Source organism: Enhydra lutris, unplaced genomic scaffold, assembly GCF_002288905.1.
Source record: "Enhydra lutris kenyoni isolate GAN:26980312 unplaced genomic scaffold, ASM228890v2 scaffoldscaffold39, whole genome shotgun sequence".
NCBI classification, from domain to species: domain Eukaryota; kingdom Metazoa; phylum Chordata; class Mammalia; order Carnivora; family Mustelidae; genus Enhydra; species Enhydra lutris.
In genome coordinates, this window is record NW_019154123.1 from 17,632,763 (window position 1) to 17,735,951 (window position 103,189).

The following is a 103,189-nucleotide window of genomic DNA, read 5'->3' on the forward strand; positions in this document are numbered from 1 at the left end:
GGCATCTGGGCAGTGGTGTATGGTTCACAATACCTTGGATTTACATAGCACCTTTTTCTTCTAAAGGGTCTGTGCCTCCCTCCCCTCGGCCGCGGCCACAGCCAAGTGAAGCCGTGGGATGCCCAACATCCCCGCCTCCGTGGCCGAGTGGAGAGACTGAGGCAGAGGCCTTGAAGTGGTTTCATGCAGGCTCGGCGGCGTCCGGGGCTCTCTGCACCTCCATCAGGCCCTCCCTGGGCAAGTATGGGCTCGGCCCTCTGGGAAGGGGCGGAGGGGGTGGCCGGGGCGCCAGACCTCACTGTGCGTTCACTTTGTACTTCAGGATGTAGGAGTAGAAGTTGTGGTTGGCGTTCTCCAGCACCATGACGTAGATCTCGCGGCAGCCGGCCGTGCTGCAGCTGCCCTCCCAGTAGCCCTCTTGATTCAGGGTCAGGGGCCACGTGTCCTGCCCCTTCACCAGGGCTTTGGCAACCCCGTGGAGCTTCAGTTTGAACGAGACGTCCCGGTTGGCGGGAAGCACGCCTGACAGAGGCTCCAGCAGTTCATTGTCCTGCCCCCAGTTGCCAAAGCTCTCGGGGAACATGGGCCAGTTCACTTTGGTGTTGGTGCAGCACAGGAGGTAATTGAAGACGAAGACGTAGTTGCCTGGCTCCAGCCTCTTCTTGACAAAGATCTTGAGGGCAAACTTGCCCGCCTGGGGCAGCTGGACCTTCAGCTCGGCCCGCTTCTCCCGCTGCAGCTGGAAGATGTAGCGTCGCTGCGTCTCCTCGGTGATGGGGCCTTCGTCCCCGTGCAGGGAAGCCAGGACGCTGATGCCCTCCTCCACGCCGAAGCTGACAGAGCAGCGCCCGTCACTGGTGTGGATGATGGGGTCGGGGTGGGAGGGCTTCACAATGCCCATCTGCTCCGAGAACCAGCTGGGGCCCACGGGCTGGTGAAGCTCGGCCGGCAGCCGGACACTGAGGTCCACGTAGTTGCACTTGAGCGTGTACTCCAGCACCGAGCTGTAGACGTCGGAGTTGCCCTTGGCAAAGATCTGCAGCTTGTGGGTGCCCACCGCCGGAGGGTATATGTCCAGCTTCATCCCGTTCTTCCGGAGGCTCAGCAGCCCATGCTCCTGCTTGCCGTTGAGCATGAACATGAAGAGTGTCGGGGCGCGGCTCTCAATGGTGATGGTGGCCTTCCCGTTCACTGTGGAGAGAGAGCCAGGGTCAGGGGCGGCCCGGGATGTGCCGACGTGCTGCTGCGTGGTTAACACCTGGCTCTCGGGGGAAGAAGCCCTGACTCTAGCATCTGCCCATTTCCACGGTGTAAGTATTTCCAGCACGATGGATTTTAGGTGATCGAGATGATGTCCCCGAACACCGCGTAAGCCACTCGCGGGCTGCAGGTGGTTCTCTCAGGGTGAGCGTCTGGGCAGAAAATCTGCTCCAGCTCTACTTGTTTGACTCACCCAAGTGATTCTGGATTCTCATTAGATGAAAGTGGCCTGGAGGCTTAGCCAGATTCCAGCAGGGGAGAGGGCCCAGGGGCAAGGAGGGCCTGTGACTGCTTGGAGGGGCTCCCTTTGTCTTCTTCCAGTCTTAAGCCTTATTTCACATGCTCCCTCCAGCCTCTGTTCAGTACAGCGGCAGTGTCTGTCAGGTCACACACAGGACCTTCAAACCTGGCTGGGAGGGTTTCATTGCCAGAAGCTGTGCTCGAGGGGCGGAGCTGCCTCCTTGCTCGCCTCACTGCTGCCACCCCAGGACTCTCACTTGGCTGTGGCTTGGTCTATTTCTGGAGGACTTTTGCCTCCCCTCCCCCTCTCCCCTTGCCCTCTGGTTTTGTCTTCCTCTGTCCTGGAACCTGTTTTTCAGGGATAGGTGGTCAGTTCTCCGGCTCTACTGACCATGGGCACTCCCCTACCTGGTCCTCCCTGCCTTGCAGGACCATAGGGAGGGGCTGTGGCTCCTTGCAGAGCCTCAATCCTCTTCTTCTCTGAAGCCCCACACCTGTGCCTTGTCCCAGCAACCTCCCCAGCCCCAGTCGGGTTCACAGGTGAGTGCAAAGGAAGGGGACAGACTACCGTCAGAGCCACTCTCACCAGGAATCTTTTCCCAGTCTGAGGTCTAACGCTTTTGCTGGAGAGGCCATGCCTGGGCTCTAGAACAAGTACCTCCAAGACTTCCCCTTTAATCTGCCCCAAGGCCCTGACTCCAGGCTGCTCTGCTCCTGAATTCAGTTCTAATTCCCAACTAGCCAGTGAGAATCCCCAAGTGGCCGCAAGAAAAGGATGGGCGCTCACTGGCTGGCTCCCTTCTGTTTCTTCACGGACTTCTTCATCTGGAAACTTTTCCCGGCCTTCCCTTGCAGAGAACCCCTCCCCACTGCAGTCCCCTTCCTCCCACGTAACTCATCTGGCCTCTGTCCCCACTTTCCAAAGACTTCGGTGACTTCCTTGGAGCCTCTGGGCTGCTGGCCCACCCTCCTGGCCGCACTCTTCTCCTCTCGCAGCCCCTGCCCGCTCCAGCCCCATCCGGCCACCGCTGCCCATTCCCTCTGCCGACGTTCCTTCCCTCTCTGCCAAACTGCTTGTGGGGTGCTTTGGGCTATCTTCTTTGTCCACTTTCTTTCTCCACTGCCTCCAGCCACTATGGAACATCTGTCCTATGGTAACCTCCAAAGGAACGTGCCCCAGAGCAACAGACCTGTTACCAGTCTCTCTTTGTTGAATCTCTCCTCTCCCCTTGCTTCCTCTTATAGGCCAGCTCAGTGCGCAGAGGCTGTCTCAGCCTTCAACAGCTTGTGGCCCCGCCCTGTTCCATCTTGCTTAGGAGTTGGCTGTGAGATGGCACAGAACTCACCTTTGATGTGGAGTCCCACCCGAGGGCCCCTGGCAAATTAGCTACCTGGTCACTCCTGCGTTCGCTTGCGTGAGTCACCATCAAACTGGAGACCAGTGAGAGTCCTGTCCCCTCCTGCCTAGCCTGAGTCAGGACCTCCTTTTCGGGACCACAGCGCATTCTCCTGCCTCCTCCAGGGTACACATCCCAGAGCCCTCACACCTGTACTTCCCTCCACCCTTTTTCCCCAAACCAGATAAGACCTTAGCACAACGTCTGACTATAGCCTTTTCCTGAGCCTTCAGTAAGGTCCAGCTCCCCTGGAGGCCTTTCTTGCCGCTCCACATCCCCTTCAGGAACCTTAGCATTGTTGTACTGAATTAGTTCCTGCGATGTCTATCTTCTCCATAGGGATGAGCGCTGCGGGGAATTGGCTTCCTGCCTCCTTTCCTGTGTGTCCCAGGCCTCACCAGGGTGCCTGGGCCAGCAGATACTCGGCAAAGGATTGCGGAATGGCTGGAAGACTTGAAAGAAGGACTGGCGGCCCTAGGGACTCTGTGGGAGCCTGTGACCTCTCCTGCATTCCTTCTCTTCTCCCTCCACCTCCCCTTACCCCTGTTGCTGGCATCCCGCCCCCCACTTCCCCTGTCCTCTTCCTTCCTTGCTTTTCACCCACCTGTTTCTCTCTCCTGCTTTCTTCTCTTCCCCACTCTTAACAAAACTAGCTCCAACAAAGAAATAGTCCTTAAATATGCATCACGAATATGGGATCAAATTTGAGATTACTGTATATTAAGAAACCCAGTATTTACATTTCTGTGTCTCTTGCCAAGGCAAGTTCTACTCAGTGGCATTAATTTGACTTTGGTGTGGCCTGGTCCATTCTTCCCTGTGGTTGCATGGCCCACACCAGTCAGAACAGGCTCCCCATCTGATCTGTGCCCAGAAAACGTGTTCTTGAAGACAGCAATCTCACACTGTCATTTTAACAGCAGAAGCCTCCAGATATTTGTAGTTTTAGAAGAATATTCGAGAGCTCAGCAAACTGGTTAAGGAAAGCATTGTGAGGCAAAAGGAAGAAATCAGCTGGAAGTAACTTGGGGACACCTGTGCTCCCCGTGCCCCTGTACCTCTACATGGGGGATGGGGCTCACCAGCAGACCCGCCCACAGATCTCTCCGTGCTAACAGCCAGTGCCAGCTCAGGCCCTCCCTCCTGGGAGTATGAAGACCCCCTACTCTCCGAGATGGTGCCAACAGGCAGGACTTTCCTGAAATGTGGGGGTGTGTGTGGGTGGGCTTGGGGGGGGTAGGTGCACCGACTAGGCTGTGGTGAGCCCTGTAGTGTGTCCAGGTTATGTGCCCGGCCCTGGACCAGGCACCAGGGTCTTCGACGTACATAAGACAAAGGTCATGAGGCTCGTGACCACAGTTCTGTACCCTCTCCCTCACAGCTGCCCCCCCAAACCTCACAGTGCCCAAACACACCTGGCTGGGTGCCTGTGGCCCCTGTGGGGATGTGGGGAGCAAAGGTCAGTCTAAGCCAGCCACGGGGACAGCTCAGCTATGGGTCCTGCCCTTCCTACTCCCAGGGAAGTTGGGAGGAAAAGGCTGGACTCTGCCTCCAGGAGGGAAGCTGGCAGAGACAACAGGCATCTGAGCTTGTCAAGGGAAGGACAGAGAGGAAGGCAGGCTGTGCCCCTGGAGCCAGCCCTGGTCTGGGGTGCTTGAGTTCAGGCGTTGGAGGGCTTGCTGTGTCCTTCCAGAGCGTGTCTGTCCCTGCGTGTGGTGATGCCTGCTCTCTTCCAGATCCTAAGGTCCCGCTCAGCAGCTACTCCCTGATAAAGCCTCCCCCAGTCCTCTGTCCTGGGAGACCCCCGCTGCTCTCCCACTCCCTGCTTGGACCGCCGACACACAGAGCCCAGCTTGGCTGAGTCAACATGTCCTCTTGGTCAGGAGTTCGGGAGAACACAGCAGGCTAGTGAGCTTCTGTCAGGGATCCGAACTGGGAGGTGGGGACAGCAAGGCCTGAGGTGATCCTTTACCTGCTACAGGAACTGAGAGAGACTCACCCAGCTGGGGACCCTCTGTTCCTGGCTCCCTGACAGGCCGGGCTGTAATTGGGGTCCTAAGGCCTAGGGAAACCCAAGCATTTCCTATGCAGCTGCTTTTTGGTTTATGCTGCCATGAGGAGGTGTCTGTCCCTGCAAATGTGACCTACGGCTGTGTCCTCCCCCGAGGGCCCGATGGCCTTGGCTGCCTTAGTGGGCATCTGCACATACACACAGCTTACAGGGAGCTCCCAGGCCCCGGCTGGGTCCCCTGGGTGCCCAGATGCCTGAGGGGCAGAGCTGGCTTCCCGTCCCTGCTGCCAATGTGGCAGCCACCAGCTTTGGGCTTACCTGTTCTGAGGACAGAAGTCTCTGGGTGGGCGCTCAGCATCCCCTTGTTGTAGAATTCACTCTTGTGATACATGTTGCTTTCAAACTGCCTCAGGGATTGAGGTGGCTTTAGCAGTTGCCAGTTCTTGTTGTCTGGGAAGTGGTCCTCGATGAACAGCGCAGGGTGGGTGAGGAAGTAGAATTCATTGTAGCTAGAGGTGGGGGGGAAAGCTGGTCAGTAGTCATGGGGGTAGGTAGGCCTCAGCTCTGTGGAGAAGGAGGTGGGGGCTCGCAGGGGGACATTTGGGGCCTTCTTTTGTCTAGCACCTCCACAGGAGGGGTCCTGCCAACAACCCAATGGGGAGAGGCACTATCTCCAGTCTTATCACAGGCACAGCAGATGGCCCCTCCATGGCTGCTTGCAGAAATAGGGGCCATGGCAGGAAGGCCTACTCCAGGTGGAGCGGTGTCCAGGTGGGGAATGGGTTCTGCCTACTCTCAAAGCCCAGTAGAGATTTGAGGGAGCAAAGGCATAACCCAGGCACCCGGTGTCAGCCAGCATGATGGAGGGAGGGCAGGCAGCGGAGGTGCTGGGTGAGCAGCCCTCTTGGGATCCCTGGGCCCAGTGAGACACGGCTCTCTAGCGGTCAGTGATGGAGATCAAGAGAAGAATAGGGAGACTCCTCTGAGCTAAAGCTTCATGCGTAGCTTGTGTTTGGCTTGTGTGCCGGCCTGTCGAGATTTAAACTGCAAAAATCATAGACAACGCTCTCATTTTTCTAGATAAAAAAGAATCCGAGTCGCTGAGAGATGTCATGATCCCGGGTGGATGTCATGGCTGTAGGGTAAAACCGGAGTTGGCCAGAACCTTGGAGAAGAGACGTGCTGCAGTGCCCTGCGGCCCAGCACCCTGCCCCACCGTGGCTCACAGGGACTCTGTGCACCCACAGCACCCCTTCCCACAAACAGAACCCCTTCCTCAGTGGTGTGATGTAGCTGCACTGGGCCCAGAGAAGTGGAGGAAGGGAATTCTGACTTTCCTGTGTCGTAACACAGCCAGTGGGTCCAAGGCCTGAAGGGAATCTGCGGACGGTGAAGCAGCTCTCAACTTTCCTTCCGCTCTTGTGTGGCCGGTGGGCAGATGCGGGGCTTTCAGCCCTTGGGCCAAGGTAGCGATGGGGAGCCAGAGGAGGGCTTTAGGCAGTGGACGGTGAGGGGACAGAAAGATCCAGCTCTTCCTACTGGCTTGGACCTAGCACACTACAGAGCTGGAGGAAGCCTGGGAGTGGCCAGCAGCAAGGAGAGGTGCCTTTGGCCCTCCCGGCCCTCCCGGCCCTCCCACTTCCTTCAACCTCGTGCCTCCCCGCTTTCCACCAGCTGGACACCCAACAGCCCTGAGATTTCTACTTACAGGAAGGTGAATTTGGAGGTGCTAGAATCCACCAGGCCACTGCCCCAGGTGCTGTCCACCAGGTGCCATCTCCCCTCCAGGTACACAGCATTCCAGGCATGGTCAAACTCCCCCGAGAAGCTCTGCCCCGTCTGGTAGCCAAAGCCCTTGGAGTAGCCAGGCACAGTCACGCACTGCACTCCAGCGATCCTGGGGGTGGGACGGGGGTCTGAGAGGTGGCTTCTGCTGGGGTTGCCGGACCCCTGCAAATCTGTCTATGGCCCCAGGCCTCAGGCAAGTCTGCTGTCAGTCCCTCTGTGTCTCTCCTTTTCCTTCCCTTTCACACAGTCCCATACAGACAGCCTGAGGGCTGTTATTTCCAGGACTAGGAGACAGGGGACACAGGGCTGGTCCTACTGGCGCAGACTGGCTTCAGTCCCCACCGCCCACTCCTCCCTAGAGAATGAGCAAATCACTTTAGAAACATCTTTCCCCAGATCGAAGCCGCCTGAGTGCTCCACCTGAGGTCTTCAGGAGGACAATGGGTGCAGAGGTGAGGACCCCCCCAAGAACATGGAAACCAGGGAAAGGATGATGTTTTTGAAGGATCAGAAAAGCTCGAAACACGTGGCTGAGGAGTTGGGTCTGGGTGACAGGGATAGGGTGTCAGGGAGGGGTGAGGGATGAGGGTACAGAAGAAAGCTGAGCCCTACTCTCTCCATGACATCATGCTTTAGTACACCTGTGTTAAGACAGCCAGGGCAGGCCAGCCAGTATATCCAGCCCTGCCCAGGGCAGACAGGCCCATGGCTAAGATCACTCAGGTCCACCTGCCAGGGCTACCACAGTGCGTTCAGGTCATATGCTGACTGACTGTCCTGGACACAGTTTCAGTGTCCCCCATAGATGTCCTTTGAGGGGTGGAAACGTTGGTCCTTCGGCCTGAGTTGTCTAGCCCTCTCGACTGTGCTCCTCCATGGCTTACAAGCACTCTGGCACCACTTCGGGTGGCCGGGAGAGTGAGGGATGGATGGCGGTCACCTGTGGGGACCACAGAAATCATGGGCAAGCTACAGTGTGGGTGTTTGTAGCTGAAACCCTGAGGCACCACCCCAAGACCAAAGCAAGAGCCCGAGAGTCCTTCCATGAGCAGCTGGCGTTCCTCTGCAGCTGCCTGCCCACGCCACGGCAGTTACCAGGGCCAGCTGCTGTTCTGACCCAGGGGACGCCCTGTGTGAGCCCTCTTGGGGGTCTTTGTGGGAAGGAAAAAAAGGTGTTCCTTCTTTAAGAGACTTTTCTTTGAATTCTGGCAGCTTGGTATAACAAACACACTGTCTGTGCTCCCCAGGATGTTCATGGTGGCTCCCTCAGTGGGGCTCCTCTAGGCATCGCCAGCTGCCCTACTCTGTGCTCGCCTCACATGAGCCAATTCTGTACTCTCTGTGTCAGCCAGGCTTGGTGGCCTCTGGTGGCTGGGGGCCTTCTGTGGACCAGCACTGCGGACTCCAGTGCCCTCAACAAGAAGGCCGGGGCCTCTCAGGGTGATGGAGAAAACAGCTCCACATTCGTTACAGGAACAGGGGAAATTTTCCCTATAAAAACGTATGTTTCTAAATCTTTTTTTTTTTTTTTTCTTTTTTAAGAATTAGAGAATCAGAGAACACCTGCATGTGAGCAAGCTGGGGAACGGAAGTGGGGAGGGGAGAGGCAGAGGAAGAGGCAGAGCCTTCAAGAATCTCAAGAAAGCTCCACACTGGGCGGGGCTCCACCTCACCACTCTCCGAAATCCAGTCAGATGCTCAACCGGCTGAGCCGCCCAAGCGCCCCCAGAAAGTTTGACCACTGGAATACTGGATTAAATACTACTTATCATTCATTGAGAGAAGCTGTGAAGCGAAACGGGGAGCCTGCTCGTTTCCACATTCCACCCTGCTTGACCCGAACACTGTCCTGTTCCCACATGTGTCCGGGCTTCCCTCCTCCATGGGGTACAGACCTCCCCTCCTGCCTGCGGCTTCACAGAGGAGGGCTAGGCCTCCCAGGCTCTCTGAGACATGCCAAGGGAACAGAGCAGTCAGGCGCCCCAGGAAAGACTTCAGGAGCACTCGGGGAACGGGGACAGAGAGCAAGAGGAACGGAATCCCGATGTCAGGTTTTTCTGCTGATAAAGGCCAAAACCTACTCCTGGAGCAGAAGGGCAGCCCAGAGGCAGGAAGCACAGGAGGCAGCAGGCCCAGCAGAAGCCCTCGGGGTGGGGTGGTGGGGAGTGGGTGTGAGGGTGGGGGGCTGTGCAAGCCTGGGGAGTCCCCTGCCTCAGAAGCTTCAGAGAGGGTGAGGGGGTGATTCTGGTGGTCGGAACTGAATGTGTTCACTGTCTCAGAGAAAACAGGCAGCAGAGGGGGAGGGGCGAGAGCAAGGCTAGAAGGGTGGGATGGAGGGGCCCACTGCGGGGCTTCCCTCGGAGGCAGGGCTCCCCCTACTCAGAGTGAGTGAGAAGAAGTGTGAGGTAAGACGTGCTCCTGACACAAGAGGAACGAACAGAAGCCTACGAAATCCTGCCGTCAGCACGAGGCCTGAGTGTATGTGTGGGTGGGTGGGGTGTGCGTGTGCAGGGCCGGAGGCGGAGGAGGGCAGACTGCACCTGGTCTTCTAGTAATGCCATTATGGGCAATTGTAATTTTCTTCTTTAAACTTCTCTAGATCTTCTAAATTTTCAGTAATGATTATGTGTTACTTTTAGAATTGGAAAAAAGCCATAAATACTCCTTGAAATTACATTCTTCGGTGAGTTATTTTCCTTTCTTGCCCAGAAACGTCTGTGTGCATCCATTTCTGGGCGCATGTGGAGGGATGTGGAGTTCCGGGAAGAGTTCTGCACTAAGGGACTGACGGAGGGGAGCTCTGGCCCTCTGGATGTGCTGCCCGTGGGGGCCTGGCCTCCGCTCACAGCACCTTGTGGTCCAGGAAAGAAGGGAAGCCCTGCACATCCCCACGGCCCTGGGGGGCGCAGTGAAACAGAGCAGGTGTCACTGTGGGCAGTGTGGCAGGCCGTGTGCCTGGGCAGTGGGCCTAGGGTACCCTCCCAATGAGGGTGGACGTAGGCTTTGAGAACCAAGTGGGGGAGCAGCAGGGAAAGCCTGACACCAAGCCTGGGAAGGGCCGAAGGAGGTAGAAGCGCGTGGTTGGAGGGGCAGTCACTGGGCCAAGTCAGGGGATCTGGGCTCAGTCTAAGCTCTATGGTCGCCTCCAGGGTGACCTTGCCAGGCCCATCATGGGCAAAAAGAAAGGTTGGCATTATGTGGTTGATAGGCAGGGAGATTCTCCTAAGACAGGCTGGAGGGAAGCTGTGAAGGCCATGGAGAATGCCTGGGGCAGAATAAAGAAGAAAAAAGAATCTTAGCTGTGAGCTTACGCCATGCTTGACTATGATGGGAGGATATTTTATTATGTGGCAGCAATATGCAAGGTGAATTGGACAAAGAAGTCATGATGTAAAGCATTATTGTTAATAATCCATAATTCTCATGCAAAATTGTGGGACTAGTAATTCCAGCTGCTGGTTGCTAGTCAGGATGACCCACAAACATTTCTTGCCATTGAAAGACCACTGACTTTTGTGCAAAGCATGTACCAGGCACCAGGGTTAGGGTTGTCATATCATATCATATCATATCATATCATATAATAAATACTATAGCCTAATAAAATATTCTGAAAGGAAAGTTCATTGGCTGCCCTAGATAAGTGAATCATCACTAAAATGCTAGTGATGCACACAGCCCTTTTAGGGGACCCAAAGGAAGAAGAATTTGCCGGAAAGATCTAGGAGAGCATGGAATAAGAGATAGAAGATGAGAAATGTTTCCACCTCCTCATGAGATCTGACTGGCCATTCTAGAGCCCAAAATACCATTCCAGGACATCGATCTGATAACCTTAGGCCGCAGGGTCTTGGTTTGTACCTGTAGTAGCTTTTAAATGGCCAACACCTGTGGTATCAGTTGCAGAGGGGGTGCAGCCTGTCTGTGACTGTTGTTATATACAGACAGGGTCCGCGGCCTGCCGTGGGAACCTGGAACACTGCATTAGCCCCACCACTGCCAGGCCCCCTCCGGGTGGCTGCGTTGTCTGGGGTGGGCCATGTGCCCTGCAGGGGCAGGCTCTGACCTCAGTGTACCGCTCCAGCTCCCATCAGCTCTCCAGGGAATGGGAGCCACTTGGAAAATAAGAGAGGGAGGGAGGGATGTAGTTAATGGGAGATGCAAGGAAGCATGCTCTTCTTCCTTTTTTTTTTGTACCTCGATGAAAATGTTGATTATTTTCTATCCTTTTTAAAAAAGATCTATCTATCTATCTAGAACACGTAAGTAGTGGGGAGGGGCAGAGGGGGACCGAGAGAAAGAATCATGAGCGGGCTCGTGCCGAGTGCAGAGCCTGATGTGGGGCTCGAGCTCATGACCCTGAGATCATGACCTGAACCCAAACCAAGAGTCGGCCGCTCCACCAACCGAGCTACACGGGTGCCCCCCAAATTTTGTGATTTTTATACCAAAGCAGAACAAGCAGAACCATAGCTTATGTTTCGCTGTTTATAGAGCCGATTTCCTATAAATCTGACAGTGCCTCTATTTCCGCTGCACGGTCTCCTTTCGCCTTTCTCGAACCACCATTAATGGTGAGGTCAGTAACTACAATTGCAGTAATTATTCTCACTCTGAGGCCCTGTGTCAGGCCTTTTGGGCGTTTGACCTCAGGGCCTTCCTCTCTAACAAGCGAGGAGTCAGAAGAACAGAAAGGGAGGCTGACTTGCTTGGGGACACACAGCCCACCAGTGGCCAGAGTAGCCGCAGGACTCAGCTGTCCTGACACACACAGTTCAGGAAGCTTTGTGATGTCCTTTAGTATGCCAAGATATGTTTTAATTTATAAATGAATGCGTGGAGCAAAATTAAAGGATGGTTTGTTGGAGTGACATCCTTCATCTCCGTGGGCACTAGCCTTCAGTGTATCTACAAGGGCGGGGGAATTCAGATGTCCTTTTCAGAGACTTTATATGACAAAGTCAGATCTGGGCATAACTTCAGGTAAGCCAGGATATCTGCCTTTCTCAGGAGGGTGAAATGGTCACTCTCCAGCCTTTGGGGCCTTTGGAAGCAAATGATGTGTTGGGATCGTCTGGGACATCAGGTTGAGGAGAAGCGGGCCACTGCTCTTGCTCTTTGTGACAGCAGGAGGACGGATGGGGAACCGGCTGACACCTGATGGTGACAACCAGTCTCCCCAGCATCAAAGCCTCAAACGAGCACTAAGCTCCAGGCTTTCCCCAGAGTCTCTGGAAACTCTGCCAGCTGGTGGTGCCAGAGTCATGATAACAGGGGGAGGGGTGGTATTGGAGGCTGGCTTGGTGGCAGGAATCTGGGAACTGAAGCTTGGCCCCTGCAAGGGGGTTAAGCAGAATTCATGAAGGCCGAGGGGAACTGAGGCAAAAGAAGGGACACTAATGCTGGATGACGGGAAGTCAGAAAGAAGCCAGACCAGCAGTTAAAAGCAATGCACTAACAGAAAAAACTCACATCGGTTACCTGGGAAAGACGATGAGGAAATGAAGGATGTTGCAAAAATATCTGAGTTCCCCACCGAATTACTCTATTCAATCAGTCTTTAATGAGGCCGCTGCAAGGAGGCAGAATGGACGGGCAGAAGTAATGATGGCCGTGTGGGTACTACTCTTGCTAAGAGGCTGTGCTGACAGCCGAGCCGGGATCAATCAGCAAGTGAGGATTACATGTCTTCTGTTATTAAGGACTCAGCTAATGAATTTACCAGACCTCTGGCAATTATTCGGAAAGTAGGGGAATTAGGAAAGTGATGCATGGACGAGGTTACTGATCTTTAAAGCCAAAGTTAAAGGGATCCAGGGAACTGTGAGCTACCGTTAACCGTCTGAGCAGTGAACAGAGTTTTCACATGCTGATCGCCAGGTTAGAACCTAGCTTGAAATGATGCAAAATGTTGGGATGTGATTTAATCATCAGCTGTAGCCCAGAGGAAGGCCATTGTTAAGCATCCGGATCGGGCCCAAAACTGACAGGTTCACTCGAGGCAAGTGTCAGTTTTCTGAGTCTATGTGTATCTGTGGGACAGTTCCACTGAGTAACAGTGTTCCCATACTCAAGAAAGACAGGCAACGTTAAAAACAAAAAATGAAAACAACTCAACAACCCCAAAGTCAGGTGAGCAAACTCCAAACTGCATGTTCTCACTTAACCCTAGCACTGCCAGCAGGCACTACAGTCCCCATGTACAGATGGGAAAACTGAGACTCTGAGAAGTTAGTGCCTTTCCGGAAGGAACGCAATTAACAAGTGGTAAATTGAGGACTGGAAATTAAGGACAGGGGAGCTGAGGACAGCGAACGTCTTTCTGACTTTCAGTCTGGCACCCCTCAGCACCATGCTTGGAAGACTTATAACTGGATAAAGAAGGATGTATCCTATGACTGAAAAATCTTATGCCTGAAAAATCAAGTTGGCCAGCTAAGATGAAAATTACACTTTGAAAGGTGCCAGGCACAAATAGAGCTGAAAACAGACTGAGGGTTAGTCCATGATTTAAAATGAGAGGGAGGCCCATTTCATACAAATCTGCTATGAATATCTTGTCATTTCTGGTCATCCTGGGCCTATGGTGTGTAGGATTCTGAGCTGGGTATTCACAGGGGTAGCAGAAACAAAGAGAGGGCGGCTGAAGACACATAAAAGACCTATTAGCCCCACAAGACAGGTAAGGAAAAATGAGCACAGGTAACAAGTATATGATAGAACAGAGTCTGGGAAGGAATGTGACAAAATGTTAAGTGTTATCTCTAAGTGGTCAGAGTGACCTAATTTTCTTCTTTTTGCTCCTGTGCCTTTTATAAATCATCTATAATTAATAAGTTTTTTTTTTTTAAATTTTGGAAAAGTTACTAAATAAAAGCATATGGCAAGCCCAGAGCCCGTGTGTATGGTGTGTTGATGACATCAAGGGAGGGGACAATGTGGGGGTGGGGTGGGGGGGTGTTTGACCATCCAGGAGTGGGGCTGGAAGGAGCATTAGTGGAGTGAGCTTGAGGACACAGAAGTGCAGACAGTGTCTCAGGGTGCAGGGCTGGAAGGGAGCCAGAGGTCGGATTTTGGAGGACTTTATAGGACAGTGTGAGCCTATTGTGGGTCCTGTTCAGGAACCCAGGGCCTAGGGAGTCTGGGCAGATGGCCACTGAGGATCCCGTTTCCTGGAGAGGCCCCCAGGCACGTTGGGGTGCCCAGGGCCTGGAGCCAGGGTAGGAATGGGAGGGGTGGGAAGGAGAGCCCGCTCTGGTGGAGTGGATGGTCTGCGGAGGGGCTGGCATCCACAGGGGCCTGACCTGTCCTGGTTGCCTCTGGGACAGTGGTGTCAGGGGTGGGGCGTGGAGGTGGGGGACACGAAGAGCACGTGGTGTGGGGAGGTGGGAGAGCCCAACAACAGGGCGGGGGGGGAGGGGTAGAGGGTTAGGCCAGGAAAGAGCTGCATGTCTGCAGGAGCAGGACGTCTTGGGCTGTCTGCGTCAACATGTACACACATCCCCGACACGTCACAACTGCCCACCTGTGGACCCCTGAGTGTCTGTTGCTGCACTTGGTTTGACGAATCTGCACCTGAGTCCTGGTGGGCTGACATGGGTGCCTGCGAAGGCCCACTACCAGAGGCCTGCGGACATGGTGGGCGGAGCCTATCCATTTCCCCGGGGAAGAGGCTCTTCAGCGGCCTCCTGGGCTCCCTGACTGTTTCCCGAGGAACCCAGGAACCCAGCAGACCTTGGAGGGTGGGCACGGGAAGCTGTGAGGTCAGCGGGGCTCCACCAGCCTGGAGTCTTTCTGGAGGTCACCTAGAACCATCAATGGTGCCTCTGCACACAAGTGGTTTCCTTAGCTGCTGTTACCCACTCGGGGGCCTGGCCAGGAGCTCATTCCCAGAGCAATGAAAATGGAGCCCAAAGCCTCCAAGAGAAAAGCTTAACTTCCTACTTATTCAGCTCCTCTAGCTGACAAATCCTTTCAGGTAGGAGATCATCTGTTTCCCCCGAGAGAGGGACCCCGTGCCAGCCTGAGGACAGGCTTTCACTGTCCCCTTGGCGTCAGCAGCCACTGTCCCACTGCTCCCAGACCTGCCATTCTTCTAACCTTCAGCCAAGCAGAGATCAGAGAAGGTGGAAAAGGGGACTTTTATAACCAAATTATCTCTGCGCTTTCATCTGCCGTTATGCTAATGCATCGCGAAACCCGGCAGATGGTACAAAGTCAATTATGCTGGTGTTAAAGAGGGAGAAATTGACCTTTTCAGGACTCACTTGGATTCCGGAGCAGAGTTTGCAAACTCCGTTTTCAGGCCTGGCATGTGGGCCTTGAAGGTACGTGAGGCGCTTTGGAAAGGGAGAAGGGAGGGAGGGGTCGCAGTGGTCAGCCCGGAACTGCCTGCCTTCCGTGGGACCCCGCTTGTACCTGCACATTTTCTCAAAGAGTCCAGCGTAGCCGTCACAGTTGGTCTTCTGGGTCCGCAGGATGTCTGTGGGCTTGAAGGCCTGGCGGTCCTTCTCCTGGGTGGCCTCGACGTCATACTCTGGAGGGCAGAGAAGGCTGTGAGTAAGCAGGTCCTGGGAGGCAACCAGGGGTGGGTGCCCGTGGCCTGTGACACTGTCCCCACCCTCTGCTGGCTTTTCAGCACCATTTGGACTGGCCTCCCTCAGGTCCCGGAGAAACCAGCGCAGGCTGAAGGGAACCAGGCCCAGCCAGGGCAAGCTCTGGGAAATGTCACCTCCTTGTGCAGGTGACAAGCTCTGGGAAATGTCATCTCCTTGTGCAGGTGGCAAGCGGGAGAGCGAAGCATCGGCAGAGCAGGCTGCCTGGCTCGTTAGGCCTCTGCGGAGAGGCTGGAAGGGAAGGGGGCCAAGACAGCACCAGGGGGTGAGGCCCTTTTCCTCTGCCCTTGTCCTCCCCACCACACAGCTCCGTAAGCAGTTCCTGGGAGGCTGCTCACCACCGTGCTGCAGCTGCTACCCCAAGGTCTCATGCTGACCCACAGGGGGCGCTCTGAGCTACTGCTAAACGGGGCTGCTGGGTAGTGAAGGCCTGGCAGGAGGCCCTGAGGCAGGAATCACTGTGGCCGCTGAGGGCATGAAGGGAACGTGTGTGAGGGTGGCAGGCAGGAAATGTGTGTCTTACTAATGTTCTGTTTCTGATTCTGTCTCCTTAAGGCCCAGGCTGAACGGAGCTGCTGGCTTTGGGGAGGGAGGAAGTGGCCTCTCAGGCTCTGTGGTCAGATACCCTACCTGTGTCAGGTGAGTTCATCCTCTAAGCTGCATCCCTCACTGCTGCTCTGGGAGGACAAAGGAAAAGCCCAGTGGGAGCAGATCAGGAGAGCCCCTCGCTGGTTAGAAGGTCATAAGGAAGATGCTAGAAGTCCACCGCACCACCTGGCTCTTCCACTGACTGCAAGAGGCAGCATCCAACATCCAACATCCCCCTAGCAGCCCCTGTGGGGCCTGGCTTGACCTGGCCAGACTCTCAAGGCTGTCCTGTGCAGAGCTGGGGACAGGTGCATAGGCCCAGGCCCAGGCCCAGGCCCCCTGAGGTTGTTCTGAGTGCCTAGAGATGGGGCTGAGGTTGTGGGTGTGGGAACAGGGAGAGGGAGGGGCCAGCCCACTCTTTCTGGCACTGGTGCTTTAAGGAACCCTGGTGTTGCAATAACTTTCCAACATCTATGAACCTTCCCTGTCCTTCTTGGGGATGACCTTCTGTCCTGGGTTCTCAGGTCTGTGCTGCAGGTTTACCAGGGAGCCAGGACTGAGGGAATGCTGCCCCTGGGTAAAAGGCCTTAGCTCTGGTCACTGGCTGTGGGCAGATGGCCACGGGGGATCCCCCACCCCATGACCCTTTATGGAGACTGTTAGTACAAGGCATGTTTTACCCTCCTTGGTTAGTCTTTGGTAATTCAACCTAGCCATCTGGGAACGCTTCTCCTCTACTGTCCGTCTCACGCCATACACACTTGTGGTCAAGTGAATCCCAGTCTCCCCTAGGAACAGGGTCCTTCAGGGAGTGGTATCAAGGGAGTCCTAGAGCGAGCGGCACCACAGGTGGGCCTACCTATGTGGTGGCAGATCCAGATCCAGATCACTCGGACCCTCTCCAGGTCACTGTGGGCCTCCTGGAGCAGGTCGCTCACCAGCTCGTCCAGGCCACTCTTGACCGTCACCTGGGGGGTGGGAGGGGTGGGCTATGTTAGGGCCTGGATGAGGGCTGTGGGAGCCCCAGTGCCTTGCTACTGGCAGCCGGTGCTGCTTTTCCTCCAGGCAGAGAAGGAGGAGGAGAGGGCCAGAGGCACAAGGGCTCGGCTGAGGGCAGCCTTTGGTTGGGGGGCTGGACAGATCAGGGAGTGCTGACCAGCTGAGTCACTGGCCCTAGAGCCACACACCCTTTCTTGGCAGACCCTTGGAGCCATCCAGGTGGGTGGACATTGGGCAGCTGTAGCAGCTCCTACCCATATTCAGTACTACCCAAAGTGATCTATGGACTTAACACAATCCCTACAAAATTCCAACAACCTTTTTTTTTGCAGAAATGGAAAAACCAATCCTCAGCTTCATATGAAATGGCAAGGGGCCCAGAATAGCCAAAACAATTTTGAAAAAATAAGAACAAAGTTGGAGGACTCACAATTCTGGATTTCAAAACCTACTATAAAACTATAGTAATCAAAATAGTGTGGTACTCACATAAGGATCATATAGGTGAGTGGAATAGAATTGAGAGTCAAAAAATTAGCTTATACCCCTATGACTAACTGACTTTTTTGTCAAGGAAACAAGTCTATTCAGTGGGGAGAGAATAGTCTCTAACAAATGGTGCTAGACAACTGGATATACACCTACAAAAGAATGAAGTAGGACCCCTACCTCATACCATATACATAAATTAACTTGGGGCGCCTGGGTGACTCAGTCAGTTAAGCAGTCAACTCTTGGTTTTGGCTCAGGTCATGATCTCAGGGTTGTGGGACTGAGCTCTGTGTCGGGCTCTGGGCTCAGTAGGGAGTTTGCTTGAAATTCTTTCTCTCTCTCCCTAAATACATAAAGAGATCTTTTAAAAAAGTTAACTCAAAAAGGATCAATGGCTTAAATAAAAGAACAAACATGATAAAACTCTTTGAAGTAAACACAGGAATAAATAACCATGACCTTGGATTTGGCAACAGATTCTTTGATAGAATGCTACAAGCACGAGTTACAAAAGAAAAAACAGATTTATTGGGCCTCATAACAATAAAAAACTTCTGGGCATCAAAGAACATGACTGAGAAAGTGAAAAGACAACTTATGGAATGGGAGAAAATAGTCACAAATCACATTTCTGATAAGGGATTAATATCCAAAATATATAAAGAACTCCTACAACTCAACTCTTGTAAGGGATTAATATCCAGAATATATAAAGAACTCCCGCAACTCAAAAAGACAAAACAACCCAATTTTAAAATGGATGAAGGATTTGAATATACACTTCTTCAGAGATATATAAATGGCCCATGAAAAGCTTCTCACATCATTAGGGAGATGTAAATCGAAACCACAGGACGCCACTTCACACCCACTAGGAGGGCTATAGTAAAAAAGATAGTAAGGATGTGGAGAAATTAGAACCCTTGTGCCCCGTGAGTGGAAATGTAAAATGGTGCAGGTGTTGTGGAAAACAGTTTGGTGGTTCCTCAAACAGCTGAGCAGGATTATCATATGATTGGTAATTCCACTCCTAGGTATATACCCAAGAGAACTGAAGAGAGCGAGACAGACACTTGTTCACCTATGTTCATTGCAACATCATTCACAATACACAGAAGACAGAAACAATGCAAGTGTCCATCACAATGAACGGGTAAACACATGAAGTATATCTCTACAATGAAATATTATTTATCCATGAAAAGCAATGAAGTTCTCACACATGCTACAACACGAGTGAACCTTGAAAACGTGAGGCTATACAAGCCAGACACAAAAGGACAGGTACTGGGTGATTCCACTTATGTGGAATATCGAGAGTAAACAAGTTCAGAGAGACAGCGAGTAATCCAGTTACCAGGGAGAACAGAGAGTGACAGTTTCATGGGTATAGAGTTGTTTGGGGTGATGGTTGTACAATATCATGAAGGCAGTCAGTGCCACTGAGTTTCACACCAAAAAATGGTTAATGTGGCAAATTTTAAATCATATGTATTTTACCACAATTAAAATAAAGAACATATGAGGTTTTCTTGCAGGGGCCCTCGGGAGGAAAAATGGCTGGGGTTGTAGGCAAGGCAGCCTTGACTACGTTTAATCTTTCTAGAGAAGCTGGGGCAACTGGGTGCTTAATTCTTGCCTGCGCCTCGGCCAGCCCCCACCCTACGGTACTCCCTGAGCTCCTGGATCCTTTCCACCACTCACCTCAGCACTCCAGGATGTACTGTCTGACCACAAGGAGAACTCGACCCCGCTTCTGCCTCCCACCCACCCAGCTGCTGTCTGCCTCCTTTTGTTCAATGTCTAGCTCCAACCCCACAGTTCTTGTCTTTGTGCCTTTCTCAGGGCCAAGGACAGCGCCTGACACATCGCAGGGCCCACACTCCAGCCTGGGTGACTCCCGACTTAACCTCCTGGCTTCTGGGCCATTGGTCCTTACCTCCCGGCTCTACCAGAGCCTGGCAGGCTCTGGATACCCACTGCTTTGTGGCTGGGTCTCTGGCCTCAGCTGGGCTCCCAGCACTGCTCTCCAAGCTTGGCCAGCAGCCTGTCCTGTCCCTTGTGGCTGCCATTACAACACATCCCACCCTCATCAGACGCTGACATACCACCCTTCTCTCCCTCTGAGACAACCTGGCCTCAGACTCAACAAGACTCAGGCAGGATTTCCCCTCAATGAACCTCCTCCCGTGCAGCCAGCCTGTCAACCTTCGGTCTGGGCCTCTTGTCTTTGCAGGCCTTACTCTTATCAGGCAGTGCCCCTGCTCACCTGTGTCCTCACCTCCTCCCTTCCAGTCCTGGCTGCCCTATCCCCTCCTGTCTGCATCCCCTCCCCAGATCTCCTTCTTAGGGCTACCTACATCTCACCTCCCTTTCTCTGCCAGGTTCCTGTGGGGTCTTCTCTCCACTCCCTCCTCCTTCACCCCTGCTTTGCTCCTCAGCCTGGCTGAGTCTGGCTGAGGATCTGACCCTCCTCTCAACTCCCCCTCTGGGAATAGGAAGTGCTTCAATGAGAAAGTAGTGGAAATGAGTCTATCCTGACCTCACTGGACCAGACTGAACGGCTCATGCTCTTGACCATCCTTGACCTCAGGGAGCTCTCCTTGTACCTTCGAGAACATTGATCCTTCCTGGTCTTGCCTTGGTCTCAGGTGGCTCAGGGCCCTTTCGGACCTCGTACCCTGTCCTCCCCAAGATGACACCCACCCATGGCTTCAGCTCTTAGCTCAATCTGTTGGTTCCTGGATCAGTGTTTCCTGCCCAGATCTCTTCAGGCTGGAGAAGGCTCCGGGCTTGGAGACAGGCTGCCCAGTGGTCACTTCCCATGCTGTTCCCCAGGTACTAAAGCCCACTGCCCCGAAACAAACTCGTCACCCCGACCCTTGCTCCCTGTATCGAGGAGCTATCCCACCCTCCCTCCATCCCTCAGTCCAGCAGCCTGTGAGCCCCCTGCCTTCCACCTCCCTCACATACACCGGGATGCCATCCTCCCTTCGCCTCCAGCTCAGTGCTGACCTTTCCACTCCTCTCTGCTCTCATTTTTCCCACTTAATCCACATTACACCTGCTCCTTCTGGGACAGCGGACCGCCCCCTGCTGATGGTCCTGCCTCAAATCTGACTCTGCATTCAGGTCCCTATCCATCCACTCATCAATTCACCAAACTAGCTTCCTGAGCACCTACTAGGTGCCAACCACAGGGTGGTCTTTTTAGACTATAGATGACCTCCCTGCTTACCAGCCTATGATGACTCAACTTTGGCAGTGGGCCCAGCTTTGTGGCCCTTCCAATCAGACATGCCTGCAGGGTGTGCACCCTGGGTGGGGGGTACGTCAAGACCCCATGGGCAGCACTGGGGGGATGGAATGGGCTTCTGTCCTGGGCAGGGGTCTGGTGCCTTGGCCTTCTTTTCCCCATCCGTATGATCTGAATAAGCACTTTAGGCCATCTGCCCAAGGGACTGCAGGTGCACTCAGAAGGGACCCGAAGAAAGGCTTCATTACCCTGACTCGGGAATCGCCAAGCCACCTTACACAGAGGGGTTTGTTCCCTTACCTGTGAGGCATAGGTGTCCAGTTTCTCAAACTGCCGCAGGTCCAGGGGCATGGATTTCAGGCTGGACCGATCCCAGGGGTAGGCTGCAAACGCAGGAAGGCTTGGTCAGCTACTGAGGCCTGCTGACAAGGGTGGCCTGGCCCAGGCCTTTCTGTCTTTTTGAGGAGCTGGGATTTCCCGACCTTCAACATGCTTCCCAGAGCCTGACACACTGCTCCCAACGGGCTAGATCTCCTGGAAGAGTTCTTTAGTCAAATTGGCTTGTGAACAATGGCAACTCCTCCAGTTCTTCTGGAGACTCACAGGGGATCTAAGCCTATTTGCAGACCCCGGGAAGTCCGCTGTAAAGAAACTGGTTTCCCCTCAATGAACTCAGCAGTGTTCAGATATATTAATGATGGAACCCCCTTCTCCCCATCATACAGTTTTCTGCAGATTTCCTGCTAACTGTTCCAGGAAAGTGTGCTTCGTGGGAAGCGTCCAGGAATGCTGCCAGTCCCTGGTGGGCTCAAGGAGGGAGGGTCTATGCCATAGCCACGGCGCCCAGGGTGGAAGGCACCCTGGGTATCGAAGGAGGGTGTGCTAACACCAGGCCATGCAATCTTCTGTGGGTTTGGCACCCAGACAAGCTTCCTCCCAAGCCCATAGACAGCTGGAGACTGGAAGACCCCAGGAAAGCCAAGTGTGTGCTAGTGACGTGCACCCCAAGTGCTGTGGGCAGGCTTCAGAGGGAGGCTGGGCCCCAGAATCACTCATCTGTGCTTGCCTTTCACATAGGAAGCCAGGACACAGCACAGCCCCAGTCAGCTGCTGCAGGGCTAACTGACCGGTGGTCAGAACAGCCATGAATGGGCAGCAAACTCCTGTCTCAGGCTGACAGGGAGCCTGGGCTCTGGCAGGGTCCCTCTTATTCAGGGTTTCCTTATTCAAAAGGCCGACCAAAGCAGGCAAGGTGGGTGGGAGGCCAGGGTGTAGGTGAGGACAATGGGTCCAAAGGGTCACTCATCCCGGAACTCGCTGATAACCCAACTCCCCTGGGATGGGTGCTCCTGGGTCCCCAGGGGATGGCAGCCAGCTTGGAAACCACAGAGCAACATGGGAAAGTGTCCGCTGGGGGCTGCATGAAGCCTTGGTTCTCGCAGGGGCCTGATCTTCAGGACCTCCCCCTCCCTGGGGGCTGCTGGACTCAGCCACCGTGCTGTAGCACACATCTGTGGGGCCCCCGGGAGAGTGAAGGAGATGGTGGATTGCGTTGTAAGGTCAGTGGCACTCTGTTCTCTGGGAGGGTGTGGGCTGGGAGTCCCCTGTGGGCAAACACAGGAGAGAAGGTATAAAGCCTCGGTGCCCGCTGAGGGGGCTATGACTGCCTCTGCCTGTGCATCCCTCAAGGTCTGTGAGAGACCCATGCCTTGGTGCCACAGGCCAAAGACATGGGGTGAGGGAGTGGGAGGAGCTCCTGCACAACCCTCCTGGGCCAGCATCAGCTGAGGGGAGTGGCAGCTGGTTAGGGAGCTGGCCAACTTCCAGCCACAGAGGAGCTCTCAAACTCCAGTCAGCTGTCTGAGCAGGCCATGTGGGTCCGCCCGCACTTCCCCACTGCTGCAAGGTCCCTTCCTGTTAAGAACCGGGCCTTCCTTCCTCACAACCCCATTAGCTCCGGTACATTCCCCAAGGCTGCTTTGCACTGCATTCTTGCTTCTTGCTGACTTCCTCAGCGGCCCCTAGAGGGGTTTGGTCTCTTTGACCCCAAGCCTCTGAGTGGGTCCTTACCACCTCACGGGCTCAGACACAACCAGAATCTGAGGGCTGTTCCTCTCCCAAGAGGGGGCACAGCGTGCTGGGGGCGGGCAGGCAGGCTGTGTAAACCAGACCCTGAGGCTGTCTGTGGTGGTCACTCACCAACCCAGCATTTTCTTTCTTTGTTTTTCTATTCCTTCTAAAAGGGCCAAGACATTTCCTGGACCCTTTCCAAATCTTCTGCCCAGTACACTCTTACCCTGGGGCTCCCTGGAGGCCCAGCACCATTGTGGCTCACATCTCTGATTCTGGAGCTGGGATCTCTTGTCTCTTATTACTTAGATCACTGTCAGTCCCTATCCTGTGTGGTGTGAGCACAGCCCTTGTCCAGCCACTTCCAAGGGAGGAGTTAGGGACCGGCAGCAGGCTCTCAGTACCTTCTCCCTCCACAGAATCTGGCTCCTGCCACTCTCTGACAAGGGCTAGCAGGCTGACCTAAGTGGATATGAAGTGGACTTACATTTAACAAATTTCTGCTCAGCACAACTCTGCAAATGAGGTCTCCCCCGCCCCCACTGAAAAGAAGGATGACATTTCTAAAATAGGACTCAAAACCCTATTACTAATTTTACCCTTTCTTGGTTCCATTTTACAATATCTGAACATTAAAAATACCCACAATGATTTATGCCTCATTAAATTTACCTTCTGAAGAGATTACATAAGCTCTAAATATGATTTTGCATAAATACATTTAAAATACCAGTGGCATTAACTGAATTATTCTAATTTTAAAGCAAAACAATGGGAAGAAGTGCCAAACTCTGCCAAACCTTAGACGTCATCTGGTCTACTGAGAGGAAAACTGAGGCCCACAGAAGGTGAGTGAGGGACAAAAATAGAATTAGAAGACAGGCCATCTATCATCCCATTCAGGGTTTTACCCTCTGTCCCATTCTGTGTATTCACATGCCTCCTACCTTACAGATGCTTGGCATTCCATTTAAAGTTAACACAGCTCTGAATTCTGTTTTTAATATGTTTTCTGTAATGGGTTGCCTTGTTATTGGGGTTTACGCTTCAGCTTTGGGGTCACATGGTGTATGAGCTTCTCATTACCCTGCCTGTGTCCATGGCAGACATTGTTAATCAATCATGATCCTCATCCCCATCCTGAGCCCAGGGGTGGCCCCCAACTCTCACACAGATTGGCCTACGAGGCTAAACCAATTCACCATCCCACAGAATGGCCCTGGAGCAGGCGTTGCAACTCACCGTGGGCATCTTTCGTTCCAGGCTGCCGGGGTCTTGTGTTTCCATTTTTATCACTTTGTAAACCTGCAATATCCCAAAGGTCAGAAGTGGAGATGCTTCAAGAGAAATCCAAATGCAAGCACAGACAATAGTCTAGGTGGTGGTCCTGGCTTCTGACCCCTCTTTCTCACTGTCTTCCCCCCGCCTTCTTGCTCCCATATCACCCACCATCTATTACTGCTGGAATGACTCTGGACTTCCTCCTGTGGTTGAGGAAGCACTGGGAACCAGGGAGGGAATGGCAAGAGAGAGAACGGTGGTCTGTGAGCAAAGGCAGGATTTACTCTGACATCAACACTTAGTGTTCCTCTGTGAGTCTGCCTGGATCCTGGAGCTCCCGCCTTGCTCTGGAGTCCCCTGCCATCTTGGAATGCATCTGGGGTTGCTAAGATCACCAGTGCATTCATTGCCAGATAAGAGCTGACCAAGGGAAGAAATGAATGTGGGGCAAGGGAAAGGCAGTTCCTACGGAGTTGAAACCCAGAAAGGTCAAGCAATCATTAAATGATTCCTCAGGAAGGTTCAAGGCAACCAAATCCTATTAATCCTGGACTGTTCACACAGAATGGTTGCCAAGGGTTATTAGACTCCTCCAGGAGAGGGGCTGCTGCTTTGAAACCAGGTCAGGAAGATGTGGGTCCCTGATGGAACCAGGAGGAGGTGGGGAGTAGGGTGTCAAGGTGAGCTGTTTTACATACCTTGAAACCCACCAAAGGTTGTAAATACAACAATGGAAGGTTGCAAATGAATAGAGGCACAGAGAAACAGTGGTCCTTGTGTTTCTTACATCTATATTTTATTTCCATCTCCATTCTTTGGTAGAGTGATTAGGGTTCAACAAGAAGCTAGCGTTTCTTGTGCACTTCCCATGCCTGCCTTGTGCTTTAGACTATCTCATTTAACTTCACAACAGTCCTATGAAGGAAGGTGAATTATTTCCCTCCTTCCATAGATGAGGAATTTGATTCCAAAAGGAAAGTTAAGCTACTTGTCCAAGGTGAGAGCAGAGATCTGAGCCCAGCCAGTTGACTCCAGGGCCTGTCTGCTCTACACCTGACTGCCTTTCTGAGACCCTGACCACCGACGGCTGTAGGAGAAGGCAGCCAGAAGGAACCTACCTTGCCCATACATGGACATGGAGAGAACCTGAGCCCTGAACCTGAGCCAGAATTTCCCTAGGCCCCTTTAGCCATAAGGTAGACAGATGTCTGGAGAGGACCAGACATCTGGAATAGACATCATGGGCCTGAGTCTATGCACCTTGCACCAAAGCCAGCCAAGCATGTGGCTAAGAGTACAGGTTTCAGGCAAACCTGGTTCTGACCCACTTCTAGCTGGTCCTTTGGGCAGGTATTTTACCTTCCTGGGCCTCACTTTGCTGTCTTATAAGGTGGGGATAATGTTGGTTTATACAAAGCACTAAAAAGTTAATGAATATAAAATCTTTACCATTGGGTCTGCCACTTTTGGGGCAGACAATAAATGGTATCTAAAAACAACACTCTTGTGATAAAATTCATCTTTAGCTAAATGCCTTGGGTTACCCACACTTAATTGCACAGACTCAAGAACAGTGGGTGTCACTTATGGAGAAAAGAGGCCCCAGAATGAACCCGTCATGCCTCTGCCTCCTTCCAGTGTGTAGACCTACGTTACTCTTCTCCTGCCCCCATAAGAGGCCTAGTTTGGGCTCTGTCCCATTAAGTGACTTTGATTCCTCCCTGCCAGCCCTCCACACACACACGCAGCCCTGTACGTACGTACGTTTAGCCAAGGAGAACTTCTTGAGCAGCTGGGGCATGGCATCTCGAGGGTGGACCTCCACAGTCAGCTGTGTCCCTGCAAAGGGCCAGGAGGTGACATTCTCAGCCGGATGTTGCCAGGAAAGGGTGCAATGTCCCGTGACAGATGTTTGAACAACAAAACACGACTGGTTTTAAGCTTTCTTCTGAATATACAAATAACTCTTGTTTAAAAAATTAAAAAAACAAAATACAAGCAGACAGTTTTCAGATCCAGGCAAGATGGAATAAGAACATTCTATCTTGTCTTTCCCACGGAATGTGACTATAAATGTCGGAAAGAATGCATGGAGCGACTATTTGCGGATTCTGTAAGGTAAATCAGAGAAGGCAAGCTGGGGAATAGGATTAGCATTTAAAGCACCACCAGATTTGCAGTGAGCTCACCATTCCCCTCCCTGTCATATTACTTAGACTGGACTCAAAGGCAACCCCAAATCCAGAAGTACACAAAGGGTAGAGAGAAGCAGTGCTCCATGAGAAGTCCTTTCTTCCAGCTTGTGGAGTAAGAAAGGAAACCTCTAAGAGTCAGAGACTGTGGGGGAAAATCCCTTGCTGTACCCCCACCCTTATTTCTGTTATTTCCTCACTCAGCCCCTAGCAAAGTCTGTTGGTAGCAGTGTAGCAGTGATTTTGTTGGTCAGACAAAACCTTAAGCACCCGAGTCTTTGAGGGAGGGCACTAGAGAAGTTATGATTCCCTAGAGTGTGGGGGCAAATACTCAATTTTTTCCTCTCTCTCTCTGTCCCCCACTGATTGTCTCTAGGTGCAGACAGAGTTGTAAGAAGTACCTGGCAGGGTGGGGAAACTGAGGTCCAGCTTTTGTGCTGGAGAACTGGGAAGTGAATTGTGAAGGGGAGGGAGCTCAAGAAAGCAAATCTATGCAGGTATGGATGAACTCTTTTGGTCACCTCTGTGTTGAACATACATGGATCTCATCCTAAGCATCATACCACAGTCTTTGGGAACTAAACTGATGGGGCAGGCCAATGCCTCGAGTGGCCACTGGGAAGTCAATGTGCAGGGCAAGTCTGCATAGCATTGCAAAGGCTGCAGTCCAAAATTACCCAGCATGGGTAGAACCAGGAGTAACTGTACTTGAAAGGAAAAGATAATCAATAGATGGTAAATCCAGGATGACACAGATTTTGGAATTATCAGACAGACTTTCAAAGAGCCATAGTAACCATGCTCTAAGAAGTGAGGGCAAATTGTCTTGAAATAAATGGAAAGACACCAAGAATCAACAAAATAAGAGAAACTATAAAGATGAAACAAATAGAAAGTTTAGAACTAAAAAATATAGTAGATTGAAAAATTATCTGGATATACAAAGTATTAATATGGAGATGACAGAGGAAAGAGTCAGTGAATTTGAAGAAAGATCAATAGAAATTATCCAATATGAACAACAGCAAGAAAAAGTGAACAAAACTTCAGGGACCTGTGGGATAAATCTTAAATGTCTAACATTCATGTTATTAAAATTTCAGAAGGAGAGAAGAAATAGTGTGGTGTAGAAAAAAAAAATGAAGAAATACTGAGATAATAATCAATGAAACCAGAAGCTGGTTCTTTGGAAAGATCAGCAAAATTAAGAACCAGATTGACCAGAAAGAAAGGGAGGTAAGACACGAATCAGGAATCAAGACACCAGGATCAGGAATGAAATATGTGAGACCCCTACTGATCACATATGTATTAAAAGAATAATAAGGAAATACTACAAACAGCCCTGTGTACATAAACTCTACAACTTAGATGAAATGGACCAATTCCTTGAAAGTAACAAACTACCAAACCTCATCTAATGAGTAGATAACCTCAGTATCCCTGTACGCATTTTAAAAACTAATTGTAGTTCAAAACCTTTGAGAAACAAATGCCAGGTCTAGTCACTGACAAATTCTAAGAAACATTTAAAAAGAAATAAGACCAATTTTTTAAATAAGATCTTTCAGAAAACAGAAGAGTAGCAAATATTTCATTACCCATTTCATGAGGCCATCATCAATCTGATGCCCAAACCAGACAAAGATAGCACAAGGAAGGAACCCTACAGCCTGATATTTCTTTTCTTTTTCTTTGTGTTTTCAGACCGATATTTCCTATGAACACAAAAATTCTCAAAAAATATTGGAAAATTACATCCAGCAATATAGCAAAAGACTAATACAGCACAATCAAGTGTGATTTATTTAGGCAATTCAAGCCTGGTTCAATATTTGAGAACCAATAAATGTAATTCACCTAATAATATTAGTAGGCCAAAGAAGAAAAACCATGTGATCATATCAATTGATGTAGAAAATGCATTTGACAAAATTTAACATTGATAAAACCTCTCAATAAACTAGGAATTGGAGGGAACTTCCTTAATCTGAAAAAGGGTATTTATGAAAAATCTATAGCTAACAGCATATTTAATAGTCAAAAATGGAATGTTTTCCGCCGAAGATTGGAAACAAAGCACGGATGTCCACTCTTACTGCTCTTAATAAATATTACACTGGAAGTTCTACCCAGTGAAATGAAGCAAACAAACAAAAAGCAATAAAAGCCCTATCAATTGGAAAGGAAAAAATAAAACTCTCCTTTTTCACATATGACACATCTATCTACATAGGAAATATCAAGTAATCTACAAAGAAATTTCCTAGAACTAATAAAGTTTAGCATGGTCACGGGATACAAGGTTAGCACCCAAAAATCGATTATATTTATATTTGCAACAAATGATAGGAAATTGGTTTAAAAAATTACTATTTACTATAGCTCCAAAAAATTGAAATGCCTAAAAAAGTTCAGGAGCTGAATGTTGAAAACTACAAAATATGATTAAAAATTAAAGAAGACATAAATAAGTGGGAGAACATACCATGTTCATGAATTGAAAACTCAATATTGTTAAATTGGCAATTCTCCCTAAATTGATCTATATAAATTTAATGCAACTTCATTCAAACTCCCTGGAGGAATTTTATATATTTTAGATTGAGGCAAAATGATTCTAAAATATAGATGGAAAGATAGAGCAACTCGAGTAGTCAAACCGATTTTGAAAAAAAAAAAAAAAAAAAGGTGGAGGACTCCAGCCAGCTGATTTTAAGATGTGTTATAAAGCTACAGTCATCAGTGTGATATTGGCAAAGGGATAGATACATAGATAAATGGAGCACAGTTAAGAAATAGAGCCATCCAAATATGGCAAATTGATTTTTTCACAGAAGTGCAAAGACATTCCAATTAGAAAATGGGTAAAAAAACAGATACTCACCAAAGAAGAGATTACAGATGGCAAATAAGCATAAGAAAAGATGTTCAACATGATTAGCCAAACAAATTAAAACCACAATGAGGTATCATACCTATTAGAAGAGCAGTAATAAGAAACAGTGATAACATACTGACAAAGTTGGAGAAATCAGATCTTACACACTGCTGGTGGGATTGTAAAGTAGCAACTCTGGAAGATGGTTTGACAGTTTCATATAAAACAAAACATACACCGAACATATGACCCAACAACTGTACTCCTGAACGTTTATCCCAGAGAAATGAACACTTACATTCACATGGAAACCTAGACAGAAACGTTACAGAAGCTCTATTCACAGTGACCCCAAACTGCAAACAACCTAAATGTCCTTCAGTGGGTAAATGGGTAAACACCCGGTCCTACATCTATATAAAGGAATACTTCTCAATAATGCAAAGAAACTCTTAGGAGAGGCAAGAGGATATAATTACGGAGATTCTGCACAAAGGAATTTTGGGGTGACAGAAGTGCCCTGTATTCTGAATATAGGGGTGGTAACATGAGCAAGCGTTATGCATGCATTAAAACCTGTTAAACTATACACAATTTGAATTTAGTAATTTAAAACAAAAAAAAATAAGTACCTACTGAACAAAAAAGCCTGAGCAGAATTAAAACAAGAATCTGGATGATACAGGAAGATACAAAATAAAGAGTGAAAGTCCAAAGCAATAGTATAGTAAACATGTTCTTCATAACCTGCTTTCTTTTCTTGACTCTTCACATGTCAGTGAATATAGTCCTACGTCATCAGTTTCAGTGGGCTGCATAGTACTCTATTCTACACAGGGTTTATAATCCACATAAGCCATCCCTTTTGGTAGGATAGTTAACTTTTCCCCAATGTTTTGTTCTTATAATCAGCGATGTCTGAACATTCTGATACACATCTCTTTACGCTCTTTTCAAATCAGTTCCTTTGAATAAATTCTTAAGTATGGATCACAGCTTATAGAGATTTTTAAGACTTTCGTTATATACTAGCAAACTTCCGGTGAATGATTTTATCATTTGAGGACCACACCCTCAGCACGAGAGGATGCCCGCTGTGTTTGCTGTATTTGATCGCAGAACTGGTCACAAAACTCTGAGAGGTCTTTCGTTCTGTTCCTTGAATGTGAGCTATCTGTCCTTACGATGTGGTTTGGCTAGTTAGCATATGATGTTAATATAAGTGATTCTGGGCAAGCTCTGAGCCTAGGTCTTAAGAAATTTTGCAGCTTCTGTCCTCATTCTTGGGATTCTAGCCACAAATGCCATGTGCATGAGCCCAGGCTGGCCTGCTGGAGGAGAGACCACGTGGAACAGAGTAGAGGCATCTCAGGTGAGGCCGCCCTACCCTACCTGGTCTCCAGCCAGCTTACCAGCTGACCACGAATACAGGAGCAAACTGGGCCAAGACCTGCGGTGAACTGGGTGTGTCTCAGGCAAGCATGCCTGGCCAACCTGTGCCCTTGTGAGCTGGTAAACGCTTACTGGTTTAAGCCGCTGAGTTTTGGGGTGATTTGTAATATAAAAATAGGTCACTGATATACTCACTGGTGTTTGATTTTTATCAATCTCGGAAATTTTTATTAATGAATAATGACATCTCATCTTTGTGTATTTAATTTTTAGTGTATTTTTCATATGTTCATTAGCCCTTTAAAATTCTTCTTTTGTGAATTGTTTATTTTCCTACTCATGTATTTTTTTTCCTTATTAATTTTGTAAGAGTTCTTTTTACTATCGGTCCCCTGCTAAATGTATTGCAATTATTTTTCACAGAGTAACAATATTGACTTTCTTGTGTGGCTCATAAACTTGCTCTACATGCCAAAGAGGGTAATTCTCAAATAATTTTGTAAGATATAATGTGGCCTTCCAAGTAGCATTACTCTGTAGAGGTTAACATCACTTTGAGTGTAGTTTCTAGCACATTCACTGTGAAAGAAAATCAGTGTGTGATTTTATAATTAAGACTTTAAGTATTTCAGAATTCAAAGCATAATTTGGTTCTGGTCCTAGGATCGGGGTGCCGTTGCCAGAAGCAAGCATTTCCTGTGTGTCTTCTCATGCTGCATGGGCCTGTCGTCCTTTGCCTTTTCACTTTTTCCATCTGAAACACTTTCAGGTGTTTTCCAAAGTGAGTGCCAAGCTGTACTTGGCTGCAAGATGCCTTACAAGAAATGGGTTTTAAAAACCTGCCCACTGTCTCTCCTTTTCTCAGGTCTCAGCATGTAATGCTCTGAGAAGTCCTGCAGTGAAGAAGTCAGTATGACCCAGTACTATTTCGTGAAACACAATTCAGAAAATGCTGGACTGGAACAATACCCAGAAGCTGTAAGAAGCTGCAAACCCGAACAACTTGGTTTAGGGCTCAACAATAAACCCCTTCCCCAAACTTCTCACATCTAACATCTAGGCCCTTCCAACCACCCCCAATTCAGCCATGCTTCTTTGTCAAAGAAGGAGTGAGCTGAAAAACAAGGGACTATTAAAGCCCTGGCAGAGGGTGGCTGTTGAGATATTCTGATACACTGATGTGGCCTGCAAGGTCCAACCAGCCATTTCCAATCCCTTCTCTCTTTCCTGTACTTCCTCTTCTCTACCTGCTCATGGATAGGAGCTCAACTTCCACTATTCTCCTGAGCCCCATTTCCTAACTCTCCCCCAAAGCAGCATTGCTTATCAGCCCCCTTTGAGGAAAACAACAAAGTTCCCTGGCCTCCCTGATCTATGGGAGTGTGATACCCACTCTTATCACACACACACAGGTGTGTGAGGACCCTTGCCAGGGTGGCTGGAGGGGGCACTTCTCTGCCTGAGAAACTGGGCCTGGGTGTGCTGTCTTACATAAGCAAGAGTCACTGAGGAGCTCTGTGCTTCCTAAAGGTGTGAAATGGTAAGATTTTGCAGACTACTACATTCCTGTATCACATAAAACTCTTAATTTAAGACAAAAATTAACTTGACCAATATTCCGATGATAAAGAGTGGAACATCATTTGGAGCAAAATTTCAAGTAAGGACTAAAACCCAAGTACAGTCACCAATCTTAACGGTCATACCAAACCCACAGGAGACCCTTCCTGGGATGTCAGGTCACCTGGCTAGCTCTCCCACGGTGCCCCTCCCCGGTTCTGCCAGTTGTCACCCAAACAACACCCCTGAAGCTGCAGCCTTGGGTGTGTTAGGAGCAGCACATTCACAGGTGTCTCCTGCTCCCCTTGACAAATGATTGCTGGGGCCCTTTCCCAGATGCCACCAGCTCTGTTTCCTTTTCCCTCTCCTCTGAGATATGGAGATGCAGCCGGCAAGCCCCAGCACGGCCATGGCCGACCGCCTGGGGTCTACCTTGTACCTGGTCAGGAGACTTCTCCCCCTCAGCAACTTCTCCCCAGGTCTCTGCAGGTTTGAATGAGGGTTTGTCTCCAGGCCTAATTTGCTCAGAATATCTAATGCAGAGATGGCAAACAGATTTCCCATTGTTCATTAACTCTGACTGACTGGAAGTGGCTGCCTGGAGTGTCGATTAATTAGCGAGGACTGTGGGCACGTGAGTGTGTGTGTGAGTGTGCACACATGTGTGGGTGTGTATGTGTGTGGCTGGGGGCAGGGGCTGGGGGATTCACGTCAGATACTTGCCACCCTTGGCTGAAGGGGCCTCACTAACGCTTTTTGGAACTGGAACTCGGGTTAATAACCGGGTTCTTTGCCTGGAAATCTTTCCCTGCAGGAGTCGAGAATCAGGAAGCCTCAGCTAAAGCATCTGTAATTCAGAGACACTCAGAAAGAGCTCCAGGGTAGGTGCTTGGCAGAGGCGTGCTGTGGTTTCTGCCTGGGGAGCAGCAGTCCACACCCAAGAAGAGGTGCCCCTGTACCCCGGGAGCAGCACGCCAGAGGGCGGCAGGGGCACTCCAGCTCTGCAGACTCCTCACCAGTCTTCGGCCAACGCAGCGGGAAAGGCCCACCCAGCAGTTCTCATCACAGATGACCCCCTGACAGCAGAGTGTGCTGAGACCACTGGGGGGGGCACCCGTGAGGCTTGGGGGGATGACAAAGAGCGTCTCTCATGCCCCTAACTTGCTAACCCATTCCGGCTTTCACTGGGCTCTTGAAACTTAGAGCCCTTCAGGGTTCCTTCTGCAGAGCAGAGCCCACTGGAATGTTCCAAGTCTGGAAGTGCGGGCAGTGTGACCCTAGTGCCTGCATCATCAATGAAGGTTCCAGAGTGCCTGCGTGTGGACAAGGGTGCAGGACCTGGAAGGACAGAAGCCTCAAAAGGAAACTCAGGAGTCACTTTTGGGGCCTGAAATCACAGGGACTCGGGGGATCACGCCCCTGTCATTCCACCCACCCACCCATTACAGACTGATATTCTGAGGCAGTCCTCTCAGCCCTCTCACGAAGATCCAAGATTCCAGTGATCTGTTTGTCACCCCCTTCGTTAGGTTTCTCATACCTGGTGTTCCTGCTGAAAGCTCTTCCCCGATGCCCATAAGACTGGCCTCCTCATCTCCTCCCTTATGCAAATGTCATCTTCTCAGGGTGGCCTCCCTCAATGACTCTGTTTTACATTGTCCTCACGTGGCAGGCTGTGTGATAGCCCTTAAAGACATCCAGGCCCTCATTCTGGGGACCTGTGAATGTTACCTTAACCAGCAGAGGGGACTGTGAGATATGCCTAAGTTAAGGATCTGGAGAGAGGAAGATCATTCTGGATTATCTGGTGGGCTCAGTGTAATCCCAAGGATTCTCATAAAACGGAGTCAGGAGATTGAGCTACTTATGTGGAGAACAGGCAATGTGACAGTGGTCACAGACAATGGAGTGATCAGCTACAAGTCAAGAAGGGCCAGCAGCCTCTGGAAGCTGGAGGAGTCGAGGAACAGATTCTCCTCTGGAGCCTCCAAAAGGAAACTTCCCTGTGGACACTTAGCCCAGTGAGACTCACTTGGGACTTGTGGTCTCCAGAGCCCTTGAAGAGAATATCTGCGTTCAGCCACCAAGCTTGTGATAATTTGTTAAGTAGCCATAGGAAACTAACACACACCCCTGGGAGCTCACTCTCCCCCCATCCTCCTCCCGGCTCTGTTTCCTCCTTCAGCCTCATTCAACACCCTGCACTTTACTTCTGAAGGCTGTCTGTCTCCCTCAGCAGGGAGGGGCAGGAGCCCTTGCCCGTTTTGTTCTGGACTCCAGTTCCTCCCCAGAGAGGCTCAGCCTTTCCCTCACTGGGGCTCAGGCTCTCACAGGACCCCACTGGGCCCATCTCATTCCAACCTACAAGGCTCTGCTCTGCACCTAGGACACTAAGCCCGCCATTCTTTCTGCTCTCTGGAAGCCTCGAGTGCTAGTAGGGGGAACGTGAGTGGCCTTCACGTTGACAGCATGAGAGCAAGGGTGTGGTGTGCCAGGTGAGGCTCTGGGGCCTGGTGGGCCCCTTCCCACGGAGATGCACCAGGCTCAGGGACCACAGCATCCCCTGTGCACAAGCAGGGATAACACCATGACCCCAACGCTGAGTGTAGCCAGAACTAAGCAAGATGAGTGATGTAGTGGTGAATCCACTTTCATGTTCGTGAGATGTTGGTTCTTTTTGATTTGTGGTGAGGTGTGTGCTGCTGGTCCATTTCGGGGAGGCAGGGGGCTTAGGTTTGTCTTGGCTGTGTGCTCAGGGGGAAGGCAGGGGGCCTGCTGAGTGAGGCCTGTTCTGGAGCCATCTGCCAAGAGGCACAGTGGCCCTGGTTGCAAGGAAGCTTGGCCTCCTGCTGCTAATCCATCTTGACAGGCCTTTCCTCACTGCCTGCCAGGGACTGTCCGTGGGGATGCTGGATTAGTCTGTTACTGAGGGCAATTCCCCGAAAGACTCTAAGTCCTCCTGGGACTCCTACTTTGCCACTGCCCCCTGGACATGGTGAGATAGTTTCCTTACAAGTCAGGGCATCAGCACTGAGAACAGCAGTGGTGCAAGCTTAGGGCTGAGTCTACAAGAGCTCTCAGCTGCCAGGCCCTCAGTCTTTAACACAGAGCAGGAAACCAAGGTGGGAGGTTAGTATGTGGGTGGGGGCGGAGTGGGGTTAGTGGGGGGGGGGTGGCGTCTCTATTTAACCTGGTCTCCCCTCCAGCTATAGCTGTAGAGTCCTCCTGTCTCTGCCCCTGCCGCCTCATTCCCCCCAACGCCCACCCCCCCACATACACCCTGTGTTCTCAGATCCAGTCAACTGCAGAGTCAGCATGGTGACACCCTTGTCTGAGGCTCCCAGAACCCCCCAGAACCCATCCCTGTGAAGTGAGGATTCTCAAGGAAGTGCCCTCTCACTTTCCTTTGCTGAGTTAAATTCATCCCTGGTTGGAAGGCCCTGGAAGGCTGCGTCTCGGAAGGAGAGGCCAGGGAACCGCTGTGACTCAGGAGGAGGGAAGGCTTGGGCAGTGAGCAGGCAGGGGGAAGGCCGCTTTCCAGAAGCTCTGTGGAAGCATTGCTGTGTGAGGGTTAACAGCAAAGGTCTTGGGGGTAGCTGTAGGGAGGTGGGGGTCAGGTTGCCCCCCACTCTGATGCTTTCTGGCTCTGTGCTCTTAGACATATGACAACCTTTCCAAGCCTCAGTTTACTCATCTATAAATCGAGGCCAGCTGAGAGTACGGATCACATAGGAGTGTGAAGTTCATTTGCAGGAGGATAATTATGTAAATGGACCACCAGGGTGCCTGGCACATGGTTAGCACTCATAAATGTTAGCTCTGGTGATGACAGCAAGGGCCCTGAGGACAGCTGTGGGTTCTGTGGCCCAAGGACTTGATCACTCTCTCCCATGTCATCCCGCAGCCTCTCACTGCTTCCCATGGGATGCAGGGAGAAGGAGAGGGAGAGGGTGCTCCAGCATCCATAGGGCAGAGAAGAAAGTTTGCCTCTTCCCTTGCTGTGTTTCTGGCCTGGAGAGCAGAGACAGACAGATGGGAGCTGGAGGAGAGGCCACGGGCGTGGTGAATCCTTACCTTGGTTGTCGTAGGACGTGATGACCTGGGTCTGCTGTGGATGCTGCTTCTCCGCCAGGCTTCCTGTGAAGCAAGACAGATCCGAAGTGACCACTGGGACAATGGCGGAATTTGCCCCGGGCCGACCAGGGAACTGTGTGCATCTGCAAGAAAGGCAGGCTGATGGGGGGTGAACTCATGCAGGCCTGACCTAAATGTGTGCCCATCTGTGTGCACACACGTGTGAATCAGCCCCTTTACACACCCGAATGCAGAGGCAAGTGACTGTGAACCTGTGGGCACACACCCTTACATCTCTCAGCGGTGCCAGCAGAGGCTGGGTTTCTTCTCGAGAAGTTGGGTGCCCCTCTCATGGGTCCCAGCTTCAGTGTGGCCAGGCTCAGCCAAAGTGCAAAGGGATGCCTTGCTGATCATCACCCTTTCTGTGGAGTGGCCCGGGGAGTGGGGCTCCTACCCGAATTTTATAGCTGATAGGCCTGCAGCCTGGGCCTAACTTTTGGCTACAGACGTTGCCCCCAGGGACTTGAGACCCCAGTCTCCTGATTCCTAGGTCAAGCTCCTGCCTCCCTCTGAGCAGAATGGGGACAGCTTGCCTTCTACTCGAGCTGAGGAGTTGGGGTGACCTGCAGTATGGGTCAGTTGCACGGACATTCGCAGGGCCCCCACTATGTAAATGTTCTCTCCACGCACTAGGGATCTTTATGTCTTTGGAACATAGAGCTGTCCTCAGAGCCTAGTGGGGTCAGGTTGCTGTGAGAAAGGCCCCATTCCTGCCACAGGCCATGAAGGGGAAACCCACAGGCTTACCTGCCCCTCTTATGGGAAGCAACGCCTTTTCCTACATCTTTCCCTTACCAGCTGCTACGTCGGCCTGGTCTTGCTGAGGCTGCTGCAGGTATGGGGGGGGGGGGCGTGTCGGGAGGGGCTGGGGAAGGACCAGGGTTGTGGCAATAGGGCCTTCCCCTACAGTGACCACCCTGGCCTGCCACCTTCTCCCTGGCCTCCCACTGGTCTGCAAAAAGTGTCGGGCCTGCCACTGGAAGTGGTTGCTAGGGGTAGGGCCTGGGTCTGGAAATAGCCCTGTCTTTGGGGCGCTCGTCTCAGCAGGTTCCATTCAGACATCTTCCTTTGTGCACCCAACCAGCTCCGCCATTCAAGGCTTCCCACACCTGGGCCCAGGCAGAAGGTGGTCAAGGTGGATAGGCAGGTCACTGAGCTGGGCTGGATCTTTGATCCCCCTGGCAGGGTCTTGCCCTGGAGAATCTGCCTGCTCTAGTCTTCTCCTATGAGCAGGCCCAGCCAGGACCCTCACCCTGAGGGCTAAGGTCGGTGGGCTGGCCGAGGGCTTGGAGCACTGAGTGTGCCAATCCACGGTGATGTCTGTCTGGAGCTCTAGGCCAGACTCAAGTGAGGACAGCGAGGCTGCCTCCTTCAGGCACAGCTGGCTACATCTCCTGCTGGGCTGGCAGATGAAGGAAACAGGATCCGGGAAGGGAATCCTCAAGGAGGACGATTGGCTGGCATAGCTGCTGTGGGTATTTATAGTCAGGGCTGCACAATTGGTTTCCCTGTGGCTATGGGGTGTCGGTCCCCATGCTGCTAGGCAGACTTCGGCCAGGACCAAGGAAAGCAGCCAATCACAGCAGGGGAAGCCCGTTGCTGGGCAAGCTAGTGGGGTTGGCTGGGCCCGAACACCTGCTGCTCGGAAAAGTTTGGAGCAGTCCAGGCTCCCCCCACCCTGCCAACGCCCCGGCACAAGGAGCACACAGGGCAGTGAGAAGGGGAACATGTGCCTTTTTGGATCTGCCCCATGTTCGGCCACATTTGTGCACACTCCACCAGCACAAGCCATCAGCTGCCTCCTTTGCAGATGAAAGCCATCCAGTTTCCAGGGCTGGGTGCCTTGGACGCCAGTGAGGGAAGTATGTACGCAGAGTCTCACCGTCAGAAAACACAGAGAGAGAAGCCGTAATTTTAGTTTCTGCATGCACATGTGCAACTTGAAAGCATACATAAAATTTTACTTTAAAATACCTATACTGGTGGAGTGATACAACCCTTATCTTTTCCAGGCTCTGCAGAGCCTCTCTCTAGGCCTCCACTTACCTGTAACTCTCAGTTTTCTCTGGTGGTTTGGCAAGAACTACTTTCACACTCCTCATTTTTTAAAGTTATTTTTAAAAAAGATTTTTATTTTTTTAAAGTCATCTCTGCACCCAACATGGGGCTCAAGCCCACAACCGGGAGATCAAGAGCCGCACACTCCACCGACTAAGCCAGCCAGGTGCCCCGTGATCCGCTTTATTTTGTTGTATTTTCCCACTAACCTTCCCTCAAATCAGGGGCCCTAAAGATGGTAAAAGTAGGATAAATTCACTGTATTTCAATCATCTCCTAACGTAATAACATGGCTGAGAAGCCTTAAGATGAATTTCTGACAACTCAAGGTAAGAGAGCTATAACAAATGAAGATGGCCGTGTTTCTTCCCTCCCACCTCAACCCACTTTTCCACTCACCCGCTTGTACGCCGGCCAAGCGTGCATATTTGCATTGCCTGCTGTGCATTTTGGGGACAGGTCGCTGGTGGTCTGATTCTCAGAATTCTAATGAGCCTGCAGTCTAGTTTTCTAACTTTGGCATCTGCTTTGGTCCAGGTAGAGCAGGTGCATCTATTGTCTTATGGCCCTGAAACAAGGGTCAGGAAGCCATCCCACCATGTATGCCCATGAGCCGGGACTCCAAGGGCTGGTCCCCAGGGCAGGAGCATGTCTCAAGTATGATCTGTCTTCGTGCATAGGGCCAGGAACACAGGAAAGCTCTTAACCTCCAGGGAGCTGGGATTCTATTGCAGTGAAAAGCATTATGACTATAATCAGTAACATGGTCCCATGAGGGCAGGGGGTCTTGACTGTTTTTATTGCAACACCTAGAATCCTGCCTGGCATGAAGGAAACACTGCAGATGAATGCGTTTACGTTTAGAATTTCATCCTTCCCTTTTGCTACTGTCAGGAGGGCAGAGCATAGCTGTTTGGTCTCATTCAGCTGGGGGCCCGATTCTCCACCTGCAGAGGATTCTTCACGCAAGCATTTGATGAGCCCAAATCTGAATGTGACCCCTAGTGGGGCCCCAGGAGTGGAGAACTGACTCTTGTTAGAATTCTCACGTGCCCACAGTGCAGTTTCGCTGATGTTTGCTCTTGGAAGGTGAGCTTACGAATCTCTGAAGGGTACAGAAAAAGACCTGGTAGGGCCAGTCCATGGATGGCATTCCCAGAGCTGTCCTGGGCCTGCAGGGTGACAGACAGCTGGCACCAGAGAAAGGAGGCTTTGGAAATGGACTTCTCTCAGATCTTACTATATTCTGGGTCCCCAGCCAGACAGGAACACAGCACCCATCTCCCTGGGCCTGGAGTAATAATGTCCCCAAACAGGCCACCTCCTTTCTGAAAAAATTTTCCAAAAGATGGATACCGGGCCTGATGTGAGCAACCCCACCTCCAGGGGGAACACACTCCAAACTTGGGGGATGCAATGCCAGGGAAAACTTTCTGGGGTCACAGTGGCCCCAGAGGCATGGCAAACACGAGTAGCCACTTTCTGATTGATTAGATATCTAGAGCCAGTGAAATCGAATGTTTCCATCATTTTTCAATGTGTTGAATTACAGAGACGTAAAGAAAATAAGATGAAAAGAGCGTTACCATGCACGTCATTTCCTTCGAATCTCTGCCATCTCCGGATTCCGTTTCCGACGCCCTGGAGTCCTGTGGAATAGAGGGTCTGGCTTGAGGGTCTCCATGGTGGGAAGACCCAGGCCAGCAAGTGATGGGCCAGCTGCTAATGCATCTGGGTTGAGGTGGGGCTGGAGGAATCCAGCTCAGTCAGCATCCGGGAGAGGCTGCCCACAAATGAGACACACTTTAAAACATTAAAGGAAAATATTAGAATAGTAGTTTTCAAAGGTGGTTGTCAGGATCATTTGGGGAGAATTTTCCCAGTACAGATGCCCATTTTTCACTCCATATCTCTGCTGCATGAATATGGAGGCACATTGTGGAAGCTGCTCATCATTCATTTTGCTACCTATTTCCCTATGCGGGGAATCTCCCGCTTTTAGAGCTATGATGTAAGGTGGAGGGTGGGCAAAGAGGGTCTATCCTTATAGGAAACTCAAGTGATTGTTGGAAAACTGTGAAAATTCTCCCTGGATGATAGTCTCCCAGCCTCCCTTGCAGCTATGGACAAGCTATGGACCTATGCACCATGGACAAGTGTGGCCCAGGCACAGCCACTCCGAGCAACCTGTGTCTGCTTCCACCTTAGGACCTGATGATGCAAGAGAGAAGCACTCGCTCTCTCTCGCTTTCTCTCGCTCGCTCCTTCTGGTCATGGCTGGAAGTGGCGGCTGAGAGGTCGAGTTCCTGGCACAGAAATGGTGTACGTTCTGGCAACGGGAGCAGCTGCGGTAAGATCAAGCTCCTGATGAGAAAGGAGTCCCTAGGGTCCTTTGGTGGCAACAGAGGTTTCCTCAACAGACCAGCTCAGCTGGGCCGCGGATGGTGCTGTTCCAGGAAGCTCGGCCTCTAGCCTGGGTCTCCTGCCCTTGCAACCCCTGCAAGTCCCCCAGTCCCTTCCCAATGCTCTTCTTTTCTCCAGTGCTCTCTGCAGCCAGGATCCGGGCTTACTGCTCGGAACCCTTGCTGACACCTGTGTGGAGTGGAATGCACACATCACACCAACTTGGAGGAATGAAACCTGACTATGGGGCACTTTTAGACTGGGTGGAGGTGGCTTTACGCCACCTCCTCCAGGGCACAGGATAGGAGGTGAGGGTGTCCAGGCATGCTTTTGAGAAGCACTGTGTAAAGGAGAATGGAAGGGCCATAGAGGAAAGAGCAGAGAGCTCTGTTGGCCACCTGGCACACACTCTCTTTGCCTCCTTGTCCTTCTGACTCTTTCTGCCACAAGGACACAGCAGAAAGCCACCCGATCACATCTTTACTTAGCCCTCTGCATTGTGACAATTATGGAGCTCAGGTCCTCCTTCACAGAGCCAAGGACCTGGGCTGGAGGGGAGATAGGAGGAGATGCCTGGAATTGGTGTGGGGACATTTTGGATCTTGTGCCCCAACAGGAGGCCTCGGAACATGCTAATTTAATTCAGTGTTTCCCTGCCTTCAGCTGTGTGGGCCCATAGGCCGGCTTAGCCAGGGGTCTCTTGGACATCAACACTGCCCAGCAGCCTTGGAGGCTGGACACTCTCCCTCTGCTTCGGTACAGAACTGATTGTAAATAAGTGACACTAGTCTCTCTGCTGGCCTAGTGTCTGAGAGAAACCTCCTTCAGGAAAATTTTGGAGACAAACAGCAGAAATAACAGACCCTTGGCAAGCAGGGTCTTCTTCCCTTGCGTCGTGGTCATGAGTGTGAAATGTATTGGTTTGGAGTCCTGTAGGGTGTGTGCTAGGGGTGGGACGCCTCAGGGAACAGTCCTGATCCCTGCCATTTCCGGGGCTTCTCTGTGTTCCTCTTCCTCTCTTTCTAGTGTTGGAGCCTTTAGGAGAGATGCAATCTGAGGGGGGGAAGGGAGGAGGGGGCTCATAGGCTGACCAGGAACTGGGCCTCTTGGGGGCCCTCTGGCCTTGCCACACACTGGGGGAGGCCTTCTCAACCACAGTGTCTGGAGGAGAGGCAGCTTCTTTTCAATCAAGGAGCAGGTATTTCCTCATTACAAATACCCGGGTGGGCCATTTCCACCTCTCCTAGGAGCAGCTCTGAGAATGAAAGAACCAAGTAACCCAAACAACTGGCCCCAAATCCCTCCAGAGACTGGAGTACCTGATAACACGCACAGCCCTCCAGAATCTATTTCTTTCCCCAAGAGGTCACCAGGAAATATGGGGCAGCTCCAGCCTGTGTGACTGGTGGGGGCCAAGCCAATCACGGCACCACTGCTTCCGTGGGGCAGGTAGAAGGTGGGGGTTCAGTGCACACAGGGCCTTTGCAGACAGAAGAGCCAGAGGCAGACTCTGAGGAGCTCTGGAGCTGGAGGGAAGGTAGGAGGCAGAAGTCATTCTACCCCATGGGTTATTAAACATCACTCCCAAGGCACTGGCCCATGGTCAGCCTAGCACAAACCTCACACCAGCCCCCCAGAAGGTTCGGGAGGGCTTCCCCCTAGACCTAGGACTGATTCCCTAACTTCTGAGGGGCTCATCTAACATCTGTGATTTCCCCATCTGTATTCTCTTCAGTGTGTCCTCTTTGGAGATTACAGTGAGTGCTGCTTTCCACAACTGCTCTATAAACAGTCACTTTAATTTTCCAGTCTACCCTTCCTCAGACTTTCCTCAGAAAGTCTGTAGGAAGAGTAAAATTAATAGATCCGTGAGAGTGGAAGAAAGCAGATTTTAGCTGGCCATACCCAAGCCTGTGTGCCTTTTACACCACCCTTTATGGCTTCTACTGTGGGAGGCCAGGAGAGGCTTCAAGTTAGGGGAAACTGAGGCCAGGAGTTGTGCAAGGACACCAAGGGAGCTCCGTGTCAAAAAGTCTGATTCAGCACACAGACTTCCCTGGGTCCCCTGTGCTCCGCAATGTGCCATGTGAGGAGCAGGCCTCGGCTACACAGGGGTCAGGCCTGAAGCTCTGGCCCCCTTCCTCCAAGGCATCTTCTAACCCTGCTGTGCACCCTTCAGAGAGTGGCTGGGAGGAAGGTGGCTCCCCGGGGGGCTGACGGAAGCACCGACCAGCCCACGCAGGGAGTCAACCCCGGAGCAATCACGGGGCTGCGCGTTGCCACGGGACGCCGGTGCCAGGGCGCAGAGGCGCAGGCAGCGGCGGGGAGAGGGTCGGTCTCGCTGACCTCATTCGGGGGTGCCTGAGGCGCCCCCCCCAGCGGGCGGGCCCCAGGGCGAAGAGGCCGAGGTGCGGGGGCCGGGGGCCCGGCCGGGCGCGCGTTACCTCCTCTGCGCTGCGGCAGCGCGCCCGGGTCCGCCTGCCGGTCCGAGTGCGTGCCCTGCGCTGCGCGCCGCTTCTCCGAGTGCACGATCAGCAGCATGTCGATGGACACGGCGTTGCTGTCCTTCTTCAGCTCCATGGTGCCGCCTCGCTCCCCGCCGTGGCGCCGCGGCCGCTCTCGAGGCTGCCTGCGCTGCAAATGGCCCCGTGCGCGCCGCTAGCTGGCGCGGGAGACGGCGAGGGCGCGGGAGAGGGCGCTCCCCCGCCGCCGATCCGCTGGGCGCCGCGTTTCGCTGACTCTGCCAAACACGCATTAGGGCCCGCCCGGGAGGGCGCTACCCTAACGAAGCCGCTCTAAGTCACCTTTGAAAAGAAATCCCCAGCCGAGCCCTGACCTGCACCCGGGCGGCGGGAGCCACAGCCGCCGACTCCAGAGAGCCTCTCGCCCGGTGCGCTTGAAGCGCTCGTCCCGGCCTCCGGCGCTGTTCCCCGGCTGGCCCAGCGCTGCCTCGTTCCCCGCGGGCTCCAGGGATTCCCGGGGCGCCTGCGGAAGCTGCTGCAAACACTGACACCACACAGCGCTGTCAACAGTGCGAGTCAGTTCTGGAAAAGGAAAAAGAGCACGGGGTGGTCCCCCTTTTTCCCTGTGTGGGTTTTGGAGGTCGACGGCCTCCTCTGTAGGAGGGAGATGGGTAGGGTGTTGGGGTCTGGACCTCTGCGATTACGGCTGCACCAGGACTTGGAACGTGACCACTGGGCATCAACTCAGCAGTTCTTTCTGGCTTGTGGTGGAAGTCTTAACATCTCTGTTCCTTCTAGAAGCCTGGCTCATGCTTGGTGGGGCAGGGGGGAGGGGCGAGGAGGAGGCTGGGGCAGGGAGCAGCCTGCCCGCTGTGCTCAGGGAGCTGGACCCGAGAGCCCATCTATTTTTAGTGGGGCCTGGCCAGGCCAGCCAGCAGCAGCAGGGCCTTTGGCTCCGAGTCTCAGGAGTGTTTACAGCAGCATCTGCCTGGTAGCCCTTGGCACGGTGGGCCCACCCAGCCGGGGCCAGTCCCCTAACTTAAGTTTCCACCATTAATAAATGCCATGCACACGGAAGCCTTTGCCCTGGTGCCCATCCCACTGGAGGTTAATGACCCTGTGTGGCAGCGTGGTCCCTGAGGGCTCCTACCTCCCCCTTGGAGGCAGACTGTATTGTGCTAGATTGTAGCTCTAGCTCTGCCACTGGATGCCCATGGGACCGTGGACAAGCCGTTTCCCCCCATGTCCCCACCCCTCTCGTGGGCATTAAATACAGGCTCTCACAGGGCTGTTGTGAGAATGAAGTGTACTTAAGCTGCTTGGCGCAGAGTAAGTGCTCTCCTAATGGTAGCTGTGGTTCGCGCCTCATTTTAAGGATGAGGAAGTGGACAGGCAAAGCGCCAAGTCAGTGATGGAGGCAGGGGCCGCCCAGATATACCCTCAGTTTCTGAAGGTCTTTCTCCACTGACTGTGACTCAGTAAAGGCCACTGCCTTGTTGCGTCACCTCCACCCCCTCGCTCACTGGGCGTCCTATGAAAGCGGATGTCACTGGTCTCTGGCAGTGCTGAACTGGAGTCCCTAGGGAGATGAGCTGTGGGTCTGGTGTAGGTGGGTGACTCCCAAGGCAGGTTTCCTCATGCAGTGAGTTCTGTCCTTTAGTGTCATGTCTGCATGTGTGTGTATGTGTGTGTGTGTGTGAGAGAGAGAGAGAGAGAGAGAGAGAGAGCACGCATGCGCACACATGGCTGGGGGGCTGGCTGAACTTGCTGCTCTCTAGATGGCTAGAAAAGTAAGGGCTATGGGTTGTGCAAAGTCCCTGGGGTCTTGGAGACTGCCCAGGCAGCATCCCCTCATCTGACCTGGGACAGCGTGTCCTAGCTCCTTCAAGGGTGTAGGTCCCAGCAAAGCTTCTGGGCAGCACCTCTCACTACAGAATGGGGCTGAGCGGGAAGGGCAGGGAAGCTGAAGCCACCTTGCCTGAATTTCCATTCCCATCCTTCTCCCTTGCCCCTTGCTGGAGAGTGTCACTGTTAGGAGCTTGCTCACATGGCATCCCTTTCCAGAGCTGCCCCTGACGGAGGCAATGATAACCTGGAGATATATCAACCAGAGGTCTAGGAAGCCGGTCTAGGGGCCTCCTGCCTCTCCAGGATGCCTGAAAACAGAGCCTTTGGAGCTGGGCTTCTTGTCTGTGCTGCTATGGATGTTTGGGGCCTGAGAATTCCTTGTTGTAGGGGGATGTCCTGTATGTTGTAGGATAGCAGCATCCCTGGGGTCTACCTACTAGATGCCAGTAGCACCCACTTCCCAGTTGTGACTACCTGGAATATGTCCAGGTGTTGACATATGTTTCCTGGGGGACAAAAATGCAGGGAAGACATTGCTTTGGAGCAAACCCATGAAATGGGTCTGTGTCACATTGGCTGTTCTGGAAAATGCTGCTGCTCCTGGATCCTGATGCTTTCCAGAACCTGGACCCACTCCTCAGAGTTTCCCAGCCATGGCCCTCAGTCCATAGCTGGCTTCTTGGGCCTGCACAGCTGCTCTCTGCCAGCAGCATGGGCAGAAAGATGAGATGCTCTTCTCATTCTTCATATACCCCCACTGGCCTCTGTTGACCCATCCTTTCATCCACACTAGCTGTTTTGGCCGAGAGGGGGACACCACATCACAGAAAGGTGTTGGGGTTTATCTGGAAAGGGGAGAGGGAGTAGGAGAGACTGAGGTTATGAGGTATCATTCAGAGGGTCTATGCCTTCTGTTCAACAACCCCCCACCCCAACCAATGGGACTGAGAACAGACCCTCAGCCTGTGATTTATACCCTGGGTCCAGCCTAATTCTATAGAGTCATCTCTTACTCCTTCCCTGCCAACTCACACATGCGGCAGCCACAGCCGTGACCATTACTCCCCAAACACATTTACTTGGCCTTTCTGCTTCTAGGCTTTCCTCAACATACTAGCACCACCATCCTACCACCATCTTGAACAGCATGGAATTCAAGAACTTCCACAATCTGACCTAACAGATTCATCCACATCCTTGTTTAGGCTTTGACAAACCAGGGTCTCTCTCTATTCTCGGGCAGACCTTTAATTATCTTAATCACAATGAGTTGGAAATTTCAGGATGTGAAAAGACAAAGAACAGTCAAAATAGTGTGCTGTTGCCTTTATCCTCCATTACAGGAATACTCAGTCATGTCCTTCTGTCATCTACACTGCTTCCACCCTTTTGCTTGAAGATGGGATATATCCATGGGCCCAGTGTTCTGAGCCCTGAGCTGTCTTGGAGATGGGGAATGGTTGACAAGGGGAGGCTTGCTTCTGGTGATGAGGTTTTCACCAGAAAGGATGTGTCCTGATTCACATTTTAGCTTTTCCTAAGAAAGAGTGATGACCACTCGTCTTAACTCTTTCAGCCCTCTAGAGATCTCAGGAGGTAGGTTTCTCTCTTCTCTAGACAGATGTGACAGACAAAGCCAATACATGGAAGGCTTTCTGCAGGCAATATGTAGACATGACATGGTATTCTGCATTGGTACAGTGGGGGAGGGGTGCACAGAAAGTGGGGCAACTTGGTAAAGAGCACGGACTACGTTGTAGACTCTTCAAACCCTCGCTTCTGCTGATATGGACAAACTGTTACATGAGGCACCAGAGAACTTTCCCAGAAACCTTTTCGGAAGCTGGGACTTGCTCCTTAGGCTGCCTTGACCAGCCTGGTTTGGCTCGCTCCCACTTCTGAATTTGCCATTGCTGTCACTTCTTCCTGAAATGCGTGTTTGGACATTCCTGACAAGTATAGTGTGGCCATCCTTTGAAGTCTGATGCTGGCCCTCACCCCCACCCTGAAGCCTTCCTGGTCACACTGATTCTTGGAGCTCCTGAAGGATGCCAGTTCTCTGAGTTGCCTCTCTCTTTAACCCCCCTCAGTTCCCCTTTTGGAATCGCATGGACATTTAAAAGTCAGTTTGAGGGGGCGCCTGGGTTGCTCAGTCATTAAGCCTCTACCTTCTGTTCAGGACATGATCCCAGGGTCCTGGCATTGAGCTCCCCGGCTCTCTGCCCAGCAGAGAACCTGCTTCTCCCTCTCCCTCTGCCTGCCACTCTGCCTACTTGTGCTCTCTCTCTCTCTCTCTCTCCGTCTCTGTCAAATAAATAAATAAAACCTTAAAAAAAATGTTAGTTAAAAAAAAAAAAAGCCCAACTCTTCCAAACTACCTCAGGTCTCTTCTCCTTCATAGCACAGTGTATGGTGAAGTGATTGCCTGGCTTCAGACCGCATTAAGCTCTTGGAGGGCAAGGTCACGGTCTTCCTCATTCTTGAATTCCCTCCCATCTTCCTCCCGCACCCCCCACCCTGGGCCTTCCATGTGTATCGCACACAGGAGGTGCTCAATAAATGTTTGACTCAAGCTGGACAGAATGAGTGATCCCCGCCAGCCCCGACTTCCCCCTGTAGCCCAGAGGCGTACCAGCCTTCTGGAGGTTTATAGCGTTTGCTTTTCTGTACCTTTCTCTCAGACCGTCAGGGAATGGAAGAGGAGGTTAACCGAGGACAAGCAGCTCTAAAGGCACCTTCTCCCACTGCTGATAGAACCATCTGGAGCATGAATTTGGGGAGTGCTTAGTTCTAACAGCACTGCTCAGTCCCATGCAGCCGCCTTCACCCTGCCCCAATCAGGAGCCAGTAGCTGTGACTTTCCTGTTAAACAACGTTCCCTTTCCCAGCCTTTCTGACCTGTCTTTCTCCCTGACCGGCCCGACAGCCCGTTTCAGTATTTCTATCTATGACGCCTTCATTGATTCTCCCTATTTTTCCTGTCCATAGCTTAGTACAATCCCATCTCCTTGACATCACAATGTGCAAATGCAGGAACACTCCATCCCAAGTCCCGGGGAGTTTAAATTTTGGAGTCTTTATACACTATGGCATTCTTGGCCTTTTCCTGTGGATGGAGATGATGAGAATCAATTTGTCTCTCACCACCACTTCCAAAATATCTCCGGGCGTGCCAAGAGAGGTATCCAGTGGCACATGAAAGCCCATGGAGAGATTATTTCTTCAGCTTCGCCAAGTGTTTATTGCCGAGCTATTGAAATGCCCCTCGCATATTCCTCGGTCCGCCTATCTGAGGGAAACAAGAGTCCGCACACGGACTTCCCGCGGCAGGGTTCCTTCCCTGGTGCTCAGTGATTCCTGTAGAGAAGACTGCATTTTGACTTCCACAAACTCACGGATTCCCACAGTAGCTGAAGGCTGGCCTGATGCCTTTATGCCCCTTTTACTGACACTGAAACAGGATTGAGAAATGGGATCGCGCAGTTCTCCCAGGGAGTCAACATTGGCTTCTAGATGGGCCCATGGCTCCCACCAAGCCTAACACACTTGCCGTCCTGCCTGCTTTAGTAAAAAGGGGCACAGAGGTCTTTTCCACCTGCTGGCTAAGATTTAGGCCAGCCTCTCCAGAGGCGGGGCCCAGGGCAGTGCTCTGAGTGATGTGTGTCGCCTGGGGAGAGAGCACTCACACCTGGGTGCTGGGAGATTGTCTAATGAGGTGGTGAGGAGGGTCAGCCCTGGGAGACAGCCTTGGAGTGTCTGCATGAAAACACAAAGGAAGCCAGAACAGCCTTGTGATTTATTCCTGAAGACCCCTGGCGACTGTCGGAATGAGGCGTTGTGCCTGTTGACCCCAAATGGGATGGGCACCATGACCTGGATCCCAGGGGGCCAGTTTCCAGTCAGTGCAGCCTCCATCCTTGCCTGTCCCTGGGGCACAGCTTCTAATAGGAGCCATGGGTATTTTTAGTCTCATGTGTGCAGGCACAGGACAAGGAGAGCTGGACAGGAACAGCTAATAAGCCATGGTCCTTATTAAGTTGGGAAGGGTGAAATGAGGGGGAGGACAGGGAGCCCAGTGGAACTTTTGCACATGTCTCCTTTTCAGAGAACTCTTTTTCCATAATTCACCGAGAAAGATTGAGGTCAGGGTGATTATGCATAGTTCCAGTTAGAGACATCTGAAAGTGGGACGTGCTCCCCTCCTGAGGCCTGCAGGTCCCCTCCCAACAGACCCCACTCTACCCTCTGAGAGACAAGGCTAGGCAGAAGGGATGATCAGCTTCTGGGCTTGGCTCCCTGGGTTGGTAACTCAAAAGGACCAGACGAGTGGCCAATTCCCAATGAGACCCTCGCAGCCCAGCAGAGGCTTGAGCAGTATCAACTATTATCCTGATTTCACAGGTGAGGGAATGGAGGTTCAGAGAGGTGCAGACCCTTGTGCAAGGCCACACAGCTGGGAAGTGGTAAAGCCTGGATTCAAGCTCAGTGTCCTAGATCAAGGTCTACCATTGTTTTCCAATACATCCCTCTTTCCCCGAAGTGACAGAGTGTCTAAGACTCATTGTCCATTTTATTTAAATGCAGACATTTTTTCCTACGCCAACTCTGTGCCAGGAATTCCATCCCTGGAATGAGCAGTGAGGACAGTACAGTCACTCTCAAGACCTTTGGGCTTAGCGACGGCGGCATAGAGACAAGTCGCGGCTGAACCTCGGCATAGCCCACATGCAAGCTTGTGCTGTGGCAGAGGCAGACCAGGAGGTGAACTTGAAATTGACAGGTTTCCAGCCTTTGGTGCGGAGCCCGAGGACGGCCAGCTCTGCTCGCATGGTCAGTTCCCTTCTCGGCAGCATCTTCCCGGGATGAGACCCGTGGAAGTGGCCAGGGAGGGGCCAGGGTGCCCTTGGCCTTTCTCCAGTCCTGTGGCTCTGAGCACTGGGATGCTGGCAGCCTGGGGGCCGGACTCCCCGAGCCAGTGCTTGGCAAATCTGCAACGAAGATAGTACCAGGCTCCAGCTGCTGTCAGCCACTCCCTTCCTTCCCTACCGCGTCTTCACAGTGTGAGAGCAGAAGGAGACAGTGAAAACATTGATTTGGGATGAAAAGCATCGATGTGAGCTCTCTGCACCCCTCTGCCTCAGTGCAAAGCCAGCCATGACACGTGCTTCTGTCCATCTGTTTACCCTCCAACAATCCATGCTTTCCCATACTCCCTCACGTCGATCTGTCTGGGCCGTCCAGGCCCCCTCTCATCCATCCATCTTTCAGTCATTTGTTCACACATGCCTCCCTCTCGACCTGAGCATCACCCCTCAATCTCTCTGCCAGCCCCATTCTCTTGTCCCTTGCATCTAACTGATTCCACCCACCCACTCATTCATCTCTTCGCGCATTTGCTCCCCACCCGACCCATTACCATATCCTTTGTCCCACCCAGAACCAGACACTGTGCTCCAGGCCTTGTGTCTGGTGGCGTGGGGACACAGAGATGAATGAGTCTCTCTCATAGTTGACCTAGAAAATACTGCGGATCCACTGTTGAAGGGAGCAGTGGAATCGAAGAGAGTCCTGGGGAGATGAGGGAGAAGAGGGGGCTGTAGGAGGCTCAACCAAGATACTTAGACCCTGCAGTTTGGGAAGATAATAATGGAAAGAGAGAGAGAGGGTGGATGGAAGATAAGGAAGGCAGGAAATAAGAAAAGGATCCAGGGAGGGAAGGAAGGAGGGAGGAAGGGAAGGAAAAAATATGTGTTGGGTACCTGCTCTGTGCTGGACCCATGCTAGGAGCTTTCACTAATCTTACTTATTCCAACAACCTTTTGAGGTAGTTCCCTGCATTTAGAGATGAGGACCTGGGACTCAGGGCAAGTGTTCCACATGAATAAAACATGAAGAGCAAGGTGAGACTGAACATGCTTGCTAACACAGAGCATCAGAATGAGAGCCTGAAGCAAACAGGTCCAGGACAAGTGGAAAGCATGCTGTCTGACAGCTAACTTCTGGACCGCGTTGCCTGAAGTGTGTTTGGATAGGAACACACAGTCACTCACTCCAGCGAGAAGGAGGTTGGGGGGAAGGGGGCGCGGACTGCTATTGGAGTCTGATGCCTGATTGTACCTGTTTGATGTAGAACTGGAGCATCCCTTTGTGGCTGGGCCAGATCCAGCGTCCTTCTGGAAGATTCTTGGCCCTGGAGTCTCTCTGCAAGGATACACCAAGCACCTTAGGCAGATCTACAGGCATTGGCACACCAGTCCAACGTCCAGCTTTGCTTTGCGTGTCTGGTCCAAGCTCTCCTCCTGAGAGGCTGGGGGCTCTGGAGTCCCAGCATAGCCCCAGGGAAGAGAGCTCAGCTTCACCCCCTCTCTGTTAGGGCTTCAGCCAGGGGTCCATGGGCCCCAGCCCTAGGCCCCTCTGGCATGCAGGAGGTGCAGTTTCCCTCTGACATATCGCTCCTGGCACTTTCTGGATCCATACCCAGTTCTTGTTGTTTGGTGCCACTAAATTGTTCCCTGGCCACCTGGTGAAATGTAAGTGTTGACAACCAACGTCCCAGGGCTGGAGGACTTCCAGATGGTTAGATGGGTGGTCCAGGCAACCATGGGCTCTACGGCCATTCGGGGAGAGGGCTCTGGGTGGGGTCAAGTAGCTCTGCAGTTGACCAGACTGAGGGTTTCTAGAAACAGCTATGGAGCTCGTGGAGTGGGAGATATGATGGCATTGGGGGAGGGGCATGCGGATGAGAGATTCTAGAATTAAACAGGTCTCATTCACATGAGCCCTGCTGTCTCCTCCAAACTTGCAGGTCTTCTGTTCTCTGAAGTCAGTCTGTCTGTCTGTCGAGATACTATTTGACTTTGGCTTTGCCTACCCTGTGGAGTTTAGGGGAATGGAATGCAGGCGCCTAGGTACTGGAGCTGGGTCCCGTGGCCCCAGAGTGGCTGGGAAGAGGGGATGTGTGCGCAGAGGGGCTGCTCGAGGCCCCGGTTACCTCAGCCGTCCTTCCTCCTCAGCTTTCTCCCTCAGCATGACCAGGCCACCCACCTGCCAGCTCAGCTGTCCTCCTTGCTCACCATGTAATCCCTGCCAGGAAGAGAGCAGGGAAACATGAGCCAGCCTTCTCCCACTGCATCCTGCCTGTCCTCCCTCCAGCCAGGAGGGATGAAGGGAGGGGGCTGGGGACAGGGAAGGGTCAGCCCTGGAGGAAGCTACCAGGCTCAGTGGCCTCCAGGATGCATGAAAACCACAAAATTCAGGCCTTCCGTCTGAGCCCACATGGCCGGGACTGCTCTCGGCTCCCTGGCATCTGGACACCTACTAGGCCTGTTCCATCCAGCAGAGCCTCTCCTGCCTCCCCTGGGCTCTGCCTTCCCCTTCACTTCCCTGGATCTGGGGTGGGGGTCGGGGGGGTCCTGCTGGCTATTTTTGCTTTCATCCTGAAAAGGTCACTTATGAGGGAGCTCTAGTCCCAGCATTGCCAGGCAAGTGGGAGCCTCAGTCTTCTAATCTGTAACGTGGCCGCAGTGATGTCTGCAGCCCAGGGTAGACGACGAAGTGAGAGGGTGCGGGCGCCGCCCAGCGTGGGGCTGGCACTCGGCGGCGCCTGTTCTGAGACGGGGCCCGTTCTGTCCCCGAATACAGGATACAACCACAGACAGGCAGCCACTCCCTCATCGTGAGGGCACCTCTGGGACACCGGATGGGAAGAGCAAGGACAGAAACAGCCCCCGTGGGTGCACGTCACTATGGGGTCTCAGGAACATTGGGAGGCAGTGTGTATAAGGCGGTTCTCAAGACGGTGCTGTCCATCTGTGCCTTCCTCAAGCAGCCTACCTCCCACCCGCAGCACGGGTTCCTTTAAAGCAATTCCAGGGGCGTGTGTGTGGTGTGTAACGAAGCCACCTGGGGTCCCCCACTGGTGCGGTGGGACTTTGGAAGCCTCACATCACCTCTCTGGGCCTTGGTTTCTCTTCTGAACAATGAGAGTGTTGATTCCTGCCTGACGCAGCTGTTCTGAATTCAGCAGCTGGTCTCCTCCACGGCACACAGGAAATGAAGGATCCTGTGACATCCGCCCCCTCTCCCCCATCCAGTGCAGAGGTTTGACCCAGGTTGCCTTGGGGTCTGTTCCAGGGAGGAAGGGAGAGGAACAGCCAGAACACAGGATGGGCAATGGGAGTGGGGAGCCCTGGCTTCTCACCGGAGTCCGGAACTCTCTGCAGATTGAGGTCGGGCTGGGCTGGGCTGGCCTAAGGTCCGCAGCACGAGGCCACTGCGGGTCCCACCCTTCTGGTCTAGGAGAAACCAGGCAGGGGACATCAGGGCTCTTCTGCAAGCCTGGCTTCTTTTCCTCCATGTCCTGGTATGAAAGGGGGAGCGGGTGAAGGTCTGTGTCCATGGAGGAACCCCGGCTCCCAAGGCTGTGCCTGGGATAAGCTTGTTGGGCGGAGGTCTCTGCCCCCACCCCTGCATCCCCCTGCCCTTCCCCTGAGGCCTCTGGTCCATGGAGAGGCTGTTGCATAAGCAATGTCGGGACCTTGCCTCTCACAGGGTTACCTGAGGCAGGCTGGGCCTGGGCTGGCCAGGCCCTGGAGCACAGTGATGACAGGGACCTGTTGGTGGCAGGACAGTTTGCACTCTCCAGGTGGTGGCTGAAAAGCTGCCACTGAGGGAGGAGCCTGTGATGACATGTGCCTCTGGCCAAGGCCTGACAGCCATCTGTTCCCAGCCAGCAGCCTGGAGGCCTCCAGGGACAGAGAAGACAGGGAAAGGAATACAAAGAGAAACCGGGGATACAGAAACAGAGACAGGGACACAGAGACAGGGACACAGAGACAGAGAGAGACAAAGAGATGGAGGGACAGAGAGAGGAGAAAGGAGAGAGAGAAAGAGGCAGGCAGAGAAATAGCAGGGCTCAGAGACAGACAGACAAAGAGAGACAGAAGAAGAGAACAATAGGAACAGAGGAGCAAAGAGAGTAATCAAAAGAGAGAGAGAGATGAGGGGGAGAGACATGGAAGTAGAGAGACAGGGGAAGATGGACATGGAGAGAGAGACCCAGTCAGAGAGAGAGATAGAGAGAGACCGATTCCTGGAGGTGGTAGATAAAGAGGGGGCATGTGCTCTGGTAGCTAGAGTTGGAGGAGGAGATGGACAAGGGTACTTCTTCTGGTCAGGCTTCTGGTAGAAGGAGAGGCCTCATAAACCATGGCCCTTTCAGCCTTAGCACATTGAGAGGAAAGAAGTCACACTTGACCCTGGGTTCCTGGGTCTGGGGTCCTGATGGTGGTTTTTAGGGGTTAGTGGGCAGAAGAATCCCTGGTGGGGTACATTCAAGTTCAGGTGCCAGGCCCATCCCCGGAGTCTGACTGGCTGGTCAAAAGGAGGCCAGGAATCTGCATTTCCATCAGGCTCCCCAGGAAATTCTAGTGTAGGGTCACACCAATTACATTCAGAAACATTGCACCAGGAGGAGCCAGGAATGGGTCTCCCTGTCCCGTCCCCACCTCCCCACCCTGTGGGTCCTGGATGGCCAAGGGCAAGAGCTCTGAGGGAACTTTCTCCACAGAACTGGAGGCTTCCCATACCCCTTGGTTCACCAGACAGTGACCCGGGAAGGTTTGGGGCCCTCTGTCTACCCCTGGATGGACAGACGGGGAGGCACCTTGGAGGTCACGAGTCAGTCCCAACCACTATGCACTTGAGGAAACTCAGCAGCCGGCCCAAGGCCATAAAGACAAGATGACAGTTAATTTATCCAGCTCGGGCTGTGGCCCGGGTTCTGTGCTGAATATTATTTCCATTCATTGCTTAAACAGGGGAAAGGCCATCACTGTCTCTATCTTAGAGGAGAGGAAATGAGGTCGAGATGAAAAGTGACCTTCCCGAGGGCACACAGCTAGTAAATGGCAGAGCCTGGACTGCCCTCCACGTCTGTCTTACCCTAACACCCATGCTCAATTCCCAGCTTCTCACCTATTTCTGTTAACAGTTCTACTGGCTCTCAGGCTGAGATACCAAACGCAGCTATCTTAGTTCCTCCCCTGTCCTCATCCAATCAGTGTCCCAGGCCCACCAGTGCCAGCTCACGGTGGTCGTGGCAGACACCAGTTTCCCACTGTAAGAGCTCATCCCCAGGTCAGCCTTCATATCTCTAGCGCAGACCCAGGCAGTACTCTTCAAACTCATCCCCTCGCACCCTCAAACTTCTTACCTACACCCGTGGAAGTGAGGAGGAGGATTTTCGGTAGCTGTCTTTCCAGACAGTTCTAGAAAACAGAGCCTGGCTGGAGCAGATTTTTGGGCTAACACTTCCTGAGAGGGGTTGGGGTGGGCTGTAATCTTAGGACGGCAGGAGGCAAGGGGGAATGGTTTCAAGGCAACGAGAAAGGGAAGCACATTTAGGAAGCTGTGTCACTCAGCTGGCCATAGTCTCAGGAAGCAAAGCCCTTTTCTTCAGGCACACGGGCTGTTTCCAGAAAAATGAGTGGGATGTCATTCTTTGAAATGGTGTATTTCAGCAGCTCACAGAACACAGGAAAGAGTTTACTTACTCTTGCTGATTTATAACACAGGATATTTTAAAGGCTAGGAATGAACAGCCAGGTGAAGAGATCTATAGGGTGAGGACTGGAAGGCTCCCAAGTGCGGGAGCTTCTGTCTCTGCCAAGTTGGGGTGCACCACCCTCCCGGCATGTAGACGTACTCACCGACCTGGAGGCTCTCTGAGCTCCGTGCTTCTGGGCTTTTTATGGAGGCTTCCCCACACAGTCATGACAAATTATGAACCCATTTCCTTGCTCCAGTCCCCTTCTCTGGAGGATGGTGGTTGGGTCTTAAGCCTATAATCATGTCTTGGATTTTCTGGTGACCCGTTCCCATCCAGGAGGCCTCCCAGAATCCTCTCATCCTAGCCTCCTGTCATCCAAAAAATTACAAGGGTTTTAGGAGTTTTGTGTTGGGAACTGTGCTCAGAGACCAAGTATTAGCAGACTCTGGAGGCAGAGATTAATACATATATTTTAGTATTTCACAACTCGGCAGTATGAAAAACCTAGTGGAATAGCCATGGGTCTGCATAACGGGCATATCTGCCTAGTGACACATCCTGGAAGGGGACTTCTTGGCTCCAAATGAGGCAGCAGGCAAACCTTGTGCTCCAGCCACTGAGGAAAGACTTGTGGGCAGCCACCACATATCAGCTCCCAGGCCTCTGCTCAGACCTCCCTGATGGAAGTGCCATGAGCTGGAGATGTGGTCTTCCAGGGTGTGCTCAGGGGCTGCATTGTGGGGCTGCCCTGGAAGGAGGAGCTTGGGGCCTATAAAATCCAAGTCTGTACTTTGTGAACTCTTGGGGTGCTCTGACATGCTGCTTCTCCTGTGACCCTGGCCATGGTCATGGATGGAGGAAGCCATGAAGCCCATGACAATGGGTCTCCCCATCTATGCAGCTGTCTACCTCAGTGTGAGGAGGAAGGTGAGGACTGAGAAAAGTTGTCCTAGTGTGAGCCAATAAAGAGGGGAGCTGCCAGGTGGCCCTTGACCCCCAGGAGCTGGGTCCACCCAAAGCAGGGAGGACAAATAGGGGGTAGCAGTATGAGTTCACTGCCACCTTGATCTTTAAAACAAGGAGCTGCTTTTAGCGAAGTGGGCCTTCCTAACTTCTAAGTGGCTTTCTGTCCAAGTGGTTTCCAGTTAACTCCCGTGATAAAATCATTTCTGTTTCTTCTTTTCACTGAACTCAACTCTTCTTCAGGTGGACTTCCAAGTACTCATATCTTATAGATTTCCACAGAGGTGAGTGCATTCTCCACTTTTCCCTTGGACTGGTTCACTTTCCTATCAAGAGGCCACCATCTTCCCCTCTACTTCCACCACCATCACCACCACCCCCTTCATCACCATCATCATCTCCACTTCTACCTCTATCTCATCTCCACCCCATCACTCCCTCCACCACCATCACCATCTCCCTCACCATGACCGTCACCATCTCCACCTCTATCTCTACCTCCTCTCTACCCCATCACCCCCTCCACCACCATCACCATCACCATCTCCCGCACCATCTCCATCTCCACCCCATAACCCCCTCCACCAGCATAACCATCTCTGCCCATCACCATCACCAATACTACCTTCACCTCTACCACCAACACCATCTCCACCACTAACACCATTCCCATCACCTCTACCACCTTCACTCTCACCCTAACACCCAAAAGAATTTGTCTTATACCTCATAGACCCTCAATCTTTGAAGTTGCAGGTAGTGAAAAAAGCAGACTTTACAGTAGGCAGAGGAACACAGGCCATGGATTTGGAGGAACAGCTTTTTCTCCTCTTCATGAGCCTGTTTTTGGGAGTTCTGGTCAGACACTGTGCTGGGGTGATGTCCTGGCTTCTCCTTCTACCCACTCATCCAGCCCTGATGCCTGTCAGCCACATAACACAAGGGTCTGGCAGTGCAGGAATGACCAGCGGTTCTTGGGCCCCACTCTATGGCTGGTTTGCCTATGGAATGGGTGTACCAGGCTGTTGACAGCTGCTATCTGCTCTGATTGATCAGCTCCTGTGTGGTGTGGATCATTAAGCATTTCACATAACACCAGTGCTGCCCCAGGCTAACTGTGCCTCAATTCTTGTTACTTATTGATTAGGCTGATGGTGATTTCAGTCACGGTGAAACTCTTTAGTCATTGTTCCATCATTTCTGAAGGACTGAAGTGCCTGGGTAATTGGGTCAAAGATCTTAAGTAAAAATAGTGCCAATGCGTTTTAAAAAGATGGAATTTAGGGACTGAAGAATAATTTCTGAGCACAAGAAAAGGTTTTTATCTATTACCAACTAGATAAACCAACCTGGATATGATTTTTGAGACTCTACAAGATATTTTCACAAATAGTTTTGCAAGTTATTTGCCTCTAATATGAAAACACTCCTCCCAAAGCCACACACAGCTGCTCGCCAGGGGCCAGGAGTAGGGGAAAATGGGGGAGTGACTGCTAATGAGTACAGGTTTTTGGTGGAGGGATGATGGAAATGTTCTGGAATCAGACAGAGGTGAGAGTTGCCCAACATGGTCAATATAGTTAAAATAACTGTAAAATTCTAAAAGGGTGAATTTTATAAGTAAATTATATCTGTTTTTAAAAAGAAGAATAAAAAAAGGTGCATCTGTTTGAGAATGGGGTCGACAGAGGAATCTGAGACAGGAGACAGAGGGAGAGAAGCCAGATCCTGTGACCTGGCTTGAGCCCCTAGATCGGGCCATGCCAGAATTCAGACTTCCCTGGAATGTTTCAGTTATGTGAGCCAACAGATTCTCCGTTTCTTAGGTCCGGGTAGATCAGGTTTTCTGTCACTTACCCCCAAAGGATCCCAGGCTGGCACTCGTGACCTCTGACCTCCCTGGGGTTGGGCCTTTCAGGCAGCACCTTTTGCTCCCGCCCTCCACATCTACCCCTGCTGGTCCGAGTTCATACTTCTCCCATTTAAAAATTAGTCCTCCCCCGATTCCACATGCATACCCCTTTGTCTTCCCCATTTCACTCACATCTCCCAGAGCATGGTCCATATGTGCTAGTCAGCTTCCTAGCCACCCCTTCCCCTCTTCCCACAGGGCCTGGGTCATGGCCCACAGTCCATGGGCACTCTACTGCCCCCCTGTGGCCAAGCCTTGCCACATCCTGTCTTCCCTGGCTTCCCAGAGGTCCCTTCACCGTTCCCTCATTCCTGGACACTTGCGCCTCCCCTGACCCTGGGCTTGGCCTCTGCTCTGATCTTCTGATCCCTCTCCCTGGGCTGCTGCCTCCATGCTCCATTTCGGGACTAAGAACTGGACCCCCTACCAGCATGGCCGACTTGTCCTCCTCTAACCCCCTTCTCTTTCTGAGACACCCTCATGGACCCAGCACTCTCCCCCTCTTCATATAGTCACCCGGTCACGTCATGCCATGCATGTCTTTTGTAAGTATTCTTGGTGTCCTTGCTCTCTCCATAACCCCATCTCTATGGCCCTCGTTCCTGTCTGCTCCTGGCTCACTTTACATTCTTCCCTCTAGAGTTCTCCCCTCCATTTCCACCTCTTGTTGGGCTCAGGTTTAAACCACAAATCTAAGTATGCTACTCCCTGCTCAGACCCACATGGGATCAAGTCCAAGGCCTTGGCAGGGCACCTGAGCATCCTGGCCCTCAGAAGTGTCCTTTGTCATCTCTACTTAGGCATGAGCTCATCCGACCCAGAACTGCTGGTTGGTTGCCAAGGGGACCGTACTGCCCCATGTCCCTCTGCATGTGGTGTCCTCCTACCTTCAGCCCTCTCCGAGGATATTCCTACTCCTTAAGACTGGACCAGGTGATGCTTTCCTGGACTTGCCATCCCATGTCTATCCGCTCTCCACTTCCATTCAGGCCAGGTCATGTGCTCTTCCTGGTTTCCATAAGGTGTTATCTCTGAGAGACTGTTGATAAATTGTTTAACCAGTTTCACATCTATGCATACTGTGTGCTTCTGGAGGGCGAGGCTGTGTGCCTAGCATAGTGCCGGGCACATACCAGCTGCTTAGTCAATGCTTAATAAAGGAACAGGGTGAACTGTGACAGCTCCCTGGCCAATCACCATGGTCCAGCCGCCACTCTAAGACCTCTTCATATACAACCCACTTAAACCGCACCACAACCTTATGCAGTGGGTGCCATAATGGTTTCCATTTCACAGATGAGGACACTGAGGCACAGTGAGGCTAAGAACCTTGTCCAAAGACGTGCAGCTGGATTCAAACCCAGCTCTAGGGGATGGCCAGTACCCACCACCCCGTGCTGCTTCTGCAGATCTGCCCACACCCATCTAGACTTCTGCCCTGCCTCCCCTCCCCGGGAATGCCAGTGAATGGTCATGTCCACCACATTGCTGGGGACTCGGCTCAGGCCACACTTCTCCCTCTGCAGAAGCAGTTCCCCGACCCAGCAGGGATGAACCCTTGACACATACCATTCACTGGAACAAAGCCAATACCCACCCCCGAGAGCTCATTCAGGTCCTAGGACAAGTACAGCTTGTGACATATGGACCCATGAGACACTGGCTCTTAAGAAATGCCACCAGCGATAGCCATGCTTTTGGAGAAGTCCTCTTTTGGTGGGGAACATGTTCGGTTACTCGAAAAAGAAACACGAGTTTTAATAACTTTCCCTTATTTGGTGTAATTACGGTTCGCAGTTCACAGGAGACTGCCCCGTATTTGCTTTATCTTATTTGCTCTCCCCTGCTTCCCCGTGAAGTGTTCAGGACAGGTTAGCCCCGTTGTCCGGAAGGGACAACTGTGTGTCAGCAACACTGAGTCACTTGCCCAAGGCTCATTAGGACGGGGGTTTGTTGGTTCGAAGCTTGCACTTGTTCCTTGCTTGACGGAAGCGTCTGAGCACTCTCTGGCCGCACGGCGACCTGCCACAGCGCAGCTCGGCCAGTGGGCGACAGAGGAAGTCCCGCCCTCAGGTGTCTCAGTGCAGCCAGGGTCCTGTCCCTGGGGATTAGGACCGCAATATAAGAATTTGTGCATGTGTGTTGGGGGTGCACAATTGAGCCCATAGAAATGTATATGTTCTTAAAAGAGAAAAATGTAACTATTTTGTTGAAACAAGAGCCCAGCAGGGAGCCCTTGTGGGAGGGCAGTACCGTTCAGCATGTTTTGAAGTCCTGACCTCCAGTGCCTCAGAATGTGACTGTATTTGAAATAAGACTTTTAAAAGAGGTAATTAAGGGAAAATAAGGCCATTATGGTGGCCGTAATCCAGTGAGACTGGTGGCCTCTTCTTATAAAATGCACCCCAAGGTGCACGTCTGGACAAAGGGCCATAAGAGGCAGAAAGGCACCCTCTCCCCAAACCCCGGAGGAGAATCCCACCCCACGGACACCATGATTTCAGACTTCTGGTCTCCAGCGCTGGGGAACAATAAACGTGGGTCGTGTCAGCACCCCTGGAGCAGACGACGATGTAGATACATTTTTAAAAAGCTCTGTGTTGGGATGCCTGGGTGGCTCAGTCAGTTAAGTGACTGCCTCCGGCTCAGGTCATGATCCCAGGATCCATGATTGAGCCCCACAGCGGGCTCCCTGTTCAGCAGGAGGCCTGCTTCTCCCTCTGTCTGCTGCTCCCCTTGCTTGTGCACTCTTTCATTCTATCTGACAAATAAATAAATAAAATCTTCAAAAAAATATATAAAAAAACAAAAAATTAAAAAGCTCTGTGTGACCATCTATTTGTGTTCAGTTTTTGATAGTCCTACACTTGTCAGCACTGCGAAGTTTCCCAAAACACAGGAACTGTGTGAGGAACATTGAGGAACAGTCCTGCGAAGGCACCATCCAAGGAGGCTGTGAGGGGAGCGACACAGGGATGAGGTGAGGATTCTGGACCACGGTGAGCATGTCCCACAGGGCCACTCCCCCCCTGAGAGCTCTGGGCCGACAAGAAGACTTTCCTGAGCCTGTCTCCTCTCCAGCTGGTTGAGCCTGTGCAGACATATGATCGAGTCCCCCTCCAGTTCAAGATGGTCATCATTTCCTGGCAGGAGAGGGTAGAGAATTTCCAGCTTAGCAGGGTTATGAGACATTCACATTTCAGACTGGGAGGGTCCAAAGCCCCCCACCAGTCTCTTTCCACTGAAAAGCTTTAACACAAAAGGCCCTTTGGTTTCTTGGCAGGATTGGAGCTGGTGGCCAGGCGAAAAGGCGGCTCTGAGATCTGAAAGGGCCTGGGACTGCCGGCTCACAGAAGAGGCGGCAGGAGCTCTATGAGGACTTCAGCGCGAGCCTTTGAAACTTTCTGCAGTTCAAGTCTGTTTAGAGTCTGCTTCTGAAGCCTGCTCTCTTTCAACTCTGGTCTCTTAAATCTTCCCCCTGCCCCGGTGGCAGAGCCCATAGGAGCTTTGCAGGCCAGCGGCACTTGTCAGTGAAGCCCAGGGACAGGTGGCTCTCAGGACAGAGGTCTGGGAACACACAGGGGCGGGCCTCAGGATGAGGGACGAGGGACGAGGGACGAGGCTCGGGATGGGGAGAGCTGGACAGAGAGGGGAGGTGGGCGCTCTGCTGGCCCAGCTCCTGGGAGGGCCCTTTGATTTGAGGAGAGAATCAGGAAAGCAGGTCCTTTGAGGAAGACCTGCACAGAGGGGGATGAGGAGGTGTGGAATTAGCCTTCCGTGACCGTTCGAGGGAGAACATGTCACTTTGTTCTGTGACACTTTGTTAACTGCGGGGCGAGGGTTTATTACTCTGCTACCGTTGGGAACCAGCTAAGAAAGCGTGGGTCGCAGGAGCACTGGCCAAGCAAAGACAAGAGGCCCAGAAGCCACAGTGAGTCAATTAAGGTGGAGGATCTTAATCTTGGGGTGCACATGGCCCCAGGGCAGGGAGAGAGGCTTCATGGAGGCTACAAGCCTGTAGAAATCACATGCAAAGGTGTGGTTACTTTTCCTGCCTGGAAGTTAAAGCAGGAGATGGCAGAAACTGGGAGGGGATGAGCAGGAAAACTGTTTGGAGTCTGTCCATCTCTGTGGGGGGCAGAGCAACTGGATCCAGGGGCTGATGCTGGCTGTAGGCACAGAAATATTTCCCAAGAGGAGGAAGGCCGTTCAAAGCCACGGAGGCGTACCATTTATTGGCGTAGCAAGTGCTTTACCTGTACGATCTCAGCTCCCACTGCTGCTCCGTGGGATGTGAGTATCATGGCCCCACTTTGCACTGGGAGAAACCGGGGCTCGGAGCAGTTAGAAATTTGCCCAAAGTCACCCAGCTAACAAACCTTGCAAGAGTAGCAGCCCAGTTCTGCGGGCCCTTGGCCTGTTCTCATTTTGCTCTGCGTGCTCTTTGGAGGGTTTATGCCTCCAGATGGGCCAGCCCACTTTATTCTGCACCCAGCGAGCAGCCCTCTGGGGGCCCAGAAGGTGAGTCTTCTGGGCGGGAATTCTCTACGTGATACCGGGGACCGGGGATCTGGTCCAATCTGTTTCCTATTACTCTCAATAAATGGTCTTTCTGAGTCATCCATTGTTTCATTTGAGAGCAGGTTAGGAGAACTGGTTCCCAAATCCTGTTACTCTGGGTGCCCCAGGGAGTTGAAGTGTGGGGTTAGCTGCTCACTCTGGGTATCTTTCAGCCTACATAGACATGATTGAGAAATGAGTGTGCAATTGTCTTGGGAGCAGTTGGTATCAGGCACCAAGGGGAGAAAATGTATACCAAGAGCTACAAATCATCATTAACTGGAAAGCCTAGGCCCTGAGGGCCGGTAGCAAAAGCTCTAAGCAGAAGGGATTTGGTGGGGACTTGGGGGTGGGCAGAAATGGCAGGAAGGGGAGCAGGCCATGTTCTTTACTCCTTCTGAATTGTTGCATTTATGTCTCTAGATCACCATTGATAATAAGTATTTACTGATAACCTACAGGTTATCAGTAATGATTTCTGAGTACTTCATGCTTTTAACCTGTTTGTTCCTATCTCGTCCAAGCCACCATCCGTTGGCACTGAGGAGTCCCTCCGGGATAACGATGGTGAAGATGAGAGCAAACACTCATACAGAGCTTATGGGCACTGTTCTGGGATGTTCCTCAATCAGGACTCATAGCGACCCTCAGAGGAAGGTACTATTACCCTCTTATCTTACAGATGAGGAAACTGAGGCCCTGTGAAATGGAGTGATGGGCCAAGGTTGTGCAAATAGGCAGGAGTGGGAGAAGGGAGGGGAGCCTGTGAGCAGGCATTTCACCTGGCACCTGGCTGACAGAGAGTCGCTGAAGGGCTTGGGGAAGGGAAATTAGATTCCATGGACAAAACAGCCACAGTTTGGTTTTTAAACCCGTCTGAGGATTATTAAACTGTTATTCATATCCCATCTCTGAAAGGCCCAATGGGATAGATGAGCTGCAGCCCCACCTGGGAATTCCTCAGGAGAAGGGACGTGGGAGGGGGTGGGGGTGGTGGCAGTTTTCAGGCACCGGCACCTAGCAGGTGCCCCAGCCACACGACGTGCTTCTATGCTTTGCGAGAGGAAAGAGGCCTTGCGTGGTTTTCATCATCTGACATTTGATTTAAACTTTTTCCAGTTTTATTTTAATGTTTTGAATCCGCTCTCTTGAAGAAAATAGTTTTGTATCTAATTCTGAGTGTGAAGGTTGCTAAGAGACTATTCATAGAAGTCCACAGTTTCAGAGATGGAAGGAACTTGCGAGATAGGGCCCGATGCCCTCATTTTCCTGATGAGGGCACTTGGATAGGACCCTGTTCAAGGTCAGGCAGCAGGCAGTTAATGACACTAGGAATAACCTGGCTTTTATACAGGACTGAGAATTAAATAATGAGCGAAGGAAAAATCACTCTCTTCTAAGGTTGAAATTTGTTATCAACCCAAACTCCCTCTCTTACAAGTGCTAGAAAACCAGCTGAAGGGATAGTGTACCTTTAGAGAATGTATCATTTGTGTGGGTCTGTGGAAAGGCCCGGTCACTGGCTTTAGACACGGTGCTCAAATGATGTAAAAGGAACTCAGTCTGTTTCTTCCTCTGCTTTCCTCCTTCTACATTCACTTCATTTTTGGCCGATTCTTCTCACGGGCTCCCCAAGGAGCTCCAAGGTGGCTAGCACGTTTATAGGCTTAGCAGATGAAGAACCTTCTTCTCCACATCCCCCTACCATCAGCTCTATCTCGTTAGCTCAGATAGGCCAGTTGGGGTCACCTGCCCACACGGGAAACAATTACCCTTGGCCGGGAGATGCAATGCTATCGTTGACGGACCTGAGCCCCACGCCCGGCTTTGGACCTAGGGTAGGGTCCCACCCACTGCAAACCAGATTGCCTCAGGCCAAGATGGGGAGCTATTAACAGACCCGGGAGGAAGGGATGTGAGGCAGGCACCGCAACAGATGGGGACTCTAAGGTTTCCTGAGAGCAAGTTGCTGGAAGACGCTTTTCTTTCTCATTTGGCTTTTGCCATGGGAGGAAACGTCGTGTTGACTGAGGCCTCGAGAACAGCTAAGAACATCTTCTCTTGGACTGGGAGAAAAGGAAAAAGATCTGTCTCATGTGTATCAGGGCCTGGAAGGAAGCCCCTGGCAGATGGTACAAGCAGCCTATGAGGGCTGTAGTTTCAGACTTGCTCACAGACCCTAGGAAGGTGCCCAGATCCTGGGTATGTGAAGTCACAGGCTGGTTTGTGACCATGGCGGCCGATTGCGTGTCCCCTCACTGTCCTCTCCCATGGCGCTCACTGTCTCTCCCCTGCTCCCACACTTCTTCCCTGAAAAATGGGGCTGATTGTGTGGTTCTAGCTATGCGAAACCCCTCTCCACATTGAACTTCCTTCCCCCTCAGAGACTGGGGCTTGGGTCTAGTACTCCTTCCATCTTTCCCCCTGATTCTCTGGTCAAATAACTCCATGTGGGGAAATGTCTTTATAGCTTAAGCTCCGGCCCCATCATGGATCCTTAACCTTCTTGCACGACCTCCTTCTTTGCCTCACTATCTCAAGAGAGTCCCTCCCCTTCCATTATCTCCAGACATAGCTCCTCCCACACAGGGATGCTTTCTGCTGTAGAAAACTCCCTCCAATTCGGCAAAGGAGGGGAGGTTACCATCCTGCAAAGGGGGAGTACCGAGGTGGGGCAGAGTGCACGGCACAGAGAGGCCCAGGCTCCGGCTCCCCGGGATCTCTCTGCTCTGCTTTCCTCCGTTACTGCTTGTTCTTGGCGGCCGCACTTGTGCCGGCAAGATGCCCGCCTACAGCAACTGGGACGCCGTGCTCTGTGTCATCGCCCGGCAAGCAGCTCTCTCCTCTACCCGCAGGACAAAAGAATGTTCCTTCAGTCCACAGAGCAACTCAGGTCTCACCTCCCTCCCTGGACACGTGACAGTCACCAGAGGGATGCCAGGTGCCAACTGGATTCCTAAACTCAGCACTGGTAAGAGGTGTGCTCAACCTGCTGGTTCCCATCATCAGGACCTTTCCTGGAGCTGGGGCTGGTCCAGAGGTCTCTAGGTGTCATGTGGCCGGAGTGGAGGAGGGCAAGGGTTGGAGCTGGGTAGGCATTATATCATGTCTAACTGGGCTGTTTGTGTTTACTGTGTTCTAACAAAAAGGCATATTCACTGAAAGACACGGTACTGCCAACATAGTATGGCTTAAACGGACCTTTATGGATTTAAACTCATAGCCTCAAGGTCATGGATAAAATTGTTTGCATGGAGAAAATGCATGGCCTCATGACAAAACGTCTTATTTAGAAATGGATTTATATCAACTGAAGCGATGTTAAGTTGAAGCAGTTATTAGGAAAATTAAGTCTTTATTTGGGGAAACGTGGTCCCTTGGACCCCTTACAGGTCTTTGTTTGACCCATGCCATCTGAGTGAGTGCACACACACAGACACACACCGAGGGCTCCTCCCTGGGGACAGTCACCATATGCCTTGGCTGAGGGTTCTCATCGGCTTTTATCCTTTGCCCTTTGCCCCAGGGTCTGGGCAAGGACATGTGCTCTGTGGCTTTCTGTGTATCGATAAGAGTCTGTGTTTGGGGGCACCTGGGTGGCTCAGTGGGTTAAAGCCTCTGCCTTCGGCTCAGGTCATGATCCCGGGGTCCTGGGATCGAACCCCGCATCGGGCTCTCTGCTCAGCGGGGAGCCTGCTTCCCTTCCTCTCTCTCTTTGCCTGCCTCTCTGCCTCCTTGTGATCTCTGTCTGTCAAATAAAAAAATAAATAAATCTTAAAAAAAAAAAAAGAGTCTGTGTTTGGAACAAGTACCTTGGAATCTCATCTCGGTGTACTCACCTTCAGCCCTTTCTGGAGAATGTTCTGGATTTGGGGGCAGGAAGACAATTTGGGCAATAAGAAGCTGTCAGTGCCATCCCCTATCAGCTGGTGCTTTTTGTCTCTTTTGGGCTGGAACCCTGAATCCAATAATTTACTTCTCTCCTCTCTGTCCACCAGGAGAGTAACTGGGGCTGGGGAACACAAGCCAGACATCCCGCAGAGGACACAGTGGGTAAGACATGAGCCTGTCAGAACGCTTCTGGTTCTGGCTGAGTGTGTTTTTGTGTCCTCGTGCTTAAAGTGGGGGCCCTGCTCCAGTGATGTATTCGGGGCCATATATTGACGGTTTACCCTGTACCAGGCTCTGGGCTACCGATCTCTTCGACATCACTTCATCTCATTCTCAAAAGCCACGTGAGGCAGGTATCATCAGCTGGGGTTTACAGACAAGGAAACTGAGGCTCCAGGAGGTTAATTGACTGGCTGGGGTGAAACCATCAGCCTGCGGCAGAGCTGAGGTTCAAGGCTGCTCCGCATGACTCTGGGGTCTCTGCTTCTATCAGTCATTCTGTGCACAGGGCTGCGGGGAGGAAGAACAGGGAAACAGCACGAGAAGGACCCGGGGGCAGCGCTAAGCACCATGGTCTGCTCAGCCAACGGTGCTGGTTGCTGCCGCCGTTGTTATGGAAAGCAAAGGTCCTGGATAATCCCCAAACTGACAGCCGGCCCTGCAGAATCCTGAGCTGGCCATGGTCTCCCTGAAAACTTGTTTATTGGCCTTGTGGTTGTCTGAAGAAAGAGTTGTCTGTCCTCTCTCAATTGCTCGGGCCCTCAGAAGGTAGGCTCAGGTTACTGAGCACATACACTTGTTGTCCTGGGCTGGGAGGGGTTGGGGAGCTCAGGCGACCAAGCACACATCTGACCTGGGCTGGGGTCAGCAGCGTCCTTGGCAGGCCGACGTGCCAGCTGGCCAAAGGCCTTCCAGCAGGGGCTGCAGCGGGCTCCCGTGGCCAGAGGCCCTATAGTTTGCCCTCCTGTCATCCTGGTACCCCATTGTCCACCCTGACATAGTGCAGGCCCCTCCTGGAGGCAGGCCCACCTCAGCAAGGCTAAGGGCAGCCCCTGACGGGAGGAAAGGTCAGAAAAAGCTAGTAACATTGGGTACGCTATCAGCCAATGCTAGAGAGTCCTGCGAGTGTGAAAAGCTGGGCTCAGGGCTCTCGGTTCACTGTCTCCTCAGAGTCTTACAGCACATCTGCCGAGTGGGGCACTCTCATGGGCAGTGCTGCAGGGCTGCAGAAATAGGCTAACGAGATGGGGTAACCGGTCTGCCTGCACCCAGCAGGCGCAGTGTGACTTGCACTAGGCACATCCACCGTGGAATTTCATTCTCTTAATTGCGAAACCTTAGCATCTCCCCCAACGCAAAAGATTGGGGTGGGGTCATTTTATCCTCCTTCCCTTCGGTAATCTTTGGCATGAGGACAAAGCTGAGAAAAGTGTCATCCGTGTGCCAGACGTCATGTGGGTGCTGTCCCTATCACCAAACCTTGCAACAGTAATGCAAACTCCAGCTCAGAGAGGTCAGGTGATTCACCCCAGGTCACACAGCTCTTTCGGCTTTCACGGAAGCAACTTTGGTCACCTGGGAAGAATGTACTGTGGACAAGTTCCCAAACTACACCAGGACACGCATCTTCTGATTCCCACCAACTATACCTCCATCTTCATCGGCTTTCTCCAAGGCTGCCAGCTCTTCTTACCGCTCTATGTGGCCCTTTGGGAGAAACTAACCTCGCCCAGCCGAGCCTGCCGCCGGCTCAGGGAGGGGAGTGCGAGGCTGGAGGAGTGTGCCGCTTATCACCCCCAGGGACCCAGAAAGCGGGGCGGTGGCACCATCCTCCTTGTTGCTGCGGGGGATCCCCCAGTGTTTGTCTCCACTGGGAATAAATCCTGACCCCATGGGGCCAGGGTCAGGAATAGGAGGCTATGGGAAGTAGGCGGTTCACATGGAGCTGTTCCAAGAGACGGAATCGCACTCAACCTCACCCGACTTTTTAAAAGCCATGTAATAGGAAGAGCATGGGGGTTCGAGCCCCACAACAGACAAATCCAGGCTGCCTGGCTGCTGCAGTAGGATGGGGCACTGCGTCCTTGGGGTGCGGCTCTCAGGATGGGCCAGCCCCTGGGCCAGGCCTGCCCTCACGTGCCTGTATGTCAGTCACTGGGTTTTAGATTTCTGTTGCCAAACGTGGTTCCTAAATAATGCAAGGTGTTGTTTGTTTTCCTTATTGGCTAGAAAGATGCTTTCTATAAAGTGGCAGGGAGCAGAAAGCGATGGGCTCACTTCTGGCTGGCTTACAAACGCACTTGGGGCCCAGATATTGCCAGGAGGCAAGAGCCTCTGCGGAGAAATGATTCGTCCTCTCTGCCCACAGTCACCAGACTCTTCTCTGAAGATACGACAGAACTGGAGCGAAGGGCATCCAGGGAGAGGGCTGTCTTCGGGCAGCAATCTGCGGGTGCTTTCACCTCAACTGCACGGACACAGTCTGATTTCCTGGGGACCAGTGGGTGGTGAGTTCACAGTCCTCCCCCTCCTGGTGGTGGGTCGGTCAGAAGAAGCCCCCGCTGATGGCCACTGGCTGCACAGGTACTGGAGCTGGGGGATGGGAGATGCTCAGGGTTCTGGGTGCTGGGAGGAGGCAATGGCATCCTGAGAAGTGTTGGCAGCCATATTGTGGGCATGAGGGCAGCGCTCCTCACCCAGGCCCTGATGCTAACCTTCTCCATTGGTCCCCTGGCCTCTAACCCCCACCCCAGGAAGCAAATCCTCTGGCTTTTGAGCATAGCCACCATTTTCTGTAAAGGACGGGGGGTTGGCATGGGCTCCATGCTGATGGCAGGCAGGTGTAGTCACCGGGGGCACGTTTCATGGCATCTGCATGCTGGCCCTTCCGGCCCAGGAGCAGGGTGCGAGTACTGTGTAGCAAGTGCTCCCGCCCCAAGCCATCAGACCAGGCTCCTCCTCATCTGGCCGCAGAGGACCCCTCTCCTCTTGGCTTATATCCTGCTCAGGAAACACACATTGCTGTTCTGAAAACCCTGCCTGAAGTTAAGGAAAACAGCACCCAGGTCTCCAAGAAGCTAGCTACCCTGCTGCTCTTGCTTCTTCCTTCTTTCCATCACCAAAAACGTTTCCTGAGCACTGGGCTGGGCCTGGACCTGTGCTGGGGCTGAGGGACGGAGATGTGTAACTGCCCTCCAGGGCTCCCAGGCTATGACCGGAGCCAGACTCACGAGCCAGCTACCATGTTGTCATCATGCTTTCTCACCGAACCTTCCTCCAGAACTTGTTCTTGAGTGTGGGCTCATCTTACTCCTCTTTTGGCCTTGTGTCCATTTCTTTCACTGGGTTCTGATATCCCACAAGCTAGACAATGAACAATTCCTTTGTCTTATGTGACAATGAGCCCTTCCCTGTGATTGTCGCAGGCAGAGAAGCAAGCATTTAGTGTGTGTGTGTGTGTGTGTGTGTGTATGTGTGTGTGTGTGTGCATGCGCGCCCCTGTGTGAGTTTCAGGAGTTCCATCATGCCTGCAGAGGAAGAAGGCTGGACCTGATTCTGTGCTTGGGGAACAGTGATGTGAGGAGGGACCGGGTAACGGGTTCTTGCCAAGTTGAGTTAACCAAGCTTCCAACCAGACAGCATGGGGCTCTGAAATCTCAAGCAGCCCTGGGTTAGCCAGCCGTGACCTGCCTGAGCCATGGGGGTGGGGAGTGGGAGGTGGGAGAGGCTGGGTGCTCTGTGCTCCAGGTGTCCCTGCAAAGTCAGAAGCCACTGATGGAAATAACCACCAGGGCATGATTTTTCATGCCTGATTCCAATCACAGACCTGTCATCCAAGAAGAATATTGAGGGGGAAATTCCATTTCCTTTTAAACCAAATGTTCCCCCCAGAAGCCAAAGGCTTGTGGGAACAGTCCTGATTGGAAAGGCTTGAGCACATATTGTTCTGGCTTCTCGAGTGAGATGTGACAACACTCATCATTTATTGAGAGACGAGTTTACAGAGAGTGGGGGCCTGCCCGCACGTGGCAGTGACCTTTCTTGCTGCCTTGGACCAGATACTCAACTCACAGGAGGAGCCTGGGGCCCAGCTGGTCTTTGCGAGCAGATGGATGTGGGTCCTGGCAGGTGGGGAAGCTGGGCCTGAGGTACCGCTCAGCAGAGGTGCCACATTAGGGCCCAGCGGAGCCCCCGAGGGAAAGAAGGCACTCTGCACCAGTCCCGGAGAGAAACGCAGAACCTGGCGTGCATGTCCTTCTGCTTGTGTGTGGTTTGTCCACACACAGGGCATTTATTCAAGGGCAGAGAAAGAAGGGTGATAGGCCCCATGGCCTGAGCAATCAACGCAGGTCCCCTCCCTGGTCTGCCCCATGTGGCCAGCAAACACTGATGGCTCGTAGTTTCTACTCTGAGTGCTTAGAAGAACCGTACCAGTGAATCCTTGAAGCCACCAGCCTATACAGTCCAATGACAATCCTCCTTTTGTACTAAGAGAAGCTGAGGTTCAGAGAGGCTGAGTAACTTGCCTCAGGTCACACAGCCAGGAAGGGCTTCCGGGCTTCTTACAACTTCACTGGACCCCTCCCGTGGCCTCCTGGCATTTCTGTCCTCCCTGTCCCTGTGGAAGAGACAACCTCCTGGATGGGCTCTTTTACAGATTCACGGAGACTTCCCGCACAGGTGAGATGCACCCACAGGGCCACCCTTTGCGTATGGTAATGGCCTGGCAAAATCTGGCCCCAAGAGGAGTATGTGAAAGGCAGGCCTGTTGCTGCGGGCGGTATTTTTTTCACTCCACAACCATGACTTACTCTTGACTCATGATCTCCTGTCTCCTGCTGCGTGTGCATTCTCTGTCTGGGACAAGACTTGCTTGGGGCAAAAACATGTCCCGTGGTGTTGCCAGCAGGGGTACTGGGTAAGGGCAGTGCCTCCAAAACACCTCAGGGCAGTTGGCTGCGGACGGGTCTGTGCCTATCAGGCTTCAGGACACGGGAGGTGAGGACACAGCCTGGGGGAGTGACTGATGCCCTGTGCTGGGCTGACAGTAGGAGGGCCTTGTGTCCAGTTCTATTTTAAACAGTAACTTTTCGAGTTGCAAACGAGAAGTAGTTAATGCTCATTGTAGAATATTCTAGAAATACAGACAAAATAGGAGAGAATCTTCACTCAGCATGCCACCGACACATATTCCCAGTGCTCACATTTAAGGGTGTTCCTTCCTGTTTTGGGTGTGGGTCTGTGCATGCACCTGTGAGTGTATGTATGTGTGAGTGTGCAACATGGGTGTGCGTCTGTGTCATACTGAGCATATAATTATGCATCTTGCTTGGTTCCCAATTCCTCGCAGAGACAGTGCTTTATGGTTGTATAATGCTGCATCACTCTGTGGACAAGACATAACTGATTTCTCCCCCTCATCATGTATTCCTCTTGTAATAAAGGCCAGCACTTCAAGGGAAGAGCTGTAAGAGCAACCCTAGGCTACATATGTTGATCATTTCTTTAGGGTGGATTTCTAGAAGTCAGACTATGGAAGTAAGGCTACGAACATTGTCAGGGGCCTCGGTATCTTTCGCAAAGCACCAGTCCACGTTCAAGGGGCTTTGACACAAAAGGACACGTCCAGGGCCAAGTGATTGGTCTGACGTGGATATCCACTCCCTTGAGGGACGATTGAGAAGATGAGAACCCCTTCACTTTGAAAAGGGAGGCGGTGCGAACAGAGAAGCTGCCCTGGGATGTTTGAAGGACATCCTGTGAGAAGGGGAGTGAATTCTTACCACGAGCCCATATGGAGAAAACCAGCCCCATGGAGTAGCATCTTGGCTTAAGACAGGAAGAAGTGCAAGAAAGAAAATCTTAGTGTTGGCCGGAGGCTTTGCCTCATGCTGCAGGACAGAACTTGTCACGGGATGTTCGGGATGGTGAGTCACACACTGCCCGCTAGGGCAGAGGCTGCCCGGCTGTGGGCTCACACCTTCCCAGAAGTGTTCACAGAGGGGGAGGTGTAGACAGGCCATATGGTAGAGTGTTTTGATATAAAAGGGGCTGTGGGGTGGGGGCGCCTGGGTGACACAGTCGCTTAAGCATCCAACTCTTGGTTTTGGCTCAGGTTGTGATCTCGGGTCCTGAGATCAAGCCCTGCCTCGGGCTCCCCATTCAGTGCGGAGTCTGCCTGAGATTCTCCCCCGCCCTCTCCTCACCCTTCAGATACATAAATAAGTAAATAAATCTTAAAAAGGGGGTGGGGTGGGGGAGAGGAAGGAGTTCTGGGGGGCTAAACATAAATACCATTCCTACAAGATATAGTCTTTCAAAGTGTATTTTCCACAATTCTCTTTAACACGTTCTTGCTTCTAATGACATGCACACAGCCTGCTGCCCGTCTGATGAGCCTCCGTGCGGGGCTGCAGGTTTGGCTCCTTCAGTAAGGCCCACGGCTTCCCACTTCCATGTCAGCGGCATGAAGCTTCCCAGACCTGTTCTCATTGATATTAGCACTTTGAAATAAACTACTGCGCTATCAGGAAAAGCAACATAGATGAAGCTGGCGGGGCTGGGAGAGAAGCGGCGGCTAGTTCCCAGGCAGGCCGTAGAGCGGGGGTGGGGGAGGGTTGTCCCCTGACGCAGGTGCGTCTCCACATTCAGACAGAGACGCTGTGGGTACCGCATGGCTGTGCAGGGCGTCCAGGTGTGGAGGACCACGTGCACGGGCTGTTCTGCCCCGGGGGCATGATGCAAAGCTGCAGCCAGACCCCCAGTGGCAGGGCCTGGGTGGCACATCTCCCAACCTGACTTCAGGAGGGAGCCCTCAACAGGATTGTCTTTAAAAACAGCAGGCTGGGTATCTATGGGGCCATGTGGAGAGATTCCCAAAGCAGCTTGAGGCTGGGGTAACTATACAGGTGCCTGGGACAGTTGACTCTGGAAAGTTCTACAAGGCTGGCTGAAGAGCTGAGCAGTCCCTTAGCTGAACCATGGGTCAGGAAATGGGTTCTTTCCATCTGCTAGCTTCTCTGGCTTCCATGTGAAGGGGATTGTGGTGCTGCAAAGGTTGGGGCTGCCCTCCCCACCCTCCACCTCCAGGGCCAGTTTCCATAGGGATGAAATCCAGAGGCCTGGAATCCCCCTCCTGCCCCCGGGAATACAATCTCTTGCTGGGCCTTTGCAGCTGCTGCCTGTCAGGCCGAGGTTGTTGAGAGGCGGGTCCAAGCTCCAAATGCTGCTAAGGCCACTCGCTCTGGAGAATGTGGGGTGGAGGGCTAGCTCCAGGACCCAGCAAGGCATCAGGCTGCAGATGGAATAGGGAGCAGGTTCATGGTCTCAGCCTGGGCTCAGGGAGTCCCACAGGGGCTAGATCTCTGGGCTTCCCTTGTCCATTAGGCAGACTGACCCTGCACACAACCCTCCCGCAGACAACCTTCATCGTCGTCTCCCATGAAAAGATTCCTTATGTATTTGTTTTTGTTGTTGCCAAAGATCATTGTTATTTTAATTCAGGGCGGGTACTTCATTTCATCCATCCACCTTCCAGGCACCACCATGTGCCAGGCACCGTACAGGATCTGGGCTGAATGGGCACATACTTCGGCCCCTCCTGGGCTTGCCTTTCTGCAAAATGGATGGGTCTATGTTCCAATGAGCCCACATGCCATGGGAAGGGAAATGTTTGGGTTCCTCATCACTCCAAGGAGTTTCACTGGGCCTTCCTGTAGGTTTGGCCAGAGGGCTTAGAGCCAGGGCGCAGACTTGGGCAGGTGAGGAGTTTTATCTGAAGGCGCACAGAGCAGAGAATGTCATGGCAGGCAACGAACCCTTCAGGGTAACTACTTTGTCCTAATCACCTTTGTATTCCCTGTGCCTGGTGCCATTGCTGGCACATTAGATGCTTCATAAACAGTCATTGAATGGATGACCCAAGCCCAGTCCTTAGGAAGCAAGGGTGAAGACAGGAGATGCGTGAAGTCCTGGGGAATGGGTAGACCACAGCCTGCAGAGAAAGGCAGTGACCCAGAAGCTGGGAGGGAGCAGGACTGACGGCGAGGCAACACCACGGGTGGAGAGAAGCTGGAGTTACCCAGAGTCCCAGCTGGACACATGGACGCTGGCCTTGGGTAAGACAGGACACAAGCATTTTGTCCTCCTCACAGAGACAATCTCTGTAAAGGGGTGGGGAGTGAAGTTTTCTGGATGGTCTCCTCTGCAAAGGCTTTCTTCTTGGCTTTGGAACACCCGCCTCTCCTGGCTTCCTTCCTATCTCCCTGCCTGCCCTTTCTTCGTCTACCCTTCCCTTCTTTACTCCTCATTGTTACAGCCTACAGTGTCTCAGATCTGGCCTTTCCGGTTCTCTTGTACCCACTGCATCTGGGTTATCCAGTCTTGGCCCATGACTTTAAGGGTCTCTCTATGCTGAGACCTTTGAATTTCCACCTCTACCTGACCATTCCCCTGAGCTGCAGACTTGTACTGCTTGAAAACTCATAGCTTGTTCAAACTAAAAATTTTTCACTCTCTGTCCTCCCTTGTGACTTCCTATGCTTTTGCCACTCATTTACCCATCTCAGTAAATAGCACTAGAACCTTCCAAGTCAAGGCTGGGACCAGAGTGAGGTAAGCACAATAGTTCAGGAGGCCCTCGCCCTCAGGTGCCCATCTGTACCTGCATGGCCCTGAGCACAAAGGCCTCCTTGAATATTGTGCCCTTGGCACTTGCTTCTCCACCCTGACTACACCAAGAGGCTCCAGCCACATGCCTAGAAATTACATTTGATTCCTCTTTTTTTTTAACACCTATATTCAGTGCTCCAGGAGGTCTTTTTGACTCTGCCGTGAAGTTAGCAAATGCATCCCGTTCTCTCCACTTCCATTCCTACCACCCCAGCCCTGTCCTCATCACCCCTCCCCTGGACCACTTATGGGGTTCCCCTGGTTCCATTCTTGCCTTCCCCCAATCTATTTTCCACACAGTAGCCAGAAATGCAATTTTCATTTTTACAAAAGTAATATACGGACACAGTGTTAAGAGACGACTCTTTTATAAGCTTCTAATAGACAACAGCAGGCTACAGTCCTGTCCCTCCTCGGTCACATTTCACGCTTCCCAGAGGTGAGAACTTCCAGCTTTCAGCAGCTGCCACCATCGTTATACTGCTAATATTTGACTTTTATGTTTTACCTATTTTCTACTGAATTCCAAATACGAAATAAGAATTATCTCTCTTATCCCCCCCACCCATCACACAGACATGTGGTGATCACATCTTTCTAATTTAGCTACATCCCAAGTCAGATGAAGTCAGCAGTCTACTGAGGTTGCTGTCCAGGTGGGTTGGGAGAGGTGTGGGGTCCCACTGTCTCTCACACAGGTCTTCAACCCATTCTATGTTCAACCCCACCCATGACAGCCTTCACAGCCATCTCCTTTCTTCCAGTTCTAGATGCTGAGGCAGGAACAGGCTTCTTCCTGGCTTCTTTCCTTTCAGACAAGCATGGTTCTCCCTTGGTCGGTGTGCCAATGTGGCTACCCTTGTCCATCTGCTTTCCATGTTACACCTTGTTCATAAGTCTTGTCCACTGTCATCTCCCTCTTATTCTTTTTGTCTTTATGGGTTTGTTCTTCTTTTACTTCATCTTTGTCATTTTGTTGGGATTTGGGGAGGACACATGTAGTCAATCCATCATGCTCAACTTGGAAACCCAGGTAGTGCAATTGTGTTCAGCATACAATGTTCAAACTCTTTTTTTTCAAAATGTCTTCTCTTTTCTTTCTTTCTTTCCTTTTTTTTTTTTTAAAAGAGAGAGATTTGTTTATTTATTTGAAAGAGAGAGAGAGAGAGCATGAGTGAGGAGAAGAGCAGAGGGAGAGAGAGAGAAAGAATCTTAGGCAGGCTCCACACTCACAACCATGAGATCATGACCTGAGCCAAAATCAGGAGTCAGACCTTTAACCAACTGAGCCACCCAGGTGCGCCTCAAAAAATCCTTTCTGGAATGATCAAGTAACATATGATGGATGTAAATAATGTCATGTATAATGATTGTCATGACCTATGGTGATCTAGAGCATAGCATAGAAATTTAAAAATTATCAATACATTCAACAATGTTCATTCAAAAATACTAATGGAGCATTGACTACATGCTAAACACCTCTTCAGGGGTTTGACATAAAGAGAACAAAGTAGACATGACACCCACCCTCACAGAAATTCATCCACATTGGGGGACAGGCCAGATGATAATCAATTACCATATGATAAATGGGCAGATTGTAGAATGTTTTAGAAGGTGGTGAGATCTACAGAAAAAATGAGCGGTAAAGCTGGGTAAGGAGGATACAGACTGTTAGGATGGGGAGAGTTGGCATGATGCAACAGTGTAGACAGGCAGGGCTCAGCTGAGTGGTGACATTTGAGCCTAGATGTGCTGGAGGAAGGGAGATACATTGTGGGCTATCTAGAGAAAGAGTGTTCAGGACAGAGGGAATTGTGAAGGCCCCAGAGCAGAAGCATTATTGTGGCCAGGGTCCCAGGTTTGGAAAGAGCAAAGGGCAGTGGGAGGTGGTGAGGGGAGAGAAGTCATGAGGATGGGATACCATAGAGACCTTATAAACACTTGTAGGAACTTCAGATTTTATCCAGAGAAGATGGAAACCAAAGAGGCTCTCTGAGCATGGGAGTGTTGTAAACTGGTCTGCTTGGCCATTCAAGAAATTCGCTCTGTGTAGCAAAAAGACTGTAGGGGCAAAAGGAGAAACAGCCTCCTGTTTCTGTTTAAAGTAGTTTTGATCACCCAGGTGGGGGATGACAGTGCCTTACATGGGGGTGGCAACAGAGGGGCTGATGAGAAGCATTGGATACTGGACATACATCAAAGGTAAACCCCACAGAATTTTCTTAGGGTTTCAAAGAAGTACATTCAAAGGATGACTCCAAGAATTTTGGCCTGAGCCTTTTGACAAAGGGTAAGGGGTAGAGGAATTTGGGGAGTGGAGGGGATTCATGAATAGCCAGAGATACAGGGCCATGAAATCAAGCCTGAGGCAGTAGGAAGAAATGCAGAGGGCTCTTTTGTGTAGTTTAGATCCCTGATGACTTCCTGTTGCACACAAAATAAGGATCCATGTCAAGATGATTGAGAACTTACAGAACTGGCTTCTTCCTCCTTTTCCCACCTTCCTTTTTAATTCCTCCCCCCAGCACCCACTGCCCTCTAGCTACATCAGCCTTCGGGATATTTGCCTTAGCTCCTCTGCTTGAAATGCTCTTTTTTTGTGAGGCAGGGGAGGCTGACATGCTCCTAATCCAGGTTTCCCCATGTTTGGCTCCTTCTTACTATTCAGATCTTAGTCTAAATGACACCAACCCAGAGAAGCCTTCCCTGGCCACCCAGTTTACTACTTTATATTGCATCATGCCATTTTAAAGATTTTATTTATTTATTTGACAGACAGAGATCACAAGTAGGCAAAGAGGCAGGCAGAGAGAGAGGAAGGGAAGCAGGCTCCCTGCTGAGCAGAGAGCCTGACGCGGGGCTCGATCCTAGGACCCTGGGATCATGACCTGGGCCGAAGGCAGAGGCTTTAACCCACTGAGCCACCCAGGTGCCCCGCATCATGCCATTTTAATTTCATCATCACATGTTCCACAAACTGGTATTTTCTTGCTTGTGTGTTTATTTACTATACAAAATTATTAACCTGCCTGAGATATGTCAGAATGCAAGTAGCCTTGCCTGTCTTGTTTCCTGCTGTGTGCCCAGGCCTAGACCTATGCCTGGCACATAGTAGAGGTTTCACATTGCTGAATGAATGAGCATCACGTAGAGCTTTTCCTCTGAAAGGAATTCCCCCCGCCCCCAATCCCACCCCACCAGCAGCTCACTCTTTGGTTTTAATGTGGAGTGGTGTTTTGTTTTTTTTTCTTTTTTTTTTTTTACAGTCTTGAGGTCCTTTATTTTCTTTATATTTATCATGCCATGAATTCATAGGGAATGGGTTCCAGCAGTTCGGGCTCCTTTCCGTTGGTTCTCACGAAATGTGCTTCTCTGGGTGGAGCAGGCTGACGCTTCAGCTGAACCCAAGTACCTTTCTCTTTGGCTTCCTTCTTTTTCTGATCATTTGCCTTTACACGCTTCAGGAAGCTATCTCGGCTCTTTGAATGTTTAATATGCTCAATGTGGACATTAATTCTCTTGAAAAGAATCTTGCCCTTAACTTGTTTGTTTTCAACAATACCAACAGCATGCTGAGTAACATTGTAGACTCTTCCAGTTTTGCCGTGGTAACATTTGTGGGGAATTCCCTTTTGAACAGTGCCCAGGCCCTTGATGTCCACAACATCACCTTTCTTGTAGATTCGCATGTATGTGGCCAAAGGAACAACTCCATGTTTTCTAAAAGGCCTAGAGAACATGTACCGGGTACCTCTCCTCTTTCCCTTTGTGTTGGTCATTTTGGCAGATTACTGGAAGATGGCAGTTCCGTGGAGTGGTTTTTTGCCAGGACCTGGATGGGCTGCACTTCACAACTTCTGATCAGCTAGAAACTTCTGGGTTCCCAGGAGGGGCGTTGGTGGTGCAGAATCTCTGCTAACATTCTGGGAACCAGTAAGAGAAGAGATAGTCAGCAAGCTGGGTTGGAGCCTGGAATGTCTCCCTCCCTGCTCAGGGAAGAGCCAAAAATCTGGAGAAACTTAAAGTTTTCTTCCTCCTCTCTTCCTTCTCTTAGCCAAATTAGAAATATCTTTATTAGAACAAATGAAGAGACCTGGTCTGACCCTGAGATGGGGATGTTCTCCAAGAGACTTCTGACTTAATTTGCTTTCAGTTGAGGAAGGCTATGGGGGGGAGGGGCTGAATAAGTTCCTTTTTCCTTAAGGAGGCAGAGAAGAAGGCTTTGGGTGCTATTTGTTCCTCATCCTGGCTGCTTTTAGATGACCTGAGAAGGCAAATCTCTACTCATCCCCTAAATGTATTTTGACTTCAATTTTTGTCCCCAGTGATCCATCATATAGCCTGTAGCCAGAACGATCTTTCTCTCAGATGAATCTCTCTGTGCTTTACTTTAGATATTTTCCATTACCTTGTTTCTAGGTTCACTAAGCCTCTATTCAGCTGTGTCCACTTTCTTTAACGTATTAATCATAGCTGTTTTAAAGTGTTCTAATTTATTTCTCTTATTTGCTTTTTCTCCTTACCATCAATCACATCTTCTTGTCTCTTTGCATATCTAGTAATTTTCCATTACATATTGGTCATCATGTATAATAGAATCATGGAGGCTTTGGATGGTCTTCTCAACCAGCAAGCATTCCTTCTTTGTAAGCTGGATAGGGTAGAAAGACTACCACCTCAATCCAACTGAAATGGATTGCAGTTTTAGTAAGAACCAGCATATCTATAGCTTGTCCTTGTTCCTTGGGTGAAATCTTTCTGAAGTTTTGATTTACAATCTGCTGGTACTCAGCCCTGAAAGTTCCTCCTCCCTATCACAGGACCAGCAAACTAATGGCTCACTAGTCACATCTTGCCCACTGCCTGATTTTGTATGGCCCACAAGTAAGAATGGTTTTTACAGATGAAAATTTGCAATCTGTTTAGTGATGGGGAGGATTAACTTAGTAGGGGAATCCCTACAAGTGAAATTCTATCTTGTCCCAAAAAGTCCATTCTTCTTATTGGTAGACCTATATTACAAAAAAAAAAAAAAAAAAAAATCATGTCTACTGCAATTTGAATTTAATAAAAAATTTGTGGAAATCTGTTTTCTCTTTTGTTATGAAAATACCTTTATAATATCCTCACTTTTGCCTCTTGGTCTGCAAGGCATGTGAGTAAATATTTACTATAAAATAAATATATATTGGGGCATCTGGGTGGCTCAGTTGCTCAGGTATCTGACTCTTGATTTTGGCTCAGGTCATGATCTCAAGGTCATGGGATCGAGCTCTGTATTGGGCTCTGTGCTCAGTGGGGAGTCTGTTGGTGTTCTCTCTCTCCCTCTCCCTTTCACCCCTTCTCTAAAATAAATAAATAATTCTTAAAAAATAAATAAAACAAATATATCTCTACTACATAATAATACTTATTATTATTAAATAAAATGTTTACGTAAGAAGTTTGCTAACCTCTGGTGTATCAGTTAGAGTTTGATCAGAGCAGCAGAGCCAATGTGAATGACAGGGAATAATAATTACATGGATTAGACCTTATGTAGTTGTGGAAGCTGGTGGGGGAATCCATGGATGGCTACTGCATCTGTGTCTAGTGATGGGCCAGAAGTTGCTCTAGATCAGCAGAGTACTGTTGCCTCAATCCACTTTACAAATCTCAAATTTATCTTGTGACCCGCCCCCTCCCCATAACCTGGTACCAAACATGGAAAAGAATTCTGGGAAAGGCATTTCCAATTTAGCTAAACTACCACAGTGAACACCACTGATATTTTGAGCTTAGATCTTTATCTTTCCACTCTGGGTATATTCAAAGTCTGGCAAGTGTCCTATTTTTTTTTTAAGACTTTATTTATTTATTTGACAGAAAGAGAAGTCACAAGTAGGCAAAGAGGCAGACAGAGGGGGTGGGGGAAACAGGCTCCCTGCTGAGCAGAGACCCTGATGCAGGGCTTGAGCCCAGGACCCTGAGACCATGACCTGAGCTGAAGGCAGAGGCTTAACCCATGAGCCACCCACGCAACCCCAAAGTCTGGGGAGTATCCTAAATGAGACTGGCATGTTTATCACAACCCCCCTCCCTCTGATTATGGTGGGAGGGAGACTTCATTCCTTTTTCCAGTCCTGGTGCCCAGCCTCTAGTGCTGTCCTAGGTCAAAATCAGCTTTGCCTGCAGGCTCCTCTTATTTCCAGTCCATCAGCCAGCCCGTATGACCTTGAAGACTTTCTTTGTTCCTCTTTCTTTGGTAAGGTTCCTCTGGCTGGGCCAAGTCCCATCACCAGCCTGTGCCCTGAACTGGCAAGAGTCCCCAAGGAAGAAGAGAGCCAACATTCATCAGCTCACCTAGGAAGGGCTTTTCTTTCCCTGGACTTTAGTTCATCCAGACTTCATTGCCTCCATCGTACTCTTAGATCTTAAAAAAATAATAATAATAATAAAAGATCTTTAATTTTTTCCCCAATTTTTCCTTTTTTCCCTAGTCATTGCAGGAGGAAAGGTGGTGTGCAGCTACTTTCCATACCCCGCCTGAATGCAGAAGTCTCTCTGGTCAAGCCAGTGGGCTACTTCCTGCTTCGACTGAACTTCCCTTTGGCCTCAGGAGAAAATCCTATCTCAGCACACGTGGCTGTCCATGTTCGCTACTTACCTATTCAGTCTCACCACCCAGACTGACACTTTCCCATACACTGCATATTTTCTCGTCCTGGCTGCTTTTACCCATTCCAGGGTCTGCTGGAAATGTCCTTACCTGATTTCCCATTTAACAAACTCAATTAATCCTTCAAATTCCAGCTCAGATGCCAAATTCTCTGTAGCAGGCTTGGGTGCCCCCTTCCCTGTGCTCTCGACTGCCATGTACTTCTATGTGTGTAGGTTTATGATCTCCATTTCCTTCTGAGAGCTCGCAGAAGAGGGACTGGGCCTTGCTCATCTCTGTGTCCCGGCAGCCAGGGCTGCACCTGACGTTCAGTAGACATAGACGCTTGTACACAGAGACAATGAAAGCAGAAGGAGGGAAGGGAGAAAAGAAGACAGAATTAGATAAATAACAGAAAAGACAAACAGAAAGAGAGTGAAATTGATGGAAGCCCATCTTAGAAGGGCGTCCCAGGTGACTCCAGAGAGCACCGTGGTGAAGAGTCATTCCAAACCCAAGCCTGCCACGGGAACATGCTTATACCACAGGTCTCTCTCCTCGGGGCCAGGACTAGCTCACGCTTGCTATTTCCAGGAGCCTCTTCTCAGCGCACCTCTCCGATGAGCCAATCTGCCATCATGGTCCTTAGGTGCTTTATTTGGACCAACTGGGCAAGCTAGGACTTGTCCATGGGCTGGAAACTTCTGCAAATAGTGTGTAGATCCCAGAATGGAAGGGCCATGGCTTGCGGGAGAGGTGGGGCCTGGCAGGAGTTTGTAAGCTGTATCTGGAGGGAGACGGCCCAGGGTCTGCCAGGCCCACAGAAGCAGACAGAATGGGCTTTGTTCTCCCCTAACTTCTTAGACCTTGTACCCAGGCTCCAGGAATGACAGGGTCCACACAATGTCCCCAGGCTCCTCCTAGCTTTTCAGAGCCATTTCTATTTACTACTTTAGCAGGTGCATAACCAGCCCTGGAAAAGCAACAAAATGAAACAAAAGTAACCTCCAGGAATCCCACTGTGCAGCCTTGGTGTACCCAGGGTTCATGGACACGACTGAGCCACGGTCCCTTCACATTGGTAAGTGCCCAAGCAGATTCCAACCGTCTTTCCTGGGACCCAAGTCCCCAGAGCAGGTGCTGGTTGCTCACCTGTGCCTGGGCTGGACCACCAATGGACCATTCGAATTAGCCACACGTGGATGGTTGTCACTACCCTGGAGGGTACAAGTTAATGATATTCATTGAGATTGACTGGAATCGATGGCTGCTCGGCCCTTCTCTCACCCTGGCCTGAGGACCCTCTAAGATACTGCTGGTTGGGGTCAGGTTTTCCCGGAGCACAGAAAGGGCCATCCCAAGAGGGCTGATAGGGTCCTCCTTACTCTAATACCTCCGCATGGGCTCAAGGTCTTCTGCTGTCAGGAATAAGACTTCCTTCCCCCAATGGCCATGCGATAGAGGGAGGGGCAGGTTAACCCAGGGCAGCCACTAACCCTAGGATGGCAGACAAGCAGCACCTGTGATGGCATTTTTCCCAGAGGGCTTGGGGCAGACATCCTGAATCGATCCCGGCACTCTTGCTTTGCTGCACTAAGCTCTGGCCACAGCCCGCAAAAGAGCACTCCAGGTAGCCCTCCCAATCAATCACGGCTGGCAGCAGAAATGAAATCCATTTGCCATCCTTACATTAATCTTTTATCACAGATTAATTTGTCCGATTGGTTAGGGATTTCCCACAACAATAAAGCTTTGCCTAGCAGAGGCCAGGGCCCTGAGGGAATAGGGAAGATTTTCATTATCTTGATGGGTCACCGAGGGAACGATCAGGAAGGCTGGAAACTTAGAGTCTCAGAGTGACTGAAGTGGTTGTTGAGAACCCCGGCAGGGACGCCCCTCTAGGCTTGGCATGGCCCTCACATTTTCCTTGTTCTCCAATGTCTGGCTGTTTGAAAAGCATGTGCCTTTTACCCTATCATGGCACAAACACGGTTCTGGCAATATCTCCCATTTTGTACATCTGATTCTATGTTTCAGTTCTATTCCATAACCATCAATTGCTACAGATTTGTATCTCTTGAAATTTTGGGGCACTGTCCTGAGGTGTGGGGGGGACACGTGTCCTTCTGCAGCCTCCCACGCAAATGATAAGGTCTAAGAGTGTTGGGCCTTGACTGTGGAAGGATGACCAGGCAGGATGGGTCAGGGTGGGCAAGAGGGGACAGCCGTGCATGTGCGTGAGGGTGTGTGACATGTGTGTGTCCTGGGGCATCAGCCTACCATTGGCCCCCAGCCACATCAGTGTGTGTCTGGAAGATTCGCTGAGGTGGGATTGGACTGTTTTTATGAGGGACTGAAGAGCTTCTTGGGAAGAGGGAGACAGACAGGAGTTAGATTGAGGAGAAAAACCTCTGTCTTTAGAGGGACTGTCACTTGCATTTGTTCCCAGCTCAGTGTCCTATGGACATATTTAAAACTTCAGGTTCAGATGAAAGGAGACTTTTCAATGGAGACCTTGAAAGACTTCGGGTGCAGGAGTAGCCTTGCTGTGGCCCTGGGTGAGAGAGTTTCCCTTCAGGCCCAGAAGGCCATGTGGCCTCAGCCGTCAGGTTCTAGATGCTACAGCCCCATTCTGGGGGCTTCAGGACTCCAGAGCTTTCTTGCTGTGGTGGCCAGAGACAGCCGAGGCCTCAGCAGCAGACAGCCCTGGACAAGAGGGAATGAAGGGGGGAGCAGAATGCCTGCTGCTAAGTGGCCAGTCATGGGACACGTCCATAGCACAGGAGAGGCTGCTGAGGCCTCCTGGAAACCAGTGGGGGGCCAGATTTGCTTATCGCAGAGCTGTGCTGATTTGTTCTAGTGTCTTCCTTCCATATGGGGCTGTGGCCTCTTTGAGTCTAGGCACTGCACTTAGCCTCAGACCTTGCATAAACCATTCTTGAATCAACAAAGGAACATTGTGTAGTATAGTGATGTTTATAAATATTCTCCCAGGGAAAATTTGCATCCCTCCTGGGGATAAAATGTATCCCTCTCCACCTTTAGAGACAGTCTGGAAAAAAGGAAGAATTCAGACTTTGGAGCCAATAGAGCTGAGTTGGTAGTTATTACCTATTGTGGACAGGGCCGAGTCATTCAGCCTCCTTGAGTAAGAAGGTTAAAGTGTTTAGCCCATTCCTGGTGCCACTGGATGGCAGAGAAAGAGATCATAGATACAGCTGGTTGGTCGTAGGCGCGGATTTGAACAAGGGGTCTTTTCGGTCTGGATTCAATTTCCTTCCACCCACAGCACTGGCTTCAGTGGGACTGTGAGTGGGAAGGCTGGCTGGCACAAAGAGCCCGAGGTGGAAACAAGTGTGCTGCGTGGGGTGAGGAGGTCTGGGGCTGAGCAGGGTGGGGGCACCCGTGCTTGATTTCTGCCTGGCCAGGGCCTCATCCCGGCAGACGTGCTGTAGCCCAGCACTGGCCCTGAGACCCCAGGCTATCTGGAACCCCAGGACCTGCTCACAGCCCCTGGAACCTTGCACGATAGGCCTGCCACTGTGGGTGTCAGGGAAACAGAAAGGTCACACTGGAGGCATGAGGCCCACCTGGAAGGGGCTGTTTGGTTTCTCCCTGGGAGTTTTCAAAAGCTTCAGTGGTATCAGTTGTTCCAAATGAAGATTGTGCAGGAAGCCGATGGCGGGCCCCCCAAGAGTGTTGGCCTTTGGCACAGGTCATGATCCCAGGGTCCTGGGATGGAGCCCTGCCTTGGGCTCTCTGCTCAGCAGAGAGCCTGCTTCTCCCTCTCCCTCGGTTGATCCCCCGCTTGTGCTCTCTCTCTCTCTCTGTAAAACAAAACAAAACAAAACAAAACAACAGGAACAGAATTGAATAATTCAAATAGCACCATTTGGCCGATGGTGGCCCTCCTTCACTTCTTCCACCCTAATGTGCTATTCTCAAGAGAGTCCTAGCACTGGTTTCTTCTGTTCACCTCTCTTGAAAAGACAAAATTGTACTTTGTTTCTTGATTTTCCAGCTTCAATATTATCTCCAGACTTGTTATTTCAAGATTTGGATTTAGCCCTTTTACACACACACACACACAAACACACACACTTCTTTTTTTTAAGTGAGATACTATTTATTTTTTTTCTTTTTTTAAAATTTATTTTTAGCATAACAGTATTCATTGTTTTTGCACCACACCCAGTGCTCCATACAATCCGTGCCCTCTCCAATACCCACCACCTGGTTCCCCCAACCTCCCACGCCCACCCCTTCAAACCCCTCAGATTGTTTTTCAGAGTTCATAGTCTCTCATGGTTCACCTCCCCTTCCAATTTCCCTCAACTCCCTTGTACTCTCCATCTCCCCTTGTCCTCCATGCTATTTGTTAGGCTCCACAAATAAGTGAAACCATATGATAATTGACTCTCTCTGCTTGACTTATTTCATTCAGCATAATCTCTTCCGGTCCCGTCTATGTTGCTACAAAAGTTGGGTATTCATCCCTTTCTGATGGAGGCATAATACTCCATAGTGTATATGGACCACATCTTCCTTATCCATTCATCCGTTGAAGGGCATCTTGGTTCTTTCCACAGTTTGGCGACTGTGGCCATTGCTGCTATAAACATTGGGGTACAGATGGCCCTTCTTTTCACTCCATCTGTATCTTTGGGGTAAATACCCAGTAGTGCAATTGCAGGGTCATAGGGAAGCTCTATTTTTAATTTCTTGAGGAATCTCCACACTGTTCTCCAAAGTGGCTGTACCAACTTGCATTCCCACCAACAGTGTAAGAGGGTTCCCCTTTCTCCACATCCCCTCCAACACATGTTGTTTCCTGTCTTGCTAATTTTGGCCATTCTAACTGGTGTAAGGTGGTATCTCAATGTGGTTTTAATTTGAATCTCCCTGATGGCTAGTGATGATGAACATTTTTTCATGTGTCTGATAGCCATTTGTATGTCTTCACTGGAGAAGTGTCTGTTTATATCTTCTGCCCATTTTTTGATATGATTGTCTGTTTTGTGTGTGTTGAGTTTGAGGAGTTCTTTATAGATCCTGGATATCAACCTTTTGTCTGTACTGTGGCAGGATACAAAGTCAATGTACCGAAATCAGTGGCTTTCTTATACACTAACAATGAAAATACAGAAAGGGAAATTAGAGAATTTCCATTTACTATAGCACCAAGAACCATAAGATACCTGGGAATAAACCTAACCAAAGAGGTAAAGGATCTGTTCTCGAGGAAATACAGAACACTCATGAAAGAAATTGAAGAAGACACAAAAAGATGGAAGACCATTCCATGCTCTTGGATCAGAAGAATAAACATTGTTAAAATGTCTATACTGCCTAGAGCAATCTATACTTTTAATGCCATTCCGATCAAAATTCCACCGGTATTTTTCAAAGAGCTGGAGCAAATAATCCAAAAATTTGTATGGAATCAGAAGAGACCCCGAATCGCTAAGGAAATGTTGAAAAACAAAAATAAAACTGGGGGCATCACGTTACCTGATTTCAAGCTTTACTACAAAGCTGTGATCACCAAGACAGCATGGTACTGGCAAAAACCAGACACATAGACCAGTGGAACAGAGTAGAGAACCCAGATATGGACCCTCAACTTTATGGTCAAATAATCTTCAACAAAACAGGAAAAAATATACAGTGGAAAAAAGACAGTCTCTTCAATAAATGGTGCTGGGAAAACTGGACAGCTATATGCAGAAGAATGAAACTCGACCATTCTCTTACACCGTATACAAAGATAAACTCAAAATGGATAAAAGACCTCAACGTGAGACACACACACACTTCTACTCCTCCCTTCTCTCAATATGCTTTGATCACAAGATTTGATTAAATAAATATTCAGTGTTCACAATAGTATGACTATAAGTGTGATTGACAATTAAGCAGCCGATTGTTCCAGGATTACATTTCCATTCTTTAACAACATATTGCTTATCGTTTTCTGGGAGGGCGGGGAAGGGGGATAATTGCCTCGTTTTTTATTTGCTTTAACTTCCCATCTCTATCACTAAATCTCTGCGTTTTCTTTTCCCAACATCGTTGGGACATGCCAGCTTCATGTCTTCTTGGGGACATTTGCTCCAGACTCTTCCATCCCTCCCCGTTTCTCTCCAGGCCTTCTGCACACCCGTGGCTGTCACCCAACGGTCTTCCTTCATGCCATCTCAGGAATTTGCCTCTATCCCGGGTCCGATTTCCTCCTCTCCCTTAGCATTTTCCCTTGTTTGGTAAGTCATGATCTCCAGTGACTCCCTGAGAAAGGTGCATGATTCTGAGACCTTGAATGTCTGTTCAATATCTGAAAATGTTTTTATTGACACTGATCGATAATTTGACTATTTGTAATTATTTGACTGAGTTGTAACATGACTATTTGACATCATTTTCTCTCATCCCTTTGAAGGCCCTGTGGTGCTGTCTTCTGACTCACTGTGAGAAGTTTCTGGCTGGAGGTCCGATGCCGTTTTCATTCCAGATCCTTTGTGGGTGACATTTATTTGTTTCTCTCTGGAAACTTTGCTAATATGCTAAAGCTTCATGATTACATGACTCAACAGCATTTGCTTTTCAGTTTCTGGGCTTGTACCCTAGGAAAGTTTTTCTTCCCCCACAGTCCTGAATGGTTTCCTGGGGAAGGAACCAGAGAAGTCCTCCCTTCTTCTTCCTTTTTGGCCAAGTCTCAGTTGTGTTGGACTGTCCACATCTCCACCAGGGAGGGAGCTCAGGGGTCCATCCAAGTAGGCTAATCTCGTCCAGTCCTTCCTGTTTCCCCCTGGCAGCAATTGGTTAAGGGACGGGCATGTCGCCTACTTCCAGCCAGTGTGACAGGAGGGCATGTCTGTTGGGAAAGGCCCCTCACTCTGAATTAGGAGATGTCTGGCAGAAATAGCCTTTCTTCTCCCTGTCTGATCATGATGACAGCTGCCATCCTGTGAGCATGGCCGGGATCTGGAGTGGTGATCTTTCAGGAGAGAGGTACAAGCCGAGATGGTGGGGAGGAAAGAGGGAGAGGACTTGTGTCCTTCACAGCACCATGGAACTACTGCCTTAACCTGTCACAGCCACCCTACCTGGAAGCTCCTTGTTAGAAGAGGTGATAGCTTGTTCTAGGCCCATTAATTTATTCCTTGCACATGGAAGCTTCCTGACAAGGGGAGTGATGTTGCCATGAATAAATTATAGTCCCAGCCTCCAGGGCCTGGATATACACTTAAATCATGGAGTGAGGCACAGGGGTCCAAGCCAGGTGCAGCTTTGGTCCTGGAAGTGAGATGTCCATCAGAGCCAGACAAGGGACAAAAATGTACGATGGGGGTGTCTCGTGGTTAGGGCTTCATGGTTTGGAATCCTGCCTCTGATACTTGCTCACGTGGTGAACTCGGTGAGCTGCTTCACCATGCATCTAAGCCTCGCTTCCTCATCTGTCAGATGAAAGGAATCACAGTACCTGACATTGAAATTATCAAATGACATAACCTTCAAGAGCCTGGGACTTGGCTCGTGCAGAGTGAATGCTCATGATCACCCGGGGCCGGACCCACTGAATACTGAGTCTCGGCCTCTTGATGTCCTCTGTGTGAGGGATCCTGAGCACGCGAGCCTGGCTGCAGCTGAGATGGGGACCACAGGGGTGCCAGCTGTGGGAAAACACACCCTCCCCCAGGTGAGGAGGTGGGGACTCGCAACACCCTGGAATATCACCAATCCATGGAAATCACAAGTTTGAAGGTTTAAAGAGAATGCATTAGAGCAGTTGTTCTCAAACGTAAGTGGGATCATTTAGGTGACCTGAGAAGCCCAGTTTGCTGGGTCCCACCCCGGAGTCTCTGATTCGATAGGTCCCTGTGAGCTTGTGAATTTGCCTTTCTTGGAAGTTCCTAGGTGATGCCAATACTCTGGTCGAGGTCGCAGAGCTGAGAACCACTGTGTTAGGGGAGGTGGGGAGAGAGCAAGACCATTAGGGAAAATCATTTGTGGTTAATGTCTTTTTAAATTTTAAGTTGTATCTTATTAAAATGACGTTATTATGGAAAAATGCAAAGATACACAGAAGTGGAGAGGTGTATAAGCCCTCACGTTCCTATCACTCGTCTTCAACCTGTACCAACTCATGTCCCATCTTGTGTCACTGGATGCCCTCTGAATGCGCCTCTCCTCCACCCCAGCCAAGAGCACAGGCCCGGGCCCTGTCTCTGGCTTGCTCCCAGTGCTCAGAAAGTGCCCACCTCTTCAGGGTCCAGCAGCATGAAGAGATGACCGAGTCAGGCTGTATTTTGAAGAGCTGGGACAGGCATCTCTTGATAGTCCTCTGCCACCCTCAAACATCCACCCCCACCATAGGTAGGCATCTAAGGCAGTACCGGGTTCTCCCTGGCCCGCAGCTCGGCTGGATGGCCACGGGCTCTGTAGCTGTCACCACCAGTCTCGGACTCTGAAGACTAGATCTCCTCCAAACAAACCGAACCCTGCCATTCCACCATTCAATCCACTACAGCGAGCCTGGTTCTGCTGGGAACTGGGGAGACTACAAAGAACAAGATGCAGTCCAGCTGGGAAGGGTAAAACAGCAGGCTGAGTGCCTGGGTAAGAAGCTTCTGCAGAAAGTATCATGGGAGCCCAGAGGAGGATGTCCAGACCCCAGCTGGGGGGAGGCGGGAGATCTAGGGAAGGCTTCCTGACTGGCTGATGCTGGCCCAAGTCTTCAGCACCGAGGAGGAGAAGTGCCCGTCACCCTCGTGCATGCGCCATGTGTGTCTTGCTGTGAGAGTCATCACGCCTCTTCTTAGCTCATGGTTCCTTCCTGGAGTCTGTGTGCATTCTCCTTGCCGGTGGCCAGGACGCGTCCTTCCCCCTCCACATGGAGCCTGCGCCCAGCTGCAGCCCCTCTTGTGAGAGACCATGAGGAGGAGGCTGAGAGAGACAGTGGGGAGGAGGCGTGTTGGGTGGCACTGCTGAAGGCTTGGGGAATGTTCTGAACCCTCTACTTAGGCACAAGGCTTGGAGGGCAGCGGCTCTGGAGTTAAGCAGTTTTGCACCCCTCTAATCTCTAATAAATCTCCTCTCTTATTCATCAGAGCAATGAATCCGGTGGTGAAAGTCTCTCCTCCGAAGAGTTCCCTCTTCTCCTGGCTTGCGTATAGAATGTGGGGGTTCCTGGCATTGCCTGCTCCGTGCATGATGGGCGTGGGGTGGGGCCTGTGCTTCTGCACATTCAGGGTTGGGCTTGATGTCTGGAGGGCTGTGCAGCTGGGGCATGGGTTTTTCTCTCTGGGGTGGGGTCGGAGACAGACCCCAGAGGGCCTTGACCAAACAAGGGGTCTTGGGAGAGTATCCTATCCTGCAGGCAGTTCTCAATCGATGCTTCGCGAATGTCCTCTTTAGAAAAATATCTGTGTTTCCCAACATTCTTATTACACCAGAGCCCTTGTTCTAGATATCTCTTCCCATGACTAAATAAAACCCAGCAATTTACCATCATCATTATATTTAATTAAATTGCTGCTCCCCACTTAATATTTTCAATTAAGCTCCTAAAGCCAGATCTTACTTATAGATCTCTGTTTTACATTGCAGATTCTTTCAAAGGCTTTGTCATGGGAGCCTTTTTTTTTTATTATTACTATTAATCCCCTATAATAAATAACATCGACTCCAATAATGCTACACTGGTTGCTTTCTCCCGACTCCTGTCTCCTTCCACATTTATTATTGACTCAATTTATGTTCCTTTAAATCGGTTTCAGTCTGGGTGGCCAAACTCTCATTTACTGACTGATCAATTTGAATTTGTTTTATAAGATTCCATTAATTACTATGTCCAATTCTCTTGCAGTGCCTGGAACCAGGGCATCCCTTTAATCCCCTAGAATTCCCTCTAGTCTCTCTGGCTGCATATTTTCACCAGAACGGTGTCTTCGAGTTAGGGCTGGTAGGCTGGCAGATTCTTACATTAGCAGATATTTTCAACCTTATTTGCAGCAAGGAGCAGGTGGCTGAGTCACAAGTGGCCTGATTCTCCCTGATACCTTAGCCATCTTGGTCTGGCCTCTTCCCTAGCAAATCCCCTGAAAATCCTGCAGGGGGCAGATGCGAGGTTTGGAGGGGGGTCAGTCTCTGAGCAGGGCCCTGGGGGACTGAAGTGCAATTCCTTTTGTTCATGGCTGGGATTTCCTAGGACTGGTCCAGTCAGCCACACAGGCAGCCCCGTTCTCTGGATAGAGCCTGGACATACAGGCGTGAGCCCCCTCTCCCACAGGCTGGAGGTACAGAAACACCCAAGCTTTGATGAGTTTCTTCCTTTTCCTTAGGCCGAACTCCTCTCCCAGCACTGTCTTCAGAGGCATGTGCGATAACTTCCCGACTTCCTCTGCCCTCGTCATTTGGAAAGGCCTTTATTCCATGTTGCCTGATGGCCTGATCAGTCCACACCGTTTCAGTTGGTTGGTAACTTACAGGGAGGACAAGAGGCAGCACGCCCAAATCTGTGCAATACTCAGGCGCAAGAGGAGGGGCGCACTTGACCGATCTGGGCTGTGCGTTAGGTGACCACCACGTTCCAGAGATGTTACCCACAGACTTACTGAAGACCAGCCTGGGCTGTCAAATTTGTGTCTCCTCTCTTGGCCACAGATATCTGGAGAAGGGTAGAGCTTTGGAACAGGGTTCGCTTATTGTCTGGGGCAGAGCAAAAGCTGGTCCGATGATATTCCTCTTCCCAGACATGAGAACAAGACTGAAAAGCCAGGTCAGCTGGTGGCTGCGTAGGAAGAGTCAAACACGTGGCCAGTGGCTAACTAGGTGAATAATGGCAGTGTGCTGGGCAAGCATGTGGATCTTGCTGCTGAAGTCCCAGGGCCATCTGATTGTGGGGACTATTTCTAGCTTCTGTTGAGGACTGCTGGCTGGCAGCAATCCTGTCCCAGATGCCCCCAAACACTGCCATATCTTTACAATATCTGTCCTGCTCCATAAACACACATGCAGGCGTGCCTGCGTGCACACACACACACACACACGCACTCCTTTCTTCAGTTAGCTCAAGAGATCTTATTTTCTTGCAAAACAAAGCACCTCACCTTGAAAAGAGGTGACTTGCCAAAGAACAATACCCAAGAGATGATAATGCCCCGCTGAAGCTTCACTCCGTGTGTCCTTGGGGATAGCATCTTTAATTACGGTAAAGACAAAAGGCCAAGGCCAGTCACGGAGAGCGACTGTACATCCAGGCCATGAAAAGTGGTGTAAGACGGAAGACAAAAGGAACCGTGTCTGTTTCTCATAGGGCTTGAAAAATTCTATGTAATATGAATTGGGAAGCTTTTTCATGATGCAAGGTGTTTTGAGGTAGAAGCAAGGGTCCGAGAGTGAGAAGAAGACCATGGAGAGTCGTTGTGCTTAGAAATCATTGTGTAGGATTTGACTCCCATCCACAGCTCCCTGCTGGGCAGGGTGCTAGTAATCATTTAGCCTCTGCTGGGATGTCTCCAGAGATGGAGATCTCTCTCCCTCCTCCCTTCCCAAAGAAGCCTCTTCATTTTGCAATTTATGGAAATCTGTTGGTTTTGTTAACAAACTTCTCTTCTCCCTTCAGTAAAATTAGGAGCCAGGCTATTTTCTTTTTTTCTTTGAAGAGTCACCTCTCCTCCAGTCTCAGTCCTTGTGGTGTGCGCAGGACACACCCTACCTCTCAGCCTCAGTGGCAGGCATATGATCTGAGCCTGGTAAATTGTCATGTTTCCCACTATGTCCACAGTGATGGCTTATGTAACCCAGCATGGGCATGTGACTCAGGCTGGGCAGCAGAAGTCAGCCTGGGAGTTTTGATGGAACCCTTGGGCAGGAGACAGTCACCTTTTGTGTTGTTAAACTGATAGGACCTAGGCCTGGTGCTGCTAGTGACCACGTTGGCACCCCCAAAGGAGGACATGCCTGGAGATGAACTTAACATAGAGAAAGACGGTATGCAAAGAGGCAAAGCCTGAAACCGATCTCTGGGCTTTCGTGATACATGAGAAACAAATCTCTCGTTTGGCTTAAGCCAATTTGTGTTTGGTTTCTGAGTCCCAAATGACCTAGGAAGCTTTTAACTATTAAAATTGTATTACCTTTTTATTTATTGGAGTGACTTCCCTGCAACCTCCCCCTTAAATCTTTGTTCTGCCCTCTGGATCACAGAGATAGCTTTTGTTATCTCTTTCCTAGGCTGGCCCTCATGTAAGGCCAGCATCACTTGCCTGCATCTTTACTTCTGGATTATAAAACTCACCAGGCATTTCACCAGTTCCCCTTGTGACAAGGTTTCCGATCTTCTCACCACTCCGGGTATCTTCTTCTAGGCCAACTATCACTTCCTAGGGTTCCTCTTCAATGTGGCTCCCACATCTGGACTTGGGACTCTGGGGGCCATCAGATCAGACTAGAGTCTGACTAGGAAACAGGACTTCCTCCCTGGGATGGACTCTCCACTTCTAGTAATTCGGTTTCGGCCTCTAGAGTCTCAGTGCCTGGGATGAACTCTTGAGCCATTGAGGTCATGGTTCCAGAGAGCTGTTCTCACACTTGAGAAGCCAGGCCTCATCCACTGTTCACTTCACCGCTAGTCAGCAACTCTGCTGTCACACAAATGGAACGCAGGCTTCCCGAATCTGCTCGTTGTCTGACCCGGAGAGAGCTGTTTAACCACCTCAGGGCCCTGCTCTTCAAGACATGGGACAGGCAGCTTGGCAGAAATGCTAAGTTTTCTGCTCCATCCCAGACCCATGCATCTGAATCCGTCTCTTAACAGATTCCCTGGTGAATTGCCTGCACGTTAAAGTATAAGAAGTGCTCTCCTGGATACAGTGCTTTTTTTGTACCTGTGCAATCAATTTTTTTAAAAAAGAGCTTTATTGAGGTATGTTATATACCACACAATTCATTTATTTAAGTATACAGTTCAGTGTTTTTTATTTTACTTAAATTTTTTTTTTTTTTTTTTTTACTTACTTGACAGAAAGAGAGACAGCAAGAGAGGGAACACAAGCAGGGGGAGTGGGAGAGGGAGAAGCAGGCTTCCCACCATTGAGCAGGGAGCCTGATGTAGGACTTGATCCCAGGACCCTGGGATCATGATCTGAGCTGAAGGCAGATGTTTAACTGACTGAGCCACCCAGGCACCCCTGGTTCAGTGTTTTTTAGTTTATTCACAGAGCTGTACAACTAATACCACATTTGAATTTTAGAGAATTTTTGTTCCCCTGAAGGAGAAAACCCCATGCCTATTAACTGTCAGTTTCCACACCCTTCTTACCCCCATCCATTAACCCTTAAATAACTACTAATCTACCTTCTATCTATGTATTTGTTCATTCAGGACATTCCATATAATGGAATCATACAACATGTGATCTTTTGTGTCTGGCTTCTTTCACTTAACATAATTTTTTTTTGTATTAACATATAGTGTGTTATTTGCTTCAGCGGTACAGGTCTATGAATCATCAGTCTTACACACTTCACAGCACTCACCATAGCACATACCCTCCCCAATGTCCACCACTCATAAACTCCATCCCAACCCTCTCCCACCCCCCAGCAACCTTCAGTTTGTTTCCTGAGATTAAGAGTCTCTTATGATTTGTCTCCCTCCCCAGTCCCATCTTGTTTCATTTTTTCCCTCTCTGCCTCCCCACAAGACCCTTCCCTGCCTCTCAAATTACTCATATCAGAGAGATAATATGACACTTGTCTTTCTTTGATCGACTTATTTAGCTTAGCATAATACCCTCTAGTTCCATCCATGTCATTGCAAATGGCAAGATTTCGGGTTTTTTGATGGCTGCATAGTATTCCATTGTATATATATATACCACTTCTTCTTTATCTATTCATCTGTTGATGGACATCTAGCTTCTTTCCATAGTTTGGCTATTGTGGACATTGCTGCTATAAACATTCAGGTGCACGTGCCCCTTTGGATCACTACATTTGTATCTTTAGGGTAAATACCCAGTAGTGCAATTGCTGGTTTGTAAGGTAGCTCTATTTTCAACTTTTTGAGGAACCTCCATACTGTTTTCCAGAGTGGCTGCACCAGCTTGCATTCACACCAACAGTGTAGGAGGGTCCCCCTTTTTCCACATCCTCGCCAACATCTATCATTTCCTGACTTGTTAATTTTATCTATTCTGACTGGTGTGAGGAGGTATCTCACTGTGGTTTTGATTTGTATTTCTCTTTATGCCGAGTGATGTTGAGCATGTTTTTATGTGTTTGTTGGTCATTTGGATGTTTTCTTTGCAGAAATGTCTGTTCATGTCTTCTGCCCATTTCTTGATTGGATTATTTGTTCTTTGGGTGTTGAGTTTGATAAGTTCTTAATAGATCTTGAATACTAGCCCTTTATCTGATATGTCATTTGAATCTATTTTCTCCCATTCCATTGGTTGGCTTTTGGTTTTGTTGATGGTTTCCTTTGCTATGCAAAACTTTGGATCTTGATGAAGTCCCAATATTTCATTTTTGCCCTTCCTTCCCTTGCCTTTGGCAAGGTTTCTAGGAAGAAGTTGCTGCGGCTGAGGTCGAAGAGGTTGCTGCCTGTGTTCTTCTTAAGGATTTTGATGGATTCCTGTCTCCCATTGAGGTCTTTCATCTATTTTCAGTTTATTTTTGTGTGTGGTGTAAGGAAATGGTCCAGTTTCATTCTTCTGCATGTGTCTGTCCAATTTTCCCAACACCATTTGTTGAAGAGACTGTCTTTTTTCCCATTGGACATTCTTTTCTGCTTTGTCAAAGATTAGTTGAACATAGAGTTGAGAGTCCATTTCTGGCTCCTCTGTTCTGTTCCATTGATCTATGTGTCTGTTTTGTGCCAGTACCATACTGTCTTGATGATGACAGCTTTGTGATAGAGCTTGAAGTCTGGAATTGTGATGCTGCCAATTTTGGTTTTCTTTTTCAACATTCCTCTGGCTATTTGGGGTCTTTTTTGGTTCCATATAAATTTTAGGATTATTTGTTCCATTTCTTTGAAAAAAATGGATGGTATTTTGATAGGGATTGCATTAAATGTGTAGATTGTTCTAGGTAGCATAAACATTTTCATAATATTTGTTCTTCCAATCCATGAGCATGGAACATTTTTCCATTTCTTTGTGTCTTCCTCAATTTCTTTCATGAGTACACTATAGTTTTCTGAGTACAGATTCTTTGCCTCTTTGGTGTCTTATGGTTTTGGTATCTTATGGTTTTGGATGCATTTGTAAATGGGATTGACTCCTTAATTTCTCTTTCTTCTGTCTTATTGTTGGTGTATAGAAATGCAACTGATTTCTGTGCATTGATTTTTATATCCTGACACTTTACTGAATTCCTGTATGAGTTCTAGCAGTTTTGGAGTGGAGTCTTTTGGGTTTTCCACATAAAGTATCATATTATCTGAAAAGAGTTAGAGTTTGACTTCTTTGCCGATTCAGATGGATTTTATTTCTTTCTGTTGTCTGATTGCTGAGGCTAGGACTTCTAGTACTATGTTGAATAGCAGTGATGATAGAGGACATTCCTGCTGTGCTCCTGACCTTAAGGGAAAAGCTCTCAGTTTTTCCCCATTGAGGATGATATTCACTGTGGGTTTTTCTTTGATGGCTTTAATGATACTGAGGTATATACCCTCTATCCCTACACTTTGAAGAGTTTTGATCAGGAAAGGATGCTGTACTTTGTCAAATGCTTTTTCAGCATCTACTGAGAGTATCATATGGTTCTTGTTCTTTCCTTTATTAATGTATTGTATCACATTGATTGATTTGAGGATGTTGAACCAAACTTGCAGCCCAGGAATGAATTCCACTTTGTTGTGGTGAATAATCCTTTTAATGTATTGTTGGATCTTATTGGGCTAATAATGGTGAGAATCTTTGTGTCCGTGTTCATCAAGGATGTTGGTCTGTAATTCTCCTTTTTGGTAGGGTCTTTGTCTGGTTTTGGGATCAAGGTAATGCTGGCCTCATAAAATGAGTTTGGAAGTTTTCCTTCCATTTCTATTTTTTGTAACAGTTTCAAGAGAATAGACATTAATTCTTCTTTAAATGTTTTGTAGAATTCCCCTGGGAAGCCGTCTGGCCCTGGGCTCTTGTTTGTTGGGAGATTTTTGATGACTGCTTCACTCTCCTTACTGGTTATATGTATACAAAAAAAAGGGTAAACATGATGAAGGGATGGAACATGATTGTAAAGATGAAAATTTTAAAGGATTCTAAAAAAGGAATTGATGAGATAAGAAGTTGGTTGAAAAAGAAAAAAAAAAGGAAAGAATGTGATCAGGCTAGAGATTAAAAAAAAACCATGAGCTAGATTTAGGGTATATTTTCATTTGTTAGAAGAAACTGTATCCTAAAATTTTAAAGAAAGAAAAACCTATTTGTATACAAAAATAAGGCTAAATACAATGAAGGGATAGAATATGACTATGACAATGAAAATTTAAAAAGATTTTTAAAAAGGTATTGATAAGATAAAATAGGTAAAAAACGTTAAAATAGGAAAGGGGAAAATTTTTTTAAATAGAATAAGAAGAAAATAAAACTAAAAAATTTAACTTTGAAAGACTAAAGGATCATGGGGAAAAAGCCATGAATTCTATGTGTTGCATTCCTCTATCTCTGGAGTTCTGCAGTTTTCATTGATTGGTGAACTTGGTCTTGGCTGGATGTTCTTGCAAATCTTCTGGGGGAGGGGCCCATTGCTGTGATTCTCAGCTGTCTTTGTCCAAGGCGGAATTGCACCACCCTTGCCTGGGGCCACGCTAAGTAATCTGCTCTGGTTTGCTGGGGAGATTTTGTTCCCTGAAGCTTTCCATACAGCTTTGGAGGATGAGAATGAAAATGGCGGCCTCCCAATCTCCGGCCGGATTTACTGAGAGCTTGGGGCCCCACACCTCGGTGTGCCCTTGGAGAAAAGCAGTCAATCCTTCCCGTCTCCCTGGTCTCCAGCCGCACTCCATGCTCACCCAAGCCTGTGACAGAGCATTTTTATCTCTGGTGCACGGCCCTGTTTGAGGTTTCCAAACCCAGCAGATTCCTGCTGTGTACTCTGGTGCTGCTCCTCCCAGAGAAGAAAGGAGGCGGTCTCTCTGGATCTGCTGCTTGTGGGGTTCCTGCCAGAAGAGTGGTGGTCTGACTGTGCCTCGGATCATACTTTAAGGTAACCTCAAGCTGAGAGCTCATTCCTGGTTCCGTCTCTGCAGCCGGCTTCCCTGCTCTGGTACCTGTGAGCTCTGCTACACTCACACACCCCCAATCCTTCTGTGGCCCCACAGGACCTGAGCCCACACTGTCCCTGGGTGGGTTCCTCTCCACCCGACTTAGCCTCTGGAACAACGTCCCTCAGTGGAGCAGACTTCTAAAAGTTCGGATTTTGTGCTCCACTTCTCCACTGCTTCCCAGGAGCCGGCCTCTCCCCCTGCTGTCTCTGTTCCCATATATCGCTTCAGATTCACTTCTCTGCATGTCCTACCTTCCAGAGAGTTGTCACTTTTCTGTTTCTAGAATTGTTGCTCTTCTTCTCTTAGATCTCCTCTTGAGTTTGTAGGTGTTCAGAATGGTTTGATAACTATCTTGCTGAACTCCTGTACCTGATGATATTTAGGTCTCCTACTCCTCCACCATCTTGCTCCTCCCTCTAGCATGTTTTCAAGGTTTGTTATGTTTTAGCATATGAGGACTTCATTTCTTTTTACTATTGAATAATATTCCACTGTATGGATGTACCATATTTTGGGTACTCATTCATCAATAGACAAATATTTGCATTGTTCCCACTTTCAAACTATTATAACAAATGCTGCTATGAACATTTGTGTACAGGTCTTTGCGTGGATGCGTGTTTTCATTCCTCTTGGCCATATACCTAGGGGTAGGATCGCTGGGTCATGTGGTAACTGCACATTTATCTTTTGAGGAAGTGCCCAACTGTTTTCCAAAATAGCTGCACCATTTAATTCCTACCAGCAACACATGAGAGTTCTAGTTTCTTCAATTCCTCACAAAAACAAGTTGTCTGTTTTTAGTATACTACCCTAGTGGGTATGACATGGTATTTCACTGTAGTTTTGAGTTGCATTTTCCTAATGACTAGTGATTTTGAGCATCTCTTCAGGTATCTGTTGGCCATAGCTTCCATGGGTCAATGTCTTCAAGTCCTTTGCCCCTGTTTAAATTGGGTTGTCTTTTTACTATTGATTTATAGGGATTATTTACTATAGAGATAAGTTTTATATCAGATAAAGGATTTGAAAATATTTTCTCTCATTCCGTGGGTTGTCTTTTTACCTTTTGATAATGTCCTTTCAAGCACAAAAGTTTTTAATTTGGCTGAAGTCTGATTTATCTGTTTTCTCTTTTGTTACTCATGTTTTTGGTGTCATCTCTAAGACTCTATTGCTAAATCTTAGGTCATGAAGATTTACTTTTATGCATTATTTTAAGAGTTTTACAGTTCTGCTGCACACATTTAAATCTGTGATCCATCTTGAATTAATTTCTATCTATCGAATGAGGTAGGGGTCCAACTTCGTTCTTTTGCATGTTCAGTAGTCCCAGCACTAATTGTTAAGGAGACTGTTCTTTCTGCCATTGCTTGGGGTTGGCCTCCTTGTGAAAAATCAATTGACTATAAATGTCAGAGTTTATTTCTGAACTCTCAGTTCGATTCCATTGATCTATATGTCTGTCCTTATGCTGGTACCACGCAGTGCTGATCACTCTAGCATTGTTCCAAGTTTTGAAATTGGGAAATGGGAATCTTCCACCTTTGTTCTTTGTTTTGAAGATCATTTGGACTATTCTGGATCTCTTCAATTTCTATATGAATTTTAGGATTAGCTTTCCACTTTCTGAAAAAATAAAAACCTGGAAGATGGGATTTTGATAGGAATTGTATTGAATCTGGAGATTAATTCAGGGAGTAATGTCATCTTAACATTGTTAACTATCCCAACGTTAAACATGGTATGCCTTTCCATTTATTTATATCTTCCTTTATTTCTCTCAACAAGTCTTGAATTTCTTTTGTTAAAGTTATACCTGTGTAGTTATTATTTTTGATGTTATTGTAAATGGGATTGTTTTCCTAATTCTAATTTTAGTTACTTAATTTAATTAGTAAATGTGAACAACTGAATTTGAATCACTAGTGTAAAAAAATACATTTATTATCTAATAGTGTTTAAGGGGATTCCTTAGCATTTCTATAAACAAGATCATGTCATCTGAAAATAGAGTTTTACTTCTTCCTTTCCAATTGTGATGCCTTTTATTTCTTTGTCTTGCCCCACTGCCCTGACTTGGACCTCCAGTACACATTAGACAGAAGTGGAGAGAATGAACATCCTTATATTGTTCCTAGTCTTAGGGGAAAAGTGTTTAGTTTTTCACCACTTGGTATACTGCTAGCTATGGATTTTTCATAGATGTCCTTTAGCAGATTGAGATGTTCCCTTCTGCTCCTAGTTTGTTGAGAGTTTTTATCAAAAAAGGGTATTGATTTTTGTTAAATAATTTTTATGCATTTATTGAAATGATCTTATGTTTTCTGCCCTTTAGTCCATTAACATGCTGTATTACATTAATTGATTTTTGAAGATTAAACCAACTTTGCATTCTCTGGACAAATAACATTTGCTCATGGCATATAATTCTTTTTATATGTTGCAGGCTTGGGTTTGCTGCTATTTTGTTGAGGGTTTTTGCATCTAATGTTATAAAGACAATAATATAGTGTTATAATGTTATAAAGACAATAAAAAATTAAAAAAAAACAATAAAGAATATTGTTCTGTAGGATTTCTTTTTCTTGAGACATCTTTAGTTTTGATATCAGGGCAATACTGGCCTCACAGAATGGATTAAAAGGTGTTTCCTCTTCTTCTAACTTTCCTAAAGTTTTGTGAAGAATTGGCATTAACTCTTTATTGAATGTTTGGTTGAATTTATCAGTGAATGCCTCAGAGACTAGGACACTTATCTTTATAGGAAAATTTTAAATTACCAATTGGATCTTTTTACTTATTACAGGCCTATTTGGATCTGCTATTTCTTCTTGAGTCAGTCACAGTAATTTGTGTCTTGCTAGGAATTTGTCCATTTCACCTGAGTTTTCTAATTTGTTGATGTACAATTGTTTATAGGATTCCCTTATAATCCTTTTTGTTTCTGTAAGATCAGTAATGATGTCTTCTCATTCATGATTTTAATTATTTGAGTTTTTTTTTCCTCTCTCTCTCTCTCACTCCCCCTCCTTCTTTGCTGTTGTTGATCAGCATAGCTAAAAGTTTGTCAGTTTGGTGGATCTTTTTAAAGAACCACCTTTGGTTTTGTTGATTTTCTCCTATTGTTTCTGTAGTCTCTCTTTTATTAATTTCCATGATAATTCTTTATTTCCTTCCGTTTGCTTGATTTGGATGTAATTTGTACTTCTTTTTCTGGGATATGGTTTTTTAATCTGAAAGAAGAGCACAATATTTGCTTCAAAGTGTGTTGGGAAGATTAAATAAAATGTGTGCCTGGCACATAGTAGGTGTTCAATAAATGTTAGTTTACTTTTTAAAATTTGTTCATCTTTGTTATTTCAGGCTCATAGACCCAGCCTGTTGATACCAATTTGAATTTTGATTTCATCATCAAAGGGCATTAGTCATGCATCTCAGCTGTGTATCATCTGCAAATCTGATAAAACATGATTCGAATACTTACATCCAAGATGTGGATGAAAACCATGGAGCAGAGTAGAAGCCCATGGTATGCCACTGCAAGCTTCTTCCAGATGGACGTCATCCTTTAGTCAATGCTCTTTGGGCACCGTGGTTCGGCAATAAATCTACCCAGCTGTCCACATTTGCCCCTGCCAAATGCCCTGCTAAAGCTGTGTTATCTGTGGCACTCCCCAATTCCCTCATCTTTACAGTGGGCTGCTGGCCTTGTCCATCTGTCATCTGTGCTCCTTCCTGGGTGCGGAAGATTAAATAACTGTTTCCAGTTTTTCACGCCTCTCTGCATTCACACCCTTGC

General features: G+C 50.0%; 1 protein-coding gene and 1 pseudogene across 2 annotated transcripts; both read right to left on the reverse strand.

Annotated features, from left to right (window-relative positions):
• Positions 1 to 295: 295 nt before the first annotated feature.
• Positions 296 to 43,197, reverse strand: LOC111155150 (kyphoscoliosis peptidase). 2 transcript variants are annotated; one of them, XM_022515227.1, is made up of 11 exons: positions 43,062 to 43,197; positions 39,801 to 39,863; positions 36,097 to 36,159; positions 25,762 to 25,836; positions 23,959 to 24,021; positions 20,947 to 21,029; positions 16,759 to 16,867; positions 15,115 to 15,232; positions 6,617 to 6,805; positions 5,227 to 5,417; positions 296 to 1,191 (listed from the first exon to the last, which is right to left on the reverse strand). In XM_022515227.1, the coding sequence occupies exons 1-11, from the start codon at positions 43,195 to 43,197 to the stop codon at positions 296 to 298; spliced, it is 1,986 nt and encodes a 661-aa protein (XP_022370935.1). The 2 variants fall into 2 exon arrangements, with proteins under 2 accessions (XP_022370935.1, XP_022370936.1); XM_022515228.1 differs by lacking the exon at positions 36,097 to 36,159 and having other exon boundaries at positions 25,747 to 25,836.
• Positions 43,198 to 78,737: 35,540 nt separating this feature from the next.
• LOC111155141 lies at positions 78,738 to 79,275 on the reverse strand (annotated as a pseudogene).
• Positions 79,276 to 103,189: the final 23,914 nt, after the last annotated feature.

What these genes read in the sequence shown, in the direction of transcription:
- LOC111155150 (XM_022515227.1), bottom strand. Translation starts at nt 43,197, where the DNA reads ATGGAGCTGAAGAAGGACAGCAACGCCGTGTCCATCGACATGCTGCTG. An exon ending in CGAAGGAAATGACGTGCATG is followed by an intron (nt 36,160 to 39,800) that starts GTAACGCTCTTT and finishes CTTGCTTCACAG; the next exon opens with GAAGCCTGGCGGAGAAGCAG. An exon ending in CTGGATCTGCCACCACATAG is followed by an intron (nt 15,233 to 16,758) that starts GTAGGCCCACCT and finishes TCTGCCCTCCAG; the next exon opens with AGTATGACGTCGAGGCCACC.